At 46.9% G+C, this 127,032-nt stretch overlaps 1 protein-coding gene across 4 annotated transcripts; it reads left to right on the forward strand.

Annotated features, from left to right (window-relative positions):
* The first annotated feature begins 2,269 nt into the window (after positions 1 to 2,269).
* On the forward strand, positions 2,270 to 81,889 carry LOC132686113 (protein FAM163A). 4 transcript variants are annotated; one of them, XM_060643663.3, is made up of 5 exons: positions 2,274 to 2,690; positions 73,438 to 73,529; positions 77,155 to 77,176; positions 78,105 to 78,219; positions 78,783 to 81,889. In XM_060643663.3, the coding sequence occupies exons 4-5, from the start codon at positions 78,127 to 78,129 to the stop codon at positions 79,188 to 79,190; spliced, it is 501 nt and encodes a 166-aa protein (XP_060499646.1). In that variant the 5' UTR covers positions 2,274 to 2,690; positions 73,438 to 73,529; positions 77,155 to 77,176; positions 78,105 to 78,126; the 3' UTR covers positions 79,191 to 81,889. The 4 variants fall into 4 exon arrangements, with proteins under 4 accessions (XP_060499650.1, XP_060499646.1, XP_060499649.1 ...); XM_060643666.3 differs by lacking the exon at positions 2,274 to 2,690 and adding an exon at positions 2,733 to 2,859; XM_060643664.3 differs by lacking the exon at positions 2,274 to 2,690 and adding an exon at positions 3,079 to 3,232.
* Positions 81,890 to 127,032: the final 45,143 nt, after the last annotated feature.

A 127,032-nucleotide genomic window follows, 5' to 3' on the forward strand; every position in this document is an offset into this window, starting at 1 on the left:
CCTGAGATCTCTGTATTATTTCTTACAACTGCATTTGAATCTACAAGTATCTCAAAATGAAAATTCTGCTTTAAAAAATTATTCCTGATCATAAGATGAAGGTTAATGAGTGGAGAAGATACTTGCAATCTATAACCAACAAAGGCATTTAGCTAGAAAATACAAAGAACCTTTATGGATCAACAAGAAAAAAAAATCAGATAACTCAATAGAAAAATGGGTAAAGAGTTGAATAGGCACTTCACAAAACTGAAAATTCAAATAGGCTATAAACACATGTAAAGGTCCACAATCTTATTGGTAACTAGGGATATGAAATGAAGATCACAACTTTGATATCATTACACATCCACCAGATTGACAAAAATCAAGAAGCCTAATAATATTGTCTTGGCAAAGATGTGGAGCAATTGGAACATAGCTCGTGGGAGTGTACATTTCATGACCGTCTCGGTAAACAACTTGGTATTATCTAATAAAGTTAAATAGAAACATACCTTATAGCCCAGCAGTTCCACCCCAAGGTATACCCTAAAGAAAAGTTTGCATTAAAAAATTTTTTTTAACGTTTATTAATTTTTGAGAGACAGAGACAGAGTATGAGCGGGGAAAGGGCAGAGAGAGAGGGAGACGCAGACTCTGAAGCAGGCTCCAGGCTCTGAGCTGTCCGCACAGAGCCTGACGCTGGGCTTGAACCCACAAACCATGAGATCATGACCTGAGCCGAAGTCGGACGCTCAACTGACTGAGCCACCCAGGCGCCCCAAGAAAAGTTTGCATTTAGACACCAGGAGATATACACAAGAATGTTATTAGCAGTATTACAGTAGCAGCCCCAACTACAACTATATGCAACAAAAATAACCCCACGAACATGACCAAGTGAAAGAACAAGCCAGCTACACATGAAAAATCCATGCTATATTATTCCATTTACAGAGATTACAAAAACAAGGAAACTAAACTACAGTGTTTAGGGATGCATAACAAGCTAATGAAACCAAAAAGATATATAAGGAAGTGATTACTATAAAGTCAGGATGGCTGTTGCTTGCGGGGGAAGGGAAGGGCTCAGGAAAACAAATGGGGGCGTTTGTAGGGTGATGTCAATGACCTGGGTGAATACACCAGTTTGGTTTATGATGATTGGTTAGGCTGTACATATACTTCATTTTCACTTTCCTCTCTTGTGTCATTGTGTACAACAAAATAACACGTCTCTTAATATTTCACTTTTGTCTCTGAGAAGAAGTGAGGCCAGGAAGGAATGTAGGCGTGAGGTTTGACTGGGTGAGAAAAGGCAGCACGTCAAGATCCGAGGTCAAAATTTAAAACCTGGGAAGAGAAGGAGGAAAAATGTGGAGTGTTGAAGCAACAGTAAATCTTCTGGAATGAGCAGGTGGGTAGCTTTCCTTTGGATATGATATGTTTTATATATAAATATTATATATCATAAATAAATATAAGAAAAAATATATATTTAAATAGTGGTTTAGGAATAATAAAGGTTGCTCCAAGTGCTAAATTTCTTACTCCTCTCCGTTACAAGTTGGACCTGGGCTGAGGGATCAACGTTTTTCTTTCTTCCTGTTTGAGAAATTGATACAGTGTTCGCGTTTGCTTTGAATCCTCCAGACTGTCCAGAGTATGAAGAGGAAAATATATTTGATGTGGGGAACACGGCCCCCCACCCCCGAGCATTAATTTGGGTGACCCCCTTTCCTCCTCCCCTGTCTTCAGTCCAAGACTGGAGAGCAGGGTCAGGAGAAACATGAACAGATCTGAACAGGCAAAAGTTCCACACTGAGATGCTTTGGAGACGCTAAAAAGTGAGTTTCCTTCCATCTCACCCCACCTACCATGTTCTCCAGGCAGACTGATGTCAGAACTTATTGTCTGGGGGTACAGCACATAAGCTATTTGTAGAGTTTTAAAACACTAAAGGAGGGTAATTTAAAAGAAATCTAGAGCACCGTTAACGTTTTCTTCTCTTGCTGGGGGATGGGGAAGACATTGCGTCCCCTTCCCTGCCTTTTCCTGCTAGATCTCGCCGTCACACTTCCAATTACAGATTGACTCCCTCTCTGCCCGCTACAAAGACGGGGTACCCCTCAACGGCGGGGGCACCCAGGTGTGACTGGACTTCCAGGGAACAGTGCTGGCCAGAAATAGGGAAGCAGATGAGCCTTTCAGGCGGCTCTCCAGGCAAAGTCCGGTGGACAGCGACACACCCTGGTCCTTAAAACTATCATTCCCACGGGATTTTCAGTGCTGGACTTGAGCTGTGGCACACAGAGTTCCCTGTATAAGGCGTTCCTAGGGGGCCCGACTCCTGAGCTTACATTTCTTAGGCGAAAAGGCAGTGGAGCTACGGGAAGGCTCTTTGGAAGACGCCAGCCTGCTCTGCTTGGTCCCTTCCCTCCGCCCTCGTGCAAGCAGCCTCTCTCGTGGGGGATTCTCCCAGGACTGGGGCCAGCGCCAATCAGGTGGCTCGGTACCTGCCCCCAGCCCGGGCCACCTGGAGGGGCGTTGAGGCTGTCGGCTCCGTGCAGGGGCAGTTCTCAGAGCGCCGGGGAACGCACAGGAGCCTCACGTGGGCAGCCCCAGGCCCAGGCGCTCAGCAGGACGCGCGCAGACCGGGTGCCAGCCCAACGCGCGAGTGGACGCCGGAAAGGAGCTGCTCAGTCGCGGTAACGGGTTAGGGTGCTCCTCGAGCGAGGTTCCCCGAAGGAAGAAAAGGAGGGACGGGGCGGAGCGGGGCGGGCCGAGGATTCCTTCCCCGCCCCCCACCGGGGCGCCCGGCTCCGCGCGGGGAGGTGCCGGGCCGGGGCGTACTTCCGAGGGCGCCTTAGCACCGGGGTAAGCGCGCCCCGGGGCCACCTTCTCCGCGCGCCCCTATCTTGACCGCGGCCGTGCCGGACTGGGTCTGGGTCGCCGCTTGGCTCTCCCGCTCCGCACCGCGGGCCGCGCGCTCCGAGGGGGTGGGGGTGGCGGTGGACGTCTCCGGCCTCGTGGCCAGGCCGCCGGTCGCGCTGTCCCCGCCTCGGGGCTGGACTTGCCGAGTCCCCGTCCCCGCCTGCGTCGCTGCCGCGCGCTCCTGCTCCGCGAGCGCCTTCCGCCGGCCGGAGCGCACACGGACCCGGCAGCCGCGCCTCGGCGCCCGCCAGCACCCGGGAGCATGCGGCGGCCCGGGCCCGCGACGCTGCACGCTCGGCGGGACCGCGGGGCGCGCGTGAGTGAGCCGGGCCGGGGCTGAGCACCGCGGTGGGTGGGTGCGGGGCGGGCGGCCGGGACGCTCCGCCGCCGTCGGTCTGTGCGTGCGGGTTCCTCCGAGCGCGCGGGCGCCTCTGCGCCAGCCCTGCACCCTGGTGATCCTGCTCAAGTTTGACCATGCTAGGAGGGCGGAGGTGTGTTCGCGGTGCGGGGTCGCCATCTCTGCCAGGCCGTCCGGGTCCAAGACAGCCGGCACCGACGTCTGCCTAAGGGACAGAGAAACCGGACTGTCACCCGGGCCGCTGTCCGTTTCCTCCCGAGGAGGGAGCTTGCGTTCCGCACCCCTATCCCCAGGGCCGTGCGCGGCGGGCTGGGCTGGGGGCGCCGGCCACATCGAAGCTTCGCTCAGCGGCCGGAGGAGGGTTTGGCTCAAATAGAGCAGGGCAGGAGCGGAGAGCAGTGTCGGGCTAGGCCCGGCGTCCCCCTGCTCCCGTCCTCTTCACCCTAGCTGGCTGGGGTGGCTTGGGTAGAGTGCCCAGCGCGGCGCCCCGGAGACCTCCTGCCCGGGTGGCTTCGTCCGGTCTCTGCGCTTCCCGAGGCCGCGAGGGAGGGCAGGGATGGAGCTCGGTCTTCTCTGTCGGTGCCCTTGGGCTGCATACACCACCCGTGCTTTTCTGTCACACTTGGGCATTCCTCTTCTCTGGGTGGAACTGTGGGGCCCCAGAAGTTCGCTCTTCCTAGCAAGTTGGCCGCGGCGGGAAGGTGGTGGGGGGCAGGTGTGCGACCGCAGGCAGCCCCCACTCCCCCCTGCAGTCAGTTGAGGCACTTTCTCCCGTCCTTTCCAGTCTGCCCAGCCCGGGACCCTCCTTGAGGAGGCCACACTCATGGCCCGGGGCTGGAGGACCCGGGTTGGAGCTGGGGGTTCAGTGCAACTGGCAAGGGTGACGTCTACGTAGTCGGATCTCTGTGCCCTGTCCCGCGTCCTCCAGTGGTTGAGCCAGACTCACGTTTTATACCGCGTGAGAAACAATGATGGGGGGACTTCAGATCTGGAAAAGTGCACTTTGCCTGAGATTTGCTGCGATTTGGGGTGTTCTTAGGGGGGTAGAGTGGGGGTGGAAGGCAACTTCCTTTCTGTGCTAATAAAGTGCTTGGAAGTACATTTGGCCCCTGCCCCTTCCCTTTATACTGGCAGAGGTGGATCAAAGGGGAGAAAGAGCAAAGGCATATTCTCTGGGAGCAATGATAATTTCTCAGACCCCTCTCCAGAGGTTCCAGCTCTGGTGTCTGTAGGGATCTAAACCAGTACGTAGAGACAGGGGTCGTGTTGGCACTCCGGGTGGCTCAGCTGTGGTCTTAGGCAAATCAGCTGCACCCTCCTCACAGTTCCCCCTACTCACAAGCAGAGCAGGGGCAGGATTTCTGCCCTCCTGGGGAGATGACCATGAGTGAATGAGAGAGGACCATGTGTGAATGGGAGAAGCCTCTGAAGTCCTCTGGGGGTGGGGGTAGGGTGTGTGTGTCATATGCATGGGTAGAAACCCTGGTGGTGGGTTTCACTGGCATTCCTGCCAGAACCAGAAATTTGCATTTAGTGACCTTATCAAAACCAGTGCTCAGGAAAGGCAGAATGGGCTCCAGTGCTGACGAGAGCAAGTGCCTCACATTTTGCTCAAGGATCTCTGCTTTGTCTCCACTGTGCCCATCTGTAATTGGAAATGAGCTCTGCTTAGCTCAGAGCAGCTTCAGTCTGAGCGCAAACATCATCCGGCAACAGGGGGGCCTGTCTTGGCACGGAAACGACCCACCCTCACCCAGAGACCCAGGGTAGGATTTTAGTGATGTCTCCCGATAACCTTGGAAAGGAGGCTGGCGGCAGGGGGTTGGGGGGTGGGGAGATCATAGCAGAAACTGGGAATCGTCTTGGTGGCCCCTTTATCCTCAGAATGGCCCTGGCTGGTCTCGTCAGTTGTGGAAAGTGCCCCGAGGTTTAGAATTTGGCCTGATGATCATTAGCACTAAGGAAAACTGCCACCACGTATTGAGTACTTTCTATATGTCAGACACAAGGCTCTGCTAAATCAATATTATTGTCCCTGTATTTCACACGAGGAGGCTGAGTTTGGGAGAGGTTAAATAACTTGCTAAGACCCTAAAGTGAGTCCGTGGCAGAGCTGTTCTGTGAAGCCAGGTGTCTCAGTTCCAAAGCCCCCTGCTCCCTCCACATGGCTGTTCTTCTCCCATTAGGAACGGACACATGTGGTAGCTGAAAATCCAGAACCGTTGTGAATAAACACTATTTGGAGGTGCAAGAGATGTTTGTGACCCCGTTAGGCTTTAGGGAAAGTGCTGGCCAGGTAAAACTGCTTGCTCTTCGTTCCCTCTAGGACCCATGGGTTTAATCATACACAAAGGATTGATCCTTTAACATGTAGACTGCAAACTGGCGGCAGTAGGGCAATGGCCTACTTATTTCCCTTTCTGTTAGCAAACATCAAGAAGATGGATAAACTGCTAATGAGATTCTAGAAAAACAGCCCCTCCATACATTGCTGTTGGAAGAGTAAATGGGTACAACTTCTTTGGAGGGTGTTTTAGAACCATCTACCAAAATTAGAAATGCCCATGCCATCGGACCCAGTGATTCCATTTTTAGGGGTTGAACTTGTCCTTACACTTGCCCATGGGCACAAAGACATATGTACAGTGTAGCACTGAAAGTATAGCACTGAAAGAACAATCCACGTGCTCATCAAAGATGAACTTGCAGAATATCTTGTGGCACCTCCAGGCAGTTGGATACTGTGCTATTCATTCATAAAAAGAGACTTGGGAATTTCTCTGTAACTGACATGGAATGATTTCCAAGATATATGGCTAAGTGGAAAACATGCATAGAGTTCTCTATGATGCTGTTTATGTTATAAAAGAGGAGGAAGAAGGATAATTCCAAGATGTTTGCTTGTGTATGCATAGGTATGTCCAAAAAACCTGATAAGATCTGTTGCCTTCAGGAAGAGCAGACCTTTAAACCCTTCTGTACCCTTTCAATTCGGAACCATAGGGATGCATTAACTATTTAAAAAAAATTTTTTTAACGTTTATTCATTTTTGAGACAGACAGAGCATGAACAGGGGAGGAGCAGAGAGAGAGGGAGACACAGACTGAAACAGGCTCCAGGCTCTGAGCTGTCAGCACAGAGCCCAACGCGGGGCTCGAACTCACAGACCGTGAGATCATGACCTGAGCCGAAGTCGGACGCTTAACCGACCAAGCCACCCAGGCGCCCCAGATGCATTAACTATTTTAAAAAATCCTCTTTCCTTGTCCTGTGCCTGATACATTCCCTCAAGCTCTTCTCCGGGTGAACGGTGTGGAAGTGGCACCCCCACCCTCAGCTTGCTTGAGGGGTTCCCTTTGGGGTAAAAGCCAAAGGTCCCTGAGAACACACAGGGTCCCTCAGCTCTGGGCCATCCAGAATTCCTTTAAATACGTGGGTTGTGCTTGGAAAGCTGGAGGGAGAGGTGCCTTTAGACACCTTTCTGAGGTGGGTAGGCAAGATATGACCCTCTGGCCTTGAAAACAATATGAAGAAGTAGAAACTTTTTTGCCCTAATATTCCCTTATACAAGAGAAACTGCCAGCACCGGGGTAGCCTCAGTGGGGCCAGGGGTGGGCGGGAGTAGGGGGAGCACTGTGCCTCGTCATCAGTGAGGGCAGTAAGTCTATTTCTGGTGTTGTATTTGGACTTCAGAAAGGAGAGGGAGAGAGATACACTTGAATGAAAAGTTTTGAAAATTATTCTGGGGTCTCGGGCTGTTTTGTCCCAGAGGAAGGAAGAAGGTTATTGACGCAGCTGTAATGGCATCAGTTGGTATGTTCTGGAATGCCCCTTTGGGTGTCTCCCATCAGCACAGATGTCCAGCCCCTGCCCTGCTCCCCAGCCAAGAATTCCCTTCTGCTGATCACCTACCGTGGAGGCTGCTGGATGCATGAAGGGGATGGGAGCAAGTATTAGGAACTGACTTCCCTCCTTCAGGTAAACACGCTGTTGAATAGCAGAAGCAGAAGAAAGACTTTGTTCCAGCCACACGAGAAGGGACCTTCCAGTAGGTGGGAAGCCTTCGTTAGGAACTTTCTGTGTGCAGGTACTCCGCTAAGCACTCTGCCTACATCATCTCATTTAATCTCCTGATCGGGTATGTGTGAGAGCCCAGGCTCTTTGCCACCAAGCAGCACCTTTTTTGCTCTTTCTTCGATGACTTTCTTTCCTGCATAGTAACCTGCACCAGAGACACAAGAGCATCCCAGGTGCTCGGAGACTTGGTTTGGGTTATAACAGTGTGTAGCTGAGCACTACATACTTTGATGGATGAGCTGGAATATTTGCAGTCTGGGTAGGTTTGTACAGGGCACAGTTCAGGGACAAAGCAGTCAGCATTCTTGGTTCAGGGTCCCATCTTTCCTGCTTCTGTCTCTGTGTGTACATTAGGGCCAGGCCGAGTGGACTGTGAGTGTGATGTTCCCCAGGGATGGAAGGAGGAAAGGGAGTGCTTGTGAGGGTCGGTGTCTGCGCCCAAGGAAGAAGGTGGGCAGGGTGGCCCCTGAACCCCCCAGGTCTGTGCTGGGGGTCTGTCTGCTATTTGGCAGAAACAGCCTGAGAGCCAAGGGCCTGGCTCATTGCACACCTTTTTCCTCCCACACAGCTTGTTGGCCAGGGCTCGCCTCTGACTCCCACTCCACTTCAAAAAGAAACCGCTCGAATTTTCCCCCAAATGAATTCTAGCACAAAGGCAGCTACTGCTGTGGGGTTGAGAGCAAGAAGCTGGGCTAGGCTCTCAGCTAAGTCTGCCAGAACCTAGCCATGAGGGAGAAAGCCAGACGCCTGAATGGTTTGTTTTTAAAAAGTCCTCTTATGATACCCCAAAAATGATGTTTGCACAGCAGAGCAAAATAGTAGTGGACGATCAGTGTAATACATGCCAGAAAGTGAGTATTGCTCAAGGCACTGGGAAGACTGAAAGATGAGCAAGCCGTGGTTCCTGGGCTCGAGTTGCCCACAAGGCAGTGTGGGAGAGGAACATTCGCGTCAGCAGCAGGATCCTGCAGACTGAAGAAGCATGTGCTAAGTAGAGGTACAAATGGCATGTGGTCAGGTGTCGAGGGGTGACCGTGAGCCAGAGGCTGGCCCCAGTAATTTGGTAGATTGTTAAGGTCTTTTTTGGAGGAAGTGATTTTTGAGCTGGGCTTTGAAGGTTAAGTATGATTTTGATAGACAAGCTCAGAAGAAAGGGCAGAAGAGGCCAAGAGAACGGTTTCGGTAGAATATGGAGCGTTTGAAGATACATTCATATCAGTAATGTCATTATTTACTCAACTTCTGCCACAGACATAATACATGGCATTTTCAGGTGCTTACAGAGTAAAACTGTTTATGTCCCCATAAGATAGGCAATCACAATGATTTTTTTTTTTTTTTTTTTTTTTTTTTTTTTTTTGGTGGTAAATCAACAGAGCTTGATGACGGATTAGATATTAGAAGGGCTTCTCGGAGGCACAAGGCTCTAAAACCATATTAGGCTTCTATCAGATTCATTTTACTTGTTAAAATAACAACGGGTGATATCGGACGTGTGTGAACTCGACATGTCAGTCCTATCAAACCACTGAATGACCATGAGCTTTCCAGTGGGGAGGCAGCGGGGTGCCAGGAATGGGGGCTCCAGTTCTGCCTCAGCATTTTATTCTGTGTTCACTCATGTATTCACTCGTTCATTTATTCCTATGGGCAATGAAGATGATCCATGTGCCCGAGCCAAGTGCTGGGCTGGCTGGGGGCAGGGGTGAGTGGAGAGAGAGAGAGAGGGAGAGGGGGAGAGAGAGAGAGACAGACAGAGAGAAGGGAAAGTCAAGGGCCCTGTAGCCTCCAGGAGCTTGTAGTACACGGGAGATATCACAGGAGAAGGTGATAAATGCCATAGTAAAAATAGCAACAAAAGGCTGTGGGAAAACGTAATATGTGCTCAATAAATGCTTGTTGCTAAAACACATAAACATCATGATCGGCAGTACCAGATATCACCAAGAGAACAAATCAGAGGGCTAAAAATATTTCTTTGGATTTGGCCAGTGGGTCTCAAAACACTTGTTCATGTCATGAAACCCATGGAAATTATGGTGCTTGCTGGAGAATACCATAGAATTTTGAAAGGGCTGAATATATAATTTTGAGCTAAATCAGAGAGCATCTTATGCTAGATTCTACTACAGGCATAGAATAGCAGACACCAAGTTTTAAGAAAGAAAACTTTATGAAACAAAAGCCTTAAATTGAGGATATTCTGTGAGTTAATTTTTTTTTTTTCTATGAATCGGGGAAAGCCTGCCAAGATTCTATTTTAGTGCAGGAAACCCTCAGTCCAGCTGGTAGAACACCAGGGATCCACAGGCGCATAGTTTTGGCAGTTTGAAGGTTGTTGATGACTCTAGCAAGGGCAATTTCAGGAGAGTAATGAGGCCAGAAGCCCGATAGAATTGGGTTGCATTTTCATGATGTCAACCAAGTATTTATTGAATGTCACAGGGGATACAGTGTGTGTGTGTGTGTGTGTGTGTGTGTGTGTGTGTGTGTTGGAGAAACCAGAACTGTCAAAGTCCCAGCCTTCATGGAGCTTGAAGTCATTCAGGGAAACAAACTTGTCACAAAGTAAATGTAAAGTGCCACTTATACAAGCAATAAAGTGGAGGTCCATGGCATTGTCAGGGTGTTTCATAGGAGGTCTGGGCCGCTCAGGGAGGATCTGGGAAGTCATCCTGGGGAAATGATAGTTCAGTAGTCCTGGAGAGTGAGTAGGAGAGAAGGAAGTGAGTGGGGTTTTAGACCTGAGAGAGGATATTCTGGGAATGGGGGAGGGTCTTGGCTAGAGCAGGCATAGCATTTTGAGGTGCCAAAGGCCAGTGGCCTGGGGTGCCTAGAGGGAGAGGGAGAAGCATGTGAGATGAACAGGAGAGGCAGGAGGGAGTTAGAACACTCAGTCTTATCAGCCACGGTAGGGATTCTGATGTTGATTCTACAGGAACAGGTAATCACAGAAGTACTTAAGCAGGAGGGTGATATAGTCAGATTTCCTACTTTAGGAAGATCTCTGTGGCTGTAGGGTGTGGACAGTATATTTGAGGTGGCCAAGGGAAGATCCGGGGAGACATCTCGAGAGATGGTTGTTTACATTGGGACATTTGTAGTGGAGAGAGAAAGAAGACAGAGTTGAGAGGTTTAGAAGTGAAATGGACAAGAAGTGATGGTTTGGTCAGAAGGGAGTTTTGGGGACGAGCCCTGGGCTCCCAGCTATGTAGCGGTGGATAGGGGTACCATTTCCTGACACAAATGACATGAGTTCAGTCTCGGCATGTTGTGCTTGAGGAGCCTTTGAACCATCTGGGTGGAGGGAGAGCGGCCAAGGGGATATATGGGCAGGAGTTTGAAGGAGAGGTCTGGGCAGGATCTATGCCCCCATAAGCTGTCAACATCCAGCTCCATGGCATGGAGGAGGCTGCCGAGGAAGGAAGGACAGGCTTAGAAGAGAAGGCCTGGGGTTAACTTCGAGTTAGGATGGGCCTAGAAAGGAAGCAGAGAAGGATGATCTAGAGAGATAGGAGAAAAGCCAGGAGTGGGAAATGTCACGAAAACCAAGGGCAGAGTGTTTCTTGAATAAGAGAAGAGGAAGCATAGTCCATTATGATGAGGACCAATGAAAGTCCATTGGCTTCAGAAACAGAGATCACAGGTGATTTAAACAATAGTTTCAGGGATGTGATGGGCAAAAGTCAGACTGTAGTTGGCGGAGGGGGAAGTAGACACTGAATGTGCAAATAAGTCTTTCCAGAGGTTTGGAGAGGTGGGGTGGTTTTGTTCTGTTTTAATGGGGGACAGTTGAGCACCTTTACATGGCAGTGTGAAGGATCCAGTTGAATGGAAAAGCTATCGGTTCAAGGAAGGATAATTCATAATGTGAGGTCCCTAAGAAAAATGGGTGGACAGCATCAACCAAGCAGGTGGAGGGAATAGGCCTTAGGATGGAGAGGGGCCATGCTCTGGGATAACTGGAGAGAAGGAGGGGAGGAGAAGGCTCATGCCTGTTTGTTTTTATGAGATGGTGGAAGATGAGGATGTTTCCATCTGATGAAGAGAAGGAAGGATGGTAAGAGGGGAGAAAGGATGGAGGACGTTTACTTTAGAATGGGGGTGGTGAGAACAGTGAAGAGAGAAGGGGTGAAGACACTAGTCAAAGGTGATACTAGTCGAGCATGTATTAGCCGGGTGACATTGAGTCCATTTTCTTACCTGTAAAATGGGAATGATACCCACGATGCTTACCCTACAGAGTTCTGCCTGGCACGTAGAACACCATCAACAAAGGCCTGCTGCTGTTCTGACTTTTCTTCTCACCGTCAGTGGCTAGCCTAGTGCTGAACACATAACTGGGTTTAGTATGAAAGAGTCATCAACACTTCCAGGTACTTAGTACCTAAAATTTAGACGGACGTCTCTCCTTACACCACTTGTCTCCCTTCCATCTGTAAAGCACCAGCCTCTTACCTTCTCTAAGCAATTGGAAGCTTTTCTGCTACTTAATGCTTAGGGATTCATTTATATGTGGTGCTTAGCCAGGGCAGATTCTATTAGGGGAGTTAAGCATATGGACAGGGCACTGGGCCAGGGTGAGAAGAGACGAGGTTCAATTAATTCAAGAGCCCAATCTCCTCTGGCCTCATTGATACACAGAGGACAGAGCATCTGTGGGACTCACGCCTTCATCACTTTCCTAATATCCAGTGAAGCCAACTCTGAACCAGGCCTGTACCCGGGGCTGAGATACAGAGATGAATAGGAATGGTTCCTGCCCTTGTGATATTAATGTGATCAGATAAATGTTGTAATGGCTGCATCCCATGCTGGGGAGCATAGAAGAAGGAGCCCTTGGCTGTGCCCGGGCTAGGCACGGAGGGCTTCCCAGAGGAGGTAGTGTTTGAGCTGGAATGTGAAGATCAACATCTTTGTAGAGCAGAAAAGGGAAACAGACAAGGAGGAAACATCTTTGCAGGTAAAAAGGGAAGTCTTTGGGGCCTTCAAGGCGCAGTTAGGCCCGGGAAGCTCAGGAGACGGTGGGGGGAAGCAGAGACTGAATTTGGTCCAGCAACGTCAGAGCAGGAAATGCCAGGCGATGGGGAGGGGGTGAGATACAGGACGGCAGGCTGGTGTTCTGCCTCCTGGCCTAAGGACCTGGAATTGAACCTGTGGGAGTGGTAGAGCCACTGGAGGTTTCTGAACAACGGCAGAGTGATTGGTCAAGGGTCAGTGGCGGTAGTCTAGGCGAGGGTTGACCGCAGGACAGTTTCAGTGATATGGGTCCAAGGTATGGTCATTGCTAGTGAATGAGTGAAATGAAACTAAAAGCCAGTGGCATTAAGGAAGTTGTGGAAATACGATGCTAGGGCGTTTGGAGAGGCCATCTTTGTGTGTATTGAAACTTTCTAGGATGATGACAGAACCTTAAATGAAGGGGGACAATTGCTAACGTCCTCAATGAGTGAGGGAGAGGCAGTGGTGTGGTGAAGGATAGAGTGAAGAATAATCAAATATCACGGACCTCAAAGGGATAAGGATTTTGACAAGATAACAGAAATGAAACACTCTAGACTCTAATTCTGGAAAACAGAATAAACTCCTGAAAGGACTGAACCGTTGTTTATTTCCAAGGCGAGGGGGCCACCAAAAAACAGGTGGAATGTATTTCCAAGCTGCTGGACCACTGAGTACCGCTCGAGGACACCCTACAACATCACAGATGGGTGCCCGCCGGTTCGAGATCTCAGAAATCAGCTGAGTCCTCGTGATGGCACCACGATCCATGATGCTGTCCTTGCTGGAGTCCATTTCCCAGGCCCCTCAGAGAATCATTTCCAACATCTTTGCTGAGGTCTTGCTGATACCAAGCATGTCCTCTCGTTGTGGCAGAGGAGTTAGGCACCCAGCACCCTTCACCTCAGGGGGCTGACAGCTCAACACCAGATTTCTCTTAGCAGATGGGTCTCATTGCCCGCTTTCTTCTCTGCTGGGCATACTCTGTACCCAGTGTTGTGCTGGGGACATTGGAGGAATCAGAAAAATCCGAGACATGGTCCGTGGCCTCAAAGATCTCAGGGTCTAAATAGAAAAGCCGGGCTGGCACACCTGGGACAGCGATGCCCTTTGTTGTTTGGTTTAAGGGAGAGGTGGTTGGGTGCAGGAAGGAAAGAAGGTAGATGTACTGCAACTGTCTAGTCAAGAGTTGAGACACATGGAAAAGACAGAGTAAGGAACCTAAAATGACCTGCAGATTTTTGAATGTGGGGAGTAGGCCTGGCAAGTGGGGGTGCCGTTCTGAGAGGCAGGAAGTACAACAGAGGAGAGACTTGCAAGGGCGGTGAAGAGCTCTGACTTGAAAATGGACAGTTTGCAGGCTCATTTATAAATGACACAAGTAGATGTGGAGCTCGGTTGCCTTTGTTGATGTGACTGTATTAAGAGTAAGTGTTTTAACAAAGGGGAAAAAGTTAATGAGGAGGCAGATGAAGACAATGGTCATAAAAGGATGGAGAACGGATGTACTTTAGAAACATTTAAGGGATAAAGTGAGCAAGATTTGGTGGCTGAGTGGATTTGAGGGGAGAGGTGGAGGGGGGAGACTGCAGTGATTCACACACCGCTGGGCTTGGGGACTGGGGGGATGGTGGTCCCATTAATTAGGGGGAGAAAGGCGGGAAGGCAAGCACTTTGAGGGGGAAGAGCAGGTGAGATGATGGCGTCTGTTGGAGGCCATTCGAATGAAAGATTCCCGTAGGATGGCTAAGTAGACTGTGTCCAAGCGCCAGTTGGTGGTGCAAGTCTGAAAACCAGGCCAGCAGAGCTCATAGCTCTGTGAATTGCCCATGGGCAGGCGAGGGCCTAAGGAAGGCATGGGAGGGCAAGAATGGAGCCTTGGGAAGGATTCACGTATAGGAGGGGAGTGGTGTAGAGGGGACAGTCTAAGAGGGAATAGTCGGGATGGCATGAGTTGAACCAGGAGAGGTAGTGTGATGAGTGGTTGATGAGGAGAAAAGTTAAGGGATAAAGAGTTTCAAGTAGGAGTGGGTAGTCAACGTACATTGTTTGGGAGGGACAGCACGCGGGTCATTGGAGATCTTTGTCAGAAGTGATTTCAGAGTAGCCGGTGGGAGCTGGAGGCGGATTTCAGTGAGTTCGCAATGAATAAGTTATGAGAAAATAGAGAAACAAGTGTACAGAAACATTTGAGGAGTTTTGCTGTGAAGAGGCAGAGAAATGCAGCAGTATCTGGATGATTATCATCCAGATGTGGAGACACCAAGTTTAGGCTTTTTAAAAAATGTTTATTTTTGAGAGAGAGAGAGCACAAGCAGAGGAAGGGGTAGAGAGAGAGAGGGACAGAGGATCCAAAGCAGGCTCTGCACTGACAGCAAAGAGCCTGATGGGGGGGCTCGAACTCAAACTGTGAGATCATGACCTGAGCTGAAGTCAGGCACTTAAGGAACTGAGCTACCCAGGCGCCCCAAGGCTTTTATTCCTAGTGGCTTTGTTGGGAAAGAGAAGAGAGACAGTTGGGATAGTAGCTATAGGGGGATGTGAGGTGAAGCGATGGGTTGTTTTCAGAGTGGAAGGAACTGGATCATGTCCATGGGCCAAGGGTTTAGAGATAAGAGAGGAAGTGGGAAGCCTGGACTGGAAGGAGAGCGGGAGGTGGGTGTTTGACGGGGAGAAAGCTGCAGTTTCTTGGAAACAGGCTTTTCGTGGTTTAGGAGAAGAACAATAGAAAGAAAAAACCTGCTCCCCTCCCACCCCATCAGCCTTCCCCCCCACCCCACCTGTGTGTCTGCTCATGCTCCCACTTATCTCAGACCTACCCTTACGAGGTAAGTTTGAGTAAGTGTGAAGGACACGGAGATTCTATGTCTCCGTAGACACTAGAAAGAGTTCTTTCCTGCCCCTTACCTCTCTTCACCTCATTAGCCACTTCATCGGAATTCCTGGCCTTCTGCACATCCATCCATCTGTCCAGGACTGACTTGGAGGAGGTATGAATTGGTAGGGCCGTGCAGGGTGTTACCAGGTGGCAAATGGCCACTTCCCGGAGTTCCTTGAGTCCCCCGCCCCTGGGGCTGCTCCCGCACCCTCCCTTAGGGCATCCAGACTCCCCACAGTCCAGCGACCAAAGGGAAAATGCCTCCTCTTCCCAGCTCCAGTGCTATGGTGGGCATCAGTTCTGATCGGTCCTGATGTGCCCTGCCGGTTATGAAATAGGTTTAATAACACCCCTTCATCACCTGTCAGTTTTTCCACCCAGCTCCCTATGGAGGGAGGCTCACCGCAGACACTGAGCCAGGTGCTGGAGATAAAATGGTGAAGAACGCAGGCAAGGTTTCTGCCTTTGTGGAAACTACAGTCTTGAGCAGTATTTTCTTTTTTCTTTTCTTTTCTTTTCTTTTCTTTTCTTTTCTTTTCTTTTCTCTTCTTTTCTTTTCTTCTCTTCTCTTTTGTTTTCTTTTCTTTTTTAAAAATGTTGATTTATTTATTTTGAGATAGAGAGAAAGATCACGAGTGGGGAATGGGCAGAGAGAGAGAGAGGGAGAGAGAGAATCCCAAGCAGGCTCCACAAGGTGAGCACAGAGCCAGATGTGGGGCTCAGTCCCACAAACCATGAGATCATGACCTGAGCCAAAATCAAGAGTCCGATGCTTAACCAGCTGAGCCCCCCAGGTGCCCCCATGAGCGGTATTTCTCAGTCGAATCACCACTGACACTTCTTTGTTGTGGGGGGACTGTCCTGTGCATCGTAGGGTGTTAGGCGGGATCTCTGGCTTCTGTGCGCCTAGATGCTAGCTGCACCCTCCCCCAGTTGCGACAGCCGGAAATATGTCCAGACATTGCTGAATGTCCCGTTGAGGGACGGAAACCCCCTCCCCCCATTGAGAGAATAAAAAGTATTATCAAACAGCTGATCACAAAAATAAAAACACAATTACCAAGTATAAAGATACCCTGACAAAACATAAGCGTGTGCCATGACAGAGGAAGAAAGGAGACTTATTTTAGGTTCAGTTATAAAGCAAGGCTTCCTGAACGAAGTAACCCTGAGGCAGAAGCCTGGGGGCTGAGAAGGAGCCAGTCACACGAGGAATGAGGGACTGAACGTCCCTGGTGGGAGAAGACCCCAATACAAGAAAGGGCCCTGGCTGTTTGAAGAACAGAAGGAAAGCTCGTTGGCTGGGGCTTAGGGACCAAAGGGGAGAGCGGTGCGAGATGAGACTGGAAAAATTAGTAGGGACTAGATTATGCTGGGCCTCATAAACTGTGTGTTTTAAGAGTAATTCAAATATTTGTGCAGTGTTGTTTTTTTTTAATTTTTTAAAATGTTTATTATTTTGAGAGAGAGACAGAGCATGAGTGGGGAGAGGGGGAGAGAGAGAGGGAGACACACAAGCAGGCTTCAGGCTCCGAGCTGTCAGCACAGAGCCTGATGCTGGGCTTGAACTCACAAACTGTGAGATCATGACCTGAGCCGAAGTCAGATGCTCAACCGACGCCCCTGTACAGTGTTTTAAGTAGGAATGAGACACACCCAGGCTGATGTCTGAAGATCATCTGTCTGCTGAGTGGCAGTCAGTCGGAAAAGGACTAAGTGGCCGAGGCAGGAGATGGGGGGTAGCCTGAAGCCTGGCACTGGAGACAGAGAGATATAGATGGACTTGAGATTTGCCCCACCTGTTCGTGATGTCTCACATATTTTGGCCATACTCAAGGGTTGGCAGTACTGGTTCTGGGACTGCCTTTATTCAGTAACATTTATTGAGCGCCCACTGTATGCCCAGCATGTAAGACACTGGCCCCGTCAGCTCCAAGTCTTGTAGGGACACGGACACAATGCGATCTGGGTGCAGAGGTGCGTGACCCTATAAGCGTGAGGTGCCACGGAAGTCTGTGGAGGTGGCGCTGGTCTGACCTGGGAGCGGGGAGGGTCAGGGAAAACTGGAAGAGGTGACACCTGCACCAGTTGATAAGAAAAAAATCAGTGAATCGAGTGAAGGGAAGAACGCACATGCCAGGCTTCGCACAACCTGGCAGAGACCCGGAGGGTGCAAACAGCATGGCGGGGCAGAGGCAGAAGACCCAGGGCAGGGACAGGTGGAGGAAGAGGCTGGAGGGGTCGGCAAGGGCCAGACCATGACAACAAACCCAACCTTTGGGCCTCAAGGGCCAACTGACAGTGCGGTGAAAACAGGAGCCGATGCAAGTGTGGGGGTTCCAGTCTAGTCTCTTGCAGGACACCCGCTCTTGCCACCAGAGGGTCCTGTCAAAGTCTAGAACTGCTGAAGGTCTGCCGGTGTTCCTCTCATCTCCTTTGTCCCCCGAGGCTCCCCACAATGGCTCCCTAGTGTCATCATCCCACCGGAGCCTGGCACACCAAGCGACATGTACTTTCATTGACTGCCACCCTCTAAACCCCTTCACTCACGCTGCTCCCAAAAATCCGAAAAGAGAAAACACAAGATTTTTTTCTCACAGTGAAAGTGATGAATAGCAACGGACCTGTTTAAAATAAGAAGGAATTTCTCCAGTAAACTGGCAGCCGCTTAAAATGATGTCGGAACATATTTTACCTGAAAAGATATTCATGACGTATTGTTCGATCATAAGGTGGAGCGAGTACGGAACCCCAGGGAGCAGAAGCGTGTGCGGGTGTGTGGAGGAGAGGATGACAAAGTGTTAACTGTGCTTATCTCCAAGTGGACAGAAGCACAGGGGATTTTCACTGTGGGTGTTCGACTCACCTATTTTTAAAATTTTCTAGTATGAGATTATTTTATGATAAGACATAAACAACATACAAAGCTGCCCTGGGGGTCTGGTTGGCAGGGCTCCCAAGAGTCCTTGACCTCTAGCTGGTTACCCTGACTGCTCGTTGTAGACACGGCAGTATTTTTCTCCAGGAGGGCTGCAAGCAAGACTAACTCGTTACATGCTTTCCGTCCCGAGGATGACAGGAGCCAGGAAGGCATAAAGTCTTGTTACAATGACAGGCAGCCAACAGCCCAGCCGGTAGCCTTGATGTCTGTGTGTTTATTTATTAACGGGACTTTATGTATCCATCCTCCACAAGCTCCAGGAGCTCCCCAGCTGACTCTGATACAGATCATATTCTGAAAATGGTACAGCCCATCAGTCAGCATAAAGACAGGGCTGGCTCACCAGAGGATTAACACAAAAAGAACACTGTCCTAGGAAGCAAAATGAACTGGAAGGAGTATTGACTGGGGCACAGCGTTAGGAGAAGGGAGTGTGGGGGAACAAGCTGGGTTCTTCAGTCACTTTTCTTAACCTGTCAATTATTGAATGCCTTTTCCCTGCCAAGCATGGAGTCTGTTTCTGTATATACTTTCTCCCGTTTAAACTTCCCGACGGTTCTTTATTTTTAAATTTTTTAATGTTTATTTATTTTTGAGAGGGAGAGAGACTGAGAGCAAGTGGGGGAGGACCAGAGAGACAGGGAGACGCAGAATCTGAATCAGGCTCCAGGCTCTGAGCTGTCATCATAGAGCCCAACACAGGGCTCGAACCCACGAACCGTGAGACCATGACCTGAGCTGAAGTCGGATGCTTAACCGACTGAGCCACCCAGGCGCCCCTAAACTCCATGACACTTCTATGAGGAATGATTCCCCTGTTGAAACAGGCTCAGGGAGAATAAATAACTAGTTAACAGCAGCTTAGGTTTTAACGTAGCTGTTTTTTCACCGAACACTACCCCTGCCTACACCTCCCTGCTTGAAGAATTCTGCTTAAAGGCGGGGAATTTTAAAGCTTGGAAAATGCCCCATTGATTTGGGCTTAGAAGTTACTCAGCGTGCAGTAGATGCCAAATGCTCTTGTTGAATGGACGGAGGGATAGAGGGAGGGATGGATGAATGAACAAAAGAAAGCATGAGTTTTGAAAGGTCATATAATCACATAAAGGCAGAGAGAGATAATCACATTAGAAAGCTATCACCAAGATAGTTGCCACAAATGAATGTGGCCAGGATTCAATAGTACTTTCTGTTGCTTACCCAAGAGTTACAAGAGATGGCTGTAATGGGAGTAAACATCAGGAGAGTCATTTCTCGAGGGCTGGAGAGAATTGGGGTCATGTGGGTATGTGGGTCGGGTCAGTGCTGTCATGGTTCAGGGTGGGGAGGGGCTAGCCTGGCCGAGTTCCCGTGCACAAAGCTAGATGTCTGCTGTTCTCATTTGCAAATTGGTTACCAGGGTCCTACCGGGTCCTAGCAGTCTGCCTGGGCCTGCTCGGTTCTCAGGGCCTACGGACAGAGGAGCAAGGAGGCCTCAAACAGGGAAGCTTCTTGGGCCGCTTGGGAAGAGCAAGGCTTTATTTCTTTATTTTTTTCAAGGTTGCAGCAAACTGACGGCCTTCCTTGGCTCCAACGAAGAGCTGTTTTTCTCCACATGTGCCGCTCAGAGATTGGTTACTGGGCCAGCAAGTAGAGATTGAGGAAAACCTTGGTTCGCATCCCTTATCTCCTCATTCATCTTCCCTGCTGTGCATAGAAGCTCCAGTACTCCTTGTTCCAGCTTGGCAACGGGAGGGAAGGCCACAGCGTCCAGACTACTGTGGGAGCCTGGAAGAGAAATGGTTCGGGCAACATGTTGGTCTTTGTCTTCCGGGAGCTCAGTTTCCTCTCAAGGAGAATACGCGCTACCCGTGGGGTTACAGAGCCACGCTGTTGAATCATGAAAATCCCGTGAGCGAGGTGGCCGCGGGACACCGGGCTGGCTAGTTTCTTCTTCTGAAAGATGAGGCAGTTGGGATGGCTTCTGCTTTTTCCGGTTCCCCGTCTGCTCTAAGAATGTGTGATTCTCCAGTCTAATACGTCTGCTAAGGTTGATCAGGAAAGATCTGAAGGAACTGACTTAGGGTGCAGCACTTGGGACAGCTGCATCCCAGCCCCAGAGGGGACACACGGTCTCTGGTGAGAGGCTGTGGCAAGACCCATTTCACAGATGTAGAAACTGAGAGCCAGACCTACCCCCCCCCCCCCCGCCCCTGCCAAAAGCAGGGAAATCCCAATGTGTGGACCCCTGCAAAGGCTGCAGACAACTGCTTTCCCTGGTCTGAGAAGAGGGGCTTCCCCCAGAGGCCTCAGCCGGGTGTGTGGAGCAGTCTGAATTCCTCTCTCTGACCCTCCCTCAGACTTTGCCCCCCGCGCCGTGCTTCCTCACCAGCCCCATCCAGTTGGGGTTGGGGAACTGCTTTAAAAAATTATTTCTAAAAGATCACACACACACACACAGACACACACACACATGCTGAGTGAGCTCTTTGTATTTTATATGGGAAATCATAAATGGCTCTCGGGCTAAATGAAACCTGAACCAATCAAACAACTTTCCCAGGGGCTCAAAAGAAACAAGATTCACAGAACCGGCTGCCAGTCCTGCAGAAAATAGAGCTGATGGAGACACCCATGTGGGTGTCGGTTGACCTTGACAAGGGAAACACTAGCCAGTATTTTTATCTACCTTTTTTTCTCAGGACATTGGTACTGTCACATGCACTAGCAACAGGCCCCTGTTTCTTCTGATGCAGTGCTCCGGCAGCTCAAATTCTATAATCTCAAGGATTTCCTATTACATTTCATTTCTTTTCCTTTTATTTCTCTTCTGTCTTTCCTCTGTGGGAGACAGAGCATCAGCCTGTACCTCTGAAGCAATTAACTTGCCCAAGACTCTCCCAATTTTAGCCCTGAAGGTCTCACATCCAGGGAACCCGCTCAGTCCTGGGCAAACCAAGACTGTTGATTTCCCTGAAGGTACGTCACTGCTTCAAAAGAAACTCCTGGGGTGGGGAGTGTTTCCCAGCTCCCGTCTGGAGGCGGTCTCACATGGCAATCGTCCGTGCCAGGTAAGGAGCAGATCACTTGACCTCTCTGTGCCTCAGTTGCCTCATCTGTAAAAGGGGGACAATGATAATCTGCACCTGGAGAGGTTGCTATATGAAATCATGTAAATCAACACATGTATTTTGAAATAGTGCCTGTCTCATAGTAAGGGTCCAGTAAATGTTAGCCACGGTTATTATTCAGTCAGCATCTGCCTGTTGATAAACCTATCACAGGCCCTCAGAATTGATGGGATGCCTTCTTAGATTTCATCTCAGTGTCCCCACATTTATTTATTTATTTTTTAAGTTCATTTATTTTTGAGAGAGAGAGGGAGGGAGAGGGGCAGAGAGAGAGGGAGGGAGGCAATCTCAAGCAGACTGTGCACCATTGCAGAGCTCAGTGCAGGGCTCAAACTCATGAACCGTGAGATCACGACCTGAGCAGAAATCCAGAGTCGGAGGCTTAACTGACCGAGCCACCCAGGCGCCCCAGGGTCCCCAAGTTTAAATGCACTTTGTGCACTGTAACAAGTCCTGCTGTGTCCACCTCCCCTCTCTCTGCTTCCCCCTCCCAACTATGGGGACAGCTGCAGCTGGTTAAAGTTGTTTGGATTGGAGTGGGTTCTTCCCCGCTTCACCTGGGGCAGGGGAGGTGGGGCGTGATGTGTAAGTGCAGGACCTCAGGCTTGCTCACGCACACGAATCACCTGGGGATCTTGTTAAGTCTTGTTCAGCGTGGGTGCTGATGCATCCGACCGGAGATCCCGCATTTCCAACAAGCTACAGGGTGAAGCTGCTGGCCCGGGGACCACGCTGTGAGAGCAAGGCCACACTGTGTGTCAGCCTGTGTGAGTCTGGGCAAAAGCCTATGAAGTTCATGCTCATGTGAAGTTCCTAAGATGAGAGCATTAGTATGGGGTGGGGGGTTGTTGCTTAGATGTGCTCAAAGCGTTTGAGGAGAGCAGCTCAGGGAGCGGGGAAGCCAGGAGGCTGCCAGTGCCCTAGGCGGGCGTGGACACCTGTTGCGAGCAGTGGTTGCAGGTAGTTAATAACACTGGGTAAGGAAATGAGCTTTGGGAATTCTTTTGCTTATTTTAAATATCAGAGCTGGTTCGAGGCTATAGCTTTAATCATACCTTTCTCATTTGTGTCCCTGGATTTGCACTCTTGAATGGTGGACAGAAGGCTGTACTCCCCTCCCCCCAGTGCCCAGGAGTCACACGTGGTCAGTGTCAGGGACCCAGGGTGTGACTACAAGAAGGTTCAGAACTACTGCCTGAAGGGACCCAAGTCCCCAAACGAAGTTGGGCCCCCAGGCCCTGACCCAACACTCCTTCACAGTGACATTGTCTGGGAGGGATCTAATACTCCCTCAGCCATCTTGAACCTGACCTGTGAGAGCCACCTGGCACTTATACCTCCAGTTGGGATGGATCGACCCAACTCTCCCAAATAATCTGAGTACCCAAATGAACATAACCAGTGACCTTCGCGTTTGAGACACCTTTATTCCTTTTTCAAAGCCTTGAACAGAATCCTCTCTGCCATTCTTCTCCCAGCTGTCTTCCCTCAGAGTCCCTGTCAGACACCGACACAATGTTATCACCTGGCCGCGGTCATTTTGTTCTCTGCTCTCTGGCCTGCGCAGATTCCAGACGAGCCTTTTCAGAAGAGGTAGGAGAGGGGCTCCGGGGGGCTCAGTCAGTTAAGCGTCCGACTTCGGCTCAGGTCATGATCTTGTGGTTCGTGAGTTCAAGCCCCGCGTCAGGCTCTGTGCTGATGGCTCAGGGCCTGGAGCCTGCTTCCGATTCTGTGTCTCCCTCTCTCTCTGCCCCTCCCCCACTCGTGCTCTCTCTCTTTTTCTCAAAAATAAATAATAAAACATAAAACAAAAAAAAGGAGAGGTAGGAGAGATGGAACCAGACAGGCAATTCTGCCTGCTGTTGCCTGGATTCCCTTAGGCCAGGCTTGTGCTAATCTGAAAAATAGCTTTAGGATAATGCACACTAAAAGCACTCTGCAGACCCTGGTGCCCTGGGAAGAGATTCGGGGACTCAGTATTGCCAGCTCCCTGCCCCCCACGACCGCTGTCAGCATCTACGCACTTTTAATCTCCCACACGCCTAATAGTGTGGTACACATTTGTATCTGTCACTTCGGATCCCCCCGCATGGCTGCTCCCGGCCAGCTGGGCTTTCTCCTTTCTTCCCAGAATGTTCCCCGAGGACAGCCCGGCCCCAGATAAGGGATTCCACTTTCTTTTGTTTCTCTTACTTGCTGAACCCCCCCACCCCTTGGCCCCAACAAGTACCTTACAGAGCCTGCCCGGTGCCCTGGCGCCCCGACCCGCAGCCTCCTGTTTCCTCCCGGATGAGGCCGAAGTAGAGGAGTTTCCAGACAGCTTCCCTCCTGCCTCACTCTCTGAAGGAGCGTAGCAGTGTTCTGATGTGCCTCCCAACCCGGCTCAAAGCAACAGCTCAGGATTTATCACACCCCACCAACTCCTACTAGGACGGGCTGCAGAAGCATTTTATGGTTTTTCTTGTGGTGAAAACCAGAGCATAAACTTTACTCTCCTACCTCTGCTGAGCGTACAGTTTCGTAGTGTTCAGTGTATCCGCACTGTTGTGCAACAGATCTCTAGACCTTTTTCATCAAGCAGCACTTAAATTCTATACCCACTAAACACGGATTCACCTCCTCCCTTCCCCCAGCCACCTTCCTACTTTCTGTGACTTTTGACCACCTCAGATACTTCACATGAATGGAATGAATCATGCAGTATCTGCCCTTTTGCACCTGACTTCTTTTGCTGAGCACGATGTCCTTGAAGTTCATCCGTGTTGTGGTCTGTGAAGGATTTCCTTTTTGAGGGCTGCGTAATATTCCACTGTGCAGACGCACCACACAGTCTTTATCCGTTCATCTTTCTGTGGACATTTGGGTTGCTTCCTCAGTTTTTTTTTAACCCCTTATTTTGTAGCTAGTCACCGCATAAACGTTTAGACTTACCTAAGGCCACGCGGCCAAGGAGATGTGTGCTTGCTCAGGATTTTGTGTCGTTTCCGTGGTTTTGGCATCAGCATGTGGGAGGCTCTGGTCCAACCCGAGTTGGCTAAAATAGGATCTCCAAGAATTTTACAGGCCACAGAGTCATGTGATGACATCCAGGCAGCACGGTCCTGATGACCGTGTGCCTGTGTGACATCTGGCTTTGGTCTGACATGGCCAAAGGCTCTGTGTGTATGGATACTGGAGTTTTTAATCAAATTATGCAACTGTTATTAATTTGTTCAGGTATGCTAACGATACTGTGTTATTACAGGTTTTAAAAAGAGCTACTTCTAGGGGGCCGCCTGGGTGGCTTGGTGGGATAAGCATCTGACTTTGGCTCAGGTCGTGGTTTCAAGGTTCGTGAGTTCAAGCCCCACGCTGGGCTCCGTGCCGACAGCACAGAGCCTGCTTCAGATCCTCTGTCTCCCTCTCTCTCTGCCCCTCCCCTGCTTGCATTCGCTCACTCTCTCTCAAAAATAAACATTAGAAAATAATTATAAAAATAATTAAAAAAGAACTACAGTACTTTAAAAAATGCATACTGCGGCATTTGTGAAATTAAATGTACGGTGTCTAAGATAATATGCTTCAGAATAATCAGTAGAAGGTATGGATGAAACCAGGCTGGGGTTTCATATATTACTCTCTCTACTTTTGTATATGTTTTCAGTTTTCTATAATAAAATGTTTTTAATCTTAAAAACATTTTTTTAAATCTTACATTTGGATAGGGCCACATGTACCCACTCTCCGGGAACTTAGCAGATTATTGCTGAAACAGGAGCGGTTCGGGCCATTATCAATTGTATGCTGTAGAGAATAAAATACCGCCACCATTGGGCAATGTGAGAACAAAGAGAAACCCTGCTGGCTGCGGGGGTGGCTTCTGTGTGTAGTCACAGACAGAGCTGTGAGTGTACGAGGAGCTCATCAGATTTCTTTACTGGAACAGCACAGGCCCTGGGCTCTGGCGTCCTTGAACCCGGGGGGCTTCTCCACCAGACCTTCCCCTCAGCAGTCACCAGCTTCCTAACTTAAAAACGTTTGGCCACAGTAGGAAGTAAATATGTTTGTCCATTTATATACGCGTTCATTCGCCCATCCCTAGTTACTTCCTTTTCTAACCACCTTCGTCCAAGCATCACCAGCTATGGCTGAATTTACCTCCTGAATACCTCCAACCTGCCCACTTTAACCCCTGGCCCCTAGCCAAGTCCCTGCATCAGCATCGCTTAGCTAGGTAGTGCAACATCTCCTAATTGCCCTCCTTCTCCACACTCTGCCCCTTCCCTTCCATTCTTGGGTTAGATCTCGTCACCCAACCCTGCTCCAGAAAAACCCAGAAAGTCTTGCGGGTGCCTGGGTGGCTCAGTTGGTTAAGTGTCCGACTTTGGCTCATGTCATGATCTCACAGTTTGTGGGTTCGGGCCCTGCGTGGGCCTCCACGCTGACAGTGCAGAGCCTGCTTGGGATTCTCATTCTCTCTCTCTCTCTCTCTCTCTCTCTTTCTCCCTCTCCCTCTCCCCCTCCACCTCTCTCTCCCTCTCTGACCCTCCCCTGCTTGCGCAATCCCTCTCCCTCTCTCTCAAAAAATAGACTTAAAAAAAAAAAAAAAAAGCCCAAACCCAGAAAAGTCTTCCCTCTGCCCTCAGATGTAGTCCAGACTGCAGTGGTGCTTCACAGAGTTGTTGGGGACGTGACTCTCCAGTCTGTATGCACCCCCACCCCTGTTTCCCTGTGCCCCAGCCTCCCTGAGTTCTGAGTTCTTTCAGTTCCTCGGGACACCATGCTCTTTCTCACATCCGGGCCTTCGGACATGCGGTTCCCTCTGCCCCGGATACTCTCTCTTCCACCACTGCCTTCTTAGTGATTCGCCATGGGAGGGGCTCAGTTAACCTCGCCAGCCCCCGCCCCCCAACGTTCTTGCTGTCTCCCCCTCCCCCCGCCGGAAGACTTGCCCAGTTGTTGGTGATCCTGCAGGGAGCACATCCTGTAACTGCCCCCCCTCCCCCAGTGCTTTCAGCCCCACTTACTGGAGCTGCGCCGTCCGTATTTTTTGAATTGACAGAATGCATTTGACTTGAAAGCAAGGAGAAAGGAAGCAGAGTACATTGCAACAAGCGGGTTGCAGTATCTCTGCCCGCAGATCCCCTCGTGCTCCGTCAGGCCACACACATTCCCCGGTCTGCTGATCAGAGGCGGATTCCAGTTGCTGCTGGAGGGCCTGCTGTGTCTCTTGTGATCTCAGCTCCCCATGTTCGCAGCATCCCCCCACCCCCCACCCTTGGCTCCGGCCCCACCACGCGCGCGGGACCTCACACCGTGCCCCCTGCGGGGGGGGGGGGGGGGGGAGGAGCTTGTCCCCTGGGTCCACAGTCCCAGGCCTGGTGGAGCTTCCTGACCTGGTGCGTGTCCTGTGCTTGCAGCCCCGTGGTCACCTCTGCGCGCAAGCCTCACCCAACACCAGGGGCCCCACCTGCCCCTCAGATGCTCAAAATCCAGCTGCCTTGACTTCCTGCCCTCTGGGCCTTGCCACGGTCCTTCTCTGAGAGCGCAGCCCCTGTGGTCTCCCCTTTGCAGGGTTTCTGTCCTTCCCGCATTCTCTTGTCGTGTCTCTGAAGTGTCCCTCTGGCCTGTGTGTCTACCTCACCCTTTCCTCCCTCGCTCGGGACCCTGTGCCCTCCCTGCCCCCATTTTCCTGGTATCTTTGGTCTGCCCCCCTCTTCCCCGTGTTCCTGTTCTCTCCTGTCTATGCCTGTGTTTGGATGTTTTCCCTTGTAAAGCTCTCCCTGCCCTTGTGACCCCATAAGCTCACACCCTGGCTCTCTGCCCCCTTTCCTCCCCAGGGGAGTGTCCCCACCCCCGTGTCGTCAGCTGTCCACTCCTCACTCCCTGTCACCTTGGCACTCCCCATATCGAACCCCGGGTCCTCAGGAGTCTCCTTGACCTGTGTGCCACCCGGACCCTGATCCCATCCTCTTCTCTCGGATGTTCTCCTCAGGCTCCCTGGCTCCACGTCAGCCTGCTTCTGTCCTTGTCCACACTTTCTGACTCATCTGCTGGCGTGTCCCCATCTTCCCAACCTCTGAGAGTAAGTTTCTGTGAGACTCCGTCCTCTGCCTGTCCTGTCTACACAGATGCTCCAAAAGACCCTTCTGTGCTCTTATTTGGGATTTCAACGTTGTCAAATGGGCTAAACTCCACGGCTCCCCTCTGAATGGCGGCTCCTCCGGAGTTTCTCCTTCCGATAGCAGAACCGCCCTCCTTCGGCACCGTCCTCGGCTCCCGTCTGTCAGCCTGCAGGCCCCGCACTTCCACTGTCCCTGAGTTCCTCTTGGGTTAGTGGAAGCCAAGCTCCCCTCTCTCCTGCCCTCCGTCCTGTTTCCAGTCTTCATGTTGCCAGCGCACTGTTCACTCTCCAGGCCCCTGGACCAGCAGCCTCAGCATCACCTGGGAGCGCATACTTTCAGGTCTCATTCCAGACCCGCTGCTTTAGGAGCTCGGGGTGGGGCCCAGCAGTTTCTGTGGGGTGATTCTGATGTCCACTAAAGCTGGAAAACCACTGTCCTAAAACACAGCACTAAACAAGCTTCTCCTCTGCCTAAAAACCTAAAATGCTTTGTTTACTTAGGATTCGTTTCAGCTGGATTTAACAACAAAAGCAGTGGCTTAAACAAGATAGAAATCTATTTCTGACTTAAGAGAAATCTGGCCATCGGCAGTGCAGGGCTGCTATAGCAGCTCCATGGTGTCATCAAGAACCCAGAGTCCTAGCTTTCTGTTTCAACTCCTGGAACATGGCCCTCTTGTCATCAAGCTTCCTCATGATTCAAGATGGCTGCTAGTGCACCAGCTATCGCATCTTCCTAGAGATAGCATCAGATCCCACAGGTTAAGGCTTAGTCACAAGACTAAGCTTCCCCCAAAATTCAGATGCCATTTTCAAGTCCACATTGTCACCTGTGATTCTATAGATTGGAGGTTCCATCGACCCTCTCCTTGTGGGTCCATCAATTTGCTAGAGCAGCTTACAGAACTCAGAAAAATATTTTACTCGCTAGATTACTGGTTTATTGCAAAGGATATTAAAGGATACAAATCGCCAGCCAGATGAAGAGATACATAGGCAAGGTGTGGGGGAAAGGGCTCACAGCTTCCTTGGCCCCTCTGAGCCCACCTCTCTCCCCAATCTGTTCATCAGCCTGAATCCCTCTCCCAAGAAGTTGGACTGAAAGTCCAGCCGTTTGATCACAGGGTTGGTTCCCCAGGCAGCCAGCCCCATCCTTTGGTTGCCTAGGGGCTTTCTAGAAGTTACTCTATTAACGTAACAAAAGACACTTCTATTGCTCTCTTAGGAAATCCTGAGGGTTTAGGAGCTTTGTGCCAGGAGCTGGATGAAGACCAAATTTACATTTCTTGTCATAAATCACAATATCCCACATCCTAATACAGACCAGGAGGAATAGCAGAGGAGCCAAGGGGAGTACTTTTCCAGCTGAGTCCCTTTCCAAGCTTTAAGCAGCCTTCCCATGAGACCCAGATAACACTGTCACTTAAGTCCAGTTGGTCAGACTTTTGTCCCAAAGCCACATGAGATTCAAGGGAGGCTGGGAAATGCAGTTTTTGTTGTGGGTGGCAGAATGCCCGGCTAAAAATTGAGGTTCTTTCAAAAGGTTACCTCCTGTATGATTCAATTTATATAACATCTTCGAAACAGCAAATTTACAGCAAAGGGTAACAGATTAAGAGTCTCTAGGAGTTGGAGAATGGGGAGGGAGGGAGGTGATTTGGGCTGTCAAACGGTAGAACCAGGGATCCTTGTCATGTTACTGCTCTGCATCCTGACTGTGGCGGTGGTCACCTGTTTCTAGACATGTGATAAATTTGCATAGAACTAAATATACATACGCAAACATGCATGCGTTCAAATAAAACCCGTGAAACCTGCACGGCACTGGATTGTATCAATGTCAGTTTCCTGGTGTGATGTTGCACTATCGTTTTGCAAGATGTTACCCTTCTGGAAAAGTGGGGGAAGGGATCTCTATGAAAAATTCTAACTATAAGTACTTTCTTACTATTTCTATAACTTATAAATTTATGGTTTTCTCAAAAAATTTAAGAACAAATTGAAGTTCTATTACTGATGAGGAAGGAGAGATGTTAAAAGCAACAAGTGGTCTCTGCTGTAAACCGAACCCAGTGTCCTGCTGTAAACAGTACCAGCTTATTAGCATAATGAGGACTTTTAAGATCCCACAGTAGGGTGCCTCCTGAGCAGCCCATACCTTGCCCGTGTGGGGGAGGAAAGACTCTCCTCTTACACTCCTTAGTTCAATAGCTGGGTCTAGGAAACAGACAGACAACAGGCAGATTACCAAAAGGCATACAAATTTATTAATTTTTAATATTTTGTGCACGGGGACCCAAATATTACATCACAGGGGGAAAAAAGTGAATACACCGAAAGTCTGTGAGCTTTAAGAGCTTATATACAGTCTTTTTTTTTTTTTTTTAAGGTTTTTTTTTTTGTTTTTTTTTTTTTTTTTTTTGGAGAGAGGCAGAGAGCATGAGTGGGGGAGGAGGGCAACGAGAGAGGGAGACAGAGGATCTGAAGCTGGCTCCGTGCTGACAGCAGAGAGCCTGATGCCGGGCTTGAACTCACAAATGGTGAGATGGTGACCCGAGCTGAAGTCTGATGTTCAACAGGCTGAGCCACCACCCAGGGGCTCAGAGTTTATATACTGTCTTAATAGGGAAGAGGAATGGGGAACTGAGGGGAGAGTAAATGATTTTGGGGAAAGACAAATGGGCCCTTAGAAAATAGATGGAAGCTATGAGAGTTTGTGATAGTTTGCATGTGGTGTGGACTTCTAGTTCCTGGGATGAGTCAGTCTTTCCTGGTTGGGGAAACTCCAGGAAGGGGATTTACGACTACTTAGTTCTTGTTGGATGATCTGTCTTTAGGCAGGAGTTCAGAGAAGGCCCCTATGTGCACCTGCTATTCTCCAAGTGCCTTCAGCTCAAAAGAATCCATATACTAAAGTGGCATATTTTGGGTTGGTGTCTCCGGAACTCCTTCACCAGGTCAGTGTCGTGTGCCTTAAAGCGTTAGCCTCTAGAGGGCAGGCCCCAAAGGTGTGCACGGATTTGTGAAGCATTTACCTCTTCACCCGAATAGAGCCAGTGAGACAGATTTTCCTATCCTTCCAGAAGTTTCCATTCTGAGAAAGCACCAAGATCCTTAGGTATGGCGCCATATGAAAATGGAAGAGAATGAAATGGACGAGAATGAAAATGGCCTTTTCTGGAGGAAAGGGGCAGTGAGCAGAGAGGGGCTGTTTAGGTCCGTATGTTGCCGCGGTGACTGCAGTGAGGGGGAAGGAAGGGCTGAAGCATATTTTAGCATGACTTTAAAGAATTCTGTCCTGTCATCTTCCACCATGTTCTGGTGCTCCTTGCTTAAGGCATTGCCCAGCACCAGCTGCTTTCTCGCCCCAGGGCGGCTTTGCTGAACTTGACTGTGCCCCTATGGGAAGGAATTAAACTGCCTGTCAGGAGCTTCTGCTCAACCAGAATCCTGCCCAGAGGCTTCTCCTGGCAGCTCTTTGCTCTGCCCCAAGAGGGGCAGAGGGAGGGCTGAGGTGGGCTGGGGAAGGAGGGCTGCCCCACAGGAATGGGTGTCTAGGTGGCTGAAGAGAGACAGGGATGGGCATCTGGGGCAAGAATAAAGGGGTGAGGCACAGACCGGGAGCCGGAGAAGGAGGGCAGAGTCAGGCAGAGCTGGCATCAAAGAGCGAGTGTGGACCGAGAACAGGGATGCCGGCCCAGCACGGCTCTCCTTGGCCCTGAGGGCAAGCACATTGCAGGGCAGGGGCTGCTGGCTGCAGGGGCTGATGGCCAGGCCTCCTGGGCCTCCTGAACCCATGGACTCGCTGTGGGTGGGGGAGGGTCCAGCGGTGGGCTTTGGGAGGTTCCATGAATTGCCTGAACTTGTCGGCAAAATTCCGTATGTGCTTTTTTTCTTCAGGAAGGGTATCCATGGCTTATGTTAGATTCTCAAAGGGATCCATAAACCCCTGAATGCTGAGAATGATACCCAATAGCATCAAGAAAGGGAGATTTAGAGGAGGAGGAGTAAGGGAGGGTGTGTAGGTAAGGGCCAGGTGAAGCAGACAAGTAGCCAGAGTAGAAAAGCTTGCGAGGAAGTACTTAGCTGTGGCTTATAGGCTGAGCGGGTGCAAGTAATGCTCACTGCTCCCCCCTCTCCGTCCCCCATTCCCCGTGGGGTTAGCGGGCCTGCCCTGCTCTCAGTCTGGGAGGAAGTCATGGCCAGGGCAGCCAGGAGCCTATTTCCATGCCCAGGTCCTGGAGGAGCCCTTCTCCATGTTGGCTCTTAACTTCAAGTTCAGGGAGACTTCCCTGAGGCCCTAGACCTGTCTGTTCCCATAGCCCCCTGCACTTCCTGTCAGAGCCTGCACACTTGTAATTGTGGCTGGTTCCCTCTTCAGGGGATCCTTGCCTGTCCTGCCCACAGTGCAGCCTCCCCCACCCCCCAGCCCCAGTCCCCTGGCCCAGTGCCTGACCCATGATAGACACTCTATATTCAATAAATACTAATTCAATGGATCGATAGATAAATCTATAAAAGAATGTCTTGTCTTCTGGGTGAGGACACGACACCCCGGGAATAGTTTGAGGGCCCTTAGAAAAATAGCTGAAGCTGACCTTTAAGCCAGAGGGAAAGAACGGGAAAACAAGGTGAGCCTGACTTTGTGAAGTAACCCTATATAGAGGTTCATCTTAATTCTACCCACAGTGGATATACCGTGTGGGGTCCTGGCCCCGTAAGTTTTATTCTCATCATTCTTTGCTACGAGTTCAAGAGCGGATGAGGCTGCATGGATTGATGGGGGTGGGGGTTCATTAGGGAAATAATTAAGTGCGAGGGTAATAGGTGAAACAGGTGAGTCATAGATTCAAAATACAGAAGCCTACACTTGTTTGTGGCCTAGTCAACCAGTCCACATCTTAGGAGCACTTATTGTGGACTGAAGGCATTAAACCAGCGCCAACCCTATGCAGGAATCGCAAGAAAGAGAAATGACCTACGAGGGCCCTAACGTTCTCTTACGGGCCACTCACCCCTCCGCTCTGCTCTCTAAGGAAGTCCGCGTGTGCGCGTGGGCCCTGGCGAAGCTCTTCCGCTTCCGGGAGAATGTCAGCCCTCCCCTCTGCTCTGTTGATTGCCAAGCTGTGACTTGGCCTTTAATTGGCCACACTGTTGATCTAACCTCCAAGTTTTTCTGTTTAATTTATTGAAGTTCACATCACATAAACATTTTTAAAATATATATATTAATTTTTTTTTTCCAGTTTATTCATTTTGAGACAGAGAGAGAAAGAGAGCGAATCCCAAGCACTGTCAGTGCGGAGCCTTACGCAGGGCTCAAACTCACAAGCTGTGAGATCATGACCTGAGCTGAAATTAAGAGTCAGATGCTTAACCGACTGAGCCACCCAGGCGCCCCTTAATATATGTTTTTTAAGTTTTATCTATTTATTTTTTTGGGGGGGGGGGCACATGTGCGTACAGAAGGGCAGAGAGAGAGGGAGAGAGAATCCCAGGCAGGCTGCACACTGTCAGCATGTAGCAGGATTCTCGCACAGAGAGTCATGACGCAGAGGCTTTTCTTTTTCTTTTTTTTTTTAATTTTTTTTTTTCAGTGTTTATTTTTGAGAGAGAGAGGCAGAGCACTAGCAGGGGAGGGGCAGAGAGAGAAGGAGACACAGAATATGAAGCAGGCTTCAGGCTGCGAGCTGTCAGCACAGAGCCTGACGCGGGGCTCGAACCCACGAACCGTGAGATCATGACCAGGGCGGAAGTCGGATCCTCAACTAACTGAGGCACTCAGGCGCCCCCCAGAGGCTTTTCTTTTTAGGAAGCAACTTTATTTATGCTGGCACTGCTCAGTTGAGTTTGTACCTGAAGAACTGAGCAGCCCCGAATGCCACATGGCATAGTTTTTCATACGTTTTTTACTTTTTTATTCCCCATATATGGTCACACACAAATATGTAGTCTGATTAAGTGGTCTTATGTTATAAGGTCCTGAGGGATGTTACATACGCATATAACCAGGTTGCCTTGAGGGTTTTTTTTTTTTTTTCTCCCTTAGGGAGGGGTCCTACCACAAGCACAGAGCCCAACGCAGGGCTCGATCTCACTGTGAGATCATGACCTGAGCCGAGATCAAGAGTCATCCGCTTAACTGACTGAGCCACCCGGGTGCCCCTAAAATAACCCTTTTGTTGAAGTGTGAAAGTCAGAGGCGTTTAATGTATTCACATTGTTGTGCGATAACCATTCCTGTTCAGTTTCCATTAGTCCAAACTAAAACCCCATACTCATTAAGCAGTTTCTCCCCAATCTGGGTCCTGTGTCTATGGACTTGCCTATTCTGGAAATAATCATGTAATATGCAAACTTTTGTATCTGGCTTTTTTCACTTAACGTAATGTTTTTGAGGTTTATCTGTGTTGCAGCATGTATCAGAATGTAATTCCTTTTTATGGCTGAATAGTATTCCATTGTATGAATGTGCCACGGTTTTTTACCCATTCATCCATTGATGAACATTTGGGCTGCCTTCATTTTTTGGCTCCTGTGAATGGTGATTCAGAGAACACGGGTGCACGTGTATTTATGCGGGTACCTGCTTTTCGTTCTTCTGGGTACATACCTAATAATGGAAACCCTCTAAGTTGTCGCCCCAAAATTTAACCATGAATTTAAATTCTTCTGGCAAATGCTTACCCGAAGCTCAGTGAGGAGAAATATTACTCATGACAGGTTTTTAAACTTCAGTTTCTTGATGCAAAGCCCTTGTGTCAAACAGCTGACCCCAAACTCTAAGATAGGAAACAGAGACGCAGATGTGCTCCGGGTGAGGCAGACGAGGAGGCCAGAAGCGCCGGGAGATCAGCCTCCACACACCTCCCCTCTCCTCCATGTGCCCCCGAAGACCTGAGGCGGGTCCCCAGGCCTCCCAGGCTCTGGGTGGCAGCCGTCAGAGCCACTGCTCCAGATGCCCCGAACTCCAGGTCAGGCTGGCCTGTCAGAACTGAGGATGTGAACACTATCACCTTCCAGTATGCTTGCTTTTTATTTTTTTATTTTTTTAATGTGTATTTATTTTTCAGGGAGAGAGAGAGAGAGAGAGAGAAAGACAGAGCACAAGCAGGGAGAGGCAGAGAGAGAGGGAGACACAGAATCCGAAGCAGGCTCCCAGCTCTGAGCTGTCGGCACAGAGCCCGACAGGGGGCTTGAACTCACAAGCTGTGAGATCATGACCTGAGCCGAAGTTGGACGCCCAACCGACTGAGCCTCCCAGGCGCCCCCACCCCCCCCCCCCCCGGCCCCCAGTATGCTTTCTTTCAGAGATTTGTCTTGGGTGTTAGGCCCTCACACTGCCCTGGAAGATACAATAAGAAGCTGCTTTTTAAAATATATGTGACGATATAGTGACAGCTTTCCCTGGTAGATGTCAGTCTCCCCTTTAAGGGAATTCCTCTCAACTTATGCGACAAAGAACTGAGCCCCTCTTCAGCTGGGATTTGTTTTAACTGACCCTATTTCCCCTTTGGCTTTGGTCGCTGAGAAGCTCAGAGTTAAATTTGTAGCCCACTTCCAGCAATTCTGAATACCCACTGCTGGCTGGACACACGCTGCTATGGGACCCTCCTTGCTGTCTTTATCTACTTAATTTTTTTTCTACTGTATGGTATGGGTTTCTGAAGCACCCGCAATTCTTTTTGGGTTCAGCTAAGATGTGAAGAATCATGTTCTCGTCTTGGCAGTCTTGAGTATACATGGCCTCGCACCATTAGCTCTGAGTACAGAATCCCAGCTGGTCCAGGTAAGATCATGAGGAGGCCAGAGCAGCCTCTTGACATTCTGCTGGCCCTGGTTCCCAAACAGGAGACACCACCCAGGACAGATCAGGTGAAGGTGGTCCCAGGGCCTTACCCATTCCTGATCAGTTTCAACAGACCCTCCACACCTACTGTGAACAGCATTTATGGAATAAAATACCACATAAGGACGGCCTCAGGCCACTAGGAATTCCAGAGGGCGGGATAGCACGCAGGTAAAAGACTGTGGTTAGGACATAGAAGTGGAGTATCACATGCCCCAGGAACGAAGGGGAGGAAGAGAATTTTCTGACCGTGGGATGTGAAAAAAATGAAGATATTATCTGGGTTTTCTGACGAGTGGTGACAGGAAGGATAATAGCATTCCAGGCAGGGGAAATTGGCTTATAGACAGTTTTAGGGGAAGGTACATAGATCAGTGTAGCTAGGACACACTGTAAACTCAGGGGTATGCAGTTAACACACGTGTGCAAGGCTGTTTACGTGTGTGTGTGTGTGTGTGTGTGTGTGTGTAAGGTACTCAGTGTCAAGCAGTTTGTAGGGGGGTCAGATACTGCCAGCACCAGCTGGTAACACTGCCCTTTTAAACACTGTGGGCCACCTGGGTGGCTCAGTCGGTTAAGCCTCTGACTTGAGCTGAGGTCATGATCTCACGGCTCAGGTCACGATCTCACACACGGGGCTCTGTGCTGACAGATCGGAGCCAGGAGCCTGCTTCGGATCCTGTGTCTCCCCTGTCTCTCTGCTCCTCCCCTGCTTGCACTCAGTCTCTCTTGCTCTCAAAAATAAGTAAAAACTAAAAAAAAATGTTTTCAACATTGTGAGGCAATAACAGACCAGCCAGCCAGGCGCATGCTTGATGGCTGTGCATCTCAGGCTCTGAGGTAGAGTCCCAGGGCTTGGGGACGAGGCTCAAGAGCAGTTGTTAGACCCAAGAGGGCAGCGAGTGTTAACGTTTTATCCCAGAGGTGGGAAGAACCTTTACAGGGTTTAGGCGGGAGAGCCACGCAGTTGCATTTTGGAAAGTAGCTTTCAAAACCGAATGCTGTCAATATATACTTATGTATTAAAAAAGAATATAAAATATGAACAGCAGTTATCCTAGGTATTAAGAATCTGGGTGGTTTTTCTTTTCCTTATACTTTTCTTTATCTCTACCAATGTTTATATTATTAGAAAAGGAGTCAGTAAAAGTTATATCAAAATAAACACTTAAAATATTTTATACTGGCAATAGTCTGCGAGGAGTCACAGGCTCTGTACGAGGGTATTGGTAACGGGAGTAGAAAGAGGGGTTGGATTTGAATATTTTGAGGAGGAAGTTAGCCTAGGGGCAGAGGAGAGAGAAAGAGAGAGAGAGTGACAGGGAAGAAGGGAGGGAGAGAGAGAAAGAGAAGTGGGATGGATGCATGGGTGGATGGGTGGATGGGCTGGAGCGGTCAGGGTCAGGGTCAGGGTCACACCTTTACTTTGTGGTAAGGCACCCCTGAAGAGCCCAAGTGCCTCCTTGGCCCATCAGTGTTCCTGATCCTCTGGTACTTTAATGAGAACTAATAAGATTGGGGACTGTGGGTGGCTCTTTGCTGAGACAGACAGATGCTTCCTCCCAAAGGCCTTAAAAGCCCCAGTGGGACTTGGTTAGTGGGTCTCAGAGATGGACAATGACAAGACAATGTTTCAGCTAAATGAACAGACTGAGACGTTCCAGGGAACATGATCTTGCATTGGGCACATTTGAGACAAAATGGAATACGAATGTGCATTCATTTTCTGCTTACGTGCACCCATTGGTTTCTGCTATTCTACCGTAAATAAACAGATAGATTTATGTTGTTTTCGAGTGGAGGTCCCAAGACCTTCATATTGACAGATGGGGCTTTACCTCTGGGAATCCATGTGAATGATAAAGTGCTGATATGTGGCCATGGCCTTGGTTAGAGGCCTGGATTCACTACTGGCTGCAGGATCTTGGGAAAATCACCTTGGTAAACCGAGTCTCAGATTATTTATGGGTTAAATAGAATAATCATGCCATTCCACCTTACTTATGTCATAGGATCTCTTTGAGCTTTATATGAGATGATGTGAAAATACTACATAAACTATATAGAGCCATATAAAACTGTGTGTGTATTTACTGTTATGAACATTACTGTTTCTTTATGGAAGAGGAATGGTTGTTTTCGCAAAGAGCACATGCCCTGAAGAATGCCTGGCCATAACTCAAAGTCTGCTGCTGGCTCCGTCCCTGGAGCAAAGCATGTGGGGAGCTAGGGCCATGCAGGTTCGTGTGGATATTACGATACAAGCCATGACCCACATGTTCGGAGGGTAGCCCTTTAAGATGATGGGCCCAGAGGGCCTAGGACTATGCAAATGTGTGTTTATGTTATGGGTAAAGATCTCTAAGATGACCATAACTAGTACGAGGATATAGTCTGTAAATTCACAGTCACCCTTCTATTCAGAAAGGAAATTATTTACTACCTGATTATGCCCTTTGCATGCACATTAAGGATTTCTGATCTGGGCTCCCTAGTGTGAAATGGAAATTTTTGAACATAAAACACACTTAAGAAAGTATAAACAGTGTTATTTACCAATGACTACAGTCAAGACAAGACTTCAACTTAATTAGCTTGAAGAAGTGATGTATAGACAAAACCAGATGCATGGGATCGGTGCTCATTCTTCCTTGCTGTGGCCCTTAGTCAATACGGGGTGGTAACCATGCATATACTATGTCACTGGTTCTCTCAATGTGGTCCTGGACCAGCAGCATCAGCATCCCCTGGGAATTTGGTAGAAATGCACGTTCTCAGGGCGCCTGGGTGGCTCAGTCGGTTAAGCATCTGACTTCAGCTCAGGTCATGATCTTGCAGTTTGTGAGTTCGAGCCCCGCGTCGGGCTGTGTGCTGACAGCTCAGCTGGAACCCGCTTCTGATTCTGTGTCTCCCTCTCTCTCTCTGCCTGCTCCCTTGCTCTCACACAATCTCTCAAAAATAAACATTAAAAAAGAAAAAGAAGAAGAAACGCACATCCTCAAGCCCCACCCAGACCTGTGGAATCAGAGACTCTGGGGATGGGGCCAGCAATGCATTCGAACAAGCCCCTCCAGGGGATTCTGATGCGTCCCATAGGTAGTGTGATTGCTTTACAGGTACCCACCCCAGAACAGTTTGCATTAACCATCTCTGTTTGGTTTCCTGTGTTTGCTTAAAATGCTTCATTCTTGATGCCAACATGAGTTAAAAACATTAGTTAAATGTTGAACACTACCTGATTATATAAGTTCGAGCGGAGATGTTCCGGACTTAACACCAAAGAACCAAGAGTGTTCTTCCCAGCATCTGGGTGGCGTGGGGACAGAGGGCACTTGACAGTCACGTTGTGTGGCAAGGACCGAGGAACCCGTAGCATTTGAGTGCTTTGAGGTCTTGGAAATGGAAGTATCTTATGTGCTCCGTGCAAAGGTCCCTTGGCACCCAGACATGACAAAGTGTAGAGATGGAAAGTGGGGAAAGCAGGTGTGCATGATGGGTCTTAGACCCAGTGGTTTAATAGAGATAGAAAGTAGATGAGTGGTTTTCCAGGCCCTTGGGAAGAGGGCTGTAACTGCCTGATAGGTATAGGGTTTCTTTAGGGTACAATGAAAATGTTGTGGAGTTAGGAGTGATGGTTGCACAACACTGTGGGTATTCTAGAATACCACGGAACTGCACACTTTAAAATGGTCAATATTTGAATTTTATGTTATGTGAATTTTATCTCAAAAAGTGCTTTTTATTTTTTAATTTTGTTTATTTGAGAGAGAGAGCAGGAGGAGGGGCAAAGGAGAGAGAGAGAGAGAGAGAGAGAGAGAGAGAGAGAGAGAGAATCTTAAGCAGGCTCACTGCTTAGCACAGAGCCTGACTCAAGGCTCCATGTCATGACCCCAGGATCGTGACTTGAGCTGAAACCAAGGGTCAGACGCTCAACCGACTGGTTCACCCAGGTTCCCCTCAAAAAATACTTTTAAAAGCCTGTGATTTAATGGGGAGAAACGATTGTACTTCTCTTCATTCCCTTCCTCCCACACCCAGCGGCTGCACAGTGGGGGACACACAACAGATGCTCAGAATGTTCTCTGTTGGCTGGTTGACAGATCCGACCCCTGAGGAAGGGGTTCCAATGAGAATTCCAATGGGAATTCAGGAGGCTGGACTGTGGCCCCTCAGGACGGCTCCCGGAGGCAAGCGTATCTTTTCTTGGAGTCAGTCCTCACCTCTGGTCCCGAGATTCCCCTGGGATCGTGGAGGGGAAAAGTGAATGCGGCTTTGAGAAAAATGACTCTTTGCTTTGAGAGAGAGTTGTTTCCAGTTCACTGTGACGAGCACAAATTTGTTTATGCCGGCAGGGGCGAAGCTTGGGAGGCCAGCTGCTCTCCTTGAAGTGAGGAGGCGCCTGCCGGCCCGGCGGAGACAGCCCCAGGGAGCCGGGGAATGATCTCACGGGCCTGGGTGGAGCGAGTGCCCGGACAGGGACCAGGCCCCTCTGCTCGCAGATGTAATCAGCTTTGATGGGCAGAGGCTGAGGCTGTTTTTCCAATTAGGGCTGTTAGAGGATTCTGGCAGGGGCTGCAGTGGGCTTAATTCGACAGACCCGGACTCATTGAATTAGCAAACGTGGAGGGGGTGAGGAGGGCCCTAATGTGGGGACAGAGGCGAGGAGGGGGCGAAGGGGGCCCGGGAAGGGGTCGGTCAGCAAGGACGCAGTGAGGCCTGTGTCTTCTCCTTTCCAGAACTGGTAGTCCCCTCATGAGGAAGGAAGCAGCCCCTGAGAGTGAAGAACACTCACACTACACCATCCTTAAAGGTCCTGAGTCTGCACTTTCCTTTTGCAGGGGAGCAAACTGTTTTCTTTTTTTTTTTTTAACGTTTATTTATTTTCGAGACAGAGACAGAGCATGAACAGGGGAGGGGGCAGAGAGAGAGGGAGACACAGAATCAGAAGCAGGCTCCAGGCTCTGAGCCATCAGCCCAGAGCCCGATGCAGGGCTTGAACCCACGGACCGCGAGATCGTGACCTGAGCTGAAGTCGGACGCTTAACCGACTGAGCCACCCGGGCGCCCCTGAGCAAACTGTTTTCTAGAGAAGTTGAGGAACTCACCTGAGACCACCCAGCTCGTGAGAGACAGTGGCAGGGGTGTAATTCAGGCCTCCCTACGTCTGTCTCTCCCCGGAACATTCCACTGACACAATAGAAGAAATAGGAAAAGATAATCCAATTTCATATATGAGAAAAACAGGACGTGGAAAGGTTGCAAAATTTGCCTACGGTCACATAGACATTAAGTAGCAAATCATAAGTCTCAGCCACTATGCGGGATGGCCACATGCTTTGCACTTTTTTATACTCCCCATTTTTTTCCTGCAATCGAGCACGTAAAAAACTCATGTACTTCCTGATGGGCTAAGCTAGGTGGCTCTAAGGAACATTTCCCCGGTTTTGCCTGCTAGTTCCGGAGTTTGCTCAAATGCTGGCCATCTTCACTCTTGGAGACACATTTGGAAGAGAAGTCCCTAAGGAGAAATGGGCAGATGACATTCCTGCCTCCTCTGGCCCATCCAGACGGAGCCAGAGGCTGGCTCTGGTCTGCAGTGACCGGGCTGGAGAATTGCTGGAAAGGCGATTCTATGTTGGTTGTATTTGAAGATAAGCCTGCCCCATACCCACCAGCACCTTGGGCCTTCCAGAACCTCCTGTGCCCTCCAAGAATGACCTAGCCGGAGCCACATTTGTCCTTGTCCCCACCTTGGGCCAGTAAAGCCACACTGCTTAAGTTTCCATCCCTGCTCTGCCACTTTCCAGTGGGGTGACGTGGGCAAGTTACTTAAATCTCTCTGAAACTCTGGTCTCATCTGAAAATAAAGACAATTCTGCATTATAGAATTTGTTGTGAGGATGAACTGAATTTGGAACATCGAAAGTGTACCTCTGGTGTAACCTTCTGTAATTCCCTTCCAGCTCTGTTCGGCATTGCCTTAAAAACCTGTATCTCCAAACCCAGAAAAAACATGATGTGGTATCATCCTTGGAGGGGCTTAATCATCTTGTGAAGGCAAAAATCCTTCATCTCTGCAACACAAAGTTAGAAAAATAGACTGGCATTTGCTGAATTCCTGTTTTATGCCAGAGAAAGGAAAAAAAAAAATACTGCATCTCATTGCTTTTCCATAGAAGATAGCCCAAGATTGAGACATCGCAGTGCATAAAAGCTAGATGCTGGGGCTTTAGGGCATTCCTTCCAGGCTCCTTCCTTGTGATTATTTTTATTTCACTGACTTAATGAGTGATTTGAATCCTCCCCATTCCTGTCCTTCGGCTCTGTGAGGCAAGCCTGATTCTTCTGTTGCTTGGCTACCAGGCGGGTGGTCCCAAATGTGGAAAAAAAAAGCTGCCCATCCTTAGAAATTGGCCATGGACGTCACTGCGGGAGGACAAATAAATATAGAACATCAAGAGATTATTCACTTAGAGCCCAGCTTCTCCAACATCTCCTCGCTGTGATGCACCAGATCAATTAAAGGCACTGTAATTCAGTGCATGGGGGAGGTTGTGAAGAGAACAGCTCCAACCTCTCCCTCCCCGCCACCCCCCACCCCCCGGGTCCACATCCCCTCCCCACCCACCCCCAGCCCTCACCCTGGCCTCTGATGGGATTTGTTTCTCCCTTGCTAGGCATATAACTTACGGCTGCTTGTTTCAAGAAAACCAATTAAGAAACCATAAATTGCGGTCGACTAGAAAGGTCACTGCACAGGCTATAAATACAGGCGATTCTAAACTGTGAGCATAAGTCGGAAGCACATTCTGTCCGCCACACCCATGTCTTCCAGCAGACCTCTCCCTCGGATAAAATGAGAGAACAGACAGCCAGGAATCCAAAAGGCATTCCCTGGGTTTTCGTTCTGCATCCTGTCATATGGCATGTTCCAGGGAATTCTCAGCCTCTGGTGGGACCGTATACCTTAGCTACCCCAACCCAGACTCCAGGTTTTGTTTTTCCACGTAACAACTGTTTCTTCCCAATGTATAAAAGGGGTATGAGTTCAAAGTAAAAAACTTGGAAAACACTGAAAAGTACATGGTGGGGGGGAATAATAACCCATAATCCCATTTCTTAAAAGAAGATCTATTACCATTTTATTTTTTAATTTTTTTAACGTTTATTTAATTTTGAGAAGAGCAAGAGAGACAGAGTATGAGCAGGGGAGGGGCAGAGAGAGAGGGAGACCCAGAATCTGAGCTGTCAGCATAGAGCCTGACACGGGGCTCGGACTCACAAACCACGAAAGCATGACCTGAGCTGAAGTGGGAGGCTTAACCAACTCAGCCACCCAGGCGTCCCTATTAACATTTTAGTGTAATTATTCTAGGCTTCCCTATTATTCTAGGCTGTATGTGTACATATTTGTTTTTCTTTATGAAAAAGTGTATAAAGAGTGTCACTTTGTAATACTGGTTTGTAGCCTGCTTGCTCAGCAGTATTTATGTTAATATTATTTTTTTAATGGAATGGTATTCTGTAGGTACCATAATGTATTTAACTTCCCCCTGCTGTTAAACATTTTGATTGCTTCCAAACGGTCACTCATATAGAATGCTTCAGTGATCATTATTGACTTAAAGTTTGCATGTAGCCATAATTCCTTATTTGGAGCAAATGTGTGAAGTAGAATTGCTGGACCCTTGATTTTTAAGAGTGGTACATGGGGCGCCTGGGTGGCTCAGTCGGTTGGGCGGCCGACTTCGGCTCAGGTCATGGTCTCACAGTCTGTGAGTTCGAGCCCCGCGTCGGGCTCTGTGCTGACAGCTCAGAGCCTGGAGCCTGTTTTGGATTCTGTCTCCCTCTCTCTGATCCTCCCCCGTTCATGCTCTGTCTCTCTCTGTCTCAAAAATAAATAAACGTTAAAAAAAATTAAAAAAAAAAAAGAGTGGTACATGTTGCCAAATTGCCTTCTGAAAAGGTTAAACGTATTTACAATTCACTAGTGTATGCTTGTGTATATTACCCCACACCCTTGTCAAAAATGGACTCATTAATACACATCTTTAAGTATTGACTGGTTTGTTGGGTTAAAAAAAAGCCGTCATGTTTTAGTCTAAACAGCCACTTAGAGGCGCGTGGGTGGCTCAGTCGATTAAGCTTCCAACTTCGGCTCAGGTCATGATCTCGAGGTTCGTGAGTTTGAGTCCCATACTGGGCTCTCTGCTGTCAGCACAGAGCCCAATTCGTACCCTCTGTCCCTCTCTCTCTCTCTGCCCCTCCCCTGCTCTTTCTCTCTCCTCTCTCAAAATAAGTACATAAAGTTAAAAAACAACAACAACAAAAAACAGCCACTAAACCCCTACTAACACATCACAGAAGGCTCCCAGGACCACCAGGAACTCAACCTGAAGTGGGAGCAGCCCTGCTCCCACTTCGGATAGGCCTTTCTGAGATCCTCGCCCACAGGAGGGCCGCAGTCACAGCGCTGTGGTCCCAGTTTCCCCCTAGGTTGATCCAGAGCCAGGCACAAGTTGGTTGAAAGGTCCCTGTCCTGATCAGCCCAAAAGAGGAAGGACCCTTCAGGGCCAGCCACCGTGCTCGAGAAGTCATGAGCGAAGTGAAACACACATCTGAACGGGAGCCTGGGCTAGAATGTGGGCTCAGGTGCAGGGGCCGGGCTGTTCTGCTTCCGCGGCTGAGCAGCGGAGAGGGGTCTCCGGGCTTAGTCTCACCAGCCACATTTGTGAGGTCCCTGCCTGCCGAGCCCTCTGACGTAATTGGGTCATTTAATCCTGAAGACAACCCAATAAGGAAGATACAAGTATTATCCCCACTGACAAAGGAAAGCGTCCAGGTTCAGAGAGATCGAGTAACTTTCTCAAGGCCACAAGGAGAACCAGCATTTAAGTTCAGACTTCAGACCCCAAATGCTGAGCATTTCCTATGTGACCCACGACCTCTCTGGCCCCTGGCATTTCTCAGCCCAGCATCCCTGCCCGTGTCCTCATGCGTTTGTGTGTGTTTCAGGACCCAGATGCAGGGCCCTTTCTCAAGGGCCCAGTGGTGGAATGGGCGGGCACTCCCGCCAGCGTTTTCTGCGTCCTGGCCACCTCAGGCTTGCTGCCAGGAAAAGGGAACATCAGGGATGTGGGAGCATGAATTAGATAAAGTCCATTAGGCGAACCCTGACATCCTTTGACTTACAAAGCAGTATTATTAATAATGGTTTGAAATGAGATTATTTTAAAATATTAAGTGGTCATGGAACAAGTGATATCAAACCCAAAGCAGTCTTCTAGTTCCTAAACAATCTCTTTAGTCCAAGGCTACTTAATTTGTAGTAAGTACAGTGAGATATTTGGCTGTGCAGTTAGCCCCGTGAGCAAGGGGAGCTCACCTTAAACACATCTGTTCTTGGGACTTGCCCGATCTAAAGCGAAGAAACGATAGCTCAGGGTACCTGCGTGCGTGCACTCATTCCTTCAGCTGGCATTTATAGAGCCCCTACCTTGTGCTGGTCCCTGACTAGGCAGGAGGGATACAGGAACGAGCAAGACATAGCCCCTGCCCCGAAGGCTCCCTTCCCCGCGTTCTTGGGTAGTTAAATGGATCTGTAATCCACAACCACATAAGCCTGACAGAGGTGCTGATAGAAGATACACAGCACCTGCTACAGGCCTGGGGCGAAATCGGGAAACATTCTGCAGAGGAGCTTTGCACAAGGAGTGGGGTCGGAGTGGGGGGTGATGCGAGCAAGGTCTAGACACCCCACTGCGCCACTTCTTCCAAGTGCCAGGCAGCAGCCTGAGGGAGTTTGGGGGGGGGGCGCCAGAGAGGGGCCTGATCGGGTGTGTTTCAGGGAATTTAGTCTGGTGGCAGAGTGGAGAAGGGACCGAGTGGGGCAGGACAGAGGACAGGAGTCCAACAAGGAACCCGTGGCAGGGCCCAGGGGAGAGACGATGGGACGATGGGAGGCGGTGGCAATTGACCCAGCTGAGGGCAGGTGTCCCAATCCCACGCCCCATGGGGAACCCTGTGGAGGGCACTTAACCATACAGCTTCCCACCTGCAGAAATTCTGATTCGTTGGTCTGGGGGGCATCTGGGGACCTGCCTGGTAACTATACTCCCTGCTGCTGCCAGTTTGGGGACTACTCCTGGTGTGTGCTTCAGCTCAGAGACTCCGGGAGAAAATGGGTTAATATATAGGCTTCGTAGGCTGTAAAACGCTACGCAAATATGAGTGATGTGTTTCTCAGGATTTTCTCTGCAAAAGTAATTTTGCCAACCACCACCTGACTACTTCTCTCAGCGTGCAATCAGTGGTAGGTTTGACCTTCACTCTAACACTTCTGCGTCTGTTTTCTTGGTCCTCCAGCTTCTAACCAGTCAAGACAAAAAAAGAATTCTTCTCAGAAGACAAAAAGGGAACCATTTTGAAAGTGAATAATCCTCCCTCTGTCCCACTGCCCACTCACCTGTTCCTATATTTGGTAAATCCAGATGATAGTCCTCTGGTTTTAAGTAAACCATAACTACCAGACTGTGCTTGTTAACCATTCAGAGCCCATTTGCCTCATAAAGAAAGTCTACTCTGGGGGCACCTGGGTGTCTCAGCCCGTTGAGCGTCCAACTCTTGGTTTCAGCTGAGGTCATGATCTCACGGGTCATGGGCACCCCTCGTCCCCACATTTTAGAGATTTTAGAAATGGAAAACTGAGGCCCAAAGTGATTAAATGATTTATCCAAGATTACAAAGGTACCAAGCAATGGAGCCGGATTTCAACCAAGGTCTGGCTCTCAGACTCTTAAGTCAGCACTGAAGAGCTGTTCCAACCCACCTGCAGATATAAGCTGGGATAAAGGGAGAGTTGGTTTGGTGAGCACGGCAGACCTAGGCTCTGTAGCTGCTGTCACCCTTCAGAGACCAAATTCAGCCTTCCAGGGATCTGGGCAGGTAGCGGTCCGTCCTCCCTGAGATTGGGATTTCTAGTTGAAGACATTTGCTGTAGAAAAAGCCTACTGTAGGGGTGGGAGAAGGCAGCTCCAGTTCAGATTCGGAGCAGATCTGGGAAGAGGGTGGTGGCCTTTGGAACATCAGAGAATGAGGAGAGAGAGGAGGGGAAGAAAGTTGTGGGATAAAGGACAAAAGTTCCCCAAATCCCAGAACGTTCTTAAGTAAACAACATTGTGTGGGCTTCTGGCCAGGTAGAAATGAGCAGAAAACATGGGGCGCCTGGGTGGCTCAGCCGGTTAAGCGTCCGACTTCGGCTCAGGTCATGACCTCATGGTTCGTGGGTTCGAGCCCCGCTTCGGGCTCTGTGCTGACAGCTCAGAGCCTGGAGCCTGTTTCAGATTCTGTGTCTCCCTCTCTCTCTGCCCCTCCCCCACTTGCGCTCTGTCTCCCTCTGTCTCAAAGATAAATAAACGTTAAAAAAAAAAAATGAGCAGAAAATAAAGGGAAATGAATTTGAGTCCCCATCAGTAATTTGGTCTGGGTTTCTGCAGCAAATATTCCTTTTTAGGCCACTGCACCCAAAAGCTAACAGTCCAGCAAAGCTTCCCCGAGCCCAGCTCAGAATCATCCAGACTAGAGGTCTTTGTCCCAGATAGAGGATTTTGTTCTTAAACTCAGATAATGTAAATATTCAAAAGAAAGGAAAAACCCAAGGAATTTAACATCATGGAACTTCCATGTTGGAAATAGTTCTGAGATCCCTGCAGGAGAAGCCCCTGTCCTCCCTCTCCTTGGGCCATGCCACTCATGTGTGAGGACAAGTCTGTGGGGTTGAGAGGATGCATCCGTGCCCACCTTGCCGGTCCATACAGCCCCAAGCTGCTTCCAGAACCCGTGCAGGCCTCTTCCAGATCTATTCTTTCATGAGTATGCATGTGTAGGGTGGCCAAGAGGCAGATCTTGGGGACAGTGGATGGGGCCTGGACACTCAGACTGGAGTGTCCACACTCCATGCACATGCGGCCTCTCATGGGTATAGGACCAAGTCTATGGTGAAGGGGGAGGGTGGGTATGAGGTTGCCAGCTGGGCCAGCCATCACCACGCTGCCACATTTCAACATGGAGCTCCAAAGAATTCTAAAATGGAGCCTGGCCACCCAGGTGTTGTAAAAGGATATTTATCAAGGGAGGAAGATACAATTTATTTTGATTTCACAGGTGCTAGCTTGACTTTTAACTTTTAAATATTTAGACACATAGTCTGCAGCCTCCATTTGTCGTCTTGCCCTGGGCCCCACAAGTGTTGGGAGCAAGACCTCGGACAAAAGGAACCATAAAAGTCGTCTACTCCATCCATCCCACCAAATGCTTAAACACCCAATTATGGTTGACACTGGTCTCACTGCCTCCTCCCCACTCGTCCTCTCCTTTTTCTCTGTAGTTCCTCACTATTAAAACGTGCTCCTTTATTTTGAGGCGAGGTCAATCCTCCTGTTCCAGAAACAGCATTCAGTAGTAATAATTGAATATTGAATCGAGCAATAATATGCAGGCGTTAATGCGCTTTGGCCTCATGAAGACCAGGGTCCAAATCCTGACTCTGCCACTTACTAGATGTGTGACTCTGGGAACATTTCTTAGTCTTTTGACCTTCAGTTTCCTCTTCTGTAAAATGGAAAATAGCAAGTTCCTCTTCAAAGCATTGTTTTGAGTAATAAATAGCTCTGGTAGACATTATTCGTTCTCTAATTGAGGTGTAATTGACATGTAACATTGTATTAGTGTCAGGTGCACAACATAGTGATTTGAAATCTGTAAATATTATGAAATGATCTATACAATCGCCACACTAAGTCTAGTCAACCCCTATCACTGTACATAGTTATATTTTAAAAAAGAAATAACAATGACTTTAATGGTCTTGTTTAGGTAGGATATCTTAAAATAGGACTCCAGCAAGGCTTGGCCATGATTCTCCTGAAAGCATTACTGTAGAAAACTCTTGTGACGAGTACTTTTATTTTTATTTCGTAATGCTTATTTATTTTTGAGAGAGAGCAAGCAGAGGGAGGGGCAGAAAGAGAGGGAGAAACAGAATCCGAAGCAGGCTCCAGGCTCCCAGCTGTCAGCACAGAGCCCAACTCGGGGCTCAAATTCATGAACCGCAAGATCGTGAGCTGAGCCCAAGTCGGATGCTTAACCGACTGAGGTGCCCAGGTGCCCCTGTGATGAGAACTTTTCAAATCTACTCTCTTAGCAACTTTCAAATATGCTATACAGTATAATTAACTGTAGTCACCACGCTGTGCATTTTTGCATGCCTGTGACTTATTTATTTCATAACCGGAAGTTTGTGCCTTTTGACCCCTTTCACCCATTTCACCCACTCCCTACCGCTTTGCTGGCAACCCCCAGTTTTCTCTCTGTATCTCTGAGGACATTATTCATTACTGATGTTTTAAACAGAAGGCCCAGTCCCAGCAAGGAGGGATGTAATCAGTGCAACCACTACTGGCTTGTTTGTGATTGCCTGGGTGTTTTCATACTTTCTTCTCAGGGCAGAAAGAAGTTAGCACTTAACACAGGAAGACCTGAGAACCAGTCTGTGACACTGCTGTCAAGTCATGTGGCCTTACACAAGTCGCCTGTTATCTTGGGGCCTCAGTGATCTCATCAGTACAATGGAGGTGATGACGATCCTCATCACCTCGCAGAGCTTTATATGAAAAAGCGCCTTCCAAAAAGTCATTTACTCATTTATTCATGTAATTTATTCATGTAAACATGCATGAAAGGTCTACTCTATATTAGGTGCTGAAAAACAAAAATGTGTTCCAGGGGCGCCTGGGTGGCTCAGTCGGTTAAGCATCTGACTTCAACTCAGGTCACGATCTCGCGGTCCGTGAGTTCGAGCCCCGCGTCGGGCTCTGGGTTGACGGCTTGGAGCCTGGAGCCTGCTTTCGATTCTGTGTCTCCCTGTCTCTCTGCCCCTCCCCCGTTCATGCTCTGTCTCTCTTTGTCTCAAAAATAAATAAACGTTTAAAAAAAAAAAAAATGTGTTCCAGCTCCTCCCTGCAGGGCCTCAGACTCTAATGGACGAGACAAAGAGATAATGTGTTTGTTTTTTTTTTAAGTTTATTTATTTTGTGAGAGAGAGCGTGTGAGCATGAGTGAGGCGGGGAGCAGAGAGAGAGGGAAAGAGAATCCCAAGCAGGCTCCAAGTGTAGGGCTGATGCAGGGCTCGAACTCGTAAACTGTGAAATCACGATCTGGGCTGAAATCAAGAGTTGGATGTCTAACTGACTGTGCCACCCAGGCACCCCAAAGAGATAATATTTTTAAAAAGAACAGCGTGATAGGTGCTGGCAGCCTGAAGGTGGAGACAACTGGCTTTGCCTCAGGAAGGCTTCACGGGAGAAGTGAAACTTGAGAGGTGGAGACAGTGGGGAAGGGAATATCATGAAAAAGAAAGCATGGAGTTACATAGTTTATGGAGCAGAAATGCAGAATAAAACAAATCTTTCTTTCAAGTGACAGGTATTCACATATTAGACAGAAGTTATCATAGCCTCTCCTTCTATTCTTTCTCCAACAACTTCTCTGGGCAGACCCAACAAGACTGATTTCTCCAACTAGATTGCTCACCTGATTGGCTGTGAGTTTCCCGAGCCCCTCTCTGGACATGGTCCAGATATGCCCCAATGGCAGGAAATATTCAAAGGTCTACATATGCCATGTACATTACCATAACCATTTTGTTAGCTATAGCATAATTGAAACCTTATTTTAAAGCTGTTTATGCTTTATTTGCAAAATTCCAGAGTCTATAAGCTATAGTGCAAATTGGGAGACTCATTAGGCATTCACATAGTGATAAATGGGCTTGTCTCATGGACACAGAAAAAATATCAGCGTGAAGGAAGTGTGGGGCATAGGGAAGAGAAAAAGAACATGTATACACACATGCAGAGATTCTGTGGATTGCTGGCTTAATGCAACTAGGAGACAATGAAAACATCAGCTTTGGATGGTTTCTTATTAAATCTCAAGGGATTCTAGTGAGCTAGGTCAGAGACTAGTATTTTAGTAGTCTCTTAGGCTCAAAGTTCTCAGAACTGGCTTTGATAAAACTGGGTGCTTTCCCATGATTGCAGATGAAAAGGAAAGGCAAAATGAACATAAGAGAAGTTCCCCTGGAAGAATACAATAGTCCAGCCACAGGAGTTAGAGGCTGCAATGCCACACTAGGCATGTGGCAGATGGCAGGGTGTCACCCCTCCCTAGGTGGCTATTGTTGGCTCTGGGCTGTCTGACTTAACACACATGTTCTTTCCCACCATTTTATGTGGGGCATAATTTGTGTAACTGCAGTCACCGGAAAGTCCCATCTCTGGGTGAGAAGAGCCTGGTCCTTCAAGGGGACACCAGGACTAGTCCTGTCAGCTTCATTTGTGGTGACCACAGTCAGCATCTCTCAAGGTATCAGGAGGCCATTGTGGGCCAGGACCTACCTAGGACACCAGCTGTCCTTGTTCTCACACTCTTGGCCGACTTCTACTTCTGCTCATCCTAATGGCAGCACTGTAGCTGCTGGCTCAGCCCATCATCTCAGGGTCTTGTCCTTGCTGTGGCCTATGAGAGAATTAAAGAAGGGAAGACACCTGGATCTCACCATGAAAGGATCAGAACCTTGGTCAGTGGTTCTCACACATCACAGTAAATAAATAAAATTTATGACTCTTCTAGGTTTATGACAATTTTTCCAGCATAATTAATAATGCCCCCTTTTCCTCAAAAATGCCACAGTTTGGGCAATAAATTATGTAATTGCCCTACTTAAAATTCATATTTCCAAGCTCCATTCATAGAGTCTGGTTTACTAAGTTTAGGGGTTCTTAGGAATCTGGATTTTAAACTAGCATAGGGGGCATTTTTGTTGCAGTGGTGGATAGGCATGCTTTAAGAAATTCTAATGGTGAGGTAAAACCTTCTAGACCAAAAATCATTAATAATAATTCTAATTTTAAAAAACAGAGAGGAACTACAAAAACATCCAGAAGGCAATTAACAAAGTGTCAATAAACACATACCTAACAATAATTACTTTAAATGTAAATGGACTAAATTCTGCAATCAAAAGACAGAGTGGCTAAATATATTTAAGAAATAAGACCCATCTATATGCTGCCTATAAAAGACAGTTTGGATTAAAACAAGGATACACACAGAATGAAACTGAAGGGTTTGGAAAAGATATTCCATGCAACTAGAAACTAAAAGAAAGCTGGAGTAGCTATTCTTATGTCTAACAAAATAGACTTTAAAACAAAGACTGTAACAAGAGACAAAGAAGGGGATGACATATGATAAAAGGGTCAATCCAGCAGGGGGATACAACATTTGCAAATATTAATGCATCCAACATAAGAGCACCTAAATGTATAAAGCAAATATTAACAGATCTAAAGAGAGAAATAGGCAGCAATACAATAATAGTAGGGGACTTTAATATCACTTCCATCAATGGATAGATCATCTAGACAGAAAATCAATAAGGAAACATTGGCCTTAAATTATACATTAAACTAGATGTCTTTAGTACAAAAATACAGAACATTCCATCCAAAAGCAACAGAATATACATTTGCCTCAAGTGCATGTGGAACATTTTCCAAGATAGATCATAAATTAGGCCAAAAAGAAGTCAATAAATTTAGGACGATTGAAATCATATCAAGCACCTTTTCCAACTACAGTGTTATGAAACTAGAAATTAATTACATAAACAAAACTGGAAAATTCACAAATATTTTGAGATTAAACAACATGCTACCAAACAACAACAGGTAAAAATAGAAATCAAAGAGAAATAAAAAACACCATGATACAAATGAAGTGTAACATACCAAAATCTTTGGCATGCAGCAAAAGCAGTTGTAAGGGAAAAGTTCATAGTGATAAATGCCTACCTCAAGGAACAAGAAAAGTGTCAAATACACAACCTAACTTCTAGTTCCTCAAGGAACTAGAAAGAGAAAAACAAAGCCTAAGGTTAGTGAAGGAACAAAGATTATAGTAGAAGTAAATGAAACAGAGACTAAAAAGACAATAGAAAAGATGAAACTAAGAGCTGAATCTTTGAAAGAATAAATGAAACTGACACACCTTTAGCTAGAGTCACCAAGAAGAAAAGACGACTCAAATTTAAAAAATCAGAAATGAAAGAGCTATTACAACAAATACCACTGAAATGCAAACGATCATAAGAGACTGATAAATTGGACAACTACAAGAAATGAATGAATTTCTAGAAATGTATGACCTGTCAAAACTGAATCATGATGAGATTAAAAATCTGAACAGACTGATTACAAGTAAGGAGATTGAATCAGTAATCAAAATTTCCCCCAAACAAAAGTCTAGGACCAGATACCTTCATTGGTAAATTCTACAAAATATTCAAAGAAGACTTAAGACCAATTCCTTTTAAACTTCCAAAAAATAGAAGAGAAGGGAGCTCTTCCCAACACATTTTATGGGGCAGATTACCCTGATACCAAAACCAGACAAGGACACCAGGAGAAAAATTACAGGCTGATATCCCTGATGAACCTAGTTGCAAAAATTCCTAACAAAATATTAGCAAACCAAATTCAATAAGTCATTAAAAGGATCATATACCATGATCAAGTGGGATTTATTCCAGGGATGCAAGGATGGTTCAACACGTGCATATTAGTCAATTTGACATATCCACTAACAAAATGAAGAATAAAAATCATAAGATCATCTCAATAAACACAGAAAAAGTGTTTGACAAAATTCAACATACATTTGTGATAAAAACTGTCAAGAATGCAGGAATAGAGGGAACATACCTCAACATAGTAAAGACAATATATGAAAAGCCTATAGCTAACATCATACTCAACTGTGAAAAACTGAAATCTTTTTCTCAAAGATCAGGAACAAGACAAGGATATCCACTCTTGCCATTTTTATTCAACATCATATTGGAAGTCCTAGCCAGAGCAAGTAGGCAAGAAAAAGAAATAGAAATCATCCAAATTGGAAAGGAAGAAGTAAAACTGTCACTATTTGCAGATGACATGATATTATATATATAAAACCTTGAAGAGTTCATAGGAAAACCATTAGAACTAATAACTAAATTCAGTAAATTTGCAGGATACAAAATCAATACACAAAAATCAATATGTTAATAGTGAACTATCAGAAAGAGAAATTAAGAAAACAATTCCATTTACAATAGCATTAAAAAGAATAAAATATCTAGGAACAAATTTAACTAAGGAGGTGAAAGACCTGTATATTTAAAATAATCAGACATTAATGAAAAAAATTGAAGAAGACACAAACAGATGGAAAGATATTCTATGCTCATGGATTGGAAGAATTAATATTGTTAAAATATTCATACTACTCAAATATACAGATTCAATGCAATCCTTATCAAAATATCAATGACATTTTTCACAGAAATAGAACAAATAATCTTAAAATTTGCAGACCTTAAATAGTTAGCAATCTTGAGAAAGAAAAAGCAGGAGGCATTATGCTCCCTGATTTCAAGCCATATTCCAAAACTGTAGTAATTAAAAAGTATTGCATTGGCATAAAAACAGACACATAGATCAATGGAATAGAATAGAGAGTCCAGAAATAAACCCACACATATGGTCAATTAATACATGACAAAGGAGCCAAGAATGCACAATAGGGACAGAAGGGTCTCTTCCATAAGTGGTTCTGGGAAAACTGGGCGGCTATATGCAAAAGAATGGAACTGGACCACTCTTATAATATGCACAAAAATTAACTGAAAATGTATTAAAGATTTGAACTTAAGACCTAAAATCATGAAACTCCTAGAAGAAAACATAGGCCGTAAGATCTTTGGCACAGGTCTTGGCAATGAGTTTTTTAATACGACCCTGAAAGCACAAGCGACAAAGGCAAAAGTAAACAAATGAGACTATATCAAACTAAAAAGTTGACTTACAGCAAAAGAAACCGTCAACAAAATGAGAAGGAAACCTGCTGAATAGGAGAAAATATTTACCAAATCATATGTCTGATAAGGGGCTAATATCCAAATTATATAAGGAACTCACACAACTCAATAGCAAAAAGACAATCCAAGTAAAAAATGGGCAGAGGCTCTAAATGGACATTTTTCTAAAGAAAAAGACATACACGTGGCCAATAGGTACATGAAAAGATGCTTGACATCATTAATCATCAGGGAACTGCAAATCAAACCACAATGAGATATCACTTCACACCTATTTAGAAAGGCTATTATCAAAAAGATAAAAAATAATGAGTGTTGGTGAGGATGTGGAGAAAAGGGAGCCCATGTAACACTGTTGGTGGCAATGTAAATTGGTGCAGCCATTAGGGAACACAATACAGTGGTTCCTCAGAAGGTTAAAAATATAACGACCATATAATCCAGCAATTCCACTTCTGGGTGTTTATCTGAAGAAAATGGGGGGCGCCTGGGTGGCTCAGTTGGTCGAGTGTCCGACTTCAGCTCAGGTCAGGATCTCACAGCTCATGAGCTCAAGCCCCGCATGGGGCCCTGTGCTGACAGCTCAGAGCCCAGAGCCTGCTTTGGATTCTGTGTCTCCCTCTCTCGCTGCCTCTCCCCGACTGGTGCTCTGCCTCTCTCTGTTTCTCAAAAATAAACATTTTAAGAAAAGTAAAAAAAAAGAAAATGAAAACACTGACTTGAAGAGAAATCGGCGCTCCCATGTTCATTGTAGCATATTTACAATAGCCAAAGCATGGGAACAACCTAACTGTCCATTGAGGGATGAGTACATGAAGAAATAGTGGTATATATTTTTAATGAAATATTATTTAGCCGTAAAAAGCATGAAATCTTGTTATTTGCAACAACATGGACCTTAAGGGTATTATGCTAAGTAAAGTAAGTCAGACAGAGAAAGACAAATACTGTATAATCTGTCTTATGTGTGAAATCTTAACAAATAAACCCCCCAATACCAGTGTGTAGATAAGGGAAATAGATTAGCAGTGGCCAGAGAGGGGTCATGGGGGGGGGGGTGGTGGGAGAAATGGGTGAATTTTCGTTAGTTTAAATAAATTGAATAATTTATAACAAAAAGCATATTCTGCAAAAAAAATTAATTAAGAAACAGTAATCCTTTGCTTTTGTGAAGGGCTTTTATGGTAGCTTTATATGTGAGACTTTGATTTTAACAAGTGTGAGTACCCATGATGTATAGAGCCCTTTGCTAGATGCTGTAGGAGACAGAAGATAAATAAGACAGGTCCCTGCATCAGAGAAGTTTATGTTAAAAAGGAATGGGAGACAGATATTACAGGAGGGTGAACTCAGGTAAATGTCAAAGGGGGACATTTACACAACAGTGTAAGTATGTAAGTAGGAAAATTACTGTAAGGAAATGGAAAGAGGCTGAATGACTTATCTAAAGTTCCACTGACCAGGAATCTAACCTGGCCCTCTAGCTCCAAGGCCTGGGCTTCTTCCCCACACACTCAGCACGGAAACTTGTAACCACAGACATCATCCAGCGACCTCAAAGAGAGGCCTGCACATGAGAGGTAGTGGGAAGGGGGCAAGGGAGAAGGTCACCAGAGTGACTAGAATAACTGAAAAACAAATAAGAATTAATCTAACGAGGATTTATAGAGCCAAAAAAGAGCTTCATAAAACTATTTTAAAACAGCATTACAGAAAGCGATAAAAATAAAGGGAAAAAATCATCTACAGTCCTTTCGCATCACTTCCACCCCCAGCCCAGTGCCACATAGTCCATTCTTTTCTTCACTTATATTCCATGTTTTGCCTGGTTATAATCCTATTTTACGTGAATTTGTGTCCAAATTTGTCCTCTTAAACATTGTTCCATGTTAGGATAAGGTGTTTGTAATTATAACTCAGTAACTATGTAATGTTTCATTGAGTACCTGTATAATGCATAAACAAATAGCTTCCTTATCACTAAATATTTAGCTTGTTTCCAATTTTTTCTCAGTTATTTTTAAAAATTTTATTTTAGAGAGAGCACATGCAAGTGGGGGACAGGGCAGAAGGAGAGAGAGAGAGAGAGAGAAAGAGAGAGAGAGAGAGAGAGAGAGAGACAGACAGAGACAGAGACAGAGAGAATCTTAAGCAGGGTCCATGCTCAGCACAGAGCCCAAAGCAGGGTTTAATCCCATGACCCTGGGATCATGACCTGAGCTGAAATCAAGAGTTGGAGGCTCAAAGGACTGAGCCACTCAGGCACCCCAATTTTTTCTCAGTTATAAATAACACTACAGTTAACTTTTTCTCTGATTCTAGCTTTTTCCTTATTTTGGATCATTTCATTCTGGCTATATTTCTAGAAATTAGAATGTTGGGTCAAACAATATGAACATGTTTCAATGTTACTCTCATCCACCAACTTTTAATTCAAGTAGAGTCTTACTTTACCTTGATCTCTTTAACATGTTCTCCATGGAAGAACTTTAACTCATTTAACTTCTACTGATGGATATTTATCAAATTTTTGCAATTACAAATAAAACTACAAGGAATATACTTGTACTGGCATCGTGCTCATGTGCATTTCTATTGGATGAGCTCTTTAGAAGTAGAATTGGCTGGGACAAAGTACACGGACCTTTCAAATTTTGGTACATATTATCAAATAGCCCTCATATCACACCCCACCAACAAGTGCATGTAAGGGCCAGTACCCCCCCCCCCCCCCCTTTCAACAGCGCTGGATATTATCTGGCCTTTTACATTTTAGCCGGTCAGGTGTGATGCTGTTTCATTATTGTTTCAACTTATATTTCCCTATTACTAGGAAGATGAACAATACATTTTTTGACTTTCAAGTTTGGGGCCCTGCCCACCCCTCCTGATCACTGGGATACTGCTTTTTTTTTTTTTTTAAATTAATGTTTATTTTTGAGAGAGAGAGAGAGAGCGTGCACAGGTAGGGGAGGGGCAGAGAGAGAGGGAGACACAGAATCCGAAGCAGGCTCCAGGCTCTGAACTGACAGCACAGAGCCCGATGTGGGGCTCGAACTTATGAACCATGAGATTATGACCTGAGCCAAAGTCAGATGCTTAACCAACTAAGCCACCCAGGCACCCTGGGATACTGCTTTGTTTATCTAACTTTAGTGTCCATTCTAGGAGTTTCTTGTGGTGAAATTCCTCCTTCAGAGAACCTTGAACTTGAGCCTTATCCCACATCCCCATCAGCTCAGACAGTAGGGGGAGAGGCTGGCTCAGCTAGTTTGTCTGAAGGCCCAAGTTTGAGGCCTAAGGTCTTCTTCCTTCCTAAAGTCCAATGCCTCTGATATTGGGATTATGCCAGAATTCTGGTAGGAAAGCTACTTGGGTTGGATGTCCTCTTGGCCATCTGTTATGAGGTCATGGGTTGTTGGGGTTCACCATCAATCTGCTCTCATCGGTTTCACCTCATACAGAAATTCCCAATTGGAGGCACACTGTCCTGATTTTCCAGTACTGCTCTTAAGGTTATTTTTCCATATGTCTTCTATTATTTCAGTGAGACATTGGGAGGTAGGAAAGACAAATACAGCCTTTTGATCAGCCGTTTAGAACTAGAAGCCTTTGTTATGTACATGTGTAAAACAAATATTGCCAAGTATTTTCCCATGGAGTTTTACAAATTTTTATCTAACAAAATAGGGCATCAAACCCCAATCTGATCAGCACTAGGTATTGTAATTTCCCCTAATTTAGTAGAAGGAAGAGATATGTCAATTTGCACTTCTTTGACTGTTAGTAAGCTTGGATATTTCTACACGTGTTTATTAATTCATTTCATCCTTTGTAAACTCTCCATTTCTGTACTTGCTCATTTACCTATTTGATCTTAATATATTGCTTTATCATCAAGATTGCTTTCATATTTACGTAGTAACTTTCTCAATTTATTATTTACCTTTTCATTATTTTTTTGCTCTGAGTTCTTTCATACCTAAGTTTGAATTTTGAATGTATTTAGGTTTTTATTCTGTGCCTATAATTTGGGTAACCCACTTCACTAGCCTGGGTTACAAGTCAATTCATAACTCATATTTCTCTAATTCATTGTCCAACCCTAAAGTGTTTTTATTGGCAGAAAGTTCAGTATCTGCCTCTTGAGGCTTCTCTACCATCTTCCCCAAAACCTTAAGGGTCTCATTCAACCCAGAGGAGACGACTTCTGTTTCTAGGCAGAAGACTGGGGAAGAAACTAGAAATTCTGGTGAGTCTGCTTGCATTGATTGATACTATGTGGCGTACTGCTGAATGCTAGCTCTGTGCTGTCCAATGGACATGTATGTCCACTGTAGCAAAGTCCTCCTGCTGATGTGGTCCCTGAACAGGCCATGGTCCCAAGTTAAATAGCTCTTGGTTCCCATCCAGCCATTGTTCCCCACGGCGCCATGCCATTCTAAGGCAGCTGGATGAGGAGAGGCTTCTGGCTTGAGCCAGGTGACGTGTCAGAGCCAGCAATTCGCCCACAACTGTGTGCCCTTCACAGATATCCACTTCCTCCCCGCAGTGCTTTATTTCCAGCAGACCTTGGTCAGGGCGACTCCACAGGATTCTCTAACTTCAAATCTTGGGAAGAAGGAGTTAAAGTCTTGGTTTCTGCCCTCTCAGAAGAATCTTGGGATTCTTCTACAAATTCATACTCCGATGAGTTTTCAGCTTGGTGCATACTAAACGGTCTCCAGAAGAGAGGTACAGTTTTCTTCAAGCCGCAGAATGTTTGGGTGACCTTTCCTGGAGGTCAGTGGATGCCTACTCATTGGATCAGGCTGCAAAAACCAGAAACCACTCTACCCATTTTTTAGAATTATTTTCCTTTTTCTAGTTGTCTTTGTTTTTGTTTTATTTCATTCCATCCATTTCAAGAAAGATGTATTTAATACAGGGGATTAGGTGCTTACAAATCATTGGCAGATCTAAGGGGCAGGATCTGGGCTGAGCCCCTACAGGTGACTCCTGGAATAATAGCACCACGTCGGGAAGCTGAGGGATCATGAAGCGGACACTGTAGCTGCTGGCCATAGCTGCACATGGCCTGAGCTATAATCCAGAGATCAGAAAGCTGCCACCACAACTGTTGGCTCCAGAACCGCATGGATCCTGCCGGATCCACTAGTGCAAAAAATAGACGCCACTCGCCCTGCCTCTTGAGAGACCCCGAGACGTCTGATAACCCTGCTCCAGAAAACTCCATGTCTTAACTTGCCAGCAGAAGCAGCAGAAAAGCAGCGTCTGCCTCACTTCCACTTTGCAAATCTCACACAAGTGCATCTGGTTGGCTACACTTTAAGTTGTCCAGAACCCTCGATACAAGAGAGTCTGGAAAACATCACTTTTAGCATTCTAGCCTTGGCCTTGCAGTAAGACAGGCAAGAAGGAGGATGGAATAGACATTGCACTCCATCCACCATACCAGTCACTTGTATTTATATGACAAGAAGAGGCTGCTCAAGTGATTCCCGCATGAGGCAAGAAAATCTGCTGCAAAGTGACTATCCCTATCTATGAACGTAGAAGCATCTGGCGTAATTTCCAAAGCCCCACATTACCCAGCAATACCTTATGCATCTAAACTTAACATCCCTCCTCCAAGGTCTTTAAAATGTTCTATTAGAATGGACGATTGTTGGATGAGATCGTAGATGTGCCTGGATGGAGGCGGTGGGGGGGGGGGGGCAGTATTCCAAGAGGAAAGAAGGGTCTGTGGCCAGAGCTGAGGCCCTGTCCCACGTCTGCTGTGGACTTTACTGTCAAGCAAGGGGGCAAAGTCGGCCCAGTGAATCAGCGCCAATCAGTTCAAGGCCAGAGGGCCCTGTTCACATCTGTGGCTCTACATCTTCTGATGGAGACAACTTGGGGCTCACTCTGAAGATGGAGACAAGGATGGTGAGAAACTGGAAGCCGTGCTGCTTGGGGAAAGGTAGAAGGAAATGAGAGCACTTAGCCTGAAGAAAAAGAAAACTAGGGGGAGATGCTCTTTTGTTCATTCAGTCAGTGAGTGTTTACTGAGTCGTTTTTGCTCGAGGCACTCCCCTAAGCAGGGACAGGATAAAAACATCATTCCTAGGGGTGCCTGTGTGGCTCAGTCGGTTAAGCATCTGACTTTGGCTTAGGTCATGATCTCGTGGTTTGTGAGTTTGAACCCCACATGAGGCTCTCTGCTGTCAGCGCAGAGCCTGCTTTGGATCCTCTGTCCCCCTCACTCTCTGCCCCCCACCACTTGTGTGCTCTCTCCCTCCCCCCACCCCCTCAAAAATAAATAAACATTAAAAAACATTCCTGCTTGCACTAGACTTGCAGTTTAGCAAAGGAGGCAGGTTTTTTTGACGATTAAAAACAATTATAAATTATGAATTATAAATTATGCCAGCGCTATGAAGGAGGTTTCCATAAGGTCGAGAATAAGAAGTGATTACGTCTGCCTAGACGAGTCAAGGAACACCTAAAAGGAACAGGAGGGGTTCCTGAGCTGATTCCTCAAGGAGAAATTGAAATTTGCCAAATAGATCATGGTGGAGAAGGTGGCCTAGGAAGACAGAACAGTATATAGAAGGATGGAGAGGCATTGAGAGAGATTGGCTTACCTAGGATGCATTTCGGTATTTTTGGAGCAAAAGTGCAAAGAGATAATGCCAAGAAATAAAGATGGACTAGAAGTTAGGGACTGTGTTCCTCCTTACTCCTGGGCACATACCCGCCTTTATGCCTCCCAGCCTCCCGTGCAGTTGGGCAGGGCCTGTGAACAGCATGTGGGCGGGAGTATCGTGCATGGCTTCCTGGTCTGGCCCACAAAACCCTTCCTGCCGTGATCCCCCACCCTTCTCTGTCTGGATGGCTGCAGGCAGAGTCACTAAATGGGAGGACCCTGGGTCCCTACATTACCACATGGAAGGCCCAGGTCCCAGATTTGGAGGCTTCTCTGTCCTGGCAGGTAGCTGAGCAAGAAGGGCCTTGGACGCCATGCTATCTTGAGACTTGAGAAAATGTCTTTAGAAGAGAGACAAATCTGTCATAAGTGACCCTTGGGGGCAAACCAGCTTGAGCAAACAGACAGGAAGTGTTCAGCTCATCTTCTTTCATCTGTTACCCTCACCCCTCTCTCCCGGCCTCACACCTCCTCTCGGAAATTGAAGAAAACAGGGAAGCTGGTCACATCTGGTCACAAGACAGCCACTAGCTGTCTTCTCTTCCTCATGGTATGCTCCTTCTCTTCCTCTCGCTGCCATGCTCAGCTGCTCCACTGTGGTGGCTCTTCCCCAGGGACTCCGGGGTCTCTGTCCTTCTGATGCTGTGCTGCGTCTGCTGCATTAGCCTCCACAAAACAGTGGAGCGGAGAAGGCAACCTCTCCTTTGGTGGCCCAGCCTTCCACCCTCCTGCCCCCGAGGCTCTGGTGCGTAACAGATTTGATTGGCAGGTAGGGAATAATTAGAAGGGTGACTTCTGTAGGGCAGAGGGGGATTTAAATGGATACGGAGCCTGGCCAGTCAGATACTATAATCTAAAGGGACAGAAAGCAAGTTATTTCCCCCTTCGTCCTCCTCTGTCTCTTTTTCTCAGAAGGGACCATTCTTCCCATCTGTGACTCACAAGGTTTGATCTCTCCTTAGGATCTGTCCCCCTGTGCCTCCACAGCAATGCAAGGACACGGTTTGCCAGCAGTCCATTTCACAGAGTCTGAGCCAGTCAGTGTAGAGTTACGGTGGGCACCTGGGGTGGGGCGGTCAGAGTTGGGCTTTGGCACCCCACATCTGTCTCTCTCTCTCTCTGTCTCTCTCAGGCAATGTGATGTGCAGAGATGCCTACTGTAGTTCTCCAGAGCATTAGTATCGGCTCAAACGTGTGCATGCACACACACACTCATATAACATACCTTCCAAGGTCAAATAATTCTCACAGTTCAGTCTAAACTCAAGAAGGAAAAATATCTTCTTAAATACAGCATCACCCATAAGGATTCCCCTGTCCACAGTAGAGAAATGATTTTACAGTGTTACCCAGACCAGCTCTGATTTGGGGCTGGATGTCCTCCCCTGACAGCTCTCTGTAAGGAGCCCCTGGACTCACCCACAGCCCCCAGCCCACTCAAGGGGACTGTGTCCCAGATACTCCCCATCGCACTGGCCCGGATGGTGAAGTTTGAAAAGGGAGTAGAACAGCTCTTCTTGCTGTTGATGAGAAGAAACTGAGGGTAAAGGCTTCAGTCACTTTTCCCTTTTGTTCATTGATGATGGTTCAGTGCCCTTTCTGGTGGAAAAGCCTTAGAGCAGAGCCCAGATTTCTTTCTTATCATAGTCCAGCCATGACAATCTTCTCTACCGTGGCTTCTTGTTATGAGGCCCTGAGCCATCATGTAAGAAGCTATAGCCCAAGAGCTAGCAGCAAAGGAGTTGGTGGCCACGAGAAAGTCTGGACTCTCGTGCCACCCAGCAGAGTTAAAGCAGGCCCATGAGCCAAAGCTCCAAGGGAAGCTTCTAGGGTGCAGCTTACACAGGTGTGTTCCACGTGAGAAGATTCATCAGGATGCTTATTTATGATTTGCGTACTTTCCGTATGTTGCATTTCAATAAAAAGTTAAAATATAGTTTTACCGGATGTTAAAATATATTATGAAGCAGCTTAATAAAAAGTGGGGTTTATTAATAATTAATTATTAAATTAATTAAATTAATTTCTGAATAGCAAATTCAGAAACAGACCTGCATATGAATAAGTCTGAAATTAATATAATGTGTGCATAATATGTACATAAGATGATAATTTAGTTTAAGAAAATTAGGCTCAACTGGCAGAATTGGTTCTCTATCTAAAAAAATATACTAAAACTGAAATCCTAGGAGTATGAAACAGATCTATGCTGGGTGAAGACTTACATTGAAAAAATGAAAAATGCCTTACATAAACTTGTGTGCAAGAAAACTTCTAGTAGGAAAACTTTCCCATAGTAGAAAAATATTTATAGTATTTATGACACTGCACGTGTTAATGTGCCTAGTCAGTAGTTTTTCAAAGAACGTGGTAAGAGTTGTGAATTATACCTCCATAGATTGTTTGCGAGGATGTGAGAAAATGCACCAGCATACATTCCGAGTAAGAGTATAAATGCGGTGCGGTCTCTTTGAAGGGCAGTTTTGACAACGCCTGTCAGAATGAGCAATACAGACACACACCTGACCCAGGCGTGTCACTTCTAAGCGTCATCCTGCAGGTATACTCATGTGTGATGTAGAGACAGTCGTACAAAGATGTTCTTTGCAAAATTGTTTGTAGTAGCAAAAGACTGGAAATGACATAGGAATCCATCCGTAAAGGGCAGGTTAAATAAATTACAGGGCTACATTTTAATAGACTACAATGCAGCTGTTAAAGTAAGAAGGGAGACTGCCTTCTGATACGAAATGATATTCAAGATATATATGATATATTGACACACAGAAAAAAATGTGTAGAACGGAGTTTATAATATCTTCCCATTGGCATAAAAATAAACGTGCCTGTGTAATGTATCTTGAGAGGTACATAAAGAACTGGGAGAAAAAAGAGAAATTGATAAGAAAAGCACAAAATAACAAGTAGGAAAAATGAATGAAATTAAGAAGTGATCATTGACATAGAAGGAGGTCTTTTTAAAGGACGTTTAATCCATTTGGGGCTTAAAAAAATGTCAGAGACTCAGATGTGCTCTGTTGCCTTGTCCCAGAGGGGTCACCTGCCAGGAACATTTTGGGGAATTGTGTATCATTCATGATTCCTACCAAATCCCTGTCTTTGTGTCTTTTTAGTTTTTTCTTCCGTTTGGCTTGTTTTTGCTTGTGGAAATGAACTCCTGTCTTGACCGTTCATACCTGATTTAAATGTAATTATTCTTCCTTCCTCGACCTGTAGAGGAAGACAGGAGTCTTCCTGGACAGAAACCTCCCTCCCTCTCTCCATCCGTCCCTCCCTTCCTTCCTTGCTTCCGTTCTATTTTTATTTTTATTTTTGCAGCTGCTGTCTTCTTAGCCATGCCCTTCTTATACATTCTCCCTGTACCTCATCTCACTTGGTAGTCCTTAACCTCTCTGAAGTCACAGTGCTCTCTGATATCTGACAAAAGCTATACACTGCCTCTCTGGAAACTAGAAACACACACACACACACACACACACACACACACACACACATACACACAAGCTTAAAGTTTTGGAAGTTCATAAATGCTAATCTAGCTGTCTCTTTCTTTCTGACTTTACCCAAAGTGGTGCTGATGTAACTAAATTGCTACTGATTATTTTTCTTCAGACCAAGTAGTCTTTCTTTATGATTATAACCCACAAAAGGAAAGAAAAAAAATTATCACATTGTCTCAGTCTCTTTGAGGTGTCTCATTCCAGGAAATTCAAATCCAATATGCAAAAAAAAAAAAAAAAAAAAAAAAGGTTTGGAGAGCAATTTAAACCTTTAATGCACATTTTGGGAAGATCCCAATGGGAGAAATTGTATTCATAATATATATTAAAAAAAACTTCAAAATTTCATCTTTCCCCGTCTCCTGCTCTCCCTGTATCTCACACATATGATGGCCACCTTGAGCCTCCTGTTCTGTCCGTCCTTCCAAGATGCTTTTCAAATGCCTTTCACACTGGCTCCTGGATCTCTCCTCATGTCCTCTCATCGTCCAAGTGTATTCAGGTCAGTACTCTGACCTGTCTAGCTCCCATAAATTCAAATAGCATGGGACCTCCCAGCCTCTCTTTTACCCCAACTCTGCCCACTCCAAGAGATGAGCCAGTAGACATAGCTTAGCAGAAAGTAGAGGAGGAGAAAGCCTATAAATATTTTACCTTAACACGTTTTCCTGTTACACAAAAAAAGCGTGAAGTTGCTCTTTCTAATCTTCCTAACCTGTTTTCTGGCTTCTCTGGATCAACCTACCCTGGAGGCTTCCCTGAAGGGTAAACTGGCCACCTTCAGTCCCCCTGCACCCCCTCCTTAATCTCTATTTCTGGGGGAAGAGTTAGAAACCTGCAGTTTAGAATCTGTAAACCCCCCCACCCTCGACCCCATCCACAAGGTGCAAAGGGATCAAGATTCAGCTGAAGGAACCATCACAAGACGACCACTGCCAGATAAGTCAGAGTATGTAGCTCAGCCAGAAATACGATTCACTGAGATCCAGACGCTGCTTCCTGAGTTTTGCTCCCTCTACGTGCTAGGATGTCGACTGGACTAGTCAAGCAGGTCACTTGGCAGAAGAGTTTACCTTGGCAGTTCATAAAGACATGCAAAGCGTTAGTTGAGAATTACTAGACCCAGAATATGGAGCAGGAACCCTGTATATTGTGGGGTGCAGTGGCCTTGAGGATGTGCACATCCACTGTTAAGACGATGAGACATGTCTGGAGGTGAGCTCCCCCTTCCTGCTCACTAAGGGTGGGAGCTCCAGCCCGTGTGGCCAAGGGGATGGTTTTGTTCTGATGCAGTCACGTGCCTTCCTTGCAGATTCTGCTGGCCCTCTCACAGACCTGCTGTGTCTGTGCCCGGTTTGCCGGTGGGGTTCTGCCCAGAGCCCTTGCTGAAGCCCTGGGTTTGGGCTTCCGTGGCTTCCATAGAGGGCCACACCCGTGGCAGCAGAGGCCTGCCGTCTCCCTCACCTGATCTCCTGTGCCTGGACTTCTGAGAGTCCTCCCCGGGTGCTCTTGCCCATTTTAGAATGTTTTCTTTAAAATGATTCAAGGATTCTACATAAATTCTGCTGCATTTTTTTTTTAAGGTCCCCAAACCCAGAAGCTGCCCCATTCCGCCCTGGATGTCTCACCCCCCTCCTGCCCTCAGTCTGGCCCAGTCACACCCGACAGGTGCAGAAATAGGCCCTGTCCTCTGGACTGGGGGTCAGGAGAGGAGACCAGCTCTGTGATGCTCCCAAGCCTCCCTGTGCGACATGAGTTAACAGTTTCCAAACCTCTGTTACACTTGCTTATGTCCTGTGAGATTTGTCTTGGATTTGGTCTAAATTTCCCTCGGTCCAATTTTATCCCTATTTCAAATCCTGCCTCCCCTGGAAAGCCCTGAGCAAGCCTCCCACTTCTTCTTCCCCTGCTTTGACGACTGTGGGTCAATGACCAGTCTCTTACAGTCTAGCTCCCTCTGGCTGCCTTTTCAGTCCTAATGCCATGCTCTCCTTATCGCCATCTGGCCTCAAAAAACAAGCTCTCCGTCCCTCGCATGGCCTGTGTTCTTATTTGGATCTCTTCCAGCCAGCTGACATCTTGCTAGAGAGGAGAAACAAACCCCACAGACACTTCTGCCTTTCCTAACAAGCCTGTTTAGCAGTCATCAGGCCGGAGGCCTGGTGCCTGGGGATCTCAGAACACCTTCTGGACAATGGTAGACATCAAATACAGATGGAGAGAAACGCAAGTCTATGATGCAGAACCACGCACTTTACGGAGGCCAATGGAGCCTCCTTCCCTCCTGCAAACGGTCAGGCCGGGAAAGCGTATGGAATGTGGGCTCAGAAGAGCTGGGGTAGCACAGACACGGGCCACTGTGCATGTTCCCACAAAACCCATGCTGGTCGTGGAAGAACAGTGCCAGCAGGGTGTCCCAGCCCTCCCGGAATTACCTGCGTCCATGGCTTTTCTGAACTTACTGTTTTCTGTAGAATAAGTCAAAAAACTGCCATGCCTGGAGATCAAACAAGACGAAGCCCAGGGAAATTCTGTAAGCGGTGATGAACATTGTTTTGAAAGGCAGAAAGGGAAACAAAGCCAAGTCTAAGGGAAGCCACACCCTTAACAAGTTTACTGGCCTCTGCACCCGTCTCCCTGTAGCAGAGAGAACAGATCCACCACGATCGGTGACCCTGATTTCAAGAGCTACAGAGACAAGGGTCATCTGTCCAAAATAGCCATCCAAAGTGACACGTAATTAAGTCCCACTTGTGTGTACAGACTATAAGCACAATGGGGGTTTGCGGGAGGAGAGCTCAGGACGGCTGTAAACTGGGACAGGGGGCACTGGGGGTGCCCATGTGATACTCTGCACTTCTGCGCCCAGTTTCCATGACCCGCACAGTCATAACTGAGGGACCACGGGTCCTTTGGGTCAGCCCTGGGCTGAGAGGAGCAGCCCTTCCCCCCCATCTTTGCTATTTATCTGCAGTAAACGCTTACTGATACCCCCGGACACTTGTCCGGAGCTCTGCCTGCTCCAGGGAGTTTGCAGGCTCAAGCACCGTGGTGGTCTGATAGGGACTGCAGTCAGCCCGGGCCTTCCAACCACCGGGCCTGAGACCATGTCCCCCACTGTTTACAATGCCCCCCTCTCCCCGTGAGCTCCTTGAGGGCGCTCTGTCTTATCATGTTTGTGTTCCTGAGACAAAACTCAATGCCGGGCACCGTGCTCAATAACTACTACTAATACTACAAATAATAACTACTACTACTAATAGCAAGTGGAGAATAAATGAGGAGAATGACATAGGGTGTCCATGAGTCTGAGACACAGAGGTCCCAGCTGGAATGCTAGTCAAGGTCATGATCGGGAACCTCAGGACACATTTGATCTGAGAGGCGTGACTCACATAGGAGCTGGGGTCATGCGTTGTAAGGGTCTAGATAGTCCTTGCTCAGCCCCGTCTGCTGAATTGGTCCTTACTGCGTCATCCGCATTCCACCGATCCGAGCCTGAGCTCAGCCTCTTCAAACTATTGCCACTAATGAGAAGAATATCATTCACATTTGTGCGTTACCGACAATTTGGGAAGACACTGCAAAAAACTTAGAGACCTCCTTTGGCACTAACCAACTGCCGGGATTTTTAACTGGCCAAGAGACTCAACAGAAGCCCCCCAGACTCAGTCATTTTTTCTGGATCTCCTTTCTTTCCCATCCCTCCCTCTCTGGCCTACCTGCTACCCTACACCTCAATAAACTCTTTTAACTCTGTTATGTCGAGTGGTCCAGCTCTTACCACGTCTATTTCCAAACCTTGACATGGCCAACTCATCGAGGGACAAGTGAGAGCGAAGGGCCATCTCTTCTGTTGGCAGCAGAGGACCACAGGGACCCTGAGTCCTTGGAACAACATTCACTCTCCTTCGAAGCTGGCGTAATTTAAAATAACCCCCCCTTTCCCATAATCCTTACTCTGTGAGGGAAGGTGTGTCATTTACTTTCATTTTGCAGATGAACCTCAAAGAGATCATCAATTATCCAAAGTCACCACAGGGAGCCTAGAAAGTAGAACTTAAGCGCAAATCTTAGCCCTCGTAGCCTGGTGCTCCTACAACTATCTGCAGCGGATGAGCCCAGAACACCCGGCTGTGTGTTGGAATAGCACTCTGCATACAAAGCAGCTTCCCCATTAGAGCTGGTCATTCCATGTTTGGAATGTACAGAACATCAAGCAGTTGGAGTGGAGCTTTACGAAGACATGGGATTCCAAGTCTGTGCCTTCAAATGGTCTGTAATCTAATGAAGGAAGCAAAGTACACCCCCACAGGACACGAGTGTATGAACAAATATAGTTGTCTGGGGACAAATAGGAAGGCTAACCAAAAATGTGCAACATTAAGTGCATCATGGAAGGCTTCCTGGAGGTGGTCAAAGCCCCTTTCTTTCTTTACTCTTTGGTCAAGTTGGACCTCAGATGCAGACGGTGAAGATAATTATGCTGCGTGCAATCATAGCACATTACCACTTACCATGGGTGTGTGCCAGGCCCCTCTCTTGCGTTATTTGCTTGTCTCTTCTTCCAGTCCTGTTCAACTCCTTCCATCGGCGGCCATTCTAACACTTAATGAGATCCATTGTTTTGGTGTGTGTTCTTGAACATGTGAACTGTTGATCTGTAAGCTTGGATTTTAAGTTTATGTAGGCACTATTTTACATCTCACTGTTTGTTTGGGGGTTTTTTGTCTGTTTTTCACTTAGCGCTGTGCTAAGATGTACGGTTGTTGCTATGGCCCATCTGGTCTGTTGCCTTCCACAGAGGCGTCATCCCTGATTTTACTTCTCCACTCCCCAGTGATGATCACTGAGCTTGCTTCAGTTCCCTGCCTCCATAAACAACACAGCCATGAACATCTTTCACACATGACCCCCTTGTGGACGTGTCGAGAAATTTTGGGGACATAGACTCAGGCGCAGAATTGCTTCTTGTGGGGTATCTGTGAACTTAATATGACGAAGTAACACCAGGTCAATGGCTGCTCTCGCTACACCCCTCCCGCAGTGTCCCTGCATTCCTGCAGATGCTCGGATCCTTGGCATTATCCAGCTCTCTAATTTTTGCCAGTCCTACCAGCGTAAAGTAAGAGTGTACTGTGGTTTCAATTTGTCTTTCTCAGATAGGCATGAGTTTGGGCATCTCTTCACTTTCCTGTTAGCCTTTTTGGTTACTTATTTTGAAAACCACCTGTCCATTGCCTGTTACTACATCCAGGTTCCCTTTATCCCCTTTAAAAAAAATTATTTATTTAGATAGACCACATGCATGCACACGTGCTTGCAAGCAGGGGAGAGAGGGGAGCTCTGTGCTGTAAGCATAGAGCCCGGTGCAGGGCTGGATCTCAAGAACCCTGAGATCATGACCTGAGCTGAACTCAAGAATTGGATGCTTAACAAACTGAGCCACCCAGGCACCCCTGCAAGGGTTCTTTGTATCTCCTATAGAGGCCTCTTCTCAAATAGCACACACCTCTGTGGGGCCGTCGTTACCTATGTATTGGGCACGGAGGAACCTATCTGGCCATCGTTTTTCACACCTTCATCCTGGGGATGTGGGCCTGCCAATGGCCACAAGCACAGTCAGAGTAAAAGGAAACCCTTCCTCCGATCCCCTCTGCCAACCTCGCGTGAGGATTGCAGTCTAGGAAGTCTGGTAACAAGGCAAAAAACCTGTTCCTTTTCTCCAGGGCTGCTAACCTGCTGTGTCAATTTCATGAGTTAATAAATGATTGGAGAAGGCTTACTTGCCTCAGAAGAAATTGAGATCAGTGGTGCTTAGGCCCCACTCAATTAACTTGTGCTCCTAGGGGGGCTGAGTGGGGAGCAGGGGCAGCCGGTCGTTAATTACATGTACCGCTGCCAGCTGTGGCCGCGCGTCTCCTGCCAGCATCGCTCAGGCAGCGAGGAGGTGACCCTGCGTCAGTGAGCTGAAGTCACTCAGGGCAGGGGCCCTTCAGACACAGCACAGGCACTTGGCCTTGTGAGGAGTGGGACACTCACTTCCCAACACGTCCTATCAGGTTGGCCGTTAATACCCCCCACCGGCCTCTACCAGAAGAATGGCCTTTAAGATCCCCCACCCTGGCGTCTTTGTTGGCCCCACCCCACCCAGGGTTGCCAGGTACCCTGGTTCTTCCGCACCTCCCTCTTCCTCCTGCCTTCTGGCCCACTTGCCCAAAGGACACAGAATCCGGAGCCAATCTTATGGGCGTCAGATGATGCTACAGACTCTGCAAAGTCACCTGCCTCCTTGCTGCCTGCTGCCTGAAGTCCTCCCAAAGACCTTCGTTCCTACACCATTTCCTAAAAGGGCCAGATGGAAAGACTCAAACCTGTAAAAAAGGCAGGTCCCCGAGCCCCTCCTCTGGAGATGCCTCGGTAGGTCTGGACTCTCCGTCTTTTAACACCCGACTCAGGTGATTGTTACCGTCAAGCTGATTTGAGAGACCCTGCCTCAGGACACCGTAGCTCCTGGTGTAGTTAGTGCAGATCTTCTGGAAGGAGAGACAGCAGCCTAATGGCAGGGCCCTGGCCTGGGGCCAGGAGGCTCCACTCCCAGTGCCTCTCCTGCTCCACCTCTATTTTGCTGTGTGTGGTTAAGCCAGTCACTTGTCCTCTCTGAACTTGGTTTCTTCATCTAGAAAATAGATAACCGGGTCAGATCCCTTAGAGTCCTTCCATTTCCATGTGTTTTTCTGTCAATAACTAATAGGTTAAACATGCATATTGCATGATTTGTGCTCAACGAACAACTTTGGCTTTTTTTTTTTTTTTTCCTTTGAGAATCCCTTCATGTTAAAATGTATTCAGTGGAAGAAATCTCCCCCTGCCCCTACATAAAAACTTGGGCCAGTCCCGTTGCTGGTCACCCACTCTTAGGTGATAATCTGTGGTGCCTCTCAGCTGTAGCTACAGACTCAACTTAGAAATTGGAATCATTGAACAATTGACAGTATTATGCTCCTCCTTTCTGCCAGTTTGGATCTGCTTTGGGCTAGAAGCAACTGGGGAGATGGGCCGTGTCCCTCTGCTGTCACACTCCCCCACCTCTTGCTTTCCTCCCGCTGCCCCCAAGAGCTGCTGTTTCACTAGCTGCCAGATTGAAATGGGGAGTTCTTACTGGTTAGAGAGCCGGGGAAGCCTCCTGGGCTCTTGCTTTTGTGGATGTTTTTTGTGGGCACTTTTGAGGGTCCCTGCTGGGCCCCTCTCTCCGGCAGCCCCTTTACCTCAGGCAAACACATCTCTCTGTCCCGGGAGGCCCTTGCGACTCCTTGCCCAGCCCCCGGGCATCAGGATGTCCAGCTCCAGCCTGGTGGACTGGGCTTTTCTCATGCCTCCAGGTGGCCCTACTGGACAGGACACAGGACAGCCAACCTCTGCCTGCCCCTCAGCCCTGTCCCTTGGGGGTTAGAGTGAGGATTTCGTGGCTCAGCAACAGCTCTTGTCAAGGAAATCTTCTGCACCAAATCTTCTCCAAATTTTTGGCCCATCTGTACTTTACAAAGTGGGAGAAAGTTTCCTGGATCCTGAAACAGACGTTTTGACATTCCCATGTACACTTCCCTGCTCTTGGCCAGGGAAGAGGGACCTGTCCCAACCTTACTTTAGTCTTCTGATTTCTATCAATTGGCATCTCAATCAGACTTAGATAAGGGGGCGCCTAGGTGGCTCAGTCAGTTGAGCGTCGACCTCGGCTCAGGTCATGATCTCGCAGTTCCTGAGTTCAAGCCCCACATCAGTCTCACTGCTGCCAGTGCAGAGCCCTGTTTGAATCCTCTGTCCTCCTCTCTCTGCCCCTCCCCCACTGCGCTCTCTCAAAACCAAATAAACATTAAAAAAAAAAATTTAAGAAGAGTCCCACTCTGACATCCAGCTACCTGTGATTTCCGTATTAATGAGAGTGAGAGCATCTTTGAGAAAAGAAAGCCGGGGTGCCTGAAACATCCCAGGCAGATTCCAGGCAGTAAGGCCTAGATCTAGAAGGGAGGTGAAGGAGGGGATGGGCTGAGTCTGGAGGTGAACATCTGCCTTTCTCAACTTCTCAGAAATCTGCTCCTGAGACCAGCTGAACTCAGATGAGCACAGGGCCCAGAGGCATGCTAATGTCTGCCCTTTGACCCCCAGCTTCTGGCTGAGGCAGAGAACCCTGAGGAGGTCAGCCCATCCCCTGTGGAAGGTGATGCTGTGGGTCCACTTAACAGCTGGGTTCCCTCCCAATACAAAAACACCCAGTGGGGCCTTCCCCCTCAGGACAATGGGCAGGGCTAAGCCTCCCCAGAGGGCATCCTTCCTCTCCCCACTCCTGTACTCTCGGTCCCAGACTCCCCTGTAAATAAATTAGAGAATTTTCGCTTGAAGGGAGCCCCAGTAGTTAGCCTAGACTGGATTCCTAAATGTCCTGGTAGGATCCTGCCTCCCCCTTCTCCATCAGCCCACCAGTGTGAACTTGCTCATCCGACTGTCCACTTGGTATGTTGTCCTGGGGGAGGTCAGGATACTGGAGTAAGAGGAAGGAGTGTGTGGCTCTGGGCACTGGGAATACGGGCAGGCCCGGGGAAGAGTGGGGAAGGGTATGGGGAAGAGTGTGTGGGGCCGTGGAGGAAAGGACCAGCCATGCAGGCAACAAGGACACGTTCGCCAGGGCACAGCCCAGAATTCTCCAGGAGCGTGAGCGACTCCCTGCCCCCCATTGAGCCTCACTTCCCAGAATAGGCAGGAGCTCGTGCCCAGTGTCCTGTGTTGGCCAGCGGGGTCCGGACAGCAGTGCTGAGGGCAGCAAACAAAGACGGGGTAGGATGTGGCCTTACAGGTCTGTCCTCGGGCTCCTGGGCTGAGAGCCTCAGAGACTGAGGCAGCCATGGAGGTCGAGAGCCAAGGCCCTCTGGGGGGTGTCCATTCAGAATCTTGGAGTCAGTTCGTCCTCTTGGCCTCTCTCTCCAGCTCTCACTGATCTTCCCCTCTCTCCTCTGGCAGGAACTGATGTCCTTGGCCATGACGCACCCCCAACCGCTGTCTGCTCAGGCACAGCCTGTGTGACTGAGCCATTGCTGCCCCAGCTGTTTCACGTGAGTGTGTGGCTCAGGCCAACCCTCTGTCCCCAGGAGAAGGTGTCCGGGCCCTGGGTATCGAGGGGTGTTGGTGGGGAGGAAGTCCAGAAAGTCCTGGTCACAGAGGGCAGGCCCGGGAGTCTTTAGCGGGCAACAGGTTTGTCCTCTTTGGCCGTCCTTGGTCCCTGACTTGGCCACCACTGAACCCATCTGTTCAGATCCACTAGGCCCTGGGAGGGGACCTCTTTCTCCTGTCCTTTGGAAGCTCCTCAGAAGGCAGCTGGGTATTATGGAGACTTTATGGCACTGGCCCTCGGGTCCTGACTCAGACACTTGACTTCAGGCACATCATTTATTTAATGGTCTGGCTTCCTCTCCTGCATGTGGAGTTTTTGCGTGGTGCTGAGGTGTATTAGTTATCTCTCGCTGTATAATGGGACTACTACAAACTTAGCAGCTGAAACAACACACACTGATTACCTTGCAGTTTCTGTGGGTCAGGGATCCAGGCATGGCTAGCGGGTTCCTCTCTCTGGGTCTGTCATAAGGCTGCATTCGGGCATCTTGGGGCTACAGTTTCATCTCAAAGCTCAACTGGGGAAGGACCCGCTTCCACTCTCACTTGTGTGATTTTCCAGTTCCATTTAGGTCATTGGACTGAGGGCCAGAGGCCACCCTCTGTTCCTTGCCACATGGGCCTCCCAGCATGGCGACTTGCTGCGTCCAAACCAGCAAGGGAAGGAGTTGGCTAGCAAGAAGGTAGTCAGAATGCTACATAATCTATTCACAGAAGCGACATCCCGTCATCTTTGCTGTGTTCTGTTGGTTAGAAGTAAGTCACAGAGGGCACCCACCCTCTAGGGAAGGCGACTACCTGAGGCATGGCTGCCAGAGGCCATCTCAGAGCCTCCCTATTGCAGGAAGGGCAGTAAATGGAAGCACACTTGTAGACTGTAGAGTGCTGTTCTTTGCATTGAGTTGCAGAGAGAACCTGAACCCACCGGAAATAATAGGAGCCACTGGTTATGGGAATTTCAATGCCAAATTGTACCATTAGTAGGGGGCCCTCAGGGAGAGTGGCTGGGACCTGGCTTGTTCCCTGCCCGCCCTTTATCTGTGCCTTCTTGGCTTATGATTTTAAGGCCAGATTTAATCAGACACAGACAACATCTGGGCCTTCCTTTTCCCCACAAATAGCTGTGTTTGCAGGATCTTTTGGAGTTTCCAAGGGACTCTTGCACACATGAATCTCACTTTTTCCTCACAGTCATGCTTGTAAGCTGAGTTTTTTTTTTTTTTTTAATCTTTCTTTTACAAGTGAGAAAGGAGGTCAGTTTCCAAGATGGGGTGGCTGCTAAATGGCACAGCTGGACCTCAGATGGGTCTTCAGATGTGCGCCTCTGCCTGCCCTGCCGTGCTCCCCGTTTCCAGGTCACTTGTGCCGTACAGCGTCAGGGTACTGAGAGAGGGGAGGCCAGGCATGGAGGTCAGAAGGAGGGGAGGGCACTGTTCTTATATAGCTTCATAATTCGCTGCATCCTAAAACGGGCTCAGCTCATCCCAGGGGACGAGGCCGAGACTTTCAGGTAGAGTGGGTCACTGCTGCCTCCAACTTCAGGTCACTCCACAGGCCTCTGTCTCTTCAACAGCCCTCCCTGGTGAGCAAGCAGGGGAAGCAGGGGAAGTGGACTGATGTTGTAATGAGGGCACATACATTCTCCTAAAGCTGAGGTTCATCTCCTCACCCGCCCCCCGCCCCCAAACCCAGCGAATGCCCAGTGAAGCCCTGAAGCATGGCCCACCGTGGATCTGGGCAAAGTCAACTTGGTCTGGAACAGTGATGCTCAGGTCTGAAAATGGGAAGCGAGCCGAGAGATACAACTTGCTGCCCCCTGGTGGTGGGTCTGAGTCATAACTGCCAGGCCCATGAAGGAAACGCTGCACCACGAGGTGATTATCAAGTACCCACTTGGCACCCAGCACTGTGTACAATGTTGCAGGCATAGGAAGCAGTAGAGGACACAGCTCCTGATCCCAAAGGACCTCTAAAGTACTGGAGGAGTTAAGATGTTCCCATGTGAAACTTGACAAGCATTTTACCGGGACAAGATTTGAAAAGCGGCCAATGGGGGAGCCTGGGCGGCTAGCTCAGTTAAGCTTGACTTCTGCTCAGGTCGTGATCTCAAGCTTCCTGGGTTCGAGCCCGCGTCAGGCACTGTGATGACAGCTCAGAGCCTGGAGCCTGCTTCCAGATTCTGTGTCTCCCTCTCTCTCTGCCCCTCCCTTGCTCGTGCTTTCTTTCTTTCTTTCTCAAAAATAAACATTAAAAAAAAAAAAAAAGAAAAAAAGAAAAGTGGCCAATGAATGGAAGGGGAGCCTGGGTGGCTCAGTCGGTTAAGCATCTGACTCTTGATTTTGGCTCAGGTCATGATATTGTGGTTTGTGAGTTAGAGCCCTTCATTGGGCTTTGTGCTGCTGGTGTGGAGCCTGCTTGGGATTCTCTCTCTCCCTCTTTCTCCACCTCTCCCCTGCTTGCTCTCTCTCTCTCTGTCTCAGAATAAATAAATAAACTTAAAAAAAAAAAGTGGCCCGTGGAAAGGCTTTGCAGTAGGAGTCTAGAGAGAGAACACCACTATGGGGAGGTCAGGGAGGTCTCTCAGAGCCCTGGATGGTGGGTAGGATCTAAACAGGTGGAGAAAGCGGGTTCATGCACTCCTCTACCCAGAGTTCTTCAGGAAACCCCCTCGCCTCGAAGAGAGTTAAATGCCAATTCCCTGCCTGGCTCACAGCCTCTCCCACTTCCTGCCTACCCTGCCTGAGCCTTTGCAGATTCGCTACAGGTCCTGGAACCCCCTGTGGTCGTTCACATGCCTGGGCTGTTCATCCAGCCCTCTGCACTTGTCTACTGGACAAGCTCCCTGTCTGCTTCTAGGACTCAGCTCAAATGTAACATCTTCCAGGGAACCTTCCCCGAGTAGTTAGCTGCTCCCTCCCCTGTGTCCCCACAGCCCCTGGTCTGTGTGTCTTACACCATATCATCCAGTATATGAAGTATCTTTTCATCACGAGGCTCTAAGCTTCTTAGGAACTGGGCCTTCCTGGTGGACGGAAGATTCGTGTAGGGGGGCAGTGGGAGGTGGGGAGGGAAGACAAATTGGTGGTGAGCACGCAGGGAACTGGAGCAGGGCAAAGCCAGGGCACATGACGGTGGGGGGCAGGAGCGACCCGGGTGAGGAGGAAGCGCTCCTTCCGCCAGGTGAACACAGCAGGGCCTACACCTTCCTCAGGGGACCGCAGCTTGCGTTCCGGCCCCACTTGCCCTTTGAATGAGGAACATCCCGCCAGGCCCCTCGTGGCAGCCCTGGTGAAAGGCTAGAGGTGGGAGCACCCCTCTGGAAAGAGGGTGATGACTTAGGCCGTCACAGTTGAGTGTGAGATACCAGAGGGATGTGCGAGTGAAGCGTCTACCTATCAGTAGCGGGAGGCACAGCTGGAGACCGGGCTGGGGACGTGTGGGTTTCTCGGTGGTGGACCACACAGAGGGGAAAGCAAGGTGAGGGCCTTAGGGACCGATGTAACCCTTGGGGCCTTTTTCAGGGGTAACACTTCTTCCAACATCTCTGTCCCTTTTATTGTCTTGCAGGTCACTGTTCCCTTTACTGAACGTAAGTGCTCATGGGCACTCTTCCTTCCTCAAGATGCCAAGTCTCCTCCCACCGTCCCGCTCCATTAGCAGGGCCAGCCGTGGTCCCCAAGTGCCCGGAGGGCGGTGCCTGAAAGGGAGTCTGCCTGAGGCCACACAGCCTCACGTCCAGAGCTCACCCCTGGCCCATTATCTGCATTAGCAGGACCCGTCCTCCGGCCTCGCCACCAGCTTCCGGGAGCCAGAATGCTGCCCATTGCCCACTCCCCCTGGGCTTACCTTGCCCTTGTTTTCCATAAGAGTTGAAAAGAGAGGAGAGATGCCCCCGAAAGGAGTGTGGGTTTGAGCCAGGGCAGAACCGGGCAGAACTTTTCACATTCGGACCCTGTCCCCTCCACCTGGGTCAAAGGCTCAGGAGTCTGCTGTTTGTGTCCTGGAGGGCAGGGATTAAGAGCATGGCGTCAGGGGTGAACCAGGCTGGACAGGATCTCAGCCAAACCAATCAAAGCCTCGGTTCAACGTGTGTGAAACGGGGATAATGGATAACTATCCCAAGAGGTATTTTGAGGATTAACCGAGACAGCCAGGGAAAATTTAGGGCAGTGCCACAGACTAAGCCCTCAGGAGAGGAAGCCGCTGTCTTTGTGTCTTGGAATCATGGGGTGAGTGTGTGGAGAAGGAGAAGAGAACTAGAGAAAGACAGCAAGATCCTTTGAACAGACGCAGAGAGCAGAATTATGTCCTCAGTGAGCACTCTGCCTCCTCTCTTCCCTCCTGCAGCCGTAGGCCTTCAGGTCCGGCTGGCCCAGGCACAGGAAGTCCCTGGGGCCCCTCCTATTCCAGCTGCCCTCAGGTCCGCCCAGCCTCCAACTGTGTAGAAAGTTCCAGGAGGCCTCCCTGCCCCACAGCCAGTGTGGCCGCCCCTCACCTCTCTGCACGCATCTTTGCAGAGTTTGATGGGGCATCGGGCGGATGACAGCGGGAACAGTTGTGATCACTGGCGGAATCCTAGCTACGGTCATTCTCCTCTGCATCATCGCCGTCCTGTGCTACTGTAGACTCCAGGTCAGTCCCCAGGGGGCACCGGGGGCAGAAACCGGGGGCCCACTTGGAGGGTGACAAAGCCCAAAGCCATGGAATGTGGGAGGCATAAGTTAAGGGGGCTGGGAATTGGGGGTGGCCAGAGGGAGCCATGCAGCCCCCACACCCTGTACACTTTGGAGTCCCCAAAGGCAGTGTGCTGGGAAGATGCTGGGTCACTGTGTTGTGTGTCCTGCGTATCTGAGCTTTCAGGACTGGTGGGAAAGGCATCCTTCTGGGGAGACAGAAAACTGCTCCCAGCTGCCCCAGTCCTGTCCTCGATAGGACAGACATGCCTCTCCTCTCTGCCGCCCCGCCTCTCTCAACCACAGCCCGGAGCTGGAAGCAGGGGGAAGGAAGAGGGAAGGTACTGGTCTCGCAAGGCTGGGACTGTGTATTGGTGGAACGTGGGCGTCTGGTGTTGCGTTTTAGTCTCGACACCCGGAAGCTCTCTGCACAGGGTCCTCCGTGGACAGGGGCGCGGGTGCCTTTGTGCGCTGGAAGGGGAGCATCCAGCCCTCAGGCATCCCTCCCCACTCTCCCCTCAGTATTACTGCTGCAAGAAGAGCAGGGCCGAGGATGCAGACGAGGAGGAGGAAGAGCACGACCTGCCCACACACCCCAGAGGCCCCACCTGCAATGCCTGTAGCTCCCAAGCCCTGGACGGCCGAGGCAGCCTGGTGCCTCTCACCAGCGAGCCCTGCGGCCAGCCGTGTGGGGCGGCAGCCGGCCACTGCACCACCTGCTCCCCGTACAGCTCCCCCTTCTACATACGGACGGCTGACATGGTACCCAACGGGGGCGGAGGCGAGAGGCTCTCCTTTGCTCCTACATACTACAAGGAAGGGGGACCCCCGACCCTCAAGCTGGCAGTACCCCAGAGTTACCCGGTGACGTGGCCAGGCTCCGGGCGTGAGGCCTTCACCAATCCAAGGGCTATTAGTACAGACGTGTAACCCCGTTCACCCCTGACCCCTCCACGTACCGATGCTGCTCTCCCAGCAGGAGCCATGGGGGCAGCAGGTGATCCCCTCCAACAGCCCACGAGGACTGTCTCAGTTTCTTTTTTTTGGCTTTTCTTGCCCCACGGTGGAATCCAAGCTATTGAGTGCAGTGAGGACCAGGGCAGGGCCCGGCCCCGGGGCTCAGAGGTGGGGGCTAGCAGGTGGAGCGGGTGGCTTTGCAGGCTTCCGTGCTGGGACCGTCCTCTGCCGGCTCTGGCCCCGTCATAACCGCTCTCGCTCCCCTCGCTCCCCCAGCTTTGGTGGACGGCGGGAGGAGGCGCACCAGGAAAGCTAAGCAAAGGCCCCAGAGGCCTCCAGACTCCTTGAGGGATGGACGAAAAAGGGGCCCAGGGCCAGGGGAGACGTGAGAATCTGAGGAGGGAGAAGGAGGTGCTCCGGGGACCTCCCCAGGACCCGCGAGCTACAAGGAATCCAAGAAGTAGTTCGCGGTCTAGTTTCGTATTTGGTCATCACGAGGGCCACAGCCTCTGCATCTGCTCCAATAATGGGCACTGATTCCAGAACACACAACAGCTGTACCGGCCCCCTCTCTCGTGGGACACGTTGAGTTGACTTTCAGGGTCACAGCATAAGGTTGTTTGTGGAGGATGCACCGAAAGGGTCATGTCTAGCCTTGTCTCCCCGCAGATCCCTGTTCTCGGCCTTGGGAACCAGCTGCCCCTGCCGGAGAACCTAGTTCAAAGTTTTGCTGCTGAGTTTGAGCAGCTTAGCGAAGGAGGTCTACTTGCTGATGGTCTCTGGGGCCCTGGCCCACCAGCCTGAGCGCAGCGTGCGGGAGCAGTGTTGTGAGGGTGTGTGTGTGTGTGTGTGTGTGTGTGTGTGTTCTCCACCAGCTGGCAGAGAACACACACACCAGGGGCTTTGCCACCTTTGGGAGCTGCAGAGGGAAGGGTCTCTGATGTTCCAGCTAGAAAGGAAGAACTGACCCGCAGACAGCAGGAGTGAAAGGTGATTAAGGTGGCCGGTCCCCATGGCAACCAGCTGGCTGGTGCGGGGAGAGCCTGCAGAGTCTCCCAGGGGACATTCCCTGGTAGCTGGATTCCATGGATTCTGGGCTTGCTTCCCTCCCACCGCTGCTCCCCCCAACCCCACGCCAGTCTCCAGCGGGGGGGGGGGTGCTGTTAATTGTCCAAGCCTCGCCCTCAGTCCCCACTTAGAACTAGGCTGTGGCCTTATGCCATTTGAAGGAAAGCACCTGATGGGTTTTCTGGTTTCCTCTACAGTAAGGGGTGGCTGCTCCCCCCTTCTAAGGGCATACCTATCCCCCTCCCCACCACTGTGGCATCACAGAATGCTGCAGAGGGTGGGGCAGGGGAAGAGCTGGCCCCTTTGCTGGAATCCCAATTTTGCATTTGAGAAAGGGCCAGGTGCAGCTGGGAGAGAGCGGGGCAGGGAGAGAATTCACCACACTTCTTGCTCCACTCTGTCTGGACACACTTGTCACCTTGCATCTCCTCTGTAATTAGTGCACACTGGCTGAAGAATCAGAGGACCTGGGGGTCTGGCACACACGCTCTGGTCACTCATTAGCTCCAGGGCCAGTCATTTGTCGTCTCCGAGACCCCATTTTCTCCAGGAAAATGAGACCTGCCCAGATAGACCTAAGAGCCCGCTAGTACTCCAAACAGCCAGGACTTCCTGAAGAGACCTGCCCGCTATGCTGCTTTCCTTGCCCTCACCCTGGCAGGGGCTGGATGTACTTACCGACGGCCTGATCCAGTGTGCAAGGATGTGTGTTGAGGGCTGAAGGACCACGGTGAAACACAGGTTTAGCGGGCACAATGATTTTCACGGTCAGGGAAAAGCAACCATGTCTGATCCTACTGAGTGATTTCAAACAGTAGCATTTCCTAACATCGGGAGGCAGCTCTGGGTGGGGGTGATGAGCTCTCTCTCCCAGACCAGAGGGACCAGCCTAGGACAGCAACTTTAACCTGCTCCATCCCCTGAGCAGTCCTCATTGGGCCCAGGTGCACCCCCTTGACATGAGCTTCTGGGTCTAGCAGCCATTGTGGCTTCCCGATGACCAGCCCCAGTGCCTCCCCGCCTGGGAATTTCACAGCCAATAGCCACAGCAAGGGCTGTCCCTCCTTTGTACCTTCTGCCTTTGGAGAAATCAAGACAGCCCAGTCAACTATCACCTGCTTCTCGCATCGATCTATTGGGGTCCCTCAGTGAAAAGCATCTTAGACAGTCCCCTCTCCTCCTATAGCTTTCTTAGCCTAAATCTTATCAATCTACACACCAAAATCTGGGTTTTGGGCACTGGAGGGATGATGGGCCATGGCCCTCCCCCACACAGCCCCACAGTGCACAGGACACAGTCTCCAGATTGCCTGTCTGTCTCCCCGTAGCTGTGACGGTCTAACCTATGGAAGAGGAAGCCCACCCATTCAATTGTGCTGCACTTTTTAGCTATGGAGTCTGTGCTACAGGACACTCTTTGGACACCTTTCGAATTGTTCCCTAACAGGAAGAAAAGGAGAGGCTGGGAACACCCTGTCCTCTCCGCCATCTCGTCTCCACCGCCGTTTCACTGCTCCTGCTGCACATTTCCTGTCCTGCATCTTTGATAACTTGGAGTCACAACCAAGTGAATGTCAAAATAAATGAGGAATTTGAAATAGAAATCCCACAGAATGCTCTGTTATTCACCTGAGGAGGGGGCAGCTGGGCACGGATTTAAGAGTGAACGCTCCTTCTTATTTCCCAGAATGTCCGTTTTCAACACCAAGATGTACCAGCTGCTTCTCCCTTCCTGCTTCTGCGCTAATAGGTCTCCTCTGCCATGTCGCCTGCTGTCCCCCCGCCCGCCCTGCTACCTCAGTCAGAACTCGCACCCAGGGAGGATGTGTTGTTTGTTGGGAGAGGGGATGTGAAGATAGTAGCTGCTGCCGCCCCTGAGGCGGAAGTGGCCCAGCCCGCTTACAGGGAGCCTCACAGGGAGCAACCCAGGCTTCTGCCCTGCTCCCTGCCCCCCCCACCCCCTCACTGTCCAGGCCCCTGGTGTCCCCACCTGTAGTTCTGGGTTAAATCACCAACCCTCCAAAGCCTGATGAGACCTGAACACACTGCCAGCCCTTGCACGTTGGGAAGAGACAGAAGAGGAGAGCGTTTGGGGATCAGAACCTGGCAGACGCCGCAAAACCAGGAGAGGCATGGAGTGTGGACCAGAGAACCCGGAAATAGCGTTGTGCGTGAAAGGGAGCGTCCGGGGAGGGTGAGGATGAGGATGGATCCGTGTGCGGGACTCTGCGTGTGTCTGAGAGAGAGAGGGAGACACCCCCTCCCCTTCTCGGGGCCAGTGTGACTACAGCTGGGTGGGCAGTGGGCAGCCTGACCTGCAGAGCTCAGACACTCTGCTCCTGCAGGCCTCTGGTAGTGCCGTGGGGCACAGCTTCAACCTCAGCCCTGGTGGCCATTGGCCACAGCACGGCCACCAGTCGTCCTCTGGGAACAGAAACCTGAAGCTCTTCTGTCTCATCACCACACCCACCCCAACCTCAAGCCATCTCCTCCCCTGCAAAGTGGCTCAGGCCCACTCTATCCCTGCCTCTCAGATGGCTCCTCTGGGAGGTTGGGCTGCCCCACATCTTTGTGCAGCCCCAGGCGACGTGAGGGTCACAGCCCTGGCCCAGTTCTTCTCCCTGGTGGCACCTGAGTGCCCTCAGCCTCAGCCCCAGGCCTCGGGTCTTACTACACCTTCTATGTCCAAATGGGCAGGGACGGGAGGACAGGAGCAGTGGTCAAGATCACAGGTCCATCAACTCAGTACCCATGGGCTTCTGTGACCGTCACAGCCCTTGGTACCCTAGACACTGTCAGCCCCCTAAGCTGCATCATGCCAGTCCGGATCCCTGAGGTTTCTCCAGAGAGAAGCTTCTTCCACTGTCAAAGCTTCTCATCCCATTTTCTATACTCAAGTTTACAAGTACTGCTCAGAGATCACTGATCATTTCCAGGAAAAGAGGACCAAACCATAAGTATCTGAGGCCAGGAGCTCCTGACAGCACAAAAGCAAGAAAAAGCATAAGGAGCCCAACCCCAACCCACCCCCACCCCCCCGCCCAGCCCTATTTGTTCAGAATGGAAATGGCCCCTAGTCCTTGAACCTCAGGCACTGACCTAGGCATGTCCCAGACAACAGTGACAAAGCCAGCCAGCACCTCTTCCTCCCTCGTCAGCCTGGTCCAGGCTGCTCCTCTCTCCTCCCTGTTTGGCCACCTTCTCCACCCGAGACCCCCGGCCCCAGTGGCCATCCGCCTTCCACTGCCTAACGTCTCCTTCTGTGGAGAACCCAGTAGCACACAAGCTCTTAAAAAATGCCCCTGCACCTCAGGCTTCTGAGAGTCCCCATAGCGTGTCTCAGGGTGCCCAGCACACAGCACCCTCCCGACCATCCCCCAGCCACAGCTGTGTGTGCTAGGCAAGCAGCCATCAGGAAGGAAGGGCTCCTTTCTCCCTGTGACCTAACATCCCAGCAGGTGCAGTAATAGAGTAATGGCGGTCAGAGGGTGGAGTTTTGTGTCAGACTTCGCTTGGAACCCTGGCTTTACCACTTGCCGTGTGACTTTTCAGGCAGCTTTTTGCTTCTCTCTGATTCTGTTTCCTCCTGTATAAAATTGAAATCAGAACACTTACCTTATTCTATCGCTGTGAGGACTGAGTGAGACTGGCACACGTGGTCGCCATTGTCATTAGTAGGATTTGTAGGTGGGCCCAAACCTGAGTTCTGGAGGCAGCAGGACCCCAAGTTGCGATTGCTCGGGCCCCAGGGTGGAGGGCTGCTCTGGGCTGCATTTCATCTTCTTGCCTCTACTCTCCCCTGAGCCTTTCCTAAACCCCTCCTCCCTCACCACCTCTCCCTGCCTGTCCCAGGCATTGTCGGGATCACCTCTCTGCTCACCACAGCCTCTCTCTTCATTCGGAGCCCCCTCCCCGATAACTACCTATGACCTTTGAGAGACCAAAGCTCCCATCAACCCAGGACTACATTTTTTGACCCACATTGCTCCAATGAACTGGACAAATGAAGGAGGGTGATCATATTCCAACTCAAGACACAGCTCTCGGCTCGCCTCTGTGCTTCTTATTTCACTGGCTTCCCCCAAGTTCAACGTTTGAAAGTCAAGTCAGAAAGGATCCAGAGGAGCTCCAGCCCCTCCTCTTAAGCCGGGACTCCCCGACTCATGCATCCCTGGCCCTGCTGGGCCTCACCCAGAACCAGCTGGCTTCCTTGCCACCAGAAGTGGATAAGGGACTCTGGGTGATAGTGGGGAGGTGAGTGCGGGGAGGAAGGGTGTCTTGATGTCTGGCAGGAAGGGACAGAAATGTGCTTTTGCAGGACACCATCTGCATCTTCACAGAGCTAGGAAACCAAGGAGAACCATCTGGTTCACACCCCCGTTGCCTCTCCCAGTGCTGGCTCTGTGGGACCCACCTTCGCTCTGCCCCAAACCCTCTTCCTCACGTACTGCCTGGATCCACGGAGGACAAGGAGAGACGATGGCATGGCTGTAACCCTCACCCACGGGCCATGGGGGGGGCCTCGGCTTCCCTGACCAGACTGGGGCCACTTACATCCCCTCCTTCCGGGGCTGTAGTTCCTCTGAAATAAAACCTCTCTTCACCTTACAGAATGGTTAGACTGACGCTGCACCTGCTATGCTCCTGTTCCTCTGTTCCCATGTACGACTCTAGGCAAGTTTTCTGTATAATCCTAAGTTGTCAGAGGGAATGTCATGTCTCTGGACTTGTTCCCACTTCAGGATGAGTTAAGGCAACTTGACTGGTGCCGGGAGATTGAACTCTGGGACAATAAGACCCTGAGGCCCAATCCTGCCCATTCTGTGAGAGAGTTGCCAGGCAGTGCACTTGCCAGGCCCCCTGCACTTAGCCCCCTGGAGGAGGGTGGCCGGCAGGATTCAGACAGCCTGCCAAGCGCCACCAACCAACCTTCTGCACCACTTGCCTTCATCTCTGTCCTGTGCCTGCCGTGGGTGCAGGTGGTACCGGGCTTCACTGGGGCAGCTCCTGGTGCCTCTGCCTTTTCCCTTTTCTTACAGGGCTTAGTGGGTACTTTTACATGGGAGGAAATAAAACCCATACCTATACTCCTGGACACTTTGGTCATGGAGGTTTAAGACATCTTTTTAAATTTGTTTTTATTTAAGAAAGAGAGAGAGCATGAGTGGGGCAGAGAGGCAGAGGGAGAGAAAGAATTTTAAGCGGGCTCTAGGCTCAGTGTGGAGACCCATGTGGGACTTGATCCCAGAACCCTGGGATCATGACCTGAGCCGAAATTAAGAGTTGGATGCTTAACCAACTGAGCCACCCAGGTGCCCCAATGATTTGTGTTCTGGATCTAAGTAAGGAAGTCAAGGTTAAACAGACGCCTGACCCTCCTCACAAAGCCCTCTGTACTCTCCCCCAAACATACAGGCCCAAGCAAAGGGAGAGGCCTTCTTCAGGTGACCAGTTTGTACTGTTACCCACAGTTGAGGAGGCCGTAACTCAAACCCAGGGAGGAGTCTCTTTAACTCTTCTTCAGGCAGGAATCCTCAGGCAGGACAGAGTCCTGGGTAGAGGGACAGAAGCGGAGTGGAGGATGGCCTTTCCACCTTCCTGTTCCCAATCTCCAAAAGGCAAGATCATTGAAAGTAGCCACATGCAGGCTATGAAAAGGTCAACATTCTCCACATAAGTGAAATTATTGTCCAACAAGCATATTCAGATACATTCAGGATAAACCCACTTGTCATGTATGTTCTTATAGATAATACGTTCTGCTTCTTAGCCCACTTGTTGGGCAGCCCTGAAGTCTGCCTAAAGCTTAGGATACGAACATCCAGCCAGGATGTTCCAACCAAGGCAGAAGTCACCCCTTATTCCAGAGGACTGCCCCCACAACGCCAGGCGAGGTCACTTCCCACGAAGTCCTTTACCAAGGGTGGCTGGTCCCTGTGGGAGGCTTTGCCCAGGCCTCCAGGAAAGCCCTTGACTATCCCACTTCCTCTGTATTCTGTTATCAATGCCCACCCCTGTTCTACATACACACACATCACCACCACCACCAAGGAACCCAGCCACAGCTAAGAGAGGAGGGTAGGTGAGGCAGCCCTCTCCCCCTGACTGACTGGCTCCCACCCAGTGGGCAGAAGAGTTCCAGTCTTCACAGAGGTAAAAGTCCAGAGACTTGGTGGCTGGATCACACTGGACATTTGACATCACCTTCCCTTCCAGGTCTCCGCAGAAGACGACGTGGCTCATCGGGCCCTGGCCCCAGGCCCCGGAGCACCTGGAGGAACGCTGTGCTCCAGTGCTGGCCTGCCGGCGCCTGCATCCACTTCAACCCATCTGATATCTACCTATGCTCCTGGGTTGGGTTTTGCCTTGGGCCACAGTTTTCTGCCCAACAACATCCTTATTTCTAAAAAAAAAAAAAAAATGACCTCTGCCCTTAGAGGATTTGTGTGCTGAGTCTAATTACCCATCTTGGAATTCTAGCGGAGGCCTGACCCTCTTTACGATGTCCTCTGGATTCTTTTTCCTTAGGTATAGAGCCTGACCGAAGGGATCCACGACAATCAGAGGTCAGCAAACCCCAGGTCCCTGCATTCCGAGGGTCTTACCGGCACCCTCACCCTCCTCCTGCCTCTACCTCCCTCTCACCCCTCCCGGCCCCCGAGTACCCCCGTCCCAGGAGGAGTCAGGTACGAGTGACAATAAATGAGGAGGAACTCAAGAGAGAAAAATTAAGAATTCAACACTTTAAATAAGGGAGAAAATGGTAACAGAAGTCCCTGAGATAGGCATTGGAAGGATACATCAAAAACTAATAAAACTGGTTTCCTTTGGGAGGGAGTGGGGAATCGATGAGATGGGAGCAGACACGCAACTTCAGGGTCTGCCTGGTTGTATTATTGTGAATTTTGTGAATCCGCATTTTGAAACGAGTTTTTTCCCCCTGAGTTAGAGTACACCAGGACCGTGCCCGAGAATAGTGCATGCTGGGTAGTTGCATGCAGGTGCGCGCGCAGCGGCTGTGGGCGGGGCCCCGGGGGAAGTCTGTGCTCTGGTCTCCACGGGAAGAGACGCTGGGTTGGCTGGCCGCCTGGGCCCATCGTGAGCCTTGTAAGATGCTGCCACGTTTGAATCCCTCCACTCTTGGGGCTGGAACACGGCTGGCTGCCGTGGGGCCTCCCAAGGGACCCTCCACAGGCAAAGGGCCTTCTCGGCTTTGAGTGGGAAGCAGTTTTCTCTCCACCAGGCCAACGACGGGAAGACGAAAGGGAAAACAATGTCAGCCAACAGCGGTTCGTATCATAATACATATATAACATAAGATTTACAGTTTTAACCATTTTGAGGTGGACGATTCAGCGGCATTAATTACTTTACCAAGCTTGTGCGACCATCACCACTGTTTCCGAAGCTTTCTGCCACCCTAAACAGAAACTCTGTAACCATGCATGATTCAATTATTTTTAACAGCTATGTTTTATCTCTGCATGAAAACGATCCTTTCAGGCCGGTGCCCTTCCTGCCGGAAGTCTGAGGCTAAATAAAGCGGTAGGAAGGCAGGGTGATGAGGGATCCTCTCTTCCCTGCCCCCACTATGGAATCTCCTAAACAAAACGTGTCTTCAAGGAAACTCCAAAGATAAATGTGTTGGAAAGTAGTTTTGCAGCCTATCTGGCCGGAAAAGTGGGGGAGGCCTGGGCAGGCAGCATATTTTAAGACAAAAAGGAAGAGACTTTGAAAGGAAGAGACCGTGGAGAGACAGTGGAGAGAATGAACCAGCTGTAAGAGTAGGTGCAGTGGGTGGCTGCCAGCACGCTCAGGTCCTGGGCTGTGCCAGCCAACTGGATGGACAGCAGGGGCCTCATGCGGACCACTCGGGGGTCCCCAGGCAGTAGCCGTGCATGAGGGCAGCCTCACTATCCTTCCTGGCAGCAGACCTTGGGGGCCTGCTCTGCTGAGCAGCCACCTGTCCCCTTCATGTGTCTCATGGTCCACAGCGGGTGGAGCACTAGCCACGGAGAGGGGAGGGAAAGGGAGCAGGGAAGGAGCACACTAGCATTGCCAGACTTCCGCCAGGACCCAACCATGCACATGTTTGAATGTTAATGGGGTTTATGAACCCACTGGGATTCAACATAAATGCGTGTGTATTGGGTATCCAAAAAGGGTCCGTGCCTTCCCCACCAAAAAGGTAAAACAACAACACCAGGAATTTTCTAGATCCTGTTCATCCCACCTGGAACGACTTTTCAGTTGCAACTGCCGCCCCACACTCCCATCTCCACCAGTGCAAATTTCCCCTGTCCTTCGAACCTTTTCCATGATTCAGTGTTTTACTCCTCTGTCAACACTTGCAGTAAGCTGTCCTGTTTTCTGGATAGCCAGAAGAGCATTCTAGGTTAGAGCACTGATACTTGGGGTGCCCTCTATTTCCTTGGCAGACAGAATGTTCCTGGAGGGCTGGATTCACCACCACATGAGCGCCGGCACCTGGTGCAGTGTTGTGCACACGCTTTGCAGTCAGCCAGAGTCTGCTAAAGGAAGCAGGATGCATTTCTCCCTTTCATTAGGCCGTTCTTAATATTTTTAAAAAGTCAGGTGTATTCAGAAGGGGAGAGAAAGAAATAGAATAATACCATAAATACAAGAGGACTAGACAAATCGAGTTCAGGGAGAGAAGAATGCCCCCCCTTCCCCTTTATATGTGTCTTTTAAGTGGCATTTATTTAGTTCCAACACTTGAGAAGGTGAAATACTGGGCTTTATTTAGCCCAAACCACATGATGATGGCAGGGATTTAATGAGGTTATAGGCTGCCTCCCTGGAAAACATGATCCCACCGCCAGTTTGCAACAAAGTAGGTAGCTGGGGAATCTGAGCAAGGTCCTAGGCTTCCTGGTGGGGAGCACCCCTTGGACCATTCTCAGAGCTGTGACAGTCTTCTTCATCTGCTCCTGGATCCAGAGCACAAAGTCTGGACCATTCGAGGCTGCGCTTCTTTGGTAACATCTGAGTCTTCCGGTTTCTCCATCACCTCCTCGCTAAGCTCCATCTATTTTGGGATTTACTCAGCAGCCAGGACCAACGCTGACGAAAGGAGCTGGTCATTTATTGGTTCTTCCAGTGTGACGCTTCCTGAAATCAGCTCATGCAACCCCCCTGCCCCCATGCCTCTTGCTTTGATAGCCAGCTGTGAACAAGTAGGACTCTAAAGGCTCCCATGTGCAGCTCAAGGCTTGGCTTTTCTCAGATGCACATTTTTCAAGAGTCCCAGACTGACCTGGATGGAGTGGCACCCACCGTAGCCTCTTAAAGGCCTTGGCGTTGAAACGGGAGCACTGCTGCTCCTTGAAGTTCTCTGAGTGGTCTGGGCAAGGCTGCAGACACACAGAGCCATGGCCGTTTCTCAGGACTTGGAAGTCTCCTGCCACAGCAGTGGCCACAGTGGCTTTGCCCTTAGGCAGGAGCGTGGGGAACAAGCAAGCACGTGTACAAACCAGAGCCTACCTCGTAGAGACTGCACTGCCTCTCCTGCCCGAAGCTCTGCCCAGCCGGCCTCATCTGCTCCCGACCCCACAGAGGCCCTCGGGCTTCTGGAAGCGCTGAAGCGGCCCTACCTGCTGCCCACACACCTTGGCTGGCGCCTGGAGGGCTACTGTGGCTCTGGGGACACGGGGAGCAGAAGAGTGAGCTGGTGATGGAGGAGGATAATACTGTGAATCTCGTGGGTAGGAGGACCAAGCGAACACCAGAGGGAAGCCTCCCTTCCAGGGTGTCCTTCAGCCCCTCCTCCTTCAGGCCTCTGCCAGGCTGCTGGTCCTGCCCCTCTCAGTGCTTTAGACACTAAGCATGACAAATTTGGGGGTGCGGATGGGGCGTACTCTGAGACAAGTCCAGAATGCTGATAAAGCTGCAAACTGAGGCAAACAGCACTTTTTCATATCACAGGAGAGTTCAACAGTAGTTTCTTTTACTTACTTATTTAACTTAAAAAAGTAGATATATAAATGATCTAGAGCATTGTATTCGTTTTAGGTCTACGACCTAATGATTGGACATCTGTATATATTGCAAAATGATCACCACAATACATTTAATTAACGTCCATCACCACATATAGTTATAAATTTGTTAGTGTTGTGTTGTGATGAGCTTTTTAAGATCTACTTTCTCCTGGCAACTTTCTGATACATAACACGGTGTTGTTACCATGCTGTACATCAGATCCTCATGACTTATTTATCTTGTAACTGGAGGTTTTCCCTTTTGAAAGTCGATGGCAATTTAACTCTGAATGCAAAGCTCTACTTTAAAAAAATTATTTATTTATTTTGGGAGAGGGAGAGAGAGGAGGGAGAGAGGGAGACAGAGAATCCTAAGCAGGATCTCACGAACTGTGAGATCATGACCTGAGCCGATATCGAGTCCGACGCTTAACCGACTGAGCCACCCAGGCGCCCCAAAGCTCTACATTTTTACCCTCCTCTTGCCCCCCCCACCCCAATCTATGTCTGTGATATCACAGTAGGTTCTGTGCAATACTGGGCTTCTCTAGTTCACTTGCTAGGTTTCTCCACAACAGAATGAACAGTGGCCTAAGGCTCAGGATTTCGGTTCTGGCCTCAGTTTGTTTGTTTGTTTTGCTTTGTTTTAACCATTTTTTAAATGTTTATTTTTGAAAGAGAGAGTGCAAGCAGGGCAGAGGCAGAGAGAGAGAGAGAGAGACAGAATCTGAAGCAGTCTCCAGGCTCTGAGCTGTCAACACAGAACCCAATGCGGGGCTTGAACTCACAAGCAGTGAGATCATGACTTGAGCTGAAGTTGATCTAAGCCACCCTGACACCCCCTGGTCTCAGTTTTGCAGTGACAACCACATGGTCTTCACTTAGTCCCTCACTTAGTCCCTCAGTTTTCCCATCTGTAAAGTGAAGGGTTTTTTTTTTTTTTTTTTTTTTCCAACGTTTTTTTATTTTTATTTTTGGGACAGAGAGAGACAGAGCATGAACGGGGGAGGGGCAGAGAGAGAGGGAGACACAGAATCGGAAACAGGCTCCAGGCTCCGAGCCATCAGCCCAGAGCCTGACACGGGGCTCGAACTCACAGACCGCGAGATCGTGACCTGGCTAAAGTTGGACGCTTAACCGACTGCGCCACCCAGGCACCCCTAAAGTGAAGGGTTTTGACTATATGACCACTTCAGTCATTTCTTTGTAGTATTTCATGCCCTCCTTTCCCTACAGCCTCTTGCCTTAGAGGCTTCTAGGCAAAGAATCTTACAGTCAAAGTGTAAAGAACCTATTGGTTATTCAAGTGTTGTGGGAGGTCATTGAGAGGATGTGACCACTGGTTGACCCATGAGCTGGACCTGGGCACCTGGAGGCTCCTCACCCCTATCCTTGTCCCTGGAATCTGGGTTCCACTTGCCTTTCCAGCTCTCAGAGGTTGTCCCAGGGACAGAAGTCAGAACATTTCCGTAAAGAAAAAATAACTCGGTTGTCAGAAATCTGACTCAGGTGTAACTTTCTGTATGTTGCATTTGTTACATATTCAGTTAAGTGGCCAGAAACTATCATTCCCTTGGTTCCCTCTGCGGCTGTGTCCACAACTTCAACCGTGTGACCCAACTCCGATTCCAAGGGTGAGCCAAAGAGCTTGTGAGCGGACATGTGCGGAAAAGCCAAAAGGGCACAGATTTTGAAAAATAGCCATTAGTGAGTAGGGCTAACGCAGGCACAACTGTTCATTCAACTAACATTTGTTGGGGAACCTGGTGCCAGGGGATAAACATTGTTCTAGGTGTTAGAGAAATAGAAATGAAAAGTGCACACCTGCCCTCAAGGGGTTTCTACTCTGGGACAGAGAATGAATGCACATTTTCACAGGTAAAAACCTTCCAGGGATTTGCTTGTCCTGGACTAAAACATGTAATAGGAGAGTAAGTCTGGTGGTCTCAGACTGGCAGGGGCAGAGACAAGGGTTCATCAGCCCATGAAGTGTGGCACAATGACTTTAGGAAGTTGATATTAGCCTCAGCACTTCTCTCCGGCCGGATTCTGTCCTCAGCTTAGAGAGGAAGAGTGAGATTACCAAGCACGGTATCTAGGTCAGTTCAGGCAGCTGTAACAAATTACCATAGGATGTGTGGCTTAATTCTTTTTCACAGTTCTGGAGGCTGGGAAGTCCAAGGTCAAGACACCAGCAGATTTCGTGTCTGCTGAGGCCCTGCTTCTCAGATCATAGAGAGCCATCTCTTCACTGTGTCCTCACATGGTGGAAGGGACAAGAGAGATCTCCAAAGTGTCTTTTATAAGGAAACTATCCCATTCATGAGAGGTCCACCCTCATGACCTAATTACTTCCCAAAGGCTCCACCTTCTAAAACCATCTCATTGGGGGTTAGAATTTCAACATATGAATTTGGGGGGGACACAGGCATTAGGTTTGTAACAGATGAGTTCTAGGTCAGTGGGGGCAAGAAACCATTGATCAAGGTGATTTGTAGGCAGTGAAGACAGATTGAAATTCAGCCAGGGATGGGTGCAGATATTCTGAGGACGTGCTAGGTGAAAGGCGAGAGCCTTGGGAAAGCAGACATAGACAATGTGGTGAATTAAAGAGCCAAGAGGAGAAAGAAGATAGGCTATAAGACTTGCTCCTGGCCATTAGGATCATGGAGTCCTAGGCTCTAGAAGACTGTCACAGGCCGTCACATCTATTCCCACCTCAGTGCACTTCACAGAAACTATCTGACAGGAAACAAAAATGCCCAGTTTTGAAGACTAACCAGACAGTCCTGGAGTCAGAGGTGTTCATCACACAGCAGAGCCAGCCTTGGCAGACCCCGCCCACCCCGCTAGTGTTTGGCAACTGTTATGGAGTCAATCACCTGCACAGGTTCAAAGGCAAGGGCCTTTGTCTTCTCAGTCCTTTCAGAAAACCCAAGCCCCTGCTGCTTCTCTGCAAAAGGAAGATGTCTGAGCTACAGAAAACATGTAGGCAGAAGGCACTTCAAAAATAAAAGGGGTTGGGCTCCTGGGTGGCTCAGTTGGTTAAGCCTCCAACTCTTGATTTCGGCTCAGGTCATGGTCTCATGGTTGGTGGGTTCTGGCCCCGCGTCAGACTTTGTGCTGACAGTGTGGAGCTCGCTCAGGATTCTCTCTCCCTCTCTCTCTGCCCCTCCTCCTCTTGCACTCTCTATCTCAAAAATAAATATTTTTTTTAAAAAGGAGGGGTATAATTCCCACTTGAGTGTCAGTTTCTTAGACACTGGACCCACAGGCACTAACTGGACTAAATGAAGAAACCCCAGGAGTGGCCACCGGGAGGACAAGATGCAGGTCTTGCCATGGCTTTGTGCGTCTACAAAAATAATTGCGTGTACAGGTGCTGGACCGTATGTAGCACACCTCGGTCACGCAGGCATTTGTGTGTGTACCCCGCACAGCTCACAGCCAAAGCCCTGGCACTGCATTGCCTTGGCTGTGGCCAGGAGGCCAGAACGTGGCCAGCCCGTGACCTCTTTGAGGAGGAGAAGAATGTGGACTTGGTATGCCTGGGCAGGGCGGCCACGGACAGCATTGCAGTGGGATAACCAATCCGGGCAGGCGTATGCGGCGAGACTGATTCCCTCACCACGTAGCCACAGCCCACCAGGCCATTTTCAATTATCTGCATCACTCCAGACCAAAGCAACCAGTGCTCACTCCACTTTTCAATATTTAAAAAATGTCAAGTTAGAGCAAATTGCAAATGACAATGCATAGTTGTGTGTGTGTTGGCGTGTGCGTGTGTGTTTTCCACAAGGGCATTTCTACTCCTCCCGTAGGCATCTGCTGTACGCATTCGATAGAGCCTGTGATTCCAAGATCACTGGGCATCAGAGGATGAAAAAGAAAACTGAGTGAAAATGGTAAGCAAAAGGTTATGTGCTAATTTTCCCCCAATACAGCTGCACACTCTTCCCTCCTGTAAAATAAAGTTGTTTGCTTTTGCTTTTTAGTATGGTTGTTTTCTCCAGATGACTGAAGATTCCTTTGGGTTGATGCTTACAGGTGGGGATGGTGTATGGAGAGCTAATTGAAACACTAAGCAACATAAATCTACAAGTTCTCATCCTTCCTCTATATATGGACCTGAACAAGTCATCCCACTATTTTTTTTTTTAAGAGAGAGAGAAAGAGAGAGAATGAGCACAATCGTGTGCAAGCAGGGGAGAGGGACAGAGACAGAGAAAATCTTAAGCAGGCACTACACTCAGCACAGAGCCTGACATGGGGTTCGATTCCATGACCCTGGGATCATGACCTGAGCCAAAATCAAGAGTCGGATGCTCAACCGACTGAGCAACCCAGGCACCCCAAAAGAGATTTTTGGGTAAAGTGTCATGCCATTATCATTGACAATAGAACCAACATGGGAATTCAGTAACCAGAAGCATATGATTACTGTTCACATTATTTAGTAATGTGTCTGGTGAGTAATTATAGCCCCACATCATGTAATAAAATTACTGTCGATAAGCAGAAAGCTAGTGGGGCGCATTCATATTGACCTTGTTCAGCCAAAGACAAACTACATGACACAGAAGAGATTATTAAACTATGTGGAATTTAAGAACTAAAACAGATGAACATAGGGGAAGGGGAAAAAAAAAGAGAGGGAAGCAAACCAGAAGAGTCTTTTCACTATAGAGAACAAACTGAGGGTTGCTGGAGGGAGGTGGGTGGGGGCTGGGCTAAATGGGTGATGGGGATTAAGGAGGGCACTTGTTGGGATGGGCGCCGTGTATTATATGGACGTGATGAATCAGTAAACTCTACACCTGAAACCAAACGTGTTAACTAACTAGAATTCAAATAAAAATGTGGAAAAAATAGAAGAGATTATGAAACTGACTTGTAGCATACTTCTGTACTAGCATTCAAACTAGATGTTTTTTAAAAGGCTCCTGGAAACGAAGTAATTACTGAATATTTGCAGTGTAACACCACCAATTTGGCAGGGGTTGCCAATAGCCGGCTTGCTTATGTAACTGAACTTGGGTGCCTTGCCGGGAACACTCGTGTTCAAGTGTCCAGCAGCCCCTGCCTGACTGGATGCAACATCCATGTGGTTTCAGCCCATCTCACCACCTGGTTTTTATTCTGTTTCTGATCCTCAAAGATGCTTTTTTTGTTTTTGAGCCTGGCTCTATATTTTTAAAGTTCCCTTGAAATATTTTATCTATTATTCTTATGTGTTTGGAGTTACAGAGGGATGTTAACTCAAAATGAGAACCTAAAATGGCATCTTAGGTTAACACGACAATACAAGACATTACTACATTGATGGTTCATCTCAAATATTGATCTGTATTGATATTAGAAAATTAGGGAACCTGCAAAGTGTCAGACTACAGGTCAAAAAAGACCGTGTCTCGATTTTAGTGTTTGTGGGTATGCAGGCTTTGCCAGGCCCTAGAGTCATATCCCATGTGCGTGGATTTCTCAGTAAGGAGTGCCCAGCACCTGTACAAAACGGGATCTGTCCACTCTGTTTCCTTTTCATAAAGTAGCGAAGGGTCATTCAGTAGCTTGTATCCTTTCTTCATGTAGCTTGATGAAGGGACTTTGTTAAAGAAAAAAATATTCAGTGACACTTGTTAAGGATGGTAAGGCAGACTTTATTCAGGACCCTCCTGATAGGTGTAGGGAACATTGCAGTGGGATTTTACAGTGGGGGGGTGCGGTGGGGGGGAGAGCTCAACTCTGAATACAGCACGGGCAGGGAGGAATTTATAGACAAGGGGCAGGGTGGAGGTCGGTGGATGCATAACTACTAAGAGGAAACATCAGGGTTGGAGGGGGGGGGCGGTTATGGTTAAACTGTCCTAACAGGATTCTTGCTGAAGACAGGCTGGGGTGATCAGACATCCCCTGGAGGGAGCCAGATCAGATATGAGGGTGGGGGTTCCAGATTAAACTGACTTAGAAAGTTTCTTGGTAAAGCTGTATTTTATAAGAAAGTGCATAGATGAGCCTACAAAAAGGCTGAGGAGCCTAACTAAAGTTTGGTCAAGAATCTTTGTCAGCTTCTGTATCAACCATTCAGTTACCCAGATTGCAATTTCAGACTTGACATCATTTTTATTATATACTATTTAAAAGTGTAATTCCCACAGTAAGTAAATCATTCATAGCACCTCTCTTCCTCATCAGCCAGTTTTCACAGTATGGAGGCTTCAGTGGGTTGTAATTTATTTGAAGTATGTAACATCTTCTAGTGGTGAATTTATGTATTAAAAAATCATGTTGCTGCAAACCTATTGCAGATCTTGGGAATGACTATTCAATTCTATGTTCTTTGCTTTTAGCTCTTTGGCTCTTGAATGTATTGTTAAATGAGGGCAGTTTCCTGTCCCATCATTAATGACACAGGCCACTTCTATACACTTGCTCTTTTTGGAACTGACCAAGCATCAGTCAACTGAGAAAAAAAGATTTAGTTTTGGTAACACAAGACAGCTAATTGGAATAAGGCACATTCGTCGACATCCATAAGAAGCAAATGGAGAAGCAATCACGGCTGCATAAAGGAGAAGGGGAATGCCAAGAAATTTGACATGAATATTGGCCAAGCCCATTTATTTCATTTTTTTAAAGTTTATTTAATTACTTTGAGAGAGACAGAGTGTGAGCAGAGGAGGAGCAGAGAGAGAGAGAGAGAGAGAGAGAGAGAGAGAGAGAGAATCCCAAGCAGGCTCTGCCCTGCCAGCATGGAGCCTCATGTGGGGCTACAACCCATGAAACCATGAGATCATGACCTGAGCTGAAACCCGGTGCAGGACACTTAACCGACAGAGCCACCCAGGCGGCCTCATTTAATTTTTTAGTAGAAACAAAGCAAAATGCCCTGTGTTTGGAAGTCAGGGTGCTGCTTCTTTCTTTTATGACCGGATGGGACATACATTTAAATGGCTTATAATCTGATCTGCTGGAGCTTTGTGTTGATAATGCTGAGGCCAAGTTTGGGTGCAGGGGAAAGAAGGCTGCCATTGCAATGGACCAATGGTGGCAAGCATTATGTCTTCTTGCCAGCTCTGCCTTATTGCAGTGTTACTCAGGCTCCTGCTTCCCAAGTCCAAAATATGCTTTTTGGTTCAGGTACGCGCTCCTTAGCCAAGGGTAAATTTAGTTTATGAGTTTCAATGAGAAAAGTGGGAGATCATCTCCTAGTACAGGAGCCAATGTATGAATTTTTCAAGATATCAAAACAAGCTAAAATAGACACGGCAGGTAATACTGGAAAGCAAGGCATTGACTCTATTTTTACGGATTAAAGATTAGAAGATACCGGTTGGTTTACAGATAGGGCTAAACTGGGCAAGCTGGTTGTGGTATCCTCTACAAGAGAAACCTGGGACCTCATCAGGTAGCCGGTCTACTGGGGACTGACTGTTGCCCATTTCAACTGATGGCTCAGAGCAATTTTCAATGGGTGGCTCCCTCCATTCTTAAGTCAGTGTAGTATTTAGGGATCGACCCTGGCTGCACAGGCCTGGAGGGCCCCTGACTGCTCGAAGGCAGCTGAAGGGGTACACGCTGAGCCATGCAGATCAAAGTAGCCAGGGACCTGGAACAGGGCAAGTGTCTGGGGAGGTGAGCTCACAGGAGTGAGCTTTTGGGGCTACGTGGTATCTAATTGCAAGCCTTAACCTATATAAATGTGCATATTCCCGTAGAAGGCACAGGGGAAGAATCTGGACTGCCTTGCCAAGGCTGGATGGGAGGGCTGGCCAGGGTGTACTCAAGACACCTGCAGGCCTTGATTGCACAGCGGCCCATCAGGCATTCTGTTCTCATGACTGATGACCCTTTGCAGCTGCTGCCTCAGAGCGGTTTTCAGAAGGTGGGATCCGTAGGTGGCAAGGCTACACAGGGGGCCTGGCCCATGTTATACAGGCTTGGAGGACTGGGCGTGCCCAAGGCCAGCTTATTGGTGCATAGTGTACATGAGCGGGCTGGGCAGCTCAGCGTAGCCAGGGACCTGGAGTAGGGCAATGCTGGGTGAGGTCAGCTCACAGGAAAGGCCTCGAGGGGGTACTTGGGATTTGCCTAGTTCCAAGCTTTACCTACACAAATAAGCATACTCCCCTGACCACAGAGCTACAGAAAACTACGTTACCAGCGTGGGATGGTCAGAGTGATGCTGACAGGCTGGTCTGAGGACCCAGAGGGGGTCCTGCAGGATGGAAATCAAACATGAGCCAGTAGGAGGTGAAGGCAGAGTTTATTGAAGATACAGGGAGGGCAGATACAGATGGACCATCCAGGAGCCTTGGAAAAGGAAGGAGCATGAGTTTCATCTTTGGGGTCTGGTGTATGTGTTGTTTCAAGCATCCAGTTAGAGCAAGGTTAGAACAAGGACAAGGTCACTTATTCCTTGAAGCCAGGGGTCTCGGTGTTGAGATGTCTAGTGCCAGTGGGTTAGAAATTATTGTGCTGGAAGACTCCAAAGATAACATTAACGCTTTGTCCCATACAAGGAAAATATTTGTTCCACGCATTAAAGCCTGTGTATGGTGGGGATGCAGATCCTAGCAAGAATAGGAGCAGGCAGAAAAAAAAGCAAAGGGTGAAAAGCACCTTTTTCTTTCATGGGGTCCCTTGGCTTCCCTGTCTCAAAAATACTCTTTAATAACAGACACATGGGAGCCTTGCCTGATGGAGAAGCTTGGGACCCCACCAGGGGAGCCTGTCCACTGGGACTGATAGCAGCTTAATGCTGATGCCTCAGAAAGATTTTTGGGGAGTGGGCAACTCTCCACCCTGGAGGCTATGCAGGTTTTGGGGACCAGCCTGAGCCCAAAAGTCCTAACATGCCCCAGCAGCCAAAGGCTGGCTGGCAGAATGTAGACTGCGCATGCTGGAGCAGCGCAGGTGAAAGGAGCCAGGAACCTGGAAAAAGGGATGTAGGGAGAGGCTGAATCACAGGAGCAGGTGATTTGAAGTGATGGCACCTGCCTCATTTCAAGCCTCATCCTACACAAAGGCGCATATTCCCCCCGAAGGTAGAGCCGGAGGAAATTGCACTGTCTTGCCAGCATCTGACCCAGCAGACTGGCCGGGGTACACGCCAATAAGACGCACCTGGGAGCCTCGATTTCTGGAGAAGCTAGGGGCCCCAACACGCTGCCAGCCCAAATGTGGACTGACCGTTGCCGGTTTAAAGCTGTCACCGGTGATTCAGGACCCACCTGAGCTCCACCCCCAGCGGGCCTCCGTGGCCTAACAGCATGTTCCTGAATGTGTACAAGCCGGCAGGTAAGGGTAATGGGGGACCTAGAACGGGACAAATGTCTGGGGAGACTGGGTCAGGGAAGTGGGCTGTGAGAGTACAGGGCATCTGCCTAATCCAAGCCCTAACCTACACGAATGTCCATATTCCCGCTGAAGGCAGATCTGGAGCAAATTGGACTGCTTTGGTACCCTCCTATAAGAGACCCCTGGGAGCTTTGATTGCCGGAAGGCCTCTGGACTCCCTCAGGCGGCCAGTCCAAATGGGGACTGACTGTGGCCAGTTAAATCTGCCGCCTCAGAAATGTTTTCCTGGTGTGGGCTTCCTCCCCGAGGCCATTCGGGAGGTTCAGTCCTCACATACGTAGCTCCACACGCCTGGAGCGCCCCCTACAAGCCCCCAGGTGGCTGGCAAGGTGCACATACGCAAGCTGCGCAGGTCGGGGTAGGCAGGAAACCGGACACAGGGCAGTTGTAGACAGAGGTCTGGTCACAGGAGCAGGCCATTTGGGGTACAAGTGTCTGCCTAGTCTCGAGCACTGTACAAATGTCCAAATCCACCCTGAAGATGGAGTTGGAGGAAACTGCACTGCTCTGCCAGCATCCAGCCTGGCAGGCCAGCCAGAGTATCCTTTGGTAAGAGACACTTGGGAGCCTCGATGGCTGGGGAAGCCAGAGGGTCATCAGGCAGCCAGTCCTCACGGCCTCAGCAAGATTTCGAGGAGTTGGATCCTTCCACTCAGGAGGCTTTACTGGTGGTTTGGGACCAGCACGAGCCCCACGGGCCTGGAGGGCCCCAGCTACACTTAGCAGGTGGACGTGGTGCATACTGTGCATGCACAAGCCATGCAGATCCGGGTAGTCAGGGACCTGCAATAGGGCAAGTGTCCGGAGAAGCCAGGTCCCAGAGGTGGGCTGTTGGTGGCACAAGACATCTGGCTATCTAATTCATCTGGCTAATGCACATATTCTCCCTGAGGGCACAGGTGGAGGAATCTGAACCTGTCTAGCTAGGGTGGGCCACAGGATGGTCAGGGTACCCTCCAATAAGAGACACTCGGAAGCCCTGATTGCTGGAGATGCCTGGGACACCATCAGGCAGCCAGGCCAGCTAGGGATTGGTAGTCCCCAGTTTCGAGTGGAGACTCCTATTTTCATGGTATGGGCTGTCTGTATCCTGAGGCCATTCTGGTGATTGGGGTACCAGAGCTCACTGCCAGAGCTCACTGGTCCTGGAGTGCCCCTTGCTGCCCAAGTCCTGCTAACAGGGTTTGGACTGTGCATGCACAGGTTGGGGACTGGGGAGACAGGTCAGGGTGGCCAGGGTCCTGAAAAAGGACAGTATCAGCTGAGGCCAGTCACAGGAGGGAACTCCTGGGGTCCCTGGCATCTTTCTAATTCTAAGCATTAACCTACACAAATGTACATATTCCCTCTGAAGGTAGAGCTGGAGGAATCTGACCTCCCTTGCTAGGGCAGTGCCGGATGAGACTACTGGGGTACCGTCTCTTAAGCAATCCTTGGGAGCATTGATTTCTGGAAAAGCTTGGGATTCTATCAGGCAGTCAGTCCAAATGGGAACTGAAAGTGGCCAATTTAAGAAGCAGTCTTGGAAAGATTTTGGGTGGGTAAGGCACTCTCAACCCTGAAGGCTGTGGACCAAGAAAACCATGAGGCTGTAAAGCCTAAAGTGTTTCTTTGGGGCCTCAGGGATTGCAACATGGGAGACATGCAGTTGATCAACGCGTGAATTACAAATTGTGAGCCCAGGAGTACAGGCTTGTAGAGGCAAAACCCACAAGGTTACATGACTTGTTTTGAAAGAATTATGATTGGTGCTGGTGGAGTTAAACTGACTATCTAATATAGGATTGGATATTTAACTAGCAGGTATTACATTATGTCTATTTCAACCCAAAGTAGAAGAATACATTGCAGGAAGTGAGCCGGGTGCAATAAGGAAAGTCAAAAGTTCATGGTGTTCCAAGAATTGAACCGGAGACGGGCATAGGTTCTGCTTCCTCACTGTCTTCCAGACTCTATTTTGAATGACTCTCTTAACAATGCTTACTTCGTTTTGGAATTTTCTTTCACATTTCTCCCTTTTGATCAAGATCTGTATAGCAGCAGAGAATCAGTGATTGATTTCATGATGCAGGAATTCCCTTTCATTGCTGGAGCCGTTGGCAGCCTGCTCTTGGTCCATCATATCCCTCGGAAGAGAGCACGTTTCATACTTGATTGAGATTTAGTATATTCAACAAGTGTGCTAGGTGAGAGTCTTATGGCCCACATTTAAGTAATGAGGAGGTTTGAGGAAATAAGGTCTAGATATCAGTTAGGTTCTCATTTATTTTAGTCAAAGGGTAGATCTGGTGAATGGTTTTGAGTCTTTGAGGTATTGTTCCTCTGACTTATTATATCAAATGAGCCTAATTAGTTTAATAGATACTTTGGAATGTTCCAGGGACCCTCTGGGGTTAAAAAACACCCAAATTTCTTCCAGGTCAGAAAGACTTTATTTAGAATTTGATCTGGGGAAGTTTGTTAAAAATAACAGGTTTGGACACTTAGCTAAATAGGATCACAGAAAATTATGAAAGTACCTAATTATCTACTGAACCAAAGTGGCAAAAAATATTTCAAGTATAAATATAGAAGATTACATACCTGCAAAAGTCTTAGCTCTTTTTGAATGGAGAAGACTCAGTTTTGCTAAGTAAAAGAAGATAATGATAAAGACAAAAACCCAGAATCATTGTTTCCCAGGCAGATTACATTAATGGTAAAGAAACTTTGTTTATAATTTCTTACTAAGAACAGGCTAGTATCTGAAAGTAAACAAAATAAGAAATAAGAAAATTTTGTTGTTTTAACAGAAAGCCAAACTTGTTTGATATCACTACACTATTGAGCTCATTTTAAAAGATCTATAAATAACATTCAGTCTTAGCCAGCTTTGACCATACAACATAAAACTCCTTTTCTACAAACTTTCTACAACGTTCTGCATCCCATTTTGTTTGTCCCTTGTTCTTTCCACTTCTCAAATTGCTCTTTTCTACAGAACAAAAAGCACACATTCTATTTCCTTTTTGCATACTTTTCATATACAGTTGTTTTCTCTCATCCTTATTGCTTTTAGCAGTGATTTTAAGTTCACATACATTAATTAGAATTCTCAGACCTTAGAATCCTTAATTTTCAGCAAAAACAAAGAGGTAACCAATTATGGACTGGCAAATTTATAAATACATTTAATAAACGTGTTTATAAACATGTTCATAAACACATGAGAAAACATGTGTTTTCTCAATGTGACATAAAACATGTTTACTAATAGACCTGAATATCTTTAGTTTCTTTATAATAAAAAGCCCAATGTGGGCAAATCTCTGTTCAGTAATTAATGTTTTGATATTTTATTTAGAAATTAAAATAGTATTACTTTCCCTAAGATCCAGAACAAATCTCCATCCCCTTCCATATGGCTTGTGAACAGGGAAAAGGGGGGTGTTACAGAGACTAGTACAGGGGACAATGAATTTTGTGTGTGTGAATAATCTTCAATTTAGCTAACAAGTGTTCATTACCTCTATCTCAGTCCAAAGTAGAAGGATGTGTTTGGGGAGGGCATGCAGTTGCAACTGACAAAAGTCACAAGTTCATGGTGTTCCAAGAGTTGAAACAGGAGAGTGCGTAGGCTCTGCTTCCTCAATAGCCTCCTGCCTCTATTTTGAATCACTCTCTTAGCAATGCTTACCTCACTTTGGAATCTTCTTTCACAAGGCTATGAAGGTGTTTGGGGACCAGCCTGAGCTCCACGGGCTTGGCAGCCCCAGCAGTAAAAGGCTGATGAGGTGGGACTGCCCGTTTGCTAGGGAGGCAGGTCAGAATAGCCAGGAACCTGGAACTGAGTCAGAAGTAACCCAGTCACAGGAGCAGCCTAGTGGTGATAACTTGGCATCTGCCTCATTCGTAACCTTTACGTGCACAAATGTGTATATTCCCCTTAAAGGCAGAGCTGGAGGAACCGGGACTGTCTTGCCTTTGTGGGGCAGGGTGGGACGGCCAGGGTGCCCTTCAATAGCAAACACCTGAAAGCCTCAACTGTTGGAGAAGCCCAGGACCCCATCAGACAGCCGTTCTAGTTTGGGGACTGGTGTAGCCAGTTTAAAGCTGCTGCCTTAAAAGTATTTCAGAGGAAGGGCTCTTTCCACTCTGAGGCCATTTAGGTGATTGGGGTCAGGCCAGAGCTCCACAGGGCAGAAGTGACCCCTGCAGACCAAGGCCTGCTGGCAGAGGGCAAACTGTGCACGTGTGGGCCTCACAGAGCAGGGTAGCCAGGAACCTGGTGTGAAGCAATGCCAGGCAAGGCCAGGTCACTGGAGGGGACTTTTGAGAGTACCTGACATCGCCCTAATTAGAAGCACTGATCTCCACATATGTGAATATTCCCCCTGAAGGCAGAACTGAATGAATCTAGACTGCCTTGCCAGGGCTGGTTTGGGTGAACTGGTTTCAGTGGGCTCCAGTAGGAGATGCCTGGGAGCCCATCAGGTAGCCATTCCACAAGGGACTGACTCTTGGCCATTTCGACTATGTCTCAGAGTGATTTTTGGGGTGTTGGCCTCCTCCACACTGAGGCAAGGCATTAGCTTGGGGATGGGTCCCAGCTCCACAGGCCTGAAGGGTCCTGGCTGACCAAGGGCGGGTAGTGAAGTGTGGACTGTGCATGAACAGACTGCAGGGTTCAGAGTAGCTAGGGACCTAGGATAGGGCAAGTGTCTGGAGAGGTTGGTTCACAAGAGCAGGCTCTTAGGAGAATAAAACATCGGCCTGATCTCAAGGCCTACTGACCCATTGGGGAACATTCCCCCTGTAGGCATTGCTGGAGATTTGTCAGCTTCCCCGCCAGGGAGGGATTGGGCAGGAGGACAGGGTATCCTCCATTAGAAGACACGTGGGAGTGCTGGTTCCTAGAGAGCCTGGAACCCCAACAAGCATCAAATGCACATGAGGACTGTTGCCCGTCTACAGCTGCTACGTCAGAGCAATTTTCAGGAGGTGGGCTCCATGCCAGAGATTATGCATGCGTTTGAAGGGAGCTAGAGTTCCCCAGGCTTACAGGGCTGGGTCTTCCCAAGGCTGGCCTATGGGTCTGTACCTGGCACATGTGAGCCATGCAAGTCTGGGTAGCCAGGGACATACAGCAGGGCGATGCTGGGCGAGGCTGGGTCCCAGAAGGTAGGGCTCTTGGGAATACTTGGCATCTGTCCATTCCAAGCATTAATCTCCACAAATGCATGTGCTCTGCTGGAGTCCAGCTCCAGCAGGTCCTGGTGTTCCCTAAGGATGAACGGCGTCGGCGAAAAAGTGAAAATAAAATAAAACAAAAATAAAAGTGGACACAGACAACAGCAGTGTGTTGAACTGGCCGCTTTATTGTGGCAAACGTGGCATTATATTTGTTAGCAATTTCCTTGTAGCGTGCGTCATCTATGTTTTCTAGCATTACCTAATTCCAAAAATGTTCCTATGCGTAATCACCCTTTAAGGAATAACATGGTTATTTTCTCATAATGTTCCCTCCTGCCTTTTGCTTATTGATTAATTTCTTACATTATTTTCATTATGTATCTACGTTTATCTATAAAGCATTTGCTCTGCTGTTTTCGTGAAAGGTCATCTATCTCTCAACACCTCAAGTGGAACAGTTACAGGGACGTGACCTCTTAGTTGTTTCCCCGAACCATTTGTGGTTTGAGGAACAAAAGTGTTCGCCTCGGTCCGAGGTGCCAGGAGGGGGCCAAGAGGGCCTTAGAAACCCACGCCTTATACATTCTCAGAGAGACAATGCACCTAGGAAGTAATGAACCATTCTGTACTTTAACCGACTAGGTTCAATCATCATCTGGAATGCCTCCTGGGGGCCAAGTGGGCCTAGGGGTTGGAGTAACTTGTGCCCATAGATACACTCCTTTGTTGCCGGAGTGGGGCTTTTAAATCCATTTGTCCCTCCTTGGTTGGGAAATGTATGAGGCTGACCTTCCTTTAGGTGGAGGAGTCTTTATAGGCGGTGGCAAGGGCTAAATGTAGGGCCGCACAATTTCCTTGTGGAGCCTTATTTCTTTCCCAATGGTTCTTTTCCCAGGGGGCCTGTCGAGGGCAATTCCCCAGGTACTTTTATTAAGGCCAAATTACATAAAAGCGGGAGTACAAGAAGCTTCACTGTCGGCGGGCCGCCGCCCTGCAGTCCCGATCCGTCCACCGCCCGGGCCCTGCCATCAGGCTGGTTGGATAGCTCGGCTCTGAAAGAAGAGCTGGAGGAATCTGGACTTCCTTGGCAGAGCTGGAGTGGGTGGGTTGGCTGGCATTGCCTTTCCTAACAGACACCTAGGAACCTTGATTGCTGGTGAGCCCTATACCTCATCAGGCAACCAGTCCAAATGGGGACGGAGTGTGGCCAGTTTGAAGCTGCCACCTCACAATGGATTTTGGGGGTTGGGCTCCCTCTACACTGGAGATTATGCATTTGTTTGGGGACCCATCTGAGTTGCCCAACCCTGGAGTACTCAGGTAGCCCACGGATGGCTGTCAGGGTATATACTGGACACTCATGGGCCACTGTAGATCTGGAAACTCAGTGACCTGAACGGAGCCACATTTGGAGAATCTAGTTCTCACAAGTGGTCTCTTGGAGAATCTACAGTATCTGCCTTATCCTAAGCCCTAACCTACACAAATGTACATGTGGGGGTCAATGACAGTCTGCCCTAATATGCTCCTTTGGTATAGTCATTATTTTGAATTAAAGTTATGTAAGAAACAGCTAGTGCAAAGAGAACACCCAGACCCCCACTTTATTTCCTCAAAACAGGAGATAAATTGCCCATGTGAGAGGCTGGGGATACATTTCCCTGTACCAGGATATGAAGAGACATTTTTATCACCAGATTTAGGGAATTCAGAGCAAAGAAGGCTATGTAAACAAATCTTGTTTGTTTTAATAATTTACTACCTCAGAACAAATTCTTTTTACACTTCCTTACTAACTGAAGCCATCAAACATAAATTTTCTTTTTACTATTATTCACAGGTTTGTTGTTTCTTTGCCCAAAAAGCATAAAAGTTGGCTGCCTTGGTCATTCCTTTGGGTCTCAATTTTAATATTAGATCTTCATGCACAGTTAATTAAACATTTTTTTTCTCCTGTTAATCTCTCTCATGTCAATTTAATTCTTAGACCAGCTAGAAGAACCTTGAATGATAGAAGAGTATTTTTCCTCACCAACAGCTGGCATACGCAGAAGGATGAACTTCACTGGCTGGAAACTGCTACCATTGAGAGATTCTGGGACAGGTGGTAAACAGCAGACGTAAGGTAAGAATCCTTACCTGGTTATCTAACTGCAGGGTCTAATGGAATAAGAATGAAGAGACTCCTTTTAATCTCTTTCTAAAGGTAGATTAGCAGGAGAAAATATTTGTGGAACTAGTTGCTTGGGCTTAGCATCTCTGGTAAATTTGGTAAAGTACTCTTTGCTTGACCCATTTCCCCTGAGAGATGATCACTGTTTGTCTTTGTCTTCTGTGTCATTTGTCACAAAAGGAATTATGTTACAGAAGGGACACAGGCATTGGTCTTATCAGCCTGCTGTTTGACCTAGCCTCACAGCCTGGTGAGTTCACAGTTCTCATCAGACCAGTGGCTAGACAAACTTTGCTGTGGGCCCATATATGAAAACCAGACCAGCTTTTTCCTTTCATCTTGCTTTATGTCTTGAAACCTTTACTTTGTGACCAGTGAGAATATTCTGTCTGGTCTCTGCCATCTGGAGGGTGGCTTACCTGGGTACAACTTGATAGCCAGTTGAATAGACTGGGTTCAGAGACACGCAGTTACAAGCAGCTGTCTCTTTGGCTATGCCAGCCCTTTGGGGAGTTTGTCATAAGAGGTCCCTGCCCATAAGGGACCTTTGTCATCTTAGCCTTTATTGCTTGGTAGTGATGGAAAAGTCCCATTGCAGAAGTGTCGGCCTAGTGTCACAGATTAGCATGACCGACTGGAGGCATCTCACACTTTGTGGGAGACCAGAGACCTCATTTTCACTACACCATTGTTATTACTAGCGGAACAAAGGCCTTTGTTTTCTTGTGCTATTTTGGGGCACAAACTTGTGGATCATGGGGACTGCATCATCTCTGTGGTATCCAGGGATGCCTCTTGCACCCAAGGACAAAGCCTGGAAAGTTACCTCTGGGTCGTTTCATAAAAAGGCTTTTTGGTTTGAGTCACTATTGAGATTAATATGATCCTACTCATCAGAGCCAGATGATGGCTCCTTTAAATTGGGTGTATTTGAAAGAAGAAAAAATTCTTTTTTTTTTTTTTAACGTTTATTTATTTTTGAGACAGAGAGAGACAGAGCATGAACGGGGGAGGGGCAGAGAGAGAGGGAGACACAGAATCGGAAGCAGGCTCCAGGCTCTGAGCCATCAGCCCAGAGCCCGACGCGGGGCTCGAACTCGCGGACCGCGAGATCGTGACCTGAGCGAAGTCGGACGCTTAACCGACTGAGCCACCCAGGCGCCCCTAGAAAAAATTCTTTATAGAATGTTTTCAATTGTCCTTATTAGTGTAACAGCTGGCCTTAAGGACTCCCTTGGCAAGATGAAAAAAAACAGAAATTAGACTTAAGATGAAAATTAATATCCACATCTGTAAGTTCCCCTTCTCAAAATTTGGCCCTGTCTGCCTATTTAAAAATATTTTTTCAATGTTTATTGATTTTTGAGAGAGAGCGAGAGAGAGAGAGCGTGAGCGAGCTTGAGAAGGGGAGGGGCAGAGAGAGAGGGAGACAGAATCTGAAGAGTCTCCAGCACAGAGCTGTCAGCACACAGCCCGACGTGGGGCTCGAACCCACGAACCATGAGATCATGACCTGAGCTGAAGTCAGACACTTAACCTACTGAGTCACCCAAGGATCCCCCTACCCCTGTCTGTCTCTTTCCCCCTTCTCCTCCAGAAGGAAATTCCTGTCCACTAAAAAGCAGAGATCTTTTAAGTTAAAAAGTCCTTTTACCTCTGTTTCAGAAAAGCCTGTCAAATTTAGAGAAGAATTAGAAAGATTAGTGGCCATTCATGGCACTTCCTCACAGAGAAAATAGATGACCAAAATTTCTCCTAGGCCTTCCTACAAATGATCAGTGGAAGGATGATGTTCATGGACTGATAAAAGTGAAGATTGAATTGTATACTCAGAAATAAGGCCTTTGTCAAAATTCTTTATACAGACTTTATAAAGATATAAATCTTTTGATTCTCATTTTAGTTAAAAATCTTCCAGATATAAAGATGCAAGTTTAGTTAAAAAGGTAGGTCAGTCTCTTAATATTCAGGCTGTAATCCAGTTCTTTGGGGATTAGAAACAACTGTTTTTGTCTTGTAGATCTCTACAAAACCAGAAATGTAACTCTAGAAACAAGTCAAAACCCACCTACTTCAGTGTATTCATTTTTTCAAATTTTCAAATGATTTCCTTTTTTTTCTCCCCATTTTTTCTCTAATCCATGAAGCCACTTTCAACACCCAGACCAAAACACACCTAGCATCTAACATCATTTATTTGATTTTTTTTGGTGAGTGGGTTTAATTTTTTAATTTTAATATTTTTTAAATTTTAATTTTTTTCTACCTCATTAATTCCTTTCTCCCTTCAAAATGACTAAACGAAGGAATTCACCCCAAAAGAAAGAGCAGGAAGAAACGACAGCCAGGGACTTAACCAACACAGATACAAGCAAGATGTCTGAACCAGAATTTAGAATCACAATAATAAGAATACCAGCTGGAGTCAAAAATAGGTTAGAATCCCTTTCTGTGGAGATAAAAGAAGTAAAAGCTACTCAGGATGAAATAAAAATGCCATAACTGAGCTCCAATCTTGAATGAAGTCTATGGCGGTAAGGATGGATGAGGCAGAGGAGAATCAGTGATATAGAGGACAAACTTACGGAGAATAATGAAGCAGAAAAAAAGAGGGAGACTAAGGCAAAAGAGCACGATTTAAGAATTAGAGAAATCATAAAAAAAAAAAAAAAAAAAGAATTAGAGAAATCAGTGACTAATTAAAAAGGAACAACATGACAATCATAGGGGTCCCAGAAGAGGAATAGAGAGAAATAGGGGTAGAAGGGTTATGTGAGCAAATCATAGCAGAAAACTTTCCTAACCTGGGGAAAGACACAGACATCAAAATTCAGGAAGCACAGAGGACTCCCACTAGATTCAACAAAAACCGACCATCAACAAGGCTATCAGAGTCAAATTCACAAAATACTCAGGCAAGGAGAGAATCATGAGAGCAGCAAGGGAAAAAAAGTCCCTAACCTACAAGGGAAGACAGATCAGGTTTGGAGCAGACCTATCCACAGAAACTTGGCAGGCCAGAAAGGAGTGGCAGGATATATTCAGTGTGCCGAATCAGAAAAATATGCAGCCAAGAATTCTTTATCCAGCAAGGCTGTCATTCAAAATAGAAGGAGAGAGAAAAAGTTTTCCAGACAAACAAAAATTAAAGGAGTTTGTGACCACTAAACCAGCCCTGCAAGAAATATTAAGGGGGACTCTCTGAGAGGAAAAAAGATGAAAAACAAACAAACAAACAAAGACCAAAAGCAACAAAGACTAGAAAGGACCAGAGAACACTACCAGAAACTCCAACTCTACAAGAAACATAATGGCAGTAAATTCATATCTTTCACTACTCACTCTAAACATCAATGGACTCAATGCTCCAATCAAAAGACATAGGGTAACAGAATGGATAAAAAACAAATCCATCTGTATGCTGTTTACAAGAGACCCACTATAGACCCAAAGACACCTTCAGATTGAAAGTAGGGGATGGAGAACCATCTATCATGCTAATGGTCAACAAAAGAAAGCCAGAGTAGCCATACTTATATCAGACAATCTAGACTTTAAATAAAGACTGTATCAAGAGATGAAGAAGGGAATTATATCATAATCAAGGGGTCTATCCACCAAGAAGACCTAACAATTGTAAACATTTATGCACCAAATGTGAAACACCCAAATATATAAATCAACTAATCACAAACATAAAGAAACTCATTGATAGTAATACCACAATAGTAGGAACTTCAACACCCCACTCACAACAATGGACAGATCATCTAATCAAAAAATCAACAAGGAAACAATGGCTTTGAATGACATACCAGATCAGATGGACTTAAGAGGTATATTCAGAACATTTCATCCTAAAGCAGTGGAATATACATTCTTCTCCAGTGCACATGGACCATCCTCCAGAATAGACCACATACTGGGACACAAATCAGCCCTCAACAAGTACAAAAAGATCGAGATCATACCGTGCATATTTTCAGACCACAATGCTATGAAACTCGAAATCATCCACAAGAAAAAATTTGGCAGGGTAACAAATACTTGGAGACTAAAGAACATCCTACTAAAGAATGAATGGGCTAACGAAGAAGTTAAAGAGGAAATTAAAAAGTTCATGGAAGCCAATGAAAATGATAACACCACAACCCAAAACCTCTGGGATGCAGGAAAAGTGGTCATAAGAGGAAAGTATATAGCAATCCAGGCCTTCCTAAAAAAGGAAGAAAGATCTCAGATACACAACCTAACCTTACGTCTTAAAGAGCTGGAAAAAGAACAGCAAATAAAACTCAAAACCAGCAGAAGACAGGAAATAATAAAGATTAGAGCAGAAATTAATGCTATCGAAACAAAAAAAAACCCAAACAGTAGAACAGATCAATGAAACCAGGAGCTGGTTCTTTGAAAGAATTAACAAAATTGATAAACCACTAGCCAGTTTGATCAAAAAGAAAAAAGGAAAGGGCCCAAATAAATAAAATCAAGAATGAAAGAAGAGAGATCACAACCAACACAGCAGCAATAATAAGAGAATATTATGAGCAATTATATGCCAATAAAATGGGCAATCTGGAAGAAATGGACAAATTCCTAGAAACATACACCACCAAAACTGAAACAGGAAGAAACAAAAAATTTGAACAGACCCATAACCAGTAAAGAAATCGAATTAGTAATCAAAAATCTCCCAACAAACAAGAGTCCAGGGCCAGATGGCTTTCCAGGGGGAATTCTACCAAACATTTAAGGAAGAGTTAACACTTATTCTCTTGAAGCTGTTCCAAAAAATAGAAATGGAAGGAAAACCTCCAGACTCTTTCTATGAAGCCAGCATTACCTCGATTCCAAAACCAGACAGAGACCCCACTAAAAAGGAGAACTATAGACCAATTTCCCTGATGAACATGGATGCAAAAATCCTCAACAAGGTATTAGCCAACCGGATCCAACAATACATTACAAAAATTATTCACCATGACCAAGTGGGATTTATACCTGGGATGCCAGGCTTGTTCAATATCTGGAAAACAATCAATGTGATTCACCACATTGATAAAAGAAAGGGCAAGAACCATATGATCCTCTCAATAGATGCAGAGAAAGAATTTGACAAAATACAGCATCGTTTCTTGATAAAAACTCTCAAGAAAGTAGGGATAGCAGGAGCATACGTTGGGATCATAAAAGCCGTATGTGAATGACCCAATGCTAATATCATCCTCAATGGAGAAAAACTGAGAGCTTTCCCCCTAAGGTCAGGAACAAGACAGGGATGTCCACTCTCACCACTGTTATTCAACATAGTATTGGAAATCTTAGCCTCTGCAGTCAGACAACACAAGGAAGTAAAAGGCATCCAAACTGGCCAGGAGGAGGTCAAATTTCACTCTTTGCAGATAACATGATACTCTATATGGAAAACCTAAAAGATTCCACCAAAAACTGCTAGAACTGATTCATGAATTCAGCAAAGTTGCAGGGTATAAAATCAACGCACAGAAATCGGTTGCATGCATATACACCAACAATGAAGCAACAGAAAGAGAAATCAAGGAGTTGATTCCATTTACAATTGCACCAAAAACCATAAAATACCTAGGAATAAATCTAACCAAAGAGGTGAAAATCTATACACTGAGAACTATAGAAAGCTTATGAAAGAAATTGAAGAAGACACAAAAAAATGGAAAAAGATCCCATGCTCTTGGATAGGAAGAACAAATATTGTTAAAATGTCGATACTACCCAAAGCAATCTACATATTCAATGCAATCCCTATCAAAGTAACACGAGCATTCTTCACAGAGCTAGAACAAATAATCCTATTTCTAGAAAGTCCTTCTAGAGGTCTGACCTTTAACTGGCCGTGGTCAGTGCTCACATACACTTACCATCATCAGCTGCGTTCCTGGGCATCAGTGGCCAGGTGAGCAAGGCTCCCAGGTGTCCCTTTATCGGCTGGAGGTTGCCATGGCCAGCTTGCTCAACCCAGCTCAGGGGAAGCAGCCCAGATGACTACTGAAGGGCCTCAGTAGGAATATGCCCCTTTGTATAGATTAAGTCTTAGGATCAAGTGGATGCGAGTAAGACCAAGACCCTGCTCCCATGACCCAGGCTCTTGGTGCCCTTCCTGGTCAGGTCCTTGGCTCCCTTGATCTGTGCCATGGCGTGGGCACAGTAACAGGGAACACACTGGAAAGCTGGCCAGGGGCAGACCCATCCCTTCAAACCTGTGGAACCCTGGCCAGTCCCAACCACCTGCAGATCTGGAGGCATGGAGGGAAGACCTGCTTCCCCAAATCACTTTGAGAGGCCAGCTCCAAAAATGAGACTCTTGTGGACCTGTAGCCTGATGGGCTCATGGACTCAACAGGGAATAAGGACTCCTAGGTGTCTCCTAATGGACTGATACCCTGTCCTTGAGGGCTAGCTGTCTCTCAAATGGGAGCTAAAAAGCCAGTGCTGGTCTTCTCCCAAAACTAGGTCACACAGGTATCCCTGATTATATGATACCCTAGTCAGCTCTCCCAACACAGTCCTGCAAAAGCAATCCTGTAACCTTGAGCCCTGCTTTCATAGGCATATGCCCATTTTGCAGGTTAGGGTTTTGAGCAAGACAAATGCCTTGTGTCTCCATGATCCCGCTCCTGTGACTGATCTTTCCGATCTATTGTCTGTTCCACATCCCAAGTGATTACTGATCTGCTCTGAACACCCATGGCAGTATGTACCCCTTCAGCTTGCCTTAGGGATTGGGGCCTCTAGCACTTTCGGCCTGGGGTGACCCACAACCACCTGTCTATTTGCCATTGTAGCTGGTCCCCATCCCTTAAAAATCACCCTGAGACTGCTTCTACTAATTTGCTATAGTCAGTGCCCATTTGAACTTGCAGCCTAATAGAGTCTCCAGCTTTTCCAGTAACTGGCTCTCCCTGGTGTCTCTTTTTAGATGACACCCTGGCCAGTCCTTGTGGCCCCATGCTAGCAAGACCAGCCTGTGCTGAGCAGCACCCTGTTCCTGGTCCTGAGCTACCTTGAACTACTGGGCAGAGGCATGCACAGTGTGCAACCTTAAATCCTGCCTTAGGCAGTGGGGCTTTCTAGGCCCAACCACCTCATGATCTCCAGAGTGGAGGGGCCCATCCCCTGAAAATCACCTTGAGGTGGCAGCTACAAAATGATGACAGTCTATCCCCATTTGGACTTGCTGCCTGATGTAGATCTAGGCTTCTCCAGCAGCCAGGGCTTCCAGTGGTCTCTTACTGGTCAATATTCTGACCAGCCCACCTTACCCAGCCCTGGCAAGTCAGTTGAGTTCCTTCTAGATCTGTTGTCAGGAGAAATGGAGGATATTGGGTAAGTTAGTGCTTAGAATTGAGCAGATGCCTTGTTTCCTCATTAGTTTTCTCTTTTCTAGTAATATCATATTTTAGATTATAATTATGTGTTTGAAAACAATTTTTTTATAGCATAGGATCATATCCTAAAAAATGACAAATATAACCAGGCAGAAATTTATGTGGTATTTTTCCTAAGAGGGGAAATCATTATATGTTTCAGAGTAAATTGGGCCATAAGTAAAGGTGGCTCGAGGCACATTAGTTATAGAATATATAAATACTAAGAATTTGCTTTAACCCTTTTACTAGATACTGAGTAGTGAATGCAATGAAGTATTGTGAAACTACGGAGGGGAATTATTTAGGGATTGTGTATAACTCTTTGAATTTTGTTATTTAACTGGATGGCAACAATTAACTAGTTTCACTGTAATGCACTTACATTCAGGGTCTCACCTGCTAACTGCTAATGAAGCAGATTTACAACCCCAAACAACTCAACTGGAAAACTGTATTAACTTACCATTGGGATTATCTAATATGTGATTACTAGTCAATGTCATTCTCATCTTGTGGGTTTCTTGCTCTCATGGACGAGGTAAGTTGAAACGTTTTTCAACATTCAGCTTCCCTCTTAAATATAACTGTCTGCTTTCATGTGGGTATATTTTTGATTGGATTGACAGGCAAGAATAGTCAGTATTGTTAGTTAGTACTAAAGACTATGTTTGTGTAAAAAGTGTTACATATTCACCTAAGGGTAACGTAAAAAATATGTTTTCTGTTTTCTGAGTTCTACAGTGTGAAAGGCCAGTTAACATTGATTATGGAGATCTGTAGATATGTTCATGGAAACTTAACTAGAAAATAAGACACAAAAAAGCTGGATTGTAACTTCAAAATGTATCTGGGATTCTTATATATAATACAAGGAAACTTTGGGGAGCGACAGTTACCCTCATAATCTCATATGTGATGATGGTTTTATATGTCAAACCTCATCAAGTCATGCATTTTAAATACATACAGTAATTTGAAATATTATTCTATTTCAATTATACCTCAATTCACCTGCTAAAACTCAGGAACATTACCATCAGTTTAATATTTTAGTAAAGTTAGCTATGTGTAATAGACGTATCTTTTTTAATAAAACGTAGAGTGTATTCTTAATTTCCAGTGTAATGCCCACACATTTTAATTCGTTTTCTGAGACCATTGGCAACTGTTGAAAATAAAAGAAAATTTTAAATCATTTCTATTATTAAAATGATAAATTCTTCATTGTGTTTTTTTAAAAAGCCAGTCATTTTCTTTTGTTATCCAGTCTTCTATTTCCAAGCTACTGTAAATGAAACCTCTAATGAGCTTAGGGTACCTCATTAAATACCAGGTACAAGCAGACTATGCATCACTGATCATTCTTCATTTCATAATTTGTTGCATGCTGGGTTTTGTATGTTAGTTAAGTCTATATTTGGGAAATTTCCTTCATTATCAACAACAATGAACAACAACACAATAAAGCTTCCTGTCCAGTCCTAAGTGTTTCAATGAAAAGTACCCCAGTTCACCAGTAGGGAGGGCTCTATCATCAATGTGCTTGCTGACCAGCTGGGAAGATATGTCATTGGATGGTCTTTTCCTCCTGACTCCCAACTGCATGTTAAATGCTCTGATCCCCTAGATCATATTAGAATTGGCATTAAAAGGATATTTCTAGGGGTGCCTGAGTGGCTCAGTCGGTTGAGCGTCTGACTCTTGATTCGGCTCGGGTTGTGAGATTCCAGGGTTGTGAGATCGAACCCCATGTTGGGGTCTGCACTGACAGTGAAGAGCCTGCTTGGGATTCTCTCTCTTCGTCTCTCTCTGTCCCTTCCTCACTTGCCAGCTCATGTGTGTGTTCTCTCTCTCTCTCTCTCTCTCTCTCAAAATAAATAAATAAACATTTCTTAAAAGAGGATATTTCTGGACAAGAGAAATAGCAGAGGAAAGGGAATATGCAGACATGAAAGTTAAATGTAAAACTTGAACAAACCTTTACCCCACATTCCAGTTGAAAACTAATCTTGTTTTAGGAGCTAGTGAACTCTTTCTAAAAGGGGTCTTTGAGCTAAATGTCCTACACATTTATGCTGCACCTATGTTTGCATAGGTGTTCCAGTAAAGAGGTTGGAAAGGGAAAGAAATCCACAGCCATGCCCCACAGCACTTTACTTAAAAAAGAAAAACATTTAATAAGGAGTAAATCTATGTGAGGTAAGAGTTTTCGCCTTCCTTTTTTTTATTTGGTGTCTAGAGATTTAACTTTCTTATGAGAACAACTATACATTTGAGATAATGCGAGTACTATTCTTCCTGGCTGGTAGGTGCTTCACAATTGCAGATTTCTTAGGACAGCCTAGTCTTCCATCTGATAGATATAGAAAACCATACCTCTTTTAAAAAATTAAAATTCACAGAGCTTAAAATTAAAATTTCATAGAGATTAGTCATTTGTGCTTCGTGGCTCATTCTCATCATGTTTGTGTCATTTGTGTGGCTGATTTTCAATTTTTAAAAATATGAAGTTAATAACTATTAATAATGTGTAAACTCCCTTAAACAAATTAGCCAAAGTGAAAGCTAGAACCCCTACAAAAATTCCCCTATTGTTAATTATATGGTGACTCATGAATCACCTTCTCCCCCCTTCACTTGGAGTAAACACCACCCGGTATTTCCTAGTCATTATTTCCTTGCTTTCTCTCTATACACCATGCTTGCCTCTGCATATATTCCTAGAAAGTGTATTTTATTTTAATTCTTTTTAATTTTATCAAGGTGGGTTCATCCAGTATGCACACTTTGGAGCATCAGTTTTTACAAGTGATATTTGTTACATTCCGAAGTATCACCTGCATTTTAATGCAGCGTTACAGGAGTTGTTTATTTCTATATCATCTACAAAGCAATGCACTTCTAAAGCCAAAAAAATATTAGTTGTTGATGTAAAAGCTATTTCTCAGAAAAACACTTACACAATGTTATATATCTATTATATCTCAATAGAGCTCAAAAAAGAAACCTTAACATTAAATTATTTAAAAAATAGCACAAAGGAAGTCAAAGATCATCAATAAAGTTAATTCTAAATTTTAAGCTAATATATAATATTGTTTTGTGACGTTTCAAATCACCAAAGGTAAAAAGAACATTCTTAGAACTCAAATAACCATGTTATCTACAAAAAACAGCTCACAAAAACTAAAAACTTCCCTAACATATACAATAGAAGACAATTAGTGAGCATTCAAAAAGACCTATTACATTTAGAAATATACCACATTCAGGAATAGGAAGGCACAACATTATAAAGCTATAAATTTTTTATAAATTATGAAGTTTAAAGGTAATTCTAAATAAAAATAAATAAGGCTATTAAAAGGAACTTGATAAGTTGATTTAAAAGGTATATGGAAGATCAAAGACTTACCCCCCTCCCAAGAGACAAATAAGGAAAAAAGATTCAGATGAAAGCCCATGAGCAGTTTTCTATACTTAAGATAAATAATAGCTTACATTCTATCCTGTGATATATCCTGTAGAATGTGCATGTGAGCTGAGAAGGATGTGTATTCTGTTTCTGTTGGATAAAATGCTCCCTGTTTGTTTATAAATTCCATCTGGTCTAAAATGTAGTTTAAGTCCAATGTTTCCTTATTGACTTTCAATCTGGATTATCTATCCATTGTTGATAATGCTGATAATAACTACTGATGTTCCCTGCTATTAGTGTGTGGATTATATCTCCCTTCAGATTTATTTGTAATGCTTAGTGTATTTAGGTGCTACAATGTTGGATGCATATATATTTACTATTATATATTTTCTTGATGAGTTGAAGACTCATTCTTATCATTGATGATAAAACTCATTCTTAATCATTCTTATTACATGATCACCTGCTTTGTTTCTTATACTGTTTCTTAACTTTTTGTTTAACTTTTTGTTTCTTAACTTTTTTTTTAAAGTTATTTATTTTGAGAGAGACAGAGAGAAAGAGGGAGAGAGAGAAAGAGAGAGAATGAGCAGGGGAGGGGCAGAGAAAGAGGGGGACAGAGGATCCAAGGCAAGGTCTGTGCTGACAGCAGAAAGCCTGATGCAGGGCTTGAACTCACGAACTATGAAATCATGACCTAAGCTGAAGTCAGGCACCCCTCTTGTACTATTTTTAAGTTAAAGTCTGTATTATCTGATATAAGTATAGATACCCTTGCTTGTTTTTGGATTTTACTTGCATAGAATATCTTCTTCCATTCCTACACCTTGATTCTATGTGTATTGATAAAGTTGAAGTGGGTGTCCTGTAGGCAGTATATTCCACTGCCTTTTCTATAGCATATACATATAGGCCACTCTATGCCTTTTCATTGGAAAATTAATCCATCTATAGTTAAAATAATTATTTATAGGTAAGGATTTACTAATGTCATCTTATTAATTGTTTTGGGGTGGTTTGCAGTTCCCTTATTCCTTTCTTCCTCTCTTACTGACTTCCTCTGTGGATTAATAATTTTTCATCTTGGTATCTTTTGAATCCTTTCTCTTTCTCTTTTGTATATCTACTGTAAGTTTTTTCTTTGTGGTTACCATGAGGCCTGCTTCAAATATCTTGTAGATATAACACTGTATTTTATACTAATGACAATTTAGCTTCTATTGTGTATAAAAATTCTACCCTTTACTCATCCCAATATTATATGTTTTTCATGTCAAAATTTCTTTTTATATTCTGTATCATTAAGTATTGCAGGTATACCTATTTTTATTTCTTTGGTCCTTCAGCTTTACATTAGAATTAAGTGGTTAACACACCACCATATTACAGTTTAGAGTATTTTGAATCTGACCATACTTACCTAGTAGTGTGTTTTATTTTTATGTTTTCATGTTAACATGAAAGACACTTTAAGTTGAGGAACTCCTTTCATCATTTCTTGTAAGGCTTAAGCCATTGGCCATTGGCAATAGATCCAACCTCTGGAGGTCAGGGGACTGAACAGTCCAACTCTCTAAAATCAGGGCTGGTTCCTCTGGCAACCAGCCCCTATCTTGGTGTTTTCTAAAAGTCACCTCATTAGCATAACTAAAGATACTTTTTATCACACTCATCACTTAGGAAATTCCAAGCATTTTAGGAGCTCTGTACCAGAAATGGGAAAAAAAGACTAAATATATATTTCACAATATCACAACTGTTAACACTGTTGTGAGTAAATTGGGATTGTAGCATATTGGCAGCACGGTATCTCAACAGCTCTGTTTTGTTTGCTTAAGGACATTTCCTTCTATTAGTGTTGCAAGAATTTTATTGTATTTTCTTTTTTGACCAAGAGTTTGTGTTGAATTGTATTCGATTATCACTTTATCTGCATCTGTTAAGATGTTTAATCACTAATAACATTCTCCAAGCTTACAACTTGGTACTCTGCTAGTTTAGAAGGCAGGTCGTAAGAGACAATGCTTTCACCAGGGACAAATCAATATTTCCTTTTACTGGAGGTTGATGGTAAATCTGTTATCTTGGGCCTCTCAAGTCACTGAACTAACAGGCATAGAAGTGGATTATGTACACAGGCCAGGGATATTGAGTTGAATTGTGACATGGTTATTGTTTACCACTACGTGATGAGAACAGGGAAATTATATTTGAATGCGGAAAACACTGAGGCTTCTTTACACTTCTCTGTGCATCAATAAAGGTTAATGGAAGATATCCACAACCTACTAAATGTGAGGTTGCTATGGTCTCTGACAATTTGGAAATGAAGTTTTGGTTAGCCCCATCAGGTAGAGGATCTGGACTAGTTTAGATGCTGGCTGCAGAGGAAGGAAACATGGGGTGTAGAAAAACATTTATAATAACCACAGCCTAATGATCAATAACTTAAATGAGGACTGCAGCACTATACTTTCTGTTTTGATTCTTCTAGGTGAATTTGTATATTTTTTAACTGTTTTCTCTTCCTTGACCTTATGCCTTTGTGAAAGGAAATGATTTAGCTTTTAAGATACAGAATACCTCTGTGGGATTGTGACTAAAGTAAGGTAACAACATCACCAAATATCAATAGGATGACTCTTGGAAGTTTTGATTCCCATTTATAGAAGAGAACAAAGTCATCTTCATTATCGGAAAGCAAAGGTAATCTTGTCATGTGGAACTATCATTATCGTTATTGTGGTGGACTGTGTTGGTTATTTAATTGATGTCATTTAGCACCACACCCAAATTTCTATACAAAGCTGTGTATTCTTAAGACTTAGAGCATAAAGTACATTTCCCACTCTTCTTTGTTTGTCAGTTTTCAATGAATTTTGCCCATAGAAGTAGTAGTGGGAAATCAGAAACAAGGAAGAATATTCTGGCTCTCCCAGACTGGCAGTTCCCAACAGTAGTTACAGACAAGGTATTTGTACAATATAATTCAAGTAGCAATTGGGTGATCCAGAGGGAACGCCGTTTTCGGAAGTTCTGCTAATTTGTTCCTGATCTTCACTAGAGCCAGAAGTAACTGTAAAACTCTTTCCAACAACAAAGCAACAGGTGCAAGCTTTAGGTTCCATCTTGAAAGCAATAGTGTCTTTTGCTTTTTGATATTATACTTATTGCTCTTCATGTCCCCCGGCTTCTTCGTTTTCCCATTTGGTCTTGTAGACCTTTCTACACCTTTGCAACTAATTGTCTGTATTTAATTTTCACTTGTAGAAATAGATGGATTGGTTTCTGTTCCCTGACTGAATATGACTAATGCAATAAGTCATATAGAAGAAAGACATATTTGTTGTATGCAAAGTTGAAGATGTGGGGAAAGCCAAAAGGAAGTAAGACTTCCACGTTTTACGTGAAGTGGTAATGTGTCAGTACCAGGAAGTGATAAGCTTTATATGTCTATATTAATGCTTAGATTACTACTGCTAAAACATACAAAGAGATATAGTCAACAATATAGATATACCAAAATTATTTTAAAATGTTGAAGAAACCCACAGGGAAGACAAGGAAAGGAAATAGGAATGAGAAACAGGAAACACACACACACACACACACACACACACACACACACCAAATAAGAAAATGGCTGATGTAGCCATTTAATATAAAAATAATGACTTTAAATGTCAATGGTCTAAATACTTTAATTAAAAGACTGACAATGGCAGGGTGGACACATAAACAACATCCGGCTATATGCCATCTACAAGAAATTCACTTCACACTTGAAAAGATAGTTTGGCTCAAAGTAAAAGAATAGAAAAAAAAATCACTAGGTGCCTTTGACATATTTCATTCCAAGCACTGGCTGCTGTCCTCTCAGCTGCTCACTGCTCCAAACCGCAAGGCTCATGGATCAGTACTCTGGATGCAGCAAGAGAGAAATGGGCCTCCTTGGCAGTCTCTCACACAGCTGGGAAGCCTTGGACTCATTCACATACCCTCACTTTAACCTGCGGGGAGGAGAGGGGGGGAGAAGAATCATGCACCAAGAAGCTCTCTCTAGACCCCTGAGGGAGAGGTATCAGTTGTAAAGCCAAACTGACCCTCTTCAAAGCGACTAGTCTTGAATCTTTTGCTGCATCGACGTACTGGAAATTCTCTGCTGGACTGCTGGACTTCTACAAAGGCTCTCTTATCTATGTGTAATTGTTTAAATTGGCATTCTCCAGTGGCTTCTAGACTGTGACTGAGAGGGGCTGGTGCTGGTTCACAGGCTGCTTCAGGGTCCAGAGCCAGGGCTGAGGTCTGTGAGCCTATTACTATGCACATGGGTGGGTGAGACTCCTTCCAGGTCCCTTGGCAGGTGGTGCTGGTTACAGAGTCAAAGCCAGATGGAGCTGTAGCCCAGTCCTTAGGATTGTGCAGCTGTTTCTGTGTTTCTAGCCAGGACCACAATTGGCAAGTCAGCCCCTGGGTGCAGACCCGTTTTCTCAAAACAGCCCTCTTGTTCTTGGACTTCTCTGGGGTTTCACAATGTCCTTCCTGGATCCCACATCTCCCCCAAAGGCACTTTTGTCTGTAACTAGATGCCAGCTAGTGGTTAGGGGAGGATATTTTGAGAAATATTTTATCCACCATTTTGCTGATGTCACTCATTCCTTGTGCTATTGATGCTGGCAGGCCAGGTCCGGTGACCCAGAGGGGGTCCTGCAGGACCAGTCAAGATCGTTGGCTTTGTGTAGGATGGAAATCAAACACAAGCCAGCAGGAGGTGAAAGCAGAGTTTACTGAAGATATAGAGAGAGCAGATACAGACAGCATCTGGGAGAGTCAGAAAGGAAAGGAGCCTGAATCTCGTCTTTGGGGTCTACGGTTTTTTATTGAGGATGGTGGTCTGGTGAAGTGTCCCCTCATGCATCCAGGAACTGGCTAGTACAAAGATGGGGGGATAGGGGGGTGGGGTGGGGAGGAAGGCATTATTCCTTGCAGCCAGAGGGCCTTGGAGATATCTAGCACCAGTGGTCTTGAATATGCATATGATAGCTTCATCAGGTCATTCTCACCTGGTCTTTCCTTAGATGTTATCTATTCTAGAGAAATCATTAATTCCTTGTCTCTTACAAGGAGGACATATACTGTTTGCATTACAAGGTATGTGTAAAGCGGGGTGGGGGTGCAGGTACTACCAAGAATAGAAGCAGGAAAAGGAACAAACAGCAGATTTTTATGGAGTTCTTCAGTTTCCCTGTCTCACTAGTTTTGTTTTTATTTCTTAATATTTTCTGTTCTTTCTGTCTGGAGTTTCTTATTATTCAGCTTGATTTCCTTTGTAACATAGTATTTTTCTCGTAATTCCATTTATTTTCACTTTTTATTTTTTATTTAGGCAGATTGTTTTTTTTCCTAGTAACTTAATCACTTGAAAATTTTTTGACAACTGTATGTTTAGTTTCCAAGTGCTCATTTATTTATTATTATTATTATTATTATTATTATTATTATTATTTTCTCAAATTAGTTAACATGCAGTGTAATCTTGGCTTCAGGGGTAGGACCCAATGACTCACCCCTTCCATATAACACCCAGTGCTCATCCCAACAAGTGCCCTCCTTAATGTCCATCACTCATATAACACCCCCCCCCATCCCCACCATCAACCCTCAGCTTGTTCTCTGTATTTAAGAGTCTCTTATGGTTTGTTCTCTGTTTAGGAATCTCTTACGGTTTGCCTCCCTCTCTGTTTTTATCTTATTTTTCCTTCCCTTCTATGTTCATCTGTTAACTTTCTCAAATTCCACATATGAGTGAAATCATATGATATTTGTCTTTGACTGACTTATTTCACCTATCATAATACCCTCCAGTTCCATACACATTGTTGCAAATGGCAAAACTTCATTCTTTTGCATCGCTGAGTAGTATTCCATTGTATGTATGTACATACAATACACATTGTATGTACATACATACAATGTACACCTTCTTAATCCATTCATCAGTTGATGGACATTTGGGCTCTTGCCATAATTTGGCTATTGCTGATAGTGCTCCTATAAACATTGGGGTGCATGTGCCCCTTCGAATCAGCATTTTTGTATCCTTTGGATAAATTCCTAGTAGTGTACTTGCTGGGTCATAGATCGGTTCTATTTTTAATTTTTTGAGGAACCTCCAAACTGTTTTCTAGAGTGGCATTCCCACCAACATTGCAATAGGGTTCCCCTTTCTCCACATCCTCACCAACATGTTGTTTCCTGAGTTGTTAATTTTAGCCATTCTGATGGGTGTGAGTTGGTATCTCAATGTGGTTTTGATTTGTAATTCCCTGATGCTGAGCGGTGTTGAGCATCTTTTCACGTGTGTTTTTGCCATCTGGATATCTTCTTTGGCAAAGTGTCTATTTAAAAATCATCTCCATATAAGTATGAATTATATACAATAAAATTCATACATATTAGTGAGTAGGCCAGTGCTTTGACAAATGTGTACATCTATGTAATCACAAACCAAGTCAAGCTAGAGACAGTTTTCATCTTCTGAGCCAGTTCTGTTCTTCTCTTGCCATTCAGCTTCCCCCAGCAACACCACACCAGGCAACCAATATTCTTTTTGTTACTATAGCGTAGTGTTTCCTTTCCACAGTTGCATATCAATGGCTTTATACAAATGGATTCTCCTATCTGGCTGCTTTATTTTAGCATAATGTCTGTGACGTTCTTCTGTGTGGTTTCTTGCATCAGTAGCTCATTTGTTTTCATAATAGAGTGTGTAGCATTATATGGATATAAAATGTGTTCATCCATTCCAATATTGATGGATTTTTGGAGTGTTTCCAGGTTTTGGCAATTATGATTGAGCTATTTATGAACATTTGAATTTAAGTCTTTGAATGCGCATATATTTACTATTTGTTGCATAAATATCCAAAAGGGAATTGCTGGGTTATGTGCATGATTAAATCTGTAAGAATCTGCCTTACTGAATTTCAAGTTAACTGGCATTTTGCATCCCCACCAGAGATGTTTGAGAATTCCAGTTGATTCTCATCTTTATTAACAAACAGGATCATCAGGTTCAAAATTTTAACCACTATGTTGTGCATATTGTGGGATGTCATTTTGCTTTAATTTTACGTTGCTGTTTGACTTATGATAGTGAACACCTTTTCATCTGCTTATTGGCCATTATTAGGTCTCCTTCTGTGAAATTGAATTTTTCCCAAATTTAAGTAGGTAGTTTGATATTTGGGAAACAATTCCTTTATCAAGTATATGATTTGCAAATATTTTCTCCCATTTGTGTCTTATCTTTTAAGTTTCTAACAGTTTATTTCCAGGAACATATGCCTTAACTTTTGATGAAGTCCAAATTGGTCAATTTTTTATTATTTATTTTGTGCTCTATATAGGACATTTTTTCCAACTTCAAAGTCGCAAAGATTTGTCATACTTTTTTTCTCTCCAAAGTTTACATATGTACTTTTACATTCATGTCTATGATTGATTTCTAGCTATTTTGTGTATGCAATAGGGTTCATCTTTTTTCCTCATATGGATTTTTGGTTGTTTAGCACAATTTGCTGGAAATGATATCCTCTTACTTCCTGAATAACTTGTCAGTTTTGTCAAAAATCCACTGAATATAGGTAAGTGTGCGTGTGTGTGTGTGTGTGTGTGCACGCGTGTGTGTCTATTTCTGGACTTTTTATCATTTCCCACAAATTTATATATTTATCCTTATATCATTATGCCTTCCCTTGATTACTGTAGTGTGAGTCCTCCCATCTGTTCTTAATTTTGGGGGGTAGAATAATGGCCTCCCCAATGATGCCCACGTCTGATCCCTGGTACCTGTGATTATGGTACCTTACTTAGAGAAAGGAACTTTTCAGATATTACTAATGTTAAAGGCCTTGCAATGGAAACTTTATTCTTGATTTTCTAAATGGGCTCAACGTAATACCATATGGAAAGAAGGGTGGGATTGAGAGAGGCAGAGACGGAGAAAGATAGAGAAACAAGATGAGTAAGAAGGATCAGAGAGAGACAGTTGCTGGCTTTGAAGATGGAGAAAGAGACCATGAACCAATCAATTCAGGAAGCCTCTAGAAGCTGGAAAAGACAAGGAAACTGATTCTCCCTTGGAGCCCCAAGAGAGGAACACAGCTCTGCAACACCTTGATTTAGTCCAGTGATCCACCTGTCACATTTTAAACCGACAAAAATTTAAGAAATAAATTAGTACTGTTTAAACCTGATGTAAGTATGTGGATTTTCTTTGTAGTTGCAGTAGACAATTCATACATTAATTTTTAATGTTTTTTTTTTTTCTGGCTTTTTTTTTAGCTGTTTTCCATTTTCTTTGAGTTTTGGTATTACCTTGTTAATTTCTACGGAAAGTCTACTAGGATTTTCATTGGAATTGAGTTGAATCTGTATATTATTCTGGGGATAGTTGATTGTAAAAATATTTTTTCCTCCAATTTAAGATCTTGGTTTATCGCTCCAATTATTTAGGCCTCCTTCAAGTTTTCTCAGGGAGGTTATATAATTTCTGAATACAAGTCATGCACATGTTTTGTTAAATCTTTCCTTTTGTGGCACAGGTTTTTTTTTCTTTTAATACTATTACAAATTATAAAGTTTTGATTTTCCACTTCCCATTACTATTGTATCAAAATACAATTTCATTTAATGTATTGACCATTTAGCATCATCTTCCTTAACTTACTATTAGTTTGGTAATATTTTTGTAGGTTCTATAGGTTATTACATCAATTATACAGTATTTGATGATTAAGAAGATTAGCAGGACTCCACAGAATAGATTTACATTAGGGTTTGTAAAGGTTAAAGACCATAGTACAACAGGAGAGGGAAACAAAGAAAATTGTAGAGAAATTTGAACACTTACAAGCACAGCCATTCCGTACCATTTTTCCGGATGTATTTCATCTTTGGGTTCCAAATCACCAAGATACATGTAAGGTATCTCGTTTTCAGGTAGGCTAGTACACAAATTTACAAAGAGGTCTCATACCATTATGCTTACTTACTTAAACTAGTCTCTGTAACTGATTAAACCAGGTATAAACCATAAATCTATATATTCCTACAAAATTTAGACAAGCTTGTACAGTGTGTCTCCAGGGGAGTTTCATACTTAAACCGCACATTATAAATCACTGGGTACCACATGCTTATCTTGGCCAAAGGG

This window comes from Panthera onca, chromosome F1 (genome assembly GCF_046562875.1).
Source record: "Panthera onca isolate mPanOnc1 chromosome F1, mPanOnc1 haplotype 2, whole genome shotgun sequence".
In the NCBI taxonomy this organism is placed as follows: Eukaryota; Metazoa; Chordata; class Mammalia; order Carnivora; family Felidae; genus Panthera; species Panthera onca.

Excerpts from the sequence above, each read along its gene's own strand:
- LOC132686113 (XM_060643667.3), top strand. The coding sequence starts at position 78,127 with ATGACAGCGGGAACAGTTGTGATCACTGGCGGAATCCTAGCTACGGTC. Across the intron at positions 78,220-78,782 it reads TGTGCTACTGTAGACTCCAG|TATTACTGCTGCAAGAAGAG; the intron begins GTCAGTCCCCAG and ends CTCTCCCCTCAG.